This window comes from Tachypleus tridentatus, chromosome 10, assembly GCF_004210375.1.
Source record: "Tachypleus tridentatus isolate NWPU-2018 chromosome 10, ASM421037v1, whole genome shotgun sequence".
In the NCBI taxonomy this organism is placed as follows: Eukaryota; Metazoa; Arthropoda; class Merostomata; order Xiphosura; family Limulidae; genus Tachypleus; species Tachypleus tridentatus.
Genome location: NC_134834.1, coordinates 38,441,356 through 38,570,598, shown reverse-complemented (window position 1 = coordinate 38,570,598; position 129,243 = coordinate 38,441,356). Strand labels below are relative to the sequence as shown.

The 129,243-nt window shown below is 33.2% G+C and overlaps 3 protein-coding genes and 1 long non-coding RNA gene across 26 annotated transcripts; 3 read left to right on the top strand and 1 right to left on the bottom strand.

The window, feature by feature from the left end:
• The first annotated feature begins 32,479 nt into the window (after positions 1-32,479).
• On the top strand, positions 32,480-60,574 carry LOC143229088 (uncharacterized). 4 transcript variants are annotated; one of them, XM_076460904.1, is made up of 6 exons: positions 32,484-32,835; positions 42,457-42,695; positions 49,712-49,786; positions 54,333-54,644; positions 58,458-58,643; positions 60,376-60,574. In XM_076460904.1, the coding sequence occupies exons 1-5, from the start codon at positions 32,721-32,723 to the stop codon at positions 58,608-58,610; spliced, it is 894 nt and encodes a 297-aa protein (XP_076317019.1). In that variant the 5' UTR covers positions 32,484-32,720; the 3' UTR covers positions 58,611-58,643; positions 60,376-60,574. The 4 variants fall into 4 exon arrangements, with proteins under 4 accessions (XP_076317021.1, XP_076317019.1, XP_076317018.1 ...); XM_076460903.1 differs by having other exon boundaries at positions 58,458-60,574; XM_076460905.1 differs by lacking the exon at positions 58,458-58,643 and having other exon boundaries at positions 32,704-32,835.
• On the bottom strand, positions 58,481-62,993 carry LOC143229089 (uncharacterized). Its single transcript, XR_013015658.1, has 2 exons — positions 62,643-62,993; positions 58,481-61,374 (listed from the first exon to the last, which is right to left on the bottom strand). It is a non-coding gene; the product is annotated as an uncharacterized LOC143229089 (long non-coding RNA).
• A 20,179-nt stretch (positions 62,994-83,172) lies between these two features.
• LOC143229086 (inversin-like) lies at positions 83,173-121,387 on the top strand. 20 transcript variants are annotated; one of them, XM_076460893.1, is made up of 9 exons: positions 83,531-83,662; positions 101,307-101,461; positions 104,454-104,572; positions 105,127-105,348; positions 108,386-108,500; positions 112,174-112,379; positions 116,263-116,385; positions 120,343-120,602; positions 121,303-121,387. In XM_076460893.1, exons 4-8 carry the CDS (start codon positions 105,133-105,135, stop codon positions 120,595-120,597), a joined length of 915 nt encoding a protein of 304 aa, XP_076317008.1. In that variant the 5' UTR covers positions 83,531-83,662; positions 101,307-101,461; positions 104,454-104,572; positions 105,127-105,132; the 3' UTR covers positions 120,598-120,602; positions 121,303-121,387. The 20 variants fall into 20 exon arrangements, with proteins under 20 accessions (XP_076317003.1, XP_076317008.1, XP_076316997.1 ...); XM_076460882.1 differs by having other exon boundaries at positions 116,245-116,385; XM_076460885.1 differs by having other exon boundaries at positions 104,491-104,572; positions 116,245-116,385; positions 120,343-121,387.
• On the top strand, positions 83,670-98,368 carry LOC143229087 (uncharacterized). The gene is made up of 2 exons (XM_076460902.1): positions 83,670-84,028; positions 88,059-98,368. The coding sequence occupies exon 2, from the start codon at positions 91,539-91,541 to the stop codon at positions 92,238-92,240; it is 702 nt and encodes a 233-aa protein (XP_076317017.1). The 5' UTR covers positions 83,670-84,028; positions 88,059-91,538; the 3' UTR covers positions 92,241-98,368.
• Positions 121,388-129,243: the final 7,856 nt, after the last annotated feature.

Genomic DNA, 129,243 nt, shown 5'->3' with positions numbered 1-129,243 from the left:
CTTTGGCTACCACATGAACCACTTTGATAACATTTGAATTTACCTGCTGAAACCATGCTCGGTATTGACTAGTTAATAGAGACGATCAAATTCATTTATATTTCACGCTTTACAATATGAATAATTACTGGCAAAAATCTGTTTACCAAGAAGAAAATATATATTGTTACTACTATACTCCAATAAATACTCATAGGAAGCTAAATTCTACTATTGATAATAAATCTGACATATTTTCCATAAATCTCGATGAAAAATCTAGTAAAAACTGAGTGGTATGCTCTACAAAGTCATCATCACTCAGTTAAATTGCTGGTGTGGTGTTCTTGAAACATTGGATGGTGTTTTGCATAAAACATAAACCCAATCAGATGACTGTTTCAACTGTCGTCAATCAACTGATCGCGTATATCACATGTCACTACTGCTCAACAGCATGAAAATCAAGGAAAGTATCTTCTTTTCATTTAGATAATTAACTATCTAAACTGTCAATAATTGACTAGTGGTCATAAAATGTCGTCCATACATTTGCTGGAAATTACTACTTAATAGCTTAAAAAGTAAAGAACTACATCACCTTTCAACCATCACTTGCAATCAATTACTGTCTTTGCTTTTTGATAATCAAGCAGTAACTATATTACGTATTTCATACATTATGTTTCACATTGCAACTCGAGTTTCGAAACCTAGAGATCGAGATACACTTTCATATCATCACGTTTTCAACTACAAGACCGTCCTAGCTTTTAATAATCGAGAAATTACTCTCGAATGTGATTTTCAAACCTATTCAAAAGCTTGCAGAGCAAAAGTCACAACATACTTTAAACTACCTAATGTTCTGAATTTTGTTATCAATCCCACCCATATTGATTGAGAGACTGGCAGTGATGTCTCATCCACTGAACATAGCTGGTAATTGCTTCCCCTTCAAACATGTTATGGTATGGTTTATTAAAGACTCTCATCAAGCAGACCAGGACAACTCGAGAAAATTCTCTAATCTCACTCTTGCTAATCAGTTTCCTCCACAAACTCCTGGTCAAGTCATTGTACCATAGGATCTTCTTCGACATACGAGCTTACTGACGTATTTCATATGCTTTTGCATGCCTTTTACCTACTATATGTAGGATTGAACTTTCTTATATTCAACATATATCCTGTAAAACCATCTCTGTTCAATAATCCCTTCTTAATTGTTATGAATTATCCTGCATTTAGAAAATTCCATTCCTTCAGTGAGAAACATTCAATTAAACATTTTCAACGCTCACAAAAGCTCACGATGAATTATGATGTCATGGTACCAAACTTTAATCTTATCTTTGTTATTTTAAGGAGGAAACTAAGTTCTCTAGAGGTATTACATAGTAGTTATACCTGCTAATAACAACATAGCAATTCAGGAAGTAAGAAGAGTAATCTAAAAATTTGATTGAATTAGCGTGTGTGTATATGTTTGGGAAATAATGAAACTAAACAAGCTTAACAAAATGGGCAAAATTTTTATTATGAAACAAACAAAAATAAAATGCAGCAAATGCATCTGTGCATACAGAAAGACAATCACTTTTGTTAGATTGTACTTAGCTCTTCAGCCTTACTTTTCTGGGGATAGACAGACTTCTGTTTAAATACGATGATATCAAAGTACATCACTAATGGAAAAGTTCTAGATAGGATTGAAGTAAGAAACCATTTTTTGTGTAATCGACAACATCACTTTGTGGTTTCTGTTCTCTCACAGAACTGATTGGTTGTGACATTAAGGAAAGGTCACACTTGCCAGCAAAATATATTTCAGTCATTCATATTTTCATCCCAGATGTTATTTTACTGCAATATCTTCTCAGGCAAAATAGATGTCATTTACTAAACAAAACAAAAACAAGGTAATTAGAACACAACAACCTCAGTGATTTTCTGGACAATATGTTTATGCTAAATCTGCATACAAATTAAATAATCAGAAAATTTAAAACTTCCTATATAATTAAAGCAGGTAAGAAACGTTGTTCTCCATATTGCTTAACTGTCATGAAAGCTGAAAGGGCTTTTTTATAGATCAGTGTGATGTATCAGAACATTCAATGAATAAACGTAGTCTCCCTATGTAGCGAGATTTTCCATGTGTTTCTAGTTTATGTACCTATGTTATGTGTATGCAATTTTGTAATCTAATCTGTGATCACCTCTTTAAAATTCCTGAAGTTTATAGCCTTTTCAATGACACGTCATTCACTCTGGAGATGAACTTCCTTTTGTAAAAGCAGTATCAGTAGTGCTTCATTAATACTATAACTGCAAGCAGTTTTTCTTTGTCATGGCAAAAGCTGCTTTCAGGGACACTGAGAATAGGGTTCATGTGCACTGTCACTCATATAGTACCATTCTGCAATTGTGACAGCAGTGCTTTATTTCCCCTGTCATTAGCATCATTAGCTCACAGGAATTCATAATATTGCTTCAATACAATAGAATTAAAGCTTCCATAAAACCTGATTGAATAAAAGGAGTGATTAGTTTCAATCCTTAGTCCACATAAAAGGCGTATCAGTTTTAGTTAGAGTAGATGTTGGAACATCAATCTTGGAAAACTTGGTAATTAAACACTGTTGCACTGATAATATGGTGCAAACTCAAAAAACTTTGAACTTCTTATCGTGGGTTGAGCTAGTCTTGAAATGCTGCTGTTTTATGTGGTCTGTCGACAGTCTTACTCTGCAGTTGATAAAACTAAAACATTCTATTGGTGTGCACATCAGTACACTTCCTTGCTTCAGCTCTAATTCTTTGATGCAAAGTCATAAACATATTTGTGGCAATAGACCTGAACATTTGGCAAAATGCCAAGAATTTTTCCACTTATACCAAGAATCTTTCCAATTGCAGCTCTTCAAGAATATGATGCTTCAGTAGCTTTTCAAAAGTGTTGGGAACATTTTCCACGCCGAATGACATGTTTAAAAACCCAAATACACCATCGCAAATGGTGAAAATAGTTTTGGCTTTTCTCTCACCAATCAGTTCGACTTGCAAGTATTCAGATGTCAGGTTTAGAGTATTGAACCACTGGTCACCTTTAAATATGATCAGACATTTATTTATTTATTCACGTAAATCAACATAAAACCTATTACTACCATTCTTCGTCCTTATAATCATCACTATAAACAACCATACACTCTAAAAAGTTTTCATAATTCCATGTTTTAGTATCCATTTTGTCACACCAATGGTTGTCCAAGGACGCTTGCAAGATGGTTGGCTAATATCTCTCAGTTTTCTGTTTGTTTGATTATATTGATCATATTTCTCTTTAATTGGCCATCAGGTCCAACAGACACATTAACATACTTATACAGTGCTGACTTCACTTTAGATTTGTACTGAAGTCTCTTTTGTGATTTCTAATGCGAGAGAAGAGTATTTGTTTTGAGGTACAGTGTGAGTGTATGCTGATGGCAAACTTAGTGTCTCCAATAATGATATTTATCGTATTGTTTACATAGTCTATGAATAACACACGTCTCTTTTATATAGTCTATAGTAATTTCTGCATGTTGAATCCGAAAATGATATTCATTCTTCTCCATCACGTACATGTTCTTCACAAACGTAATAAATACGTTTACGTAAGTAAATCACTTTCGTTTTTAAATCGTGTCACATTTTCTTATGTTTAATATATTGGCAACCACTGGCAATAAATTTCGCTATACTAATCGGACGTGAGAATCTTATTAATCGTTCTAGATCCCATGAGCAAAACACTGCTAGTGTACAAACAGTTAACATACTGCATGACATGCCATTTATGAATATTACAGGGTGATTGGAAAGTCACTGCGCATTTATTAACAGACATGTTTCAATATAGAATACAGGCGGTAAATATGAATGACAATTATAAACAATGTTGAAAGTGACCCCTGTTTGCATCAATACAGGCCTGGATCCTTCTTATTTTGTTTTTAAACACCGCTATCAGTTTGCTGGCTTGAAATAGACTGAATGAATGCTGTTATCGTTGCTTTCAAGTCATCCAGCGTGCACGTACGATCTCGATACACTGCAGATTTTGCTGCTCCCCATAGATAAAAGTCTGGTGGTTTAAGATTTGGTGAGCGTGGGGGCCACACGTCTTTGGAAATAATGCGGTCTCCAAAACATTCCTTTAATAACCGCATAGATCTGTGAGATGTGTGATGATTACTAAACTGCACAGTGACTTTCCGAACACCTTGTATTTGTTTGTGCATACACTTTGACATTATTTTCGTTTTCAATATTATTTATTTCTCGCTATTCTAACAAGAGGCTGTTAAATAGTTTGGTTTGGTTTGAATTTTGCGTAAAGCTGCACGAAGGTTATCTGTATTAGCCATTCATAATTTAGTAGGGTAAGACTAGAAGAAAAGCAGACAGTCATTACCACCCACTACCAATTCTTGGGTTACTCTTTTACCAATAAATATTGGGATTGACGGTAACTTTATAACGCTCTCACTGCTAAGAGGGCGAGCATTTTTGGGTGGACGGGGATTCGAACCCGTGACCTTCAAATTGCGAGTTGAGCATCCTAATCACCCGTGCCAATTATGTAAATGATCCAAACAGCTCGATAAAAAAAGTTTATAAAGAAGCGTGGATTGTCTTTGAATATGTTGTTGATAATTTTGGGAAATAACAAGAATCCAAATTACAAAAATATTTTCAATAATATGCTTGATGGATTCAAAGAGTTAGTTTGTAAAATAAGATTAAAAGCTCATTTTTGACATTCACACATTGACAACTTCCTTAAAATCTTGGTTCCTTTAGCAAAGAACAAAACGAATGGTTTCATCAAGACATTAGAGAAAGTGGAATATCGGCATGATGGCTGATCATTGAAACGAAATGCAGTCCGCGAAAGAAAGGCCAAAACACGTAGTTTTGTGATTAAAAGACACAGACTTCATAAAAACAATCTGGATGAATGAAAATGCATATTTGTTTGACATCAATTTGCTTCCATTTTCTTCAGTTTGTTTGTATTTTTGTTAATGTTTGTTCTTGTGGTAAACTAAATAATAATGTTATCAAAATAATTGTTTTCATTTCCAATTTGTGAAAATTCCTTACGTGATAGAATAAAATTAATATTATTTTAGAAATCAACAAAGTTGATTTACGAAAAATCATTTAATATAATAAAAAAAACTTTTATGAAGGTTAAATTTGCAGGCCTGTATAATCAAAGGTTTGCCTCTATTTTCACATTTAGCGTGGTTTTATTTGCCAGAATGAAGTGAGTATTCAATTATCAGAGTGTTGAGTGTGTAATACACTGTGATACCTATCAGGGTTCTTGCAGTTTCTATGCAATTTTATCGTCCTGCCATTCTTTCATGAAGGTACTTACCAAGCAGCACCCAGCCCTGACAGAATCACACCTTTTACTACAAAATGTCTGATATACTTTTTCAAGTTTTACAGAGCTATGGAACAACTTGTTGCAAAAAATAGATCTGACTATATTACTGCCCAGTAAGGTGTGGGTAATTTACTGAAAAATGTCTCTGTGACCCATAGCTATAACAAATTATTGGTTCCTCTCTTCCGAAATAATACCCAAGAGGAAACAATGGCTCCATTTGCTTTCGAACAAACAAGGTATGGAGGTTTGAATAGCATTGCACATCCATTGGATATTAGTGAGCTTATGCCATAACAATCTTGGAATAACAATCATTCGAATAGAGAGGTTCTTACTTGGAGGTATTATGATGAATTCTGTCACTTCGTAATTCTCCAGTGATTTGTCCAAAACATCAAGGTATAACAATTGAGAATTCTTTTATGAACTTATTGTTCAGGATATTCATTAGGTCTACTACATTATTTCACTGCATGGCTTCTAATTTAAATGTAGGTAATCAGAAAAGTTACCCAAGTTTTAAGAGGTTCCTTCCTTATGTATCTTGAATTCAGTCTGCTAGATGGCTCATTTCTCCATTGGGTCACTGTATTATCTTTGGTACTCTATCAGAAAGTGTCTCTTCTTCTCTAAATTTCATCCTCAGTTGCAGTTTCCTTGTGCCTTACTGGTTGGTGATATGGTTTACATTGGTATAGCTTGTTCACCAACAGCAGATAGTTTCTAGCTTCCAGTACGGCTGGGAACTTCCTTTTATGTAAAAGTTCCCCAAAGCCTCGACAATGTTTGATTTTTTGCATGAGAGCACACCATTAATCTTCAGACAAAAAAGCCTTCGTAAGAGAACACAGATAACAGTCATTTTGTATTATTATGTTCACTAGTGAAAGTTGAGTAAGTGATTGTCTTATGGCTTTCAAGTTAATTAATTTTTAAAGTTTTACACACTAACTAAAAGGTGAGCTAATGCATAGTATGGTCCCATCCTACACCAATAACCACACCATGAGATTTAAATAATGTACCTGCATGTAGGTTTATTTCATATTTCTCTTAATTTGTTAATTTTGGTTATTGTTCAAGAACAATACTAGAACTAGTTAGGCTATGTGATGGAAAACAAAAAATATCTGAAAAACTATTTAGGTGTGCAATGTATTACTATAAATACTACAATTTAATTTATGAAAGCGCATAAATATTTATAAATTAATATGTTTAAAATTTGTGACATAAATCATTTTAGCCAAGGGCTCTTGCAACAATAGTAAAAGAAAAAAGGTTCTGAAGAGGATTTTCCTAAGGTCTGGCCACCCTACTTAAAGCATGTTCTACCTCAGCTCAGGATTCATTCTTTTCCAGAGACATTTCACTTAATTTTCTTATTTTGGATTCAAAATCAGAAGTATGTGAAAATTTTATTTCAGATCTTTCTTATATTTCTCACAAACCACATCTCAAGAAGCGTTTAGTTCAATTCGATATTTACATATGTAGCATAACACTTTAAAAGTTATCATTTAAATGCTGAAAACGGGTGAAACGTTATAAATAAAAAAGCTAAAATTACAAATAGAAATTGCGTATGGTGCAGTTTTAAAATATTCTTCTTAGTTTGTATATTTTAGGTTCAGAATTAGTCGCATGCACCAACTTTTAGTAATACAATGGCATAAATATATTGATTGATATATATAGCCAATATATCAGTTTTTAATTTTTTAATTAAATACTCTGAATTTATATTTCTTGGAAATGAAAAAGTTGAATTAATTAATTATATATTATCGAATAAAAATATGAACTTTAAGATTTTTTTAGAAACTCATATTCTTTTGAAATTATCCTAAATTTCCTATCAAAATGAACATCATATATAATATATTATCTTAGCTTAACTTTAAAGCAAAGTCTGTTCGTCATTATGGCGTAACTATGACAAAAACAACACTTGCGTCAGCGCAAAAGCAGAAATGAAAGGTGTCATAACTGTATTTAATTCTTTGAATCTAGTTTAATAAGAATATATGGAAGTTTGAACTAGATAAAAACAAAATCAAGTACTGATAAGAAATGATATAGAATGAATAATTTAACTCGTTATTGTATCAGACTCACTGTTTTACATGTATTTTGTTTCTGTTAAATGCAAGTGACGTAATTTGTTGAATGTGTATTGCGCAATTTCCGCTTGTTCTCTAAATTTGTAAAAGATTCTCGAGAGCAAGAATCAACAATATATGGTTTACGAAAATATTAGTGTGTCTTCGAACATTGTTGAACTTTTGAAAATCTTGCGTGATTGATATAAACGCTAGCCTGGAGACAGTAATAGAATATTTTTTAGTTTGCTACAGTCAGTAAACTATAAGCCTCGGAAGCTATAATTATGATTAACGCGTATTAATCGGAAAAGTACAGAATTTGACCAGAAACGTTTGTATTTCGAGCATTACAAACCGTTCAACTTCAGTGAATTTCTTTGAATGAATTAGCTTGCCTAAGAGAGATGTCATAATTTCAACTCGTAATTAGTTTGCTTGTCGTGGACCTGGAATGTCGATAAAATATTTAGTTCTAGACCAGCCAGAAGGCTCAGTATAGTTTGTACGTTTCTCTGTAATGACATTTTTTACAGTTTGAAACTTCGTAAAACTCTTATATATAAACCATTATTTGTAATAAAAATTTCTAATAACCGTTATTACAAATTGTATTTTTGTTTGTATATCAAAATATATTTGTGTTAAGAGAAAAACGGTATGTGTTTTCTTATAGCAAAGCCACATCGAGCTATCTGCATTTTCCACCGAGGAGAAACGAACCTCTTAATTTTAGCATTGAAAATCTGCAGACTCACCGCTGTCCCAGAAGGGGACAGAAAATTGTGTGTATCAATCTTGTTGTGAAATATCATAAACTTCATATATACTAACATTTAATTTACTTCTAAATTAAAATAAAAAATTCTGGTTATTTGAAATCGTAATACACTACGTGTGAACGTAGCATAATAAAGCGAAAACTCGTCCGAGATAAATTATTATACGTAACGTTATATAATTGTGTGAAAATGTAAAGACAGAAACTCTTTTGAAATATTAGAAAATGAACATATTTTGGAAAGTTTTTCAAATGTTTTATTAAGTGTCATCTTTGTTTAGCACGATATTCTATGTATTTATCTTTGCCTTTAGGAAAATCACTCACGGCTAGAGCCAGTTACAGACAAAATTTCATTTAAATCTAAAAAAAAATCCTGACTCTCATAAAACTTCATTTTCGTTGTGAGACAAGAAAATATGAATGTTCTCAATTTACTCTCAAGTGTATAGGTATAGATTTTTATCAGAACAATGTTAGTTTAAAACGCATATATATTCTTCATTCATAAAGCGTTAAACTCTTTATTTTGAAATTTTTGTTATACAATTTATATAAATTCAGTTGTTATCAAAATGGTGATCATTTAACAAGATACTCCGGCATAGTCAGGTGGTTAGGGCTCTTGACGTGTAATATAAGGGTTGCGTGTTTGAATCTCCGTTACACGAAACATGCTCGCCCTTTCAACCATGAGAGCATTATAATGTGACGGTTAATTCCACTACTCGTTGGTAAGAGTAGTCCAAGAGTTGGCTGTGGTTAGTGATGACTAGCTGCCTTCCCTCATGTAGCTTTACGCAGAATTCAAATAAAAAACAAAACACTCTTTTCTAGTGCTTTCAAATAGACTAAATTAAAGTTTAAACTGAATACTAGTTTGGAAAGCTGGTGTAATAAAATGTTAACTGTCGGTTAAAACCAGGTAATAACACAGCCTCATAGTATGAAATTCTATGTAACGATTTTGCCATCTAAGCAGAAAGTTGTGGAACTTGAATGAAATAAGTGACCAACTAGATCTATACGCTAAGAAACGTTACGTATATTTGTTCAAAAACCTGAATGAGTTTTCAAGAAGTTTGAAGTATGAAAGGAGTTCCAATTCTTCGCCAAATTTTTAATGCAATTAATGAGGTATCATAGTTTAATAAACAAATATTTGTTATTTTATACGTAATAATATTTCTTGTTTAATTTTTTTGTAATTTCTTGTTGAATAATGAGTGTTTGTAAAAGGAGTTTTTCGATAATTCTGTTTTTCTTTTCATAGTACTACGAAATTCGGTCTTTAATACATTTGATGACAACTTTTTGGTGGAGGAAACTGTACTTGTACTCATGTCATTCAAGTTAAATAGTAATAGCGATAATTGAATTCCAAAAGGAAATTACCGTCTGGGTTACATAACTCTCATGTAATACACAAAGAATACCTCCTCAAGGTGCAAATTATGTCAACATCTCAGGGTTACTTAGGTGTTATATAATAGTCCCGATGACATCATATCACCACGAAGTGGCACAACAGAACATGGTTGTCTTGGGTAGGGAATGACATCATAATGAGATTCAAGAAGGCTTCTTACTATAGGCAGATGATGTTACCAAGGTTGTATAGGCTTATTGTGTTTCAAAGTTTCTATAGGTAGATAGTCTTCCTATGCATATTGTGCGTGTTTTAAAAAGGTGGACAGTTTTATTACTTTCCTAAGACAACATCCAAATTTATTTCAACTTACCTTTATAGTTTTACTTAGTGTATTTAACTGTATTACATATGATTTTATATACCGATAGCATTAGTAAAGGCACTGTTACTACAGCCTCTTAGGACTGTATACAGATTTCAACTTATCTCAAGTCATGCTTACAGTTTTCGTTTATATATTTAATTGTATTACATGTTTTATAAATGTAGATGGTATTTCTATAGGTAGACAGTGTTACTATACTTCTATAGAATTTCATACAGATTACAATTTGTAATATTTACAAAGATGGGCGGTGTTTCTATACTCGTATACTGTTACTGGCGTGTTTAATGAGCTAATTATAATTTTGATTTCTATATTTCATCTGTATGACACACTTTTATAATTTCTGATACTTTACATGCAAAATCCTTATCACCGATTCATTCGTTTATATATGTACAATTAATATGTTCTATAATTCTCTTTTACGTACATTTGCTCAAAAAGGGGACGCTTATTTGAATCTATAAATACTATACAATAATGTTATGTTTAGCTTTATAAATTTATTTAATCGACTAAAGCTTAAAGGCACTAGGAAACCAGTTATATTTAACCATTACAATTGAAAAATATTGTATTCTTACTTTTCTGAAGATATTTTTTCAAATCTTTGTCTAGAACTTTTTTTCTTGCTGGTTTTGAACATGATGTATATAAACTATAAGTTGTGTTTACTTTCTGTATCATTTCAATAAATGAACTTTTAAATTATTACAGATAGGTCATTGATGTTAGGTTGATAAAGCTTGGCCCTTGTGTAAAAACAAGTGACATGCTCGCCTAATATGTTCTATAATTTACTTTTACGTATATTATCCCTGAAAAGGACGCTTATTTGGATCTCTAAATACTATACAATAACTTCAACTGACGTTAGTTTGATAAAGCTTGAGCCTTGTGTGAAAACAAGTGGCATATTCGCCTAAAGCTAAAACAAGTAATCCTTTGGTTTCTATAAAATTGACGGACATACACACCAGAAATTATATTTTCTTATCTGTCAGAACTTAACCATTTTGTACACTATAATGTTTAAACTCATTAGTTCATGAAAGCATCAAACACATTTTTCACAAGTGAACGCAAATTATAACCGAAAAAAGAATTGACAAGCATCACCTTGAAATTACCTTCAATTATAAATTAATTAATCATTCTTTTACTTTTATAAATCCAACACACTTGCTGTTTATCATTACAGAATATACTTTATAAGAATATAAAATAGTGAACTAGCTTATACTCTTTTTGTTTATTTCAGGTAGAGTTTATATTTTTCACGAAATACTATGTGACATTTTGTGAAAACAAACACTGAATTTACGTAAGAAATAATAATACACCAAACTAAAGACAGGCCACTACATGTTGTTGTATTGAATTAATCACAAAACTATACAATGGGCTATTTGTGCTCTGCCCACCACGGGTATCGAAACCCGGTTTTCAGCGTTGTAAATCCGCAGACATACCACTGGGGAGCACCACGAGTGAATAAATGATTGAAATATGTACAGTATAGTCAAACGTAATTACTCTTTTTTTTTAATTTCGCGCAAAGTTACACGAGGGCAATCTGCGCTAACCATCCCTAGTTAGTCACCACCACCCACTGCTAGCTTTTGGGTTACTTTTTCCAACGAATAGTGGAATTGAACGTGACTTTATGATGCCCTTATGGCTGAAAGAACGAGCATGTTTGGTATGACTATTATTTATACATGATACATGTTAAAGGAATAATAAAAGTGTGAGAATTCAGTTTTTAGTCTCAATAAAATTAGTTTATCTACTTGTTTTCATTTGAAAACAGATATTATTCTTACATAGATTTTGAAACAATGTGTATAATCTTTTCACTTACAAATTATGCAAATATTTAGTTACCATTCAGTGTTTCGTCATTTTCTTATGTAAAAGTCACATTTCATCACGGTGCAATAAATGAAACCTCAAACTTAACATGTATCAAACATACTGAATCATTTGTTGACAAAATTTCAGGATACAATAACATATTATTTACAAAAACATTTTAGTTTATAAAATACTGGATTAGATTTGGTATACTTTTTCTAAATTGTGTCCCTATTTTTACTTATTAATTTCAGTTCAATATGTAAGATTTTTAAATGGTTTAAAAAGTAAATCCACAGCTCTTGTATTTTGCCTAATTCATTGCACTATGCAACAAAAATGTTATATGCTCACTGCACATTAAGTATAAACTGTGCCGGGCATACAACAACTGGACAAATGATCAGACAATATCGATCTACAAATATTTGGAGAATATTAGGTTTGAATATTTTTCATACGATAGATAGTTTGACTATAATTGATTTAATTCTACATAAACTTAACAATTTATGAGATTTACAATCTCATTACACAATACAACGAATTATATATGTATGTGCTCAAATCCTACAAAGTTAGTTGTTTCAAGGTGGTTTTAATAAGTTCAATTTGGGTTGAATTTTGTGCAAAGCTACACCAGAGATATCTGCTCTGGCCATCCCTAATTTAGCTTGAGGAAAAGCAGCTAGTCATTATCACCTACTATCAACAGCACAAATATTAATCCTTACAAAAGAACATTTAAGTGAAAGGCATTTGTCTGGTTCATATCTAATTCCACACAGATAGTGAGACGCTATCTAGTAGAGCAGCTATCAAGAAATAGGTTGTGAAGAGAACACATACTAATGCTATGGATACTGTATATAAAGCTGTGAGCAGTCTCTCTACTCAGTTGCACGGAACAGAGTATGTCAGACAACAAGTGAATGAAAGTAAAGGATTGAGTTGGATGTTGAGGTATAAAGTAAACGCTGGTTACTGACCTAAGAAAGATTATGTAAAGATATGTGGCACTCGATATTTTCATTAATATTAATGAAAGAATGTTTTCAATTTTGTCAGTAGCCAAAATACTTCTGATTATCCTATATTTTTCTTACAAAGACGAATGAAAATTAACAATTACACTCTTGCAGAAGCGATGAGCCACTAAGCTGCAAGTCTTTAGAGATAATCTAATTGTTTCTAATACCAATCATCTCTCCAATCCTGAAGCTGCCATTAGAATTACCAGCTGAAAAAGCACTTCACGTACATACTCTCGTTATGTAACCATAAGGTTATGTTAATAAAATAATGTACTCATCTATCACTGAATGGCCAATTTCAATAAAGATTATTCTACACCTTGTTCACATTGTATCCAGTCTTTCTCTTGTTTCAACTCCATCATTGCCAGAGATTTAGGTTTTTTTCTATGTTACATTTTCTATTGATCCGACTGATACTTATTATTTATATTAATATCTAAAAGTAACATATTTGTGTCTAAAATACCTCACTTTTTCCATATTAATTTTTTACTTTATGAGAATTTTTACCATATGAGAATTGTGGTATTCTTATTATCAAAACAAACAAGGATAACAAAGAATAAAAACATCAATGCCAATAGATGAATGTCTCCACATTTAGCTAAGCATATGACTCTTATTTAAGATCACAAAAGTGGCACTCAAGAAACGTATTTTGAAGCTCTACAAGCTTAGGGTTGTATTAATCCCTGGGATCAGCAGCTCACTTCTCGCTTGAATAGGGATACTGGTTGCCCAGTAGACTTACTTTCTTCACAGGTATGCCTGATAATTCATCTGCTGGAAGATAACATGGTACACACTAATGAAATTATCCACCATAGTTACTCTCTTTCTATCACCAGGGTTAGCATCCAGCAGTTGATTTATGACAAATAGGATACTAACAGTCAAGTGATCATTTCCATGAATCCCAAAGCACTCACTACCACCAATTCCATGTTTTCAGCTTCTTATACTTGCTTGGATTAATAGCTAAGTTAGATAACTGGTGTATATATGTCTCTCACTAGAAGATCAGATATTTTGGAAGGCTATACTTAGTAGAATAGAATACTCCACGTCCAAGAGAGAGCTTCTCTAAACCCATCATAAAATTTTCAGTTTAGCACTTATTTCAATAGCCACCAAATCCTCCTAGTAATAGATTCGTAAAAAAGTTAATAACATACAGAAACTCAGAAATAAGACAGGAGAGCAAAAATCATGTTACTCTGAAATACCGCAATAACAAACCCTGATCAAAAGTTACTATAGGTAACTTACACTGTCATATTTGGAATACAAATACTAAAAAAAAAAAAAAAAATTCATACTTAACAGAAAGTTCACCCAGGTTTTTTTTTTATCAGAATTAGATTAGAAAAATTCTACCAAAAAGAAAAGTTTATTACAATACTCACATGGGAAAAAAAACACCACATATAACAATGTAAGATCACTACTCTGTTTTTTTAGGTGGCCGAGATGAACAATAAATATACAACTGTTCCTCTGTAAGGCTTTCTCGCTTTCTCACTAAGCGACCTTCCGTGATAATCAGTTTTTACACAACAAACTTTATTTGATCATACAGTAAAATTGAGTACGTTCAAAATAACTTTTACAATAACATATCTATTGATCTTACAGAAAGTAATTTACCATACGAATACAAAGGAAAACAGCGAAACATAAAGGTACAAATAAGATAGATACACAAACCTTTATTTATATTAAAGGGTACTACGTTTAGCCTTAATTAATTGGTCTCCATGTGATATAGAACACTAGGGCCTATTCCGATTCGAAATACAACAAGTATTTTTGATATTTTTTGCTGTACAAAAGTGTTTTAGATTTGACATACCCTCTGCATCAACAGTAAGTTGAAATCAACAAGAACATGGAAACCAGTTAATTAAGACTAAATTGAGAATGATCGTAAATACCTGTAATCAAAGAGGATAATTCCCAATTCATAGTAGCTTGTAAGGTCATTTTACTACCCCTCAAAGTGAGTATAACTCACTCCATAACTACGTACAGAATATCTGCACGAAAGTAAATTGCCTGAATGTAACTAGGTTTTGGTTTGGTTTTTGAATTTCGCGCAAAGCTACACGAGGGATATCTGCGCTAGCGTCCCTAATTTAGCACTATGAGACTAGAGAGAAGACTACTCTTTTACCAACAAATAGTGGGATTAACCGTCTCATTATAACGCTCCCACAGCTGAAATGGCGAGCATGTTCAGTGTGACAGGAACTCGAACCCGCAGCCCTCAGATTACGAGTCGAGCGCTTTAACCATCTGCCATGTCGGGCCTAGCCTTAACTTTAATTTTATTCACGTGTTTTGATACTCTCATAATGTACATATATAAAAATACTTTAAGTACTGTTATACAGTTTTCATTAATACAATGTAACGTCTTAACAACTGGAAATTTTCCAATACCCCACTATTCTTATTAGTATTAAAAAAAATAAAAGAGCTACAAAATTTACTATTTGCTTTGGAGTTTCATAGTTGGTAACTAGAACGTCCTGACAAAGCCATTCAAAATAAGCGATATCTCCTTCTAACACTTGTACAACATTATACTGAAGCTGTTACATAAGCCAAAGAAGTTAGCTTGTTTGTTTTGGAATTTCGCACAAAGCTACTCGAGGGCTATCTGTCCCTAATTTAGCAGTGTAAGACTAGAGGGAAGGCAACTAGTCATCACCACCCACCGACAACTCTTGGGCTACTCTTTTACCAACGAATAGTGGGATTGACCGTCACATTATACGCCCCCACGGCTGGGAGGGCGAGCATGTTTAGCGCGACGCGGGCGCGAACCCGCGACCCTCGGATTACGAGTCACACGCCTTACGCGCTTGGCCATGCCAGGCCCTAAGAAGTTAGCAATCATACATTTAAAGTAGATTTTATTGTGAATCACTTATGAACAGCTCAGAATAGACCTAACCACGTGATCCAGCAAACCTTTGATAGTTAATAACAGCTACATCCTTACTGAGAGTGGTTACAGCATAACAACTAGGACTTTAATATTACACAATCATGTTGCTACTTATTTATTGTGAAATCATGTATGAACAGCTCAGAATAGACCTGATCTACGGGATCTTAAAATGGAAACATTTCATACTCGTTAGCTTAAGATGTAAATATCTCTATATTTAGTTATTTGATGCTGTTTAGTGCTAAAACCTTCTTAATCATACCAAACTATAGAGTTTGTATGAGAGACTATTCCAAGCTTTCATTACAAATTATACGAAACGATTACATACGGAAAGGAAGGAGAGGAAAACACACACTGAAGATGATAGTTAAATGAAAAAAAAAAAGTTGCAATGGCCAAAAATACAATTGATTAGAATGGCATTTCTAATTCTGAAATGGAGATGCTGTTGATAATGAAGATATTCTAACTGACCATGTCAGGGATCACTTAGGTTTCAGGAATCCCTAATTTTGAATTATTCACCAGATAGATGGCAGCAAGTTACTAGCACCAACCAATATCTGGGCTTTGTCTAGATTCTAGAACGATATAATGTGTTTCGCTTTTATAATTGGCTCACACTTGGAAGTGTGGGAACGTGTTCAATTGCATTGTATTTTAAACCATAGAGCTTTCAATCTGTAGTCCAACATGCTAACCATTAAACTATTGAAGATCATATCTCTGATAACTGGCTATGTAATATAAAAGTAGTTAAGAACGATAACTTTATCTTACTTTATATAATACCTGATTTGACATTTATTTAGAAGCCCGTAATTAATGATACTAAAACTTAAGCAATCCTCGAGATTAATAAGTTATACTGAGAAAATATACCTTGAAAGAGACTAAACAATAAGGGTATACAAAAAAACAATGTGGAAAATTATCTAGGAAGATTAACATTGAACACAACTTATACATAACTCCAGCCAATAATGCACGATGGCAAGCAAAGGAAAATTAATTTATAAAGAAAAGCATGATGAGTTTGGAAGATTTCCAGGCCAACTTCAAATCAACTATTTACTGAATTTGCTACTTGATATAAAAATGTTATTTATTCAAAAATAAGAAAAAGGTTACTTGTGTGTTTGTGTGTGTGTGTGTGTAATGATGCATATAAATGTCCCTCAGGCATAAAAGTTCCTCATAACCTTCCAGCGTTAGGTGCCTGGCGTGTGAAGAAATAAATCTTTCTATGTGGTTAGTTTTGTTTCTCTCTGAAACTTCATTGCTGCAATCTACACATAAGTATCTCCACTTTTAAATTGAAATGAAACAAAGGAAAAGCTGGATAATTTACTGAAGAGTGTTACCTAGATATGGCAGTATAACTGAAGAGTGATACATAGGTATGGCAGTATAACTGAAGGATGATACCTAGGTATGGCAGTATAACTGAAGGATGATACCTAGGTATGGCAGTATAACTGAAGGATGATACCTAGGTATGGCAGTATAACTGAAGGATGATATCTTGGTATGGCAGTATAACTGAAGGATGATACCTAGGTATGGCAGTATAACTTCTAAATAGAATCAAATTAAAATTATGGAGGGATCTTTGCTGACTCATTATGCATTGAAAGAAAAGCTACCATGAGAAATATTTTTGAATGTACTTATGGTAATATAGTAACGGTCGTGTACCCCTGTTACGGTTAGTAGCTAATAAGCCTAATTTATAATTAATTGTCAAATGCTAATTAATAATTACTACCAATCCTAGTTTTCAAATACTAATCTGCCGCGTTTATAAGGCACTCCTGAGAAGAACTACATTCAGAGGCATAAACCAGAAGCTGATCATAAGTCTTCTTGTTAAAAAAAAAAAAAGCGGATGTGTTATTCATTCTTCACGCTCTTAACCTACGAGGATTTAATCAACTATCTTATTTGTCTCGAGAGGGGTATCTTGTAATATACTTCTATGAAAAGTTAAATGGGTGTTTTTTTATCAGCTGACTGAATACGAAATAATTATCACAACAAGATATGGCGTTTTAACGGCGTCACCATTATCAAGACCAAAGTCCACACGAATCTAGTCTCTTCTCATTACTACTTTCATTTGTTGTTCTTGATTTCTCATGTACTTAAGTGGGATAATATAACAAGACATTTGGTTTGTTTTGAATTTCGCGCAAAGCTACACGAGGGCTATCTGCACTAACCATCCCTAATTTAGCAGTATAAGACTAGAGGGAAGGCAGATAGTCATTACCACCCACCATCAACTCTTGGGCTACTCTTTCACCAACGAATAGTGGGATTGACCGTACCACACAACGCCTTCATTGCTGAAAGAGCGTGCATTTGTTTGATGCGACGGGGACTCGAACCCGCGACTCTCGGATTACAAGTTGAAAGCTTTAACCACTTTGCCATCCCGGGCCTACAACAAGGCATAAGGAACTTGTTTCTTTTCAAAGTTTCAGGCATAATTGAACATAAAGAGACAAGTGGATGCTTACAAATGTTTGTTTTAAGATAAGCACAAAACTACACAAAGGGTTATCTGTGTTCTGCCCACAACGGGTATCGACACCTGGTTCTAGCATTGTAAGTAGGTCTACATACTGGTTTGCCACTTACACGTGAGTTCAAATAATACTTTCTTGTGTATCTGTGTATTTCTTTGTTCTTTAATAAACACACATATATATGGCAATCTTTTAACATTTTGTCCATATCTGAAACTGAATTCTTTACACTTAACATATTGAAAGGGGGATTGACTTAAAAGTGTGTTATGACAAAGATATATATTTCTAACAGTTAAAACTTGAATATATATGTTTTGAGAATTGTACAAACATGACGATATGCTTTGATGTCTTCTTTTTCGCGATTTATTTTAATTCTCAAGTTATGAAGCATTATAAAGCTATATTAAAATATTAATAACTAATGGATTAGCGGTGTTGTATACAATACGCTTGAAAAGTATTACATAATGTTCAGTCTAAACTGTGTGCTGTTTCTAAAGACCAAAAAATTATTATCCAATATGTCCTTTGTGTAATCATTAGTTATCACCATTAGATTCCATCTAGGAACATAGGGCCGCAATCGCTTGCGGATTCTTCAATAAGTATTTAAGTAAATAGGTTGTTAGCCCACTACACCGAGCCGTCCCTAATTTAGCAGTGTAAGACTAGAGGGAAGGCAGCTAGTCATCACCACCCACCGCCAACTCTTGGGCTACTCTTTTACCAACGAATAGTGGGATTGACCGTCACATTATAACGCCCCCACGGCTGGGAGAGCGAGCATGTTTGGCGCGACGCGGGCGCGAACCCGCGTCCCTCGGATTACGAGTCGCACGCCTTATGCACTTGGCCATGCCAGGCCAGTGTAATTATTACAAACTATAATAACTTTGAAGTTTGAATTTAACCAATTACAAATCAGTAAAGAACCATTTGTTGATTATAGATTTAAAAATGTCCCGCAGTCTCAGTTTTATCCTAAATAAGTTTATAATAAGAGCTAGTCATTTGGATTTTTTTTTTATCCGTGAGCACAAATATTATCAAGGATAAGACTTATGTAGTGAATAGTTCATATCAAAATAAAACTTATTACTTGACATCCAGTTTATCAAATGAAATATTTCGACACTTTACCATAACCATCTTCTTAGACTGTAACCCTAAATATGTAGTTGGCTTTCAAAGAAAACTTTGTCTAGATGGTTTTCCTAGTGACTCTTAAAACTGGTTCTTAAGCGATGTCAGGTTTATCCACGACGTTGAAAACTGCAAATGCATTAATTAACGTCTGTTGCAGAAATAAAGGTAAAAAGTCATTCTAAAATATTTATATTAGTTACCTTAATAATTGTTATTTATCAAATAGTTATTATATACTTGACAGGGTAAAATATAACTCAAATGCAAAACAAATGTTTCTAGCAGATATTCACAGAAAGTTAAACAAGTTACGTACACCAGTCATTCCTTACTTTGTAACGAGACTTTAGTGAAAGCAGCTAGTGAATAGTACCCCTACCAGTTCTAGGTCTACGTTAATCAACTGAATGAACATGACTACAGCTCTTATAATGTGAACATAGATCCAAAATACGAAACGTGTTTGTTGCAATGTGACGCTAACCATGGACTTGTAGCTATACTCACTTAAAACTGAATGAGCCTTGGAGCAATGGAATAGGTCCACAAAATAGCAGGAAATTCGATTAAGATAATTGTTATGAGAAATGCTAAATTTATGAACAACTGAGTCATGAGCGAATGGAATAGCAAGAGTGCACACAAAGTAAAATACAAAATAAACAATCTTTATTGTAAGTTCGGTGCAAGTAATTGTTTTTGTGTAATGGACAATTATCACCTTTACAATATTCTCTCTTTGAGCTGTTTGTCCTTTAAAATCCAATTGTTTAATTACAACATTCCTTCTTATCTACCCAGACTAGCGCCTCACATGATTAGTGCCCCCAGTGGCACAGCGGCATGTCTGTGAACTTACGATGGTAGAATACGGGTTTAGATACGCGTGGTGGGCAAAGCACAGATAGCCCATTGTGTAGCTTTGTGCTTTATTACAAACAAACAAACATGTAATTAGTCACTCTCATTCAAACACAGGTGAGGTTTTGATCTCAAGATATCCCCTAAACTACTATTTAAAAACATTACTGTTGACATGCTTGAACAATATGCAGAATTAACAACAGTACTACCTATAGACAGAATAATTACTACATCCTATAAAGTAATAAAGATGAGATGAGTCTAATAGATTTCTTTAACACATGTTATATGAAACATGCACATATACAAAATAAAGAATGAATTCAAAATGTATATTAAAATAACTTAAGAAAATACAAATGCAGGATATATATATATATATATACAATACTTTCCTCTGTTTTCTCTTTCAGAGTTTTCCTCAAGCTCAAAATTTATTTTAACATTTTTATACCAATGAACTTTAACTCGCACTCTGGTCGAGGAGTGCAGTAACCTTCTATTTCCTTTGCAAATATCTGCACACCACACAGACATCATAACCCTTAAACAAAAGAAAATGCAATATAAATTTTACTTGACAGGGGTGACTTTGGCCAAAGAAAAATATTACAATATAAAGATAAACCATTTAACACTGAAATTACACAAAATAAAGAATAAATCCTTTAACAAAAATACAAACACGCAAAACTAACAGAAGGCATTTAATAATTGAAATAAAGACAAAAATAAAACGTTAAATAATAACGTACAAACAAAACACATCACTCTACGATACAAAACCTTTTAACGAAAAATATTGCATATAGAAAATAATTTTAAAATAGAAAATGTAATGATGATACACATAAACATAGTAAATATTAAGTAAACTTAATTAAAAATTCCAAACAAATTTAAAACAGCAACAATTCAACCCATTTTTAAAGATCATGTACACACAAAAAACTTTAATAATATATAAAAACATTTTAACACAAATCCTTGCAATGAATGCATTAAAATAGTTGATGGAGCAGCTTGACCTTTAATGTTGATCGCAACAGTGAATAACTTCTTACACAATGAGAATAAAAGAAAATTAAATAATTAAATCAAATTATTTACAGTATATATAAAAATAAAAGCAAAACGAGTTCTTAATAAAACATGCTAAATATTCAAAATGCAATACAAATCATTCGACATAAGTTATAAAGGTAAAAAGTGTGAAATACAATACAATAGAAGAAACCCGTTAATACAGACACTTCATTAAAGCAACACCCAGAATTAAATGCAAACTATACGAGATCAAAGAGTAAATTCTGAAAACAGGAGTAAATAAATAAACCCTTAAAATAATAAATACATATATCATACATAAAATAACAATATATAAATAACTAAATAAGATAAAAAATACGCATTAAAATTTACAATATATGTAAATATATTAATCCAGTCGCAAACATAGGTTCAACTCCCTCCATATCAACCCCAAAAACAGGCCCTTTAATGTTTTGTTTGAATGGTGACTGGTAAGTGCAGTAGAATGGTTGATATACTTGGTTTGAGCGAAATCTTTCCTTGTTCTGTACCAGCTCTACACATAGTTGGCATTCTTCTTCCTTTTATGAAGGCAGACTGTCCATTCAACACAATCAGTTCGTCTTGTAGTAATACAGAGTTCAGGCATCCATATACGTTGTTGACATCTCCTGTCAGTACTGCTTCAACACCAGGATCTCATACAAAATCAGCTTTAAAAACGTGGTGGTCACTGGGGTTGTTGATAGGCTTGACCTTGACTGCTGTGAATGCATCTCATGGGGCCTTCTGGGTAGCATTAATTTAACTACCATTAAAATGGCAGTTCCCTCATTCACCTCCATATTTTTGAACACAAATAATGTTGGTAATAAGGCTTGGAGTTACATATTTCTACTGGTTATGCTAGTAGTGAAAAGTAAGGTTTCACTAACTACATCTTGGCCTTTACCTATTTGCTTCAAGCCAGTTCCCTGGAGCCAGTCATTCCTTGTTTCAAATTCAACTTGGAAAATGTCTTTTTTGGCTATGGAATATAGTGGCCCTGTAAAAAGTTTCTACATACAGAGAGTGTACATTTTATAGACTAATTGTACTAATAAGATCTAAGAAACTACAGCGGAGGTGCAACACTTTTCATGAAAAATGTAACTAAAATCATGAAAAGTTTAGATATTTACGAAATCCAGTGTTAAAATTAAGATTTGAAATCGTATTTGAACATATCTTGTCGAGTGTGTTCAAAAAACTTATAGTTTTACGTATTATTCTGTTATCTAATAAACGATATAACATATTAACAATATTTTCAAGGGGGCCAAGTGTTTTGTCCATCCCATGTATATGGAAATAATATTTCGAGAAAGTTACACATTCACAGACTGGACAATGTATTATACAGATAACTGCACGGCCTAATATTGCTTTATTTCTGGTTAGGAAACGACTCTTTTTATGCTTGGGCTATGTTGCCACATTGCATGGCATCAATAAATTAGACTTCCTTTGTAATAAATCACAGAACATCTTTTGTGTATACGGTAATAATGCGACTTCTTTTCCATATAAATTAATGCATTCCACTGTTTATGTTGTTAACACCTAATGTTTCTACCATATAAACTCACCATTTGCATAAGTAAAACATATCAGTAATTTCTGCAATATGTATATCCTAAGAATGCCAATACCAAAGTCAATGTCAGCGATGGCAATCCCATTCTTCAAGAGAAACATTCTAGACATAGAGAGAATTTAATCTCTCTATTCGCGTGTAGTTTACCTCCATTTAAAAGAATACAATTTCTGTTGATTTACTCAAGTGATGGTTTTACTCAGAGTGAATGATATACCATGAACTCTACAAATGTTCTGGACATTTTTGTGCCAGTGATGAACTCTCTCTCTCTTCCTTGTACTCCTTGTAAAGCTACTTTTTAGTACATGTTGTTCTTTGCATTTTATCAAACTTATAGGTAGACCCAGTTTTGAATTTGTTAATTCCTCAGAGACGTATAAGCAATATTCTTTACCTGCTTTTGACTTTGTTGCACATGTTGTACCATCAGTTAAAGCTGATAGCCTAGTCTACCTTGCATCTTGACGAAGAAGAAGCAGATCATTCGAAATTGACCCAATATCCTACAAGCAAAGTAAACGGCGCTTTGTTTTGCCCGTTCATGATGATATCCTGGTGGGAACATTAGTAGTATTCGTTGTGACGTATGCACAGCAAAAAACTCAAAAATAGCCAAGGTGTGTGTGGTTAGTTGGTTAACCCTTAAATGAGTTCGAATTTGATGTGAGATAGGTATATGGGCGTTGGGGTAAGATGGTCTGTCCCAGATAAAATTGTTGTAGCTGCAACTATAAAATTCCTTCTCTCTTAAGCCTGGTTGAAGGTTATTAATACCTCAATAAGGGTGAAAATATTCTCACACCCAGGATATTTTGCATTGATTAATTGGGTAGGTTTTTCACAAACTTATCAATGAGAATAAACTTGTAATTTCAGGGTAAGCTTTACAATGAGAATGGTAAAATCATTCATATATATAGCCACGCTTTTCATGGTATCTCTCCTCCAAGTCTTAAATTTAGACCAATGGATTATCCTGTTTTATTTTAGTGGTCTATTGACGTATCCATAAGAAGGGCTGGATCATCATTTAAACTCCAAAATAGACAATACAAAGTAATTTATGAAGTCAAGCCATTCCAAGCAATTACCTATCTGAATCATTTCAGAAAAAGGTTCAAATTCTTAGTTGTTACATTCTTAAATCGTGGCAAATGGATATGCTTGCGTTGCTCACAGGGTGGTCGTAATCATTACCTTTCTTGCATAATTTCTCAATCATTACCTGACTGCATTGACAATGCTGTCAGGGACCCGACACTCTGCAGAGTAGTAGACCCTTCTCCTAAGTTATAATAAAAATAATGTGCACTCAACAGCATGGCCATTAGCGCTTCACGGCCACAAGCCTTCCCATTATCTGTGGTTGGTTTTGTGCATTGTTCCTAATTTGAAGAATCTTATTATTGCCTTACTTCGCTATTTTGTACCTGCCGTCTCATCTGCTGCTTAGATACCTTCTATTGGCAGATTCTTCCTCCAACGGTACTTCCAGTCACTCTTCTATATTCTTAAGTGACTTCATCCAGAGCTGAAACTGGATTATTCTGGTTCGTGTAAGTGTGAAAGTACTATCAAGATCATTTCACTTGTTCCAAGACTCACTAGATGCCACACAACCGTATTAACTCTTAATAATTTATGTTTTTCCTGTATTGGGATCAATCTTCAAGGGAAGATCCTGGACAGTCATTCTGTGTGCACCTGATATTAGTGTCTTTTTTTCTTCTTGGTCATGAGATAGAAGTAATGGATCTCCACATCATTTAAAGTAAGACATCCAAAGAACTCTTTCTGAGCCCGACAGTTATCTCAAACAACAATTTCTCTTTATTAACTAACGCTAATCCTTCTCCAAAAGTCCTTCTAGTTGTGAAAACTGCCATTTCCTTCACTCAAAAGCTTCCTTAATGTTAAAACTCATAAGTTCAAATAAAGGACATTACACACTTCAGAAGAAACAGCATACTTTACAAAATTATATAATGCAATCACTGTACCAAAATTTTCTTCTTCCTATCTGTATTGTGATGTATCCAGGTAAAAACCGAGTTAACTTTACAGCAATGGGATCCACAGAATAAAAGGATATTGTATTAAGATATCAATTATAAAGTAAAGCTAAAGTTCAGAATAACTGATACATGAAAAAGAATGAAATAAAGATATTGGACAGAAAGTAAAATATTAAATGCACTTTTCTCTGGAACATTTTATAAATGCGTTACTTTCTTTTATTAAAGGTTAACACATTAATTCCGTTGGAAGTAGCCTACTCCTAATGATAATAGTAAATTACATGATCATAAAAAAATGTTTTAAACTCAAGAAACTGTATCTTGACTATAAATAATGTGTACAATTTATTATTTATTTTGTAATATTTTAGATAAATGTTTAACAGTTTATATCCTCAAGAACTTAAGTTCTATGAATTTTTGCAGTAAATTTTTTTCTGAAGTTGCCGCAACTAAATTAATGAATACCAATCATATCACTGGATTCTGGATTTGGATATCATAAAGCATGATTTTGTTTGAAGCAAATCTTTATTCAATTATTCAAGCTTCCTGTTAACTTTATTTGTGTTTCTTTTTTATCCTCTAGAACTGTTACTTAGAGAAAGTTTGTTTGTTTGTTTTGAATTTCGCACAAAGCTACTCGAGGGCTAGCCGTCCCTAATTTAGCAGTGTAAGACTAGAAGGAAGGCAGCTAGTCATCACCACCCACCACCAACTCTTGGGCTACTCTTTTACCAACGAATAGTGGGATTGACCGTAACATTATAACGCCCCCACGGCTGGGAGGGCGAGCATGTTTGTCGCGACTCGGGCGCGAACCCGCGACCCTCGGATTACGAAGTACATGCCTTAACGCGCTTGGCCATGCCGGGCCCTACTTAGAGAAAGAACAGTAGCAAAGAATATGTTATAAAACTTGAAAAATTACTTCTAATGTAATATTTAATATTAAACTAGCACCATCAACAAAGAAAGTGACATAAACAATAAAGACGAAGAAAGGCACGTCAGAATACGTTCTTCAGTGTCTGAAAGATGCGTTTTCGGTTTTATAATGCTAAAATTCGTGTGGTGGACAGATCGCAGATATTTTATTGTATAGTTTTGCACTAAACCAGACTCAAATTCTCTTCAGACGCTAGTAATTTATAATGATATTTTTTTTGCTTAGTGTTTAATATTCAGTTCTGATCATAGCAAGTTAACTAGTTAGACTAAAACTAAAAATCAAGCCGATAATGAGTATTGCTATACTTTCTTATTATAAAGATCAGAATGAATTATTTCATCAGTTGGGCAATCTTCCTATTAACGATGTTTTCGGTCATAAGTCTAATAATATATCATGATGTTTTACCAGCTTGGGAAATTTATGCTAGTCCTTAACCTATTTACTAAGATATCAGCGAAAAAAAAATATATAGTGATAATAAAATAAATAAAACTATATTTATCAAACACTGTTTTTGTTAAGCTCAAAACTTCACAATGAGTTAGCTGTAGTCTGCTAACCGTAGTTGTCGAAACAAGATGTTTTTTTCAGCGTTATAGATCAGTTATCACTGAACCACCCGGGAAGCATATCAAACTTTTTAACCAGCACTAAAACGAAGCCTAATTTGTAACAACTGCTCTACCCAATACGAGAACTCGTTTACTTAAATGCTATATTATGTGATAGGTACAAAAACCAAATCATAATCTACCACAGAATTAGAATTGTTTACTACTTTTCCATGATTTCGTTACTCAATATTATACAAAGTTACGATGTATCATCAAAAGACAGAAAGGACTGGGAAACTGTCGTAATGTGTTAGGTCTGCGAAGGTGCATGCGTATAATGTGTTAGGTCTACGAAGGTGCAGGTGTATAATGTGTTAGGTCTACGAAGGTGCAGGTGTATAATCTGATATATGTATAGGATCATTATTTCTTATAAACACGGACTTCTATTGATAGAAACAAAGTTCTACATTCAATCTTAACTACCAATATATACTTTTAATTACAATCTTAGATAATTTATGAAGTAGAACATTATCTTTAATCAACAGAATAAAAATTAATAAGTGTTTGGCGAGAATAACAGTTTTTTTCTTTCTTCAGAAGCTTACACCCTTTCGAGATACGTCAAGCAATATACCTTAGAAAATGAACAAGGCCGAAAAGATTTCTTCTTACTAAGCAGAAAAAAAAACTACAAAATCTGAGATACATTGGAGCCAATTTGTAGAAATTGAGCAAAAGAACTGAAATGTTACATGAAATTCGTCTTTAATCCACGCACTTTTTACCACAACTGGGAAAAATACAGGGTGAAGCCCCTTGTCGTGAACGTGATGGAGATATCAGTCACAGGATTTATACACCCTTTAATGGAGTTCTTCGAAAAACTGGATTAATCACTGAGGGTGGATTCACGAAAAGCTTTGTCATAAAGAAAGGTTTGCTTTCAAATGCTATTTTCTTATTTTGAACAATTTTTCTCGAAGTCATCATTAGAAGACGGAAAGGATAAATCTTGTGGGGTGAGGGGTTACACCTACCCTTATATAGGAAAACTACTTATTACGTTTCTGTTACATCCGAGAAACTTAACAAGACGCAATGATATATTATTATTTATATTCTATAAGTGTTGTTACTCAATGCTAATTAAATAGCTTTTCAATGTAATATGTTCATATATATACTAAAATTTCAAACTAACATTTAGATGATCATATATTACACAATTTTTGAAAAATTCGGTGTATTTTCAGTTGTCAAGACAATGTTTACCGGATTAAATAAAAATACTTTAGAACAATATTTTATGGTATCACGTTTTATGCGTATCAGTAACTGTGTCATAAGTCTGAGTGCTTTTAACGCTAAAAACCGGGTTTTGATACTTGGGGAACGCGGTAGTGTCGTGCTTAACGACAAACAGAATATTTGATATTGAATATATTGTTAGAAAATGTTATGTCTTTTTCTATTTGTGATAAAACTGCATCTTTGATTAAGCTTAAACACTACATATATTTATATACTTTTCTTTTAGTTGTGCTCGAATTTAATAAGTTAGATGCAACAAGTCTTATATTCCCCAAAGTTTAAAAACACACGAAGTGAATATGAAGTATGTAAGCTTTATTTATATTCAAATCGGTCTCTATAACTGAACAATATATTCTGATTTAGTGGGCCTAATCAAATCTGCTTGAGATGCTAATTTTCAAGCTTCTCGTATCGAACACTTGGGACTTTTAATTCTCTCTTGATTAAAGTTTCCTAACTATTTTTATTCAATGCACAGTACCTGCATTTTTATCTTATTGTTCATTAATGCTGAGGCGTCCCCTCTCGTAGCACAGTAGTTTGTCTGCTGACTTGTATTACCAGCAACTGGGTTTCGATGCTCTTCGTGGCTTTTCTAAAGCTCTTCTAAAGGATTTTTATTAAGAAAACCAAAAAGAAAATAATGTGCTAGCAAAACTGAAACATTCGATACAACACTGTTCAACATCAAGAAGAATGTAAATAATATAGAACAACATTCTTAAAGTTATGTTGAATAGAAACATCCTCCCCACTACATTGTTAAAGTTATGCTGAATAGAAACATTTTCCCCACTACATTCTTAAAGTTATGCTGAATAGAAACACTCTCCCCACTACATTCTTAAAGTTATGCTGAATAAAAAACACTCTCCCCACTACATTCTTAAAGTTATGTTGAATAGAAACACCCTCCCCACTACATTCTTAAAGTTATGCTGAATAGAAACATCCTTCCCACTACATTCTTAAAGTTATGCTCAATAGAAACATTTTCCCCACTACATTCTTAAAGTTATGCTGAATAGCAACATCCTTCCCACTACATTCGTAAAGTTATGCTGGATAGAAACATCCTCCCCACTACATTCTTAAAGTTATGTTGAATAGAAACATCCTCCTCACTACATTATTAAAATTATGCTGAATAGAAACATCCTTCCCACTACATTCGTAAAGTTATGCTGGATAGAAACATCCTCCCCACTACATTCTTAAAGTTATGCTGAATAAAAACACCCTCCCAACTACATTCTTAAAGTTATGCTGAATAAAAACACCCTCCCAACTACATTCTTAAAGTTATGCTGAATAGAAACATCCTGCTCACTACATTATTAAAGTTATGCTGGATAGAAACATCCTCCCCACTACATTCTTAAAGTTATGCTGAATAGAAACACTCTCCCCACTACATTCTTAAAGTTATGCTGAATAAAAACACTCTCCCACTACATTCTTAAAGTTATGTTGAATAGAAACACCCTCCCCACTACATTCTTAAAGTTATGCTGAATAGAAACATCCTTCCCACTACATTCTTAAAGTTATGCTCAATAGAAACATTTTCCCCACTACATTCTTAAAGTTATGCTGAATAGCAACATCCTTCCCACTACATTCGTAAAGTTATGCTGGATAGAAACATCCTCCCCACTACATTCTTAAAGTTATGTTGAATAGAAACATCCTGCTCACTACATTATTAAAGTTATGCTGGATAGAAACATCCTCCCCACTACATTCTTAAAGTTATGCTGAATAGAGACATTTTCTGGATAGAAACCCTCCCCACTACATTCTTAAAGTTATGCTGAATAGAAACACTACTCTTAAAGTTATGCTGAATAGAAACACTCTCCTCACTACATTCTTAAAGTTATGTTGAATAGAAACACCCTCCCCACTACATTCTTAAAGTTATGCTGAATAGAAACATCCTTCCCACTACATTCTTAAAGTTATGGTCAATAGAAACATTTTCCCCACTACATTCTTAAAATTATGTTGAATAGAAACATCCTTCCCACTACATTCTTAAAGTTATGGTCAATAGAAACATTTTCTCCACTACATTCTTAAAGTTATGGTCAATAGAAACATTTTCTCCACTACATTCTTAAAGTTATGTTGAATAGAAACACTCTCCCTACTACATTCTTAAAGTTATGCTGAATAGAAACATCCTTCCCACTACATTCTTAAAGTTATGGTCAATAGAAACATTTTCCCCACTACATTCTTAAAGTTATGTTGAATAGAAACACCCTCCCCACTACATTCTTAAAGTTATGCTGAATAGAAACATCCTTCCCACTACATTCTTAAAGTTATGGTCAATAGAAACATTTTCCCCACTACATTCTTAAAGTTATGTTGAATAGAAACACTCTCCCTACTACATTCTTAAAGTTATGTTGAATAGAAACATCCTGCTCACTACATTGTTAAAGTTATGCTGAATAAAAACATCCTCCCCACTACATTCTTAAAGTTATGCTGAATAGCAACATCCTTCCCACTACATTCTTAAAGTTATGTTGAATAGAAACATCCTCCCCACTACATTCTTAAAGTTATGTTGAATAGAAACATCCTTCCCACTACATTCTTAAAGTTATGCTGAATAGAAACACTTTCCCCACCTTTTGTTTTGAGTTGCAGAAACACATGTATATTGATTATTTTTAAACTTACATATCTTTGTAGAAACCCGGAAGAATATTATCCTTATTTTACCACAACCATGTTAAATATAATATTTTTCCACAGCCGTATGTTTTATGCTTCGGTGTTGAATATTCTAAATCTTCTGTTTATGCTGTAATGAGCATTAATGACAGTTTTATTTCCCACCGGACTGATATTTATTGTTTAACAATATGAAATCAATTGATTTTTATATTTAATATTAATTTTTAGAAGAGATTATACAAAGATTCTGCCAGTGCACTTGCCATAAAGATTTATAATTCATGTCAAATTGCCGCAAAAACAGGCACCATAAGAGCGACGTTAAATTCTACTATTCATTTAGATAAAAGCAGCCTAAGAATTGGGAAAAGTGCTTAACTAGCTCCCTTTCCTTTAGTTTATCAGCTCAAATTTAGGATAACTGCAGATAGCCCGTGTGAAGCTTTATGTGAAAATTTAAATAGAAACAACAAAACTTAAAATATAGTATACTATGCTAGTTCGAATAGCTTTTCCCGCTCATTGTTAGTCAAATTTTCTTACTTGACTAGATTTATAACCTGAAAACTAAAATATATGATACCGAAAACATGGTAAAATATCTTATGATATTCTTTTGAAAATATAACCACAAAAATTAAGATTAAAACTATATTTTTAAAATGCGTATTAATTTATTGTTATATATATAATCAGATGACTTAATGCATAAAGAAAAGCTATTCATAAAAGAAATTAACTTTTTATACCAACTCCTAGAAAAATTCACTTAAAACAGTGTGTTTTGTTATAGCAAAGTACATGTTTAGATATTGCTAGTTTGAGATAGATATAATTTTGTATAAGAAATTCACAGTTAAAAATGAGCTTGGATTCTTTTCCTTCATTCACTCACCTAATTAAAAATGTGAAGTCATGTATTGTACAGAACTCGACATTTACACTGTATAGTACGTTTCAATAACTAAAGTGATGCCCATAAATTAAAAATTGTTTAATGGTTAACATTTAAGAAACTATACAGAATTTCACTTGAATGGTTGCCAAAAAATTATGAAAAATATATTTCTCTGTACCAAAATAGCCATGTATGTAAATGTAGGTATTCATGTAATCCAACTTAACACATTTGAAAACATATAATTGTAAGTAAGAAGAATAAAAACTAGAAGAATTGTTTGTCTAAAATCTCATTACTTGTACTTTTATACTTAATGTAACGGTCATTTAAATTAGAGAAATAACCCTATGGCAGCAGAGTCGTGGTTAGTGACAGAAATGAAATATACACGAATGCCTATTTATTACTAACTACCATACAGACTATAACAATAATATCTGCCCCCAGTAGCACAGCGGCATGCCTGTGGACTCACACCGCTAAAAACCAGATTTCAATACCTGTGGTGGACAGAGAAGAGATAACCCATTGTGTAGCTTTGTATTTAATTCTACAACCAAACAAACAACAATATCAATGGTTCTTCACAACAATAGCACAATAAAATCCTTCTAATGTTTGTTTTAAACTGCTATTCGACCCAATGTTTGACGTTAACTAGTGTAGCGTAACCTTGAAATAGATTGTAGAGTGGACGTTAATAAAGGGGAAGTAATTAGCGTGGATTAACTTGTTCACAATACAATCAACTTGCCTGAACTTTTCCTGGTATCCGGCCAAAATGACATCACTCTTCTTGTGACGTACATTACAACGTCAAATACGTCATAAACACACACTAAAGATCTTCTATAGACATTTTAAATCCCCACGAGCTGGCGGGAAAAACAGTGGCATCTATAAAAGCGTTCGGAACCATTTGCAAAGGTAAGTCTCGACAGATAGCAAGTAGTAGCCCGGTGTTAGAGACTGAGCAACTCAACTGCACGTGCCTCAGATCGTTCTGTATTCTTCTGACAGTTCTGTTTGGGTCTTTGTCGAGATAGTGGAAAGAACTGCTAGAAAGAGAATACTTTCACTCAAATCCCTTCCAACCCAACCAAGTTCTCCATTCTTTAGCACCAATTATAATTATGACACTTGGAGCATTCAGCCGGCACAGCTTACGAGTAAATGTACTATTTATGCTGTGCTCAAGCCGCCACCTATTGGCTACAGATGTCTTTAATATCCAGAGTTTTTTAGCAGGTAAGTTTAATTTTTCTTTACAAAAAAATGACCTGCACTGTAAGTGGAAAGTTCGAGCCCACGCAAGCCTCATGCTACCTACACCTGTATATATGTATATACGTATATGTCTTCCTCACATAGGGTGTCAAAACAGTAGTAACACATTTTTTTTTTTTTTCCCTTCACAAACAGGCCTGGCATGGCCAAGCGCCTAAGGCGTGCGACTCGTAATCCGAGGGTCGCGGGTTCGCCCCCGCGTCGCGCTAAACATGCTCGCCCTCCCAGCCGTGGGGGCGTATAATGTGACGATCAATCCCACTATTCGTTGGTAAAAGAGTAGCCCAAGAGTTGGCGGTGGGTGGTGATGACTAGCTGCCTTCCCTCTAGTCTTACACTGCTAAATTAGGGACGGCTAGCACAGATAGCCCTCGAGTAGCTTTGTGCGAAATTCCAAAACAAACAAACAAACCTTCACAAACGTCTAACCTTCAGGATTATGAAGGAGAGTGGGAACGGCTGAGTTTTAAACTAATCTTAAACTTTTTTTTCTTATTGCTTACGACAACTATATTCCTTTTTGTTTTTTTAAGCTGCTGCCAAGTTTTCCCAACCTCTAAGTTCTAAGTCTGTCTTGAAGAGCTTTTACACAAATAAATATGTAAACATGCTTGTTACATTAGTGGGCGCTAGAAGCTGATAGAAGCAGCTACTTGACAGAAAAATTGATGAAAACGTTGTCATAGTCAAATCATCAATGAATTCTAAACACAGAAACACAATTACCTCTTCGCTTGAGGTTTTTTTTTAACCACAATCGTAAACTATAAAATAAAACGATTTTGAAAAACTGTACGATGAAAACTTATTGAATTTGCCACAGAATGTTCACGAACAGAAATTTTTCACTTTTTTGCAATTTTCTGTTAAAATATGAATAAAATATAAATTTATTACATACCTAACCATTTTTTCTATGTTTTAAAATACTTTAAAACGGAGACAGTCTTTCTGAAGTTGTATATTCGTGGTAAAAAATTTCACAATGGAAATTCGATCGTTCTTAAAATCACCTGTAATCATTCAAACCTTCGTTACTTACTGATAGTTTTCTTTTTACAAAATTCATAAAATCTATAAGTTTACTATTCACCTGTTTAGCTGCAACAGAAATAATCATGATCAACTTTATTTTAGCACATGCAAGTGTTTCATTAGTAATTAAGAACAAGTTTGAACAAGGCGATAAGTACTAATTTGTGTTAAAATAGAACCTTCTGGGTAGACCGACAGAAGTCTTAACACTACTTTTTGGTGAGGTAATCCCTAGTTGGAACGTTGGTCAATAGACATGCTGACTGGACCGGTATTTTGTGATTTCCGGCCTACTTATTTTTGTATTTGTTTCTCTTCTTGATAACCTTGGAGACGTTAACTAGATATATTGGTAACTAAACACTCTCTTTGTTCCTCCATACCACGAGCTTGAAATGCTTGGTTTTTCAGTTGTTGAGTTTTAAGTTTAATGTTTTGAGACTGATGTATTAATATATTTATTTGGATCACGAAATGGGAAGACCTTCGGTCCTATACTTTACAAAACTACTGCAAATGAAAACTCTATTAGTTTCATTATTATTTAGATGAATACTTTATACAGTGAACTTGTGAAATGTAAAACAAGACCCCTTCTAATATTTATATAGATTAGAAAAAGAAGAAGGAGATTTAATGAAGCCATATATATCACTTGGGTTTGTTTGTTTTTAGATATTTTTGTTTAACTACAGATATATAGATTTTTTCTGCCTAATATCACTGTTGTTTATATACGAAAAGTTTATTTACTCGAGTTAAATTTGATAAATAACGTTAAATCTTATTCGTTTTTTTTATAAATAAAGTACTATGTGCAAACTAACAGTTCTGTTGAAGGTGGTCATTGAAAAGTAAGAAACTTAAAGATAATTGTATATATTTAATATTAATAATACATGATAATTATGATTTATTTTTTTACAAATAAACTGTAAATGAAATTGTTTTAAAAATCCTTATCTGGAGAACAAGAATATTTTGTATTGTTTGGTTTGAATTTTGCGAAAAGCTACACGAGGGCTATATGCGCTAGCCGTCCCTAATTTAGCAGTGTAAGACTAGAGGGAAGGCAGCTAGTCATCACCACCCACCGTCAACTCTTGGGCTACTCTTTTACCAACGAATAGTGGGATTGACTGTCACATTATAACGCCCCACAGCTAAAATGACGAGCATGTTTGGAGCGACGGGGATTCGAACCCGCGACCCTCAGATTACGAGTCGAGTGCCGTTACCCACTTCGCCATGTCGGGCTGTTTTGTAAGAACATGTACAATACCATACGCGTATTGACAAATAATTTATTAAAATGTTTTTCGTATAGCAAAGCCACAAAGGGCTATCTGCTCAGCCCACCGAGGGGAATAAAACCCCTGATTTTAGCGTTGTAAATCCGGAGACATATCGCTGAATTTATTAAAATCAATATTAGTTTCAAGAATGAAATTATAATCAAAGTATCAATGTTTTATAAGTTTCAGTTAAGGTAAAAATCGTACTGCTTGATAAACTAACTAATTATAATGATAACAGATAAACTTTATATATCGACAAACGTTTGTCTGAGACTGACAAATATTTAACTATAGTAGCTATAGATCACTATATATCAGCAAATTTGGAACAATTTTTTGTTTGTTTTTTTTGCTTAAACCATAACATTCGAGGTTTATGGAATAGATAAAGTATAGAAGGATGTTTATATATTTACCTTATTTTTAAATATCAAAGGTAAATATAATCAGGGCAATATTTTGGGAACAGTTAACAAAACATCACTTGCAATCTTCATTGTTAATTAAATCCAAAAATATTTGGAATTACAGTAAACAATTGACAGAGATACATAATCAGTAACCCTTTCGCATGTTTGTATTTTATTCTAGGTATTGTAAACGTATTCTGAAAGATAAACATCAGAATATAACAAGAAATATAGAATATAGCCAAATTTAAAGTATACAGCGAGTTGTCAACTATAATATAAGTTTACAAAAACTTCTGTTATCGCTCGTAAGGCTGTCATTATCCTACTTATTTTCCTCTTAAAAGATATAAATGCACTATTAAGCCTTGCCTTTGAAAGGAAAGAGATTTATTAGGCTATATTTATGAGTGGATATCTATATTTAACCATTGATGACTCATGTATTGGCTGCAGTTAGAGGTATAATGAATGAAGAGAATCTGCTTTGTTTATTTGTCAAAATACCCAATCTCGCTTATGTTGTATATTCAATGAGGTGAGAAGCCCAAGACTGGACACAGTACTCTAAATACGTCCTAACCAGTGACCTATACAATGAAATCATAGCCTCTTTAGACTTGTATTCAAAAATACTCTAATTAGAACATAAAATCCTATTTCCTATACCACTAACAGCACGCTGCTTGAATGTTTTTTTTATAAAACTGATCAACCATTATACCAATATTACCTATTCAGGCTATTCCCGTCTAAATTATACTTGTAATTCAAATTATGGTAACCCACATGCATTATCTTGCATTTGCTGTACTTAAAACCCATCTTTCATTCACTCAACTTACTAAATTACCTAAATTATTTTATAAAGCATCAACATCCTCTTCACGTCCTAATATCACTTGCAAAATTATGTAATGCAATTACCATCCGTTTATCTACGTTAATCAAAAAAGAGCAAAGATCCCAAGACTGAGCCCTGAGGCACCCCATTTGTGACATTAATCCAGTATGACTCAACTCCATTTTTAACAGTTCTCTAATTTCTTCCATCCAGCCACTTTTCTACCCCATTTGCTAATTTATCTCTTACAATTATAGAGATAAGTGTTTTACAAGCATTTTTTGCTACATCTTGTCTCATGTTTACTAAAAATCCAGATACGCCAAGCTTATACCTTATCTACATCCTTATATCCTTATCTACATAAACAGTAACCTTTTCAAGAACTTCATTAGGTTTGTAAAGCAAAACATTCATTCAGTAAAACCATCTTGACTATCCAATAAAATTCCAAAAAACATGGTTAAATGGTTTTGTGAAGCATATTTTATCAGACTTATGAAAACTTTTCCCACAACTGATAGAAGACTAATGAGCCAATAATTATTGGGTGATAACATAGTATAACTGGTAATTGTTTGTTACAATGTTATGTTATCATAATGATTCCATAAAGTATAGCTAGTACAGCGGTATGTCTCCCGATTTACAACGCTAAAATCAGAGGTTCGATTCCTCTCGGTGGGCTCAGCAGATATCCCGCTGTGGCTTTGCTATAAGGAAACACACAAAGCCACGTTCTGGTTTGTTTACTCGGCAAAATAAACTAGGTCAATATGGCCACCGGACCATGTCTTTGTGTATTGCTGGCGGTTGATTGTAAACCATCGTTAAATTGTTTGTTTGTTTTTTTCAGAATTTGTAGCGCACACTGCAGAAATTTAAGCATTTTAGCAGTAAACTAAAAGAAAAAACGACCTTTACTCTCCAAATAATAAAGAAAAACTTATTTTGGTTAATGTTTTGCCACTGGAGCCTCATCGAGGATAGTAGTTTTTGTACAATTAATTCCGATGAATCCACAAAGGCAAAGAAATTGTAAAATAAAACGTTTTTCATCATTATCTGCATCGTAATAATAATAATAATTTATTTTCAAATCACAAAATCTAATTATAACTTGCAATCTTTGTTTTGTTAATCAAATCCTATAATATTTGTAATAAACGTACTTGTCATTAAACAATAAGATTAGGCCTATTATACTGTTAACACTGCATTCTACACCTAATCCCTAAGAGACTTTCATAAATTAGAAGAATTTATAAAAATAATATTCCAACCATGGATCCGGTAAATATAGAGGGCTGGAATGCTGTTATTATACACCCTTCTAATTCTTGAAAGTTTGTGTTCTTTCTATAGCAAAGCCACATCGCGCTATTTGCTGTGTAAACCAAGGGGAATCGAAACCCTGATTTTAGTGTCGTAAATCCAAAAATTTATCGCTGACCCAGCGAGGGACAATTCTTGAAAATCCGTAACGTATACTAGATGTAGAATGCAGAATTAAAAATATAACAGGCCTAATATTAATGTTTAATGTCAAGTAAATTAATTGAAATCACGCTTCGCCAGCTAGAAAAAGCTACTTACACCATAATATTTACAATCACAGTAAAGAATTATTCATAATTGTTTAAACAAATGTTGTAAAATTGGACAGTGGCTTGCAGCATTCTTTTCTTATTAAAACTAATATTTGTTATTAAAATAAGGAAGTATTAACAACTGCTTAAAAAATCTCATTAATTTGGATTGATCGTTCACAAATATCATTACTTGCAGGCACAGTGGGACATTCCTGGCGGCTGACTAAAAAATGTTTTATTATTGTATCCTTTTCTTTAATTTAACCTGACAATATTTGTAACTGCAACAAAAATGGTCTAGAGCGTAGTTAAATATAATTAGCTTTTATATGTATATTATCATTTTTTTGCCCTGTATCTCTTGCCCCCCAGTGACACAGCTGCATGTCTGCGGACTTACAAGGGAAGAAACTGGGTTTCGATACCCGTGATGGGCGAAACACAGATAGCCCATTGTGTAGCTTTATGCTTAATTACAAACAAAACCCTCGGTAGCTCAGCGGCAAGTCTGGGAATTTAACATTAAAACAGATAGCCTATTGTGTAATTTTGTATTTAGCAACAAAATAAACAAGCAAACATATATTTATCTAATTTCAATAACATTTATTCAACGTTACGATATACAAGACTGGATCAGATATAAAAAACAACAACAAACGACAAAATAATGATAATTATAGCAAAAAAAATATGCAGTTATGCATGTTGCAATTTTCAGTAAAAAATAACGAACAGTTTCATGCATTTTAACCAAAGTTTATAAAATAAAAACATTTTAAGAATTTTATTTCAGTAGTTAACAAGTTCTTGAATAAAGCCATAGCTATGACACACAAGTGTTCACAAAAGTGTAGAAAACACAAGGTAAGACAAAGATATGTTGCGAATGAAATTCTCCAACGGATGTAACGACAAAGGGAACAACTGAAAGATAAAGTTATGGTACTTTTGAATAAATTCTAACGGATAACAATGAACAAAATCACACTTTGCTTACAATGGCTACTGGACAAATCAAATATTTATACAAAAAAACTCTTAACTCGTCTAGTTGACTATATTTGTATCACTGGATTTTGAACCTATGCTGGTGTTTAATGGTGCCAATCCTCAATTGAATGTTATAGTCATTCCTTTCCGTGATAATTTCCGTTTTCCCGTTAATCCAGTTTGTCCTTGGTCCCTTTTTTCTTCTTCCGTAGATCGCGAGATTCTTTATTACCATCCAATATCAACTAGCCAGCCGAAAATTTATCAATGATCACATATGTCCCTGGTTTTATCCAAGTACGATGTGGCTTTTCAGATGTCTCGTTATACACAGTACAGCATTACTCTAGCTCGCCGAAGAACAACGAAAACAACAACCCTGTCTATTTACACAAATACCAGCACACTCTAGACTTTATGATGCTCCTTGCATAATTGCTCATAACCAATTACTATTAGACAACCCCAGACACACAAATAAAACTCGATCATTATAAACACACGTTTCTCAGCAGGGGAAGAAGCCACTAAAATATACATACATGTAACATATAATTTAAATTTTTTTGCAAAATGTTAACAATTAAGAACACAAAGTGAGCAGGTGGTCTGTGTTAGTGGAACTTGACTTGTTTCTACCTGTTCCTTCCCATATATCTACAAACTTGTTCTGTATGTAACATTTCCTTTCAGATAGGGCTCAGGAATAAACACAGTATTCAAGTTTCGTATTATTATATGTATTCTGATTAAAATTACATTCACGTAAACATATCATGTTGAAAAAAGAAACAAGCAAACAAAAAACAAGGACAGAAGTTAGAAAAGAAGAGGTAGTCGTTTTTTGTTTTTTTTTGTTATCCGTATTGACGATCAACTGATGAGTTACTATCGTTTCTGATCTGTAACATAGGAAGTATACTTCAGCGCATTTAACAGCGATACAAAATATATTTTAAAGAATTGGTGCTTTAATGTTTTACTGACAAATAAAAAAGCTCTGCTGGGTTCAGTATCATCAGTGTACTTCGATAAAAGAACAGGAAACATCGATAGTTGTGACAAAAGATAACACAGCTCACGTCATCAATCACGTGTGAAACTGAAACTTCTATCATTTGTCTCTTCATTAGAGAGATAACATAATAATAATAAAGTATAAGCGAGAAGTAAGCCAGATAAGTATCATATGCGTATATTATTATAAGAACGGTTAGATTATAAATTGTATATAATTCCAAATTAATCACAATAAAATTAAACTGACAATTACACCTTTTACAAGACAAAAAGTAAGTAGAAATATAAAACATTATTTCGTAGAAAATTTTAATTAATCTTTTAAACTCCAAAAGGATGAACACGCTGCGCCATTATGAAGAAGATACAATGTTTGTTTGTTTGTTTGCTTTAGAATTTCGCACAAAGCTACTCGAGGGCTATCTGTGCTAGCCGTCCCTAATTTAGCAGTGTAGGACCAGAGGGAAGGCAGCTAGTCATCACCACCAACCGCCAACTCTTGGGCTACTCTTTTACCAACGAATAGTGGGATTGATCATCACATTATAACGTCCCAACGGCTGAAAGGGCGAGCATGTTTGGCGCGAGGGGGATGCGAACTCGCGACCCTCAGATTACGAGTCGCACGTCCTAATACGCTTGGCCATGCCGGGCCGAGAAGATGCAACTGATTATACTTCCAGGTGTATAAAATAATGTAATAATAGCAATTATGAAAAATATTCACTTTCGAAATAAGAAGCAATTTGGTGTGTACTACTATATGTAGATGAAAAAAGGTATATTAAATATATGTAACACTATATATATATATGCATATACGTAATTATATTGTGGATTATTTTGAAGGGTCCAGTAATGGTAGAGGCAATAATATTGAAATGTAATTTTTAAAACCATCGTTAAGAAAAATGTTACATAAAAATATAAAATTATCTTTAAACATACGTATATGTATATATATCGGTACCATGATATTTATTAACTTGAAAATTATCTATTTTAATCGAAGTTTTGCTTTCGTTTGTTAATATTTGGTATATGACATCGTATATCTACGTTATGACAGAAGTCTGTAGTATCTGTGAAAATCATGAAGTTGATACATTATTGTCAGCTTCTTTCTGGAAGGACAACAGCTCACCCAGAATTGGCCGCTTGCACCATTCTCGATCAATTTTATAGTTATCGTATCGATTTAATAAATAATTTAACGTTTACTTCAATATGTGTCTTTTTATAACATATTTAACAGTTGTTAGTATTCCCCCTATGTCTTATGATTTACAACGCTAAAATAAGGGGTTCGATTCCCTCGGTGGACACAGCAGATAGCCCGATGTGGCTTTGCTATAAGAAAACAAAAACAACGCACACACAGCTATTAGTAACAGAATAAGCTGTGAAAAGACACGATAGTACAAGTAATTTTGGAATCCAAAGTAGCAAGAAGAGAGAGAGATAAAATCTGTAGAAGTACTGTTTACATCAGATAGTAAAGATGTTATTTTCGCTAAATATTGTCAGAGAAATATTAAATGATATATTATTATATTCGTAGGGATTTTAGTGGCGGATTTAGAATCGCCCTGTAATGGAGGTCACAAATTATATGATAAAATCTTTTTAAACATACAAGTGCTATATAATAGTGCGTGAACAAGTACAGCTTTCAGAAAGCACATTAAAATAGATGTTACAAGAAACTGGAAAACAATTCATTACCTCCAGTTTTTCAAAGAAAGATTAACTTTAAAACTGTGCCAACACTGACGAGGAGGCCAGTGAGCTGAGCTTTTTCGTGAACTTTCATCTTCCCTCTTAGCTAACGCCGTCTAATTTTAGGTTTATGTTAGATTTTTGTCCTATTATCTTACCCACTGGCCCCCACTACAACTTTAATGGAATTTTGGTTTAAAAGAAATAATTAAAACTTTTTACTCATAATATATTCTATACAGCTGCCAAATAGTTATATAAAAAGGCAGAAGATAAGACACTACTGAATTTATCATTACATCAGTTGCACATATTATTAATGTTAAGTAACGAATTCGTTAATGTTAAGACTTACGAATTTTTTCGTGTCTTAAATTCCTTCTCTTTATAATAGTTTATATAAATTTAAATACCTTCCTTTCAACCTTGTTTATAATAAAGAAAAAAGTGAATAATTGAAGTTTTCATCTTCTGTTTTTCTCCCCCTATAAAACATTTTACTAAATTATTATAATTATCAAATGGTTATGAAAACTTTTAATTAATCAACTTTTTTAAAAACGTTGCATTTGTAATTATAGTTTTCTTCGGTGTTTACGTATTTGTAAGTAATAGTTAGAAATCACATATAACCGATACAATTTCCACGCGTTTTGTTTTTTTTCTGATAGAACTGTTCATCGTCTTTTGCGTTTTTGGTCACGTGACCGTTCACCCTCTTACCAGCACTTCAAATGATGAGTTGCTGTTCTCTCAACAACCTTATGCCCAAAATCTTCAAGAGCCATGTACAGGTTACAGCTTCACATCCGACCCGTCACTCGCCCAGATAGACCACGTGGACGTGCTAAAATTGGCCCAGGAACGTGTCAGCAGTTTGGGAGATGTCGCGAAAGAAATGCGTACATATGTAAGTGTGAACTAATATTTGCTGACTGCAGAATTTAACTGCAGTCTTTATCAAATAGACATGTATTATATTAGGGTTATGTCGTCCAAACTGCATATTCTACATTGTGGGTCATAGCAAAATAATTTTTCTAATTTGAAAGCTGTGGTATCAAATAAGCGCCATTTTACTGTTTAAAAACAGTATAAATGTGGGGGTGTGAAAGATAATAACACCCGATAAAACTCTCACTCCCCCTCCCTTAAGTGATGACATTCTGTATCGTCAATCTATCCGGGCTGACGAGTACTGACATTTCTTGAAAAAGTCGTTAACGATTGTGGCATGTGTTTTGTATCATGAAGTCTTTTTACTTCGCCACAGAAATTTAAACAATTGTGCATAATACTATCTTTTGAGATAAGACAACGAAATACTTTTATTTTTAACTACAAACAAACCTAAAACTTTACGTTAATCACGAAAACAGAAACCTTTCATTGCGATTGTTTGAAGAGGGCAAAAGTTATTCCCCACATTTAATTCTTGGTTTGTCAATGCTTTAGATATCTGTTACACAGAAATGACGATAGAAAACGTGATTTTTTTAATCTCAAAATGTCAAGGTTTTACAGCAAGTGTATATCGTAACTCTCTGAAGCTGATTATACATACATATAAAGTATATATACTTGTGGTATATATTTTATGTCTTATACAAACAGGTCAAAACTACTTTTATATTTATTTATAAATAATTAAACGATATGGTATATATACTTACATTGGAAAATTTTGAAAGCTCTTTACCCATACCGACGTAACTCATTACTACCACAACTGTCACCAGATCTGGTATATACCCTTAGAGATTAAGGGAGGGATCATTCAGATCTGGCCCCACAACCTCTCCTTATCGAGTACATTAATTAGTTGTACATTGATAACAAACGAGTACAGATAACACGCATTATTAATTTCAGTACTGTAATATTAAAAAATACAAAGAATTGTGCAAAGTACGTAGTTTACATCAAATAAAATTAGATTCAGGTAACTTAATGACACACGTGTTTCGGGGTTTAGGTACTAACATTAATTCTAATACGTATTAACCTTTGTCAAAAACAGTAATAACTAAAATTTTACGTTTTGAATGGAAGAATAACATTTGTTTGTTTGTTTTGGAATTTCGCACAAAGCTACTCGAGGGCTATCTGTGCTAGCCGTCCCTAATTTAGCAGTGTAAGACTAGAGGGAAGACAGCTAGTCATCACCACCCACCGCCAACTCTTGGGCTACTCTTTTACCAACGAATTGTGGGATTAACCGTCACATTATAACGCCCCCACGGTTGGGAGGGCGAGCATGTTTGGCGCGACGCGGACGCGAACCCGCGAATTACGAGTCGCACGCCTTACGCGCTTGGCCATGCCGGGCCAATTTATGTAGTTTATCAACACACAATTAAATTTTTCGTGCGTAACTATATATTTTTACGACCTTAATTCAAACTACTTTTAGGGTCAGCTAGTATTTGTAAGTCAACAAATGTTACATTCGGATGGCTGCCCCACTCAGTGGCAGGGATTCGATCTCGCAACCCTCAACTTGTGTGTCGAGTGCTCTAACCACCAGTTCGTGCCAGGCCTATGTATATATATATATATTTGTGTGTGTGTTAAAATAATATTTTGTTCATTAACACTATGTGTTAATTGTATATTAGACTGAGTTTCATTAATTGCTTGTGTTTTTTATTTGCTTTTGAATTTCGCGCAAAGCTACACGAGGACTATCTTCGCTAGCCGTCCCTAATTTAGCAGTGTAAGACTAGAGAGAAGGCAGCTAGTCATCACCACCCACCGCAAACTCTTGAGTTACTCTTTTACCAACTACTAGTAGGATTGACTCTCACATTATAACGCCCCCACGGCTGAAAAAGCGATCACATTTCTGTGACAGGGATTCGAACCCGTGACCGTTAGATTATGAGACGAGCGCCCTAACTACCTGGCCATGTCAGGCTGAGTTTCATAAAGGCGCTTTTTCCAGTTTGCAAATTGTTTTAAAACATCATCAAAGATAAGGAGATGGTGTTTTTATGCTTTACTTCCTTTAAATGTTAAAGACAAAACTTTGTATTCTTTACACACACACAAACACGATAGAAATGCATAAGTGGGTTTAAGGTAAATATTACTATGTAACACAAATTTTGTCCTGGATAGTATGTGTTATTTCTTAATCGCTTATGTTGTAAAAGTACAGAAAATGGCCATTATTCCCTTTAAACTTTGATTTTGTGACGTGGATAATGAAATTAACTTATTTTCTATGTAAGAACGGGCAAATTTACATATTTTCATTTACATAAGGTCTGAATAAAACAACATATGAATCAAGATTTACGCGTATTTATACTAAAAGTTATACAAAAATGTTTAGAAGTGAGTAGTTTTTCAAGATTTGTGACTGTAATGTAAATCACTTTCACGTATCAGCTCCCAAATATAGTCTCCCATCATGTTTTCATTATACGCCCTTTGGTAGCGGCGTTCAAAGTCCAATATATCTCGGTGGAAGCGCTCGCCTTGCTCCTCTGAGTATGCTCCCATGTTCTCCTTGAATTTATCAAGATGAGTGTCAAGGATATAGACTTTGAGGGACATCCTGCAGCCCATTTTGCCGTAGTTCTTCACCAGAGCCTCAACCAGTTCCACATAATTATCAACCTTGTGATTGCCCAAGAAGCCCCGAACCACTGCGACAAAGCTTCCCCAAGATTTTTTTACTGAGCTTCTTGGGGAATTCTGTGCACTCCAGGATTTTCGTTATTTGTGGTACAACACCAGCTTTGACTTTTGCCTCAGACAGCTTAGGGAAAAAGTCACGAAGGTACTTAAAGGCTGCAGACTCCTTGTCAAGAGCTGTTACAAATTGTTTCATTAGACCCAATTTTATGTGCAAGAGTAGAAACAATACCTTCTGTAGATCCACTAGTGGCTCACACTTGACATTGTGCCTCCACACAGAGAACTCGGTCCGTTGTGGCCAGTGCTTCCTGTTGTTGTACGCTGCGGTGTCCCTGCTGTCCCAAAGGCAAAGATAACAGGGAAACTTGGTAAAGCCTCCTTGGAGACCCATCAGGAATGCCACCATTTTTAAAGTCTCCGATAACCTCCCAGCCATACTCATCATACTTCAAGGCTTCTAGCAAGGTCTTGACGCTCTTGTATTCCTCTTTGAGGTTCACCGAATGAGCTAAGGGAAGAAACAGATACTTATTCCCCTTATGGAGCAGCACAGCTTTGAGGTTTCTGGATGAGCTATCAAGGCACCACTTGTTCGGGTTACAGGCAATTCAAATTGCCTCAGCACTAAGTCTCCCTGGAATGTTGTGGAAAGTGGGTAAATTTGAAAATTTCATTACCCAGGTTACAAAAGCAAAGTTTGAAGAGAAAAATAGGTCTTCTCCATTTACTTTAGGCATAAGCAATTTTGAAATAGCACTTTCTACCCAGAAACAAAAAAATGTGAAAATTTTGTCACATAGTGTTATTCAGTTTTGTCTCACCTTGATAGAGCCTTTATTTGCTTAGTATAGTAGTTGACTGATGGAGATGTAATTGTTCTGATAAAACCCATTTCATATGATACTTTATAAGGATTCGGTTGACTGTTTCCGATATTCGCTGTCTCTAATGTTTAGTTGAATTAAAGTAAAGAACACTTAGTCAACAACATTCTCTGCCAACTCATGAGAAACTCTAATAAATAGCTGGATTTGATTGTCTCTCTCAAATATGCATCAAATTTTTTTATTTATTTTTGAAAGGGACACGAATCTGGGATCCTCAGATCCATAATCTTGCACACTAAACACTCAGTCCACACGTTCAGTCCACTTTATAAGGTAGTGTAAGATAGCGCATGCTAACAGAAAGAAAATGTTTAACTGTCTGTAATAAAATGTTGAAATATACACAAAACTAATATTAAGAAATTATCTAAAGGTTATCTATGATCATACGTGATTCAGAGAATTCCTTAAAAGCGGTCAACTAGTTTTAAATCGAACAGCGTGAGTGTGACGGTTTATACTAAACACATTTTTAAATTACTTTGTTTCATATACAGTTCTGTTGAAAGACACAGTTTCACTACACTAATTGTGACCTATTTGGTTAGAAAATTCATATTACACTGAGTACCCTTTGGCAATGAAAGGAAGTATTTCCGTTGTGCTGGTTCCATTTCATGAATGGAATGCGTGGTAAAACACAATTTGTTTCTTTGTCACGAATATTCAAGCAAAGTCATGCAATGAGTATCTGCACCGACTATTGCTAATTTTGAACTGATATACTAGAGTTTGACAACTAACTAGTCAACAGCACCCACTATCTGTATCTCAAGACAGCTGGTATGGGTATTAAAATGTTTATTAAAATAAAGTAGAGAACAACGTTTCGACCTTTTTAGGTCATCTTCAGCCGTCTTAAGATACATTTTTACTTCAAGTGGGTTTCTCGTCATCACAAAGTATCCACTATCTCTTCTTGAGCTGACTCTATTCAAATAATAGAATTTAACTACAGCTTCTTATAATGCACCCAATTGACAAAAAAGATTGACAATATTTCACAGTGACAGGACGCTAACTCTGAATTATCAAAGTCATAGAATAGTAGGCTAACTAATAAAACACAGTCAGATAAATGTTTCAAAAGAGTGATTCATACATAACAATGAAAATAAACTTCATACACTTGGGACTTTTTAAATTTCCACTGTATACTTTTAAACTTATACTTTACAGGGAAATTACCATAATAAAAATGAGATTAGTACAGCAGATAATTGTGATACCTTTAAAACAAATTACATTTAGATTTGCGTGACTCTCCTGTTTCCAGTATATGCCGCTATATGTTTGTTTTTAGAATTTCGCGCAAAGCTACATAAGGGCTATCTGCACTAGCCGTCCCTAATTTAGCAGTGTAAGACTACTAGAGGGAAAGCAGATAGTCATCACCACCCACTGCCAACTCTTGGGATACTATTTTACCAATGAATAATGGGATTTATCGTCACATTATAATGCCCCCACGGCTGAAAGGGCAAGCATGTTTGGTCTGACGGGGATTCAAACCTGCGACCATCAGATACCAGTCGAGCGCCTTAACCACTTGACCATGCCGGACCAATATGTTATGTATATGTTACACCGTTGGTAATGAGCAGGTCGCGATATATTCAATATATTTAAAACGGGCCTGTAAATATTATCTTTTTTTTTTAAGTCGCATTTCAATAAGTAATTTTAGAACAACACAGAAAAAAGTACTTTGTATAAAATACGTTTTACGGCACGTGAAGTTAAATATACTGAAACAAAAACATATTTCTAATAATTGTTAAGTAAACAGAATCACCTATTAAAGCTATAAATATTTTTTCATTAGCCTATGAAAAACCAAGTGCAAAATGGTGAAAGGTCTTTCTAAATGTAATCAATAAATTGAGATGTTTACAAAAAAAATGCATTGACTGTACCTGTTATACATTGTTATCGACATATTTTCAATTTGGCCTATACCATTTCACTCATTTTAAATAATAGTTATTTTTGCTGTTTGTTTGTTTTGAATTTCGCCCAAAACTACTAGAAGGCTATCTGCGCTAGCCGTCCCTAATTTAGCAGTGTAAGACTAGAGAGAAGGCAGCTAGTCATCACCACCCACCGCCAACTCTTAGGCTACTCTTTTACCAACGAATTGACCGTAACATTATAACGCCCCCACGGCTGGGAGGGCGAGCATGTTTGGTGTGATGGGGATTCGAACCCGCGATCCTCAGATTAGAAGTCGCACGCCTTAACACGCTTGGCCATGCCGGGCCCTGAAAAGAAGGAATACTGTTTTTAAGAAATCTAACGATAGTGTTTATATAGTTTATTTTAATGCTGAAGGATATAGAAATTAGATGGGTTAACCTCCCTCATGTCATTCTGTATCACTGTGCCAAATGTGATACTGGTTGATCAAGAAATGTGAAAATATATAAGAAAGAGATACATATACACACACATATTGACGTTCATTTATATAGATTTAGCAAATTGGCATATGTTATAATCGTGTAAAAAACAAAATAGCTGTATACATACTTTGACCTCTTTTTCCTTTTGTGTCTGGTTCTGGCCGATAGTTTTGACCATCCAGAATACAATTTTATTTATGTGTATTATTTAAACTACCGATTAAAATGAAATTCTTACTTCCCTAGATTACCGTGTAACTATTAACTTTTGATATTAAGAACTAAAGCTTACTTTTGAGGTAGCGGAATAAAATAATTAATATTATCATTCTTCTTTATCGCAAATAAGTTTGGATGTCTCTTTATATGTAATGTACGATTTCCACAAAATATGCTTGTTAATCATATTAATGGCTTTGAAATAATATGAAACAAACCAATGGGTGTAGCATAAATATTTTTTTTTCATATTGTTCCATTAGTCCATTGTGAATATCAAATTATTATCAAATTATCATTTTAAATTCATTTTTCTTCTGCTAAACGTCAATGGCCAAAATGCGTTCCGTTTAACTCCAGAACTCTTCAGCAAAAAGAAATATAATACCAGATAAAAAATATCATGTCTAAAATATCATGTTATTTTATAAGTAATGCTAAGCGGTTACTGTTACTGCTTTAAACGTTCAAAGCCAGTGAATAATGAACAAATAAGCCTAATATTAATGTCGAAAGATCACACGAGACTGGTGTTTTTCCACAATCTTCTTAATTAGTCTATAACGGCCTTCAACTCAAATATATTTAAACCTTTAATATCGTGTGACTATTATCACTGATATCAAGGCTATTGATTTCACTATTTCACAGAAACAAAGATCTGTATATATTACACTTTAGTAGATCTGTTTATACATTTCTGATATGTCTACACACATGTAATTAGACGAATATAAAACACGGCTTAAACTCTCATGATAATTTTGTTTCAGAACATGGTAGAAGATTGTGCCAACTTGAGCCTACCAGTTATCTATCACATTCCTTTTAGCGTGGACCAATTGAAGGTATGTAAAAAAAATGAAAGGTTAACCTTGCACATTACGTTTAATCGTATATGGTATATTTAAATTATTTTCCTTGGATTCTACTTTAAAAAATAAAATAACACAAAAATGAAATTACCATAACTCTGAAAACTTACTGTAAATTTTTTGTAACAAACAAGAATATAAACAGATATTACGGGAGGCACCTAAACAGTGAGTGATATGCCTAGCTGTGTGTCAAGATTATAGACAGAATTACAGGAGTTAACTATATTAAACAGTGAGTGACACGTCGACATATGCGTATTTATTTATTGTTCAATGTTAAATTGTTAAAAAACAAAACAAACTGGTGATAATAGTAATGATGATTTCGTTCCTTTGTCATTTTAGAATAAAATTCGCTAACGCAGATAGCCCTTGTGTAGATTTGCGCGAAATTATAAAAAACAAACAAGTAAAAACTTTTATTTTATTCACAGTGTTTGCCAGGTCTACCTGGTGTCATCAGGTGATATACAAGATCTGAGGCCAACAGAATTTAAATCGAAAAAGAAATTATGCGGAATCTATAACAATAGTAAGCTACAAGCTTACGACTAAGAAATTGCAAACAAAAGTAATTTGTCAACGAACTGCCAGAGTTAGATACAATAAATTAAACTTTTATGCCTCAGCCTAAGTATTGAAATTCATTCTATATACAAGAGAAAAATGGAATGATTAAAATAGATGTAAATAAACTCCTTTGTATTTGTTAAAAATAGGATTATGTTTTGTTCTTGTAAATAAAATAAAAGTGTTTACTGTGTAAAATTGATAAAACTTGTGTGAATTAACAGCATTGTTGTAACCTAGATGTATAAAGTCGTAAACTAGCGCTAACGCTTTTGTTTGACCAAGAAAACATAAAAGAACGATTTTCATGTATAGCTCATATCTACTTAGCCTTTTTTGGTGTTCTTTTCTTCCGAAATAGTCATACTCATTCTAAAGGGGTTGTACCATCATTATTATCGTTTACGTATCTGTTTCGAACATATGTTTAGATATTACTATATCTGTTTCATCAATCAGTTGGAGCCATAACAACAGATTTAGTTTCTCTTTTTGCTTTGTTAAGAGATACCCACTTAACTTGCGAACAATGTGCAGTTTTGAAACAGTTATATGTAGGATTATAAATTTATTTCTAAACAGTGTTTTGTCTCCAACACGTTTTCAGAAATATATTCTCCCACAAACAGGTGTTTCAGAACTTCATGTCGTTCTGGTTGGTGACTTGTGTGACAATAAATACTGTTGGTTTTACTTAGCCACTCGTGTTTGCTTGCTGAATCTTTACTGCATTCAAAATTATTCTGTGCATACTTTGATACTTTGTAACTGTCTTTTGAAATTAATGCACTTGAACATTACAGTTATTGTTTAACTTTGTAACTAAAAACCTATTTGATTTCTTAAATGTTTTAGTCAGTGGTGGAAAACATCAGCTGATAAAGATTTCTAGGACTTGCAGTTGTAATTTAAAAGCAGGTAGAGTCGTCTCTTTATAAAATTGTGATACCTCTCAGCTAGTTAACAAAGAAGAGTATTTAGGCTAAAAAATAATTGGAGTTTCTCATACTTGGGTGTAGACATTGATGAGCTGCGCAGTTTAAGTCACAAAAACACAGACTTACACAAAGAAAAAATGCTTAATGTCACTTTTACAATTAATAATACAAATAAACAATACTCTACAATAAAAGGCACTTAAAATATTACTATGGGTAAATAATTTATACGTGTGAGTGGTATGATTGGCAAGAGCTAAAAAACTATGATATGAAATAAGAAGCTCTTATTAGTTGAAACTCCCTTGTAATTTTAACTCAGAGAAAGAAGTTTAAAAAAACTCTAACTGAAAATGTACCATATTATTTATTATCTTGTGGTTTGTTTCTTCTGTTCTGTTTAACTGACCATGTGATTAATTTTGTTTTTCTAGACTATTGTTGATATATGTATATGATATCTGATATCTGATATACCCATAACCTCTAGATAATTCCTTTAATAGTTCAACTGCAACCTTAATAGCTTATAGTTGTATCTCTAACTCTAGAGCTTCCTTTAAGGATATACAACCTGCAATGCTTCAACTCAATTCTCATATTCTCATCTGTTATGGTATTTGTAAATTGGTAATGTACGAACAAATTCATCATTTTACGAGAAGCATGTAGATCAGATGGCTTGACAAGGTTTTCAAGTTCTTTAAAGGTCTCTTCTTTCTCCTGTGCCTTTTGCAGAACATTACTCTGGATACTTCTTTTTTGTGCAGTACTCCAAACCCATTGGATAAGGCGCCCACTAATGGTTAGTAATTATTACGACTCTAAGTTGGAATGCTAAACAGTACTGTCAAACCTGGTATTTTGAAATGCGTGGTACAATGGATCGTTGTTTTTCATTATTTCACCATTTAACATTGGAAATGATTTAAAATTAAGCTTCGCATGACTCCCGTAGCATCTTCTCTTCGTACTTCATTGGTCTCTCCATTGGTTGATGTTGATTTCACTAACTGAACTTTGCGTTACACTGTATTGTTCTAGGTTCGCACTCTTTTTCTTTTTATCCTGTTCACTTTAGTCGCCCACTTTTATCACCTTTATATTTCTTTTACCGTCGTTCTTCACTCTTATTAAGTTCAAATACCTCTTATTGTTGCATTCCTTTGACCAATATTACCTGATGTATGAGTTCATTCATTTTCTCACATTGTTGCCTATATTATTGTTTTACATTTACATTTTTAATTTAGTTTATTTGCTACGAGTAACTGTTGTTATACAATTTTTGTACTTTTATTACCGTTAGTTTGGCCCGGCATAGCCAAGTGGTTAAGGCACTCGACTCGTAATCCGAAGGTCGGGGGTTCGAATCTCCGTCACATCAAATATGCTCGTCAATATCACTATTCGTTGATAAAAGAGTAGCCCAAGAGTAGGCAGTGGATGGTGATGACTAACTTCCTTTCCTCTAGTCTTACACTGCAATATTAGGGACGGCTAGCACAGATAGCCCTCGTGTGTCTTTGCGCGAAATTCAGAACAAACAAAATATTTCTTATACGTTACTTTCCTAAGCTCATTTGTAGCTTCAGAAACATGTTCTCGGACTTACAAACCACGTGTTACTTGTTCTTTCAACCTAACGCATATTAATAGTTTCATTGTCAATGGTAACTTGATGGATGATTGTTAGCCGAAACGTCATTTTCTTGTATTATTAGTAAAGTTATTTTAATTTGGCGAATTTTTCACCGCTACTTTATATTCTGTTTTACATTTTATTTCCTCGCCTATGCAATTATTTTATTATTTCAACTAATATTGTTGTTAAATAAAATAAATATATATACAACAAAACTGGAAAAAAAATATTTATTGGTTTCTTAATTTAGAGTCTCCATTTATTAAAGAAGGTAGCTTGATTCAGAAACGATTTAAATTTTATGCATTGGCTCTATGCTAGGTGATCCCCTGTTACTTCTTTACTTTAGGCTTATTATATTAATAATAACCACTCCCAACGCTCCATTGCATCTCTATCATTAAAATTGTAATGGATAGAGAGTAATCAAACTACTCTATCTGAATGAATGAATATCAGCTTTTATAACTCTTATTTCAAGAAATCAAGTGTGACATGACACACCCTAGCTTTTATATAGGATAGATACTGGGATCAGGTTGCTTAAAGCACATAACACTTACGCTTGCTGTTTGTTTATTATAGTAACAATAGTTACTAGCAGTCTAGTTTCTCTTTAACTTAAAGAGAAAAATAGTGTAATAATCTTTAGTGATGAATTTTATGTGTATACATTTTGTAACAGTGGTGTCTCTAAGCACTGGAACACGGAACTCCAATTATGATTCTATTTGGTATTACTCTGAATCATTAGTTGTTGTCTAAAAAAAACCATGATAGATAGCACCGAATATTTTAATAAGCACCTATAGATACCTTTATTTCATGTAACATACTTAATGTTATATATTTATTTTAATATCTATGTTTGTTTCAGTTTAATATATATTTGGAAATGTATGTAACTTACACTGTATTGCGAAAGTCCCGCCTACTCTAAATCTGTAGAAGATTCTCGAGCGTATACATCAACAATATACTATGTATGTATGTAAAATACTAGTGACTGTCAGTAGCATTGCCAATTGAACTTTCAAAAACCTCACTTTAAAGCTTATAAAAGATAACCAATGCAACGCGAAGAGACAGTTTCTTATTGTTGGTTTGCTACAATTGTTGATATGCTATCAACCTCGGAAGCTATAATTGTGATTAACGCTTATTAACCGAGAAAGTGCAGATAGTTGACGAGGAACGTGGGTTTTAAATAACTTTTTCAGTTGGCAAACAAGAAGCAAAGGCATTTCGAAAGACATAAACAAATGACCCACTCACAAAGAAAAAACTGAAGTACAGTTAATTAACTGTTAATTCTGAAAGTGCATTGGAACTGATAACGTTCTTTCATTTCTTTCTTTTTCAGAATATATCCGAATCACAGGTCATGCTGTTGCTAGATGAGTTAGTAGTTAATCACACTGCTCATGTCTATAATATGAAATATCAACAAACAAATTCTACAGATTCATGTTCCAACATTAGGCCTAACGAAAATTCTTTCTTGGGTCGAGCTGAAGCAGTTGTTGTTCATTTAAAAGAAGTGAGATGTTTTCTTCAACTAGCAAACCAAGTGCGAAGGCATAGAATAGAAACCAACAATTCCTCGATCAAGATTTTAAACGAACGTATAAATGATGTAAAATTGTGCTCTCGCAGAGTGTTACGTGATTGTCAGGTAATTAATAGTGTAATAAGCTTATCGAATACAATTCACGAATACTTGAATAGCAAAATTCTGCCAGATCAAAACTAACTTAAAATATTTCGTGTAACGTAATAATTGACTGTGATTTTTCCAAAATACTATTTATTTAATTTGTAATTATTTATTTATATTAAAGTTAGGAGAAATATTTTCAAACGTTGGAATAAAATCTTTCCTTATAGGCGCGACGTTCTTCCCTTTTCTTATTTTATTTGTTATAGCTAGGCTTTACTTCCGTAAATGCCCTGAATGTTCTACGTGAATTTGTCTAGTTTTAAAAAGTGTAATAAGTGCCAGAAATCGCTATCATTCGCTGTTCCACAAACGGTGCAATAATGCTGTGTCGATTCGATAACATTTCCTGTGTACAAGATGATATGATAAATTCACTAATTTTTTGTTTAACTTCATTGCACTGATATTCGTAGACCTAGCCTATGTTGTAATTCGAAGACCTAGCCGTAAATGTGTCCTTATTCAGTTTTTTATTGGAGAATTTAGAAACGTGACTTTTTGATTGCAGTACGTTGTAGCATAGACTTTGATATTAATTTTATTACTGGTAATCATATAACTTTAGCTAGAAATAATATAAGCGTTTATTTCCCAACGTTTTGGTTGTACATCTTTATTAAGAGGCTAAAACACCGAATCATATAAACATATGTTTAAATTTTTACCTGATGCACTACTTTAGTGTGCAGATATATAAAATGTACGAGTTTGTTCTAAATTCTTGTCCCAAGTGTTACCACTTAAATACTAAAAAAGGTCTGTATAGTATACAAATAGACTCGTATTATAAACAATACGTAAGTTTAAAACAATATAAAAAGGAATAACAAAAACTGTTTGATATACTTCCACAATACAATTAGAACGACAATTATAAATTCAAAAATCTTTTTGTTTGTGTTTCTGTACAGTAATCCTTTAATAAAGGGGTACAGCCAAACCGTTGTGAAATATTTATTTATTATATTTGAAGTTCATTCAGTTACTTAAGGATGCAAAAACACACGAGTCTGCATTAAAACAACTATAAACTTGTGAATGCTGTAGTTAACGTTAAAAAAGCTTGAGTCATTCCTATCTTATTTAAACCCAGTGTTAGTATAATCTCCTGCAAATGATGCTATTGTGTGTGTGTATATATATATACTTCTAATTTAGGCGACATTCTTATCGTCAGAAAAAATATTTATTTTACAAAATTATTCGTGGTTTGATCCATGAAAATATGTGAAGCATAAATGAAAAATTTTAATAAGGTGTGATATGAAACCAAGTAAAAAACTATTGGTTAAATAAAACTGACTTTATAAACGAAACATTACTATTAATATCAAACATGAGGGAAATAATTATCCGAAAGATTCATATTATTAAAAATTTTGCCTAAGATTTGTTGTTGTTTTTTAATTTCGCGCAAAGCTACACGAGGGCTATCTGCGTTAGCCGTCCCTAATTTAGCAGAGAAATACTAGAGGGAAGGCAGCTAGCTAGTCATTACCACCCACCGCCAACTCTTGAGCTACTCTTTTGTCAACGAATACTGGTATTGAGAGTCATTTTTAACGACCACAGGGCTGAAAGGGCAAACATGTTTGATGAGATGGAGATTCGAACCTGCGACTTTCAGATTGCGATGCGAACGCCCTAACTACCTGCCCATGTATCGCTTTAAGAATTTATTGAATGGTTATCATAGGTTACGTCTTTCTTTGCCATTTTTTTCATTTAAAAATGTCGTGAGCAATATATTTAGAAAGTCTAATATTAATGTTTCGAATACATAAGCATTAAAAAAAATTTATTGATGAAAGTTTTCTATCTTTAAAAATAAAACCAAAACAATCCGTAAAAATGGTTCAAGTTTGAAAAGAAAAAGTCAGATTGAAGGACTCAGTTTTTATCTCTAGATACAAAGTTTTGTTTGTGATTAAATTTATCAACTGTATCAAATCTATCAATATGTAAGATTTTGAAGTGATAGACTAGAAGGAAAGCAGCTAGTCAACACTACTCACCGCAAACACTTGGACTAATCTTTACAAACGAAAATTGTGATTGATCGTAGTATTATATTGCTCCCATAGCTGGAAAGGCGAATCGAATGCCTTAACTAACATCCTGTTAAGGTAACTTGTCTGTTGGAAACCAAAAGCTTGTGTAAGCTGTTGCCTATTAGTTTCTTCAAGTTGAAAGGTTATTTTTATCTTATTCTAACATGGATGCTTTTATCATTAGAATAATCAAAAAATTCTTTAATAATACTATTTATTTATTCGTCTTGAAGATCTCCTCCGAAAAGTCTCCGGTAGCCCTTTGATACATACAAGGCTTATAATGCTAAGAATTGCTATTGTTAACCTCAGTGGGCAGAGAACAAATTGTTCATTATGTAGCTTTACGCTTAACCACAAAACAAGTAATTAACCTCCTCCTAAATATGCTAGAATTCTGTAGATCAGTGTTAATACATATATGGCCATAAGTATGTCTTTTATATTGTATATATTGTTTCTGTTTTGTATTATATATATATAATTAAGGAAGATAATAATATACTCCCTCACTTTGTTTTGTATTTTCTCTGTTAAGAAGTTTTAATTGAAGTTTTTCTTGAATTCAGTTACTCAAGAGAGGTGGTTATAGTTATATACTTTTTAAATAATTATTTTGTATGTGTTGTGATAAATGTGCAAATAACTATTTTGTACCACAAGCCAATATGAAATGATAAAAATCTTTATTTTAGATAACTAATTAGCTGATTGTGTGGGCACATTATTAAAATAAAACTAGTAACTACGTCAAAGTACTGAGAACTTTCACTCACAGTGATTTTTGCGTGTAGCTATTTTTTAATGGTTTTTAAGTATTGCGAATGAAAGAAAATCCTGTATCCAATTTATATTTATTCAAGAGTGGTGGTTGAAACTGGAAGTTGTAATCATTATTATTTTTTTGTGTTATAACTTCAATATTATTATACAACAATATGTGAGAAAATAAGTATGTTTTAAAAATTTATATTTTGCAGTTTTAAATTATGGAAAATTTCAAAGATATGTTGGATGGATATTTTTGTGTTATTATGCTTAACGTTTAAGCTATTGACTACTTTTTTCTAGCACGATTAGTCCAAATGTTTAAATATAGTTATTGTTTATGAACATTTATAACATAGGGGTTTGAGCCTCTATTACTAAACTTGACCTTGTTGATAAAGAAGCTATCTTGGGGCTACGAATAAACTCCCAAAACTGGAATAAATAGAAAAAACGACCAACTTTTGAGGCTCAGGAGGTCGATAAAACAAACAGACGCTGATTACCATTTCTTTCACCAGGGGCCCGGCACGGCCAGGTGGGTTAAGGCATGAAAGAGCGAGCATGTTTGGCGCGACCAGGATGCGAACCAGCGACCCTTAGATTACGAGTCTTACGCCTTAACACGCTTGGCCATGCCGGGCCTATAATTCGATAAAGTAAAATTAAAGTTTTCGACCTTTAGGCCACGGAGGTGTTATGAAGTAACGGTCAACCCTACGATTCGATGTTAAAAGAATAACCCAAGAGCTGTGTGTGGGTGAGTGGTGTTGAATAACTGCTGTCTATCTAGTCTTAACACTGCTAAATTACGGATGGCTAGCTCAGATAGTTCTCGAGTAACTTTGCGCGAAATACAAATTAAACAAACAAACAAATAATTTTCAACATATTACGACCTAAATGCCGACACAGATGATGATGCAAGTATATTTGAACTTTATCATAGGTATGCCTCGAAAACAATTTGAACCTACTATGGTTCTCTCCTGTTATAACGCCCGTGCACGTACAGTGGATTCGGATAGACCGCGAGGCTTCTTTCCTCTCCTCGTATTGTACTCGCCCAGCAGAGAACCTTCCACGTTCGTGTCACCTATAGTGTCGTCTTTTGTGGTGCAATTGTTTGGTTAAGGTGCGAGACTTATAGATGTAGAATTGTCCTGTGTCGTTAGATTATATTAAAAAAATAGTAACGAACATAAATTTGACAAAGTAGTAAACCATGAGGAAACGCTAAGACTTATTGAAAGAGTAGGTAGTGTAATGTTAGAAAGGCAAATTAAATAAGAGTCGGATATCCCAGATTGTATGATTCGCGGTAAAAACAACATAAAGTTTATGATATTTTAACGAAAGAGCTAAACTAAGTAAATTTAATGTACCGACTTTATGTTGGTGTCAACGTATATTTTCTGTATTTGTCTTTTTTTTTTTTTTTTAGTAATTAAAGAAAATTTTAAAAGGTTGTATGTATTGATTTTACCGCGAGAGGTCTTATAAGGCGGGACCCCACTTCCTCTAAAACCAGCGGTATGACTGAGGAGCACTGAGCTTTAGGGTGTCGTATTTAACACTAACAAAAAATGAGACTTAGTAGAATCTTCTAACGATTTGTATCATACCCACCCGTTTCGTAACAATGTTTTGATCTGATAGCGCTGTTTTCCAGATTGTGTGTGAAATGCTTTAAAGCTTTTGAGATTAAATTAGTTCACTTACACATTCATAAAAACTTTCTAACGTTCCTATGAATTATAATAATTGAAAAGGCATTGATCAATGTCATAAGTATATCGCAATTAAGTTTTATATCATCACGTGAATACTCAGTGTTAATTTCTGGAAAAAAGTATTCTTTTGTGCAACGTTTAGTTTCAATGTATATTATCTTGATAATGTTTAAATGAAAGGAAGGGAGACTCAAGCGTTTTGTAAAGAACAGAACAATCGAATGAAGGGAAATTGTGGGTATCAGGACTCCAGTGACAAATTTTTAAAACTCAATCCATTAATAACCATTAATAAAAGTAAATGATGTACTTTTTATTGAAATTTGTTTAGCGATTTTGTTCTTTAATTCCTTTTTTTCGGGTGCCGGTATCTTCCATGTCTACTTAATTATTTTAATATATGATGCCAAAATTAGGAAGCGACACATTTACGGAAATACTTTTGAACATCCAATGGTCATGACCATTTGTTTTATTTAAACATAAGAGGAGAGTGGAAGTAAAGTTCCTGAATTGAAATAATGGATAAAGATTCAAACGCTAACTAATATATACTGTAGCTAAATAATTTTGATATAACGTAATGTTGGAAACTATATATATATATTATTCAATGGAATGGGACCATCAGTAATGAATGCAAGCAACATAAAGTACACACGCAATTTGAATGATAAACTATATGACCAAGAGTTAGTAAGGATTTTAGATTCAGGTGCATTTGTTTAATTAAAAATAATTTGGAAATAATGTTGTCATAGACTTTAATACATATATTTTTGTATGATTGGTTTCTAATTAATCCAGGTTAAACCGTTAAACCATATACTAGATTAATAGATAATTTGTTGTATTTATTTTGAAAATATTTTAATTTATGTTTCAATGGTTTCTTTATCAGTATTGTCAAACGTAAAATGAAACAGGTATGACATCAATAATTATATTAAATAATATGTAAGATAGACAGCAAGCATAAGAGTTTAAAGTATTTAGTGAGTTATATTAACTATTGTATATAAATTAAAAATAGTATCTTTATCAGGAAGTTTTAAACAAATTTGAAAAAAAATAACATTTGCCTCTTGAATGTTGATTACAAGTGCCTTAAGTTTTGTAATTTGTTTAATTTAGGTAAGGGCCCTGCTCACTCACAGATACTTTCGGTGCTTTACCAGTTTTGACAACCCATGTCCTATTTACTTAAATTAAAATGTTGTCGTGGTTATTTATTATTAACCATTATTTTTGTGAAATATGTGAAGAAATAAATATAAACCGTGACCATGTTTAACAGCTGAAAATAAATTTTTCATTTTGTATTAACGATAAATGTGGTGAAATTTTGTGCTCTTGGTTTGTAACCACACGTAACACATGCAAACACGCACACAAGTTTACGTACTGTTACTTACATGGTTAATTTTATTGTTTACCTCAATAGCTCGAAATAAATCAGTGACTTAAAATACATTCTGGTGACCCTATTCCCGTAGTGTTTAGTAGGTAGGGATGAGCGGAGACAAAATGGCTGCAGCATTCAGTTTATTACAATACGATGCTTATAAATAACCGCAGAAAGTTGAGTTAAATAAAGCCTTAATTAAGCACCTAGTTGCCTTTATCGAGTGTTTCACAGCTTATATTCACAATATAATTAAAAAGTGTCGCTAGAGTGGAGAAATAGGAACTAGCTGCGTATTTGTTTTATCTTTTCCCACGCTAGCCAAAAAAATATGAAGTTTTCGCGATTGTTTAATACAACATAAAAGCATTTTCGGAGAACTTAGGAACAGGCTGTTACTAATCACAGTATTCTTAGTATAAACTAAAATAAGAACAACAAAAAAGAGAGGCCTTAATTCTACTGTAAATGATGTTATAATTATCACTTAAAGCTTGTTTTCGTATAGAAATCTCGTGTTTCTTTAAAAAATCTTAAATACATAGTAAAACAGGAACTACTAGCCAATAATAGATTAAAATTAAAAGACGGTAATACATAGAATATTTAGTTATTTGTACACTATACAACTGCTGTCTTTAGGGAGCCAGCCCACAAGCTATATATGAAGAGCTGCGTAGAATAGTAGTTCTTTCTCCAATGTATATGTTGCTTTTCAAAGTCGAAACCTGGAGAACAGCCGAAACCGAGACTTTTTATTTTCATTCAACATTTGTTTCTTTAACATGTCTAGCATCTACCTGTATCTAACAGTAGCTACAATTTTATCCTAACTGATAGAAGAAAACATTCTTAACAATATTCCACTACCCATTTTATTACTATTCTTCGCAAAATTTAAAAATAACTCATAATTCTAGTGTAAACAATGTTATTACCCCAGGAAGTTAGCTTTCTTACGGAATCATGTTGTTCCTTTAAAAAACTTAAGTACAGGGTTAAACGGGTATTACTACCCAGTAACTGATGAACGTTACATAATTGTAACGTGTAGAATACTCAATGGTTTGTACACTATACAGTTAGTGTCTTTAGAGAGCTAACTTCTATAATATGTGTGAAGTAAAAATCGATACGAACAATACTAAATTTTGTACACATATCCATTTCTTGTACTAACTTTAAGTGATTATAAAAAGCGTCACAAAACAAGTAATATAAGTATTTTGTAAATATAATGTTTAGTACGGAAGTGCCAAGAAGAACGAGAACATGAACATATGGATGATACAGCTGTTCATTTTTCATACGTTCTTTCCTTACCGCAGCTTTCCTCAATACTAAGTCCCAAGGAGTCAGTATTATTGCTAGTGATGATTAATAATCTAATGTAGCCAATTTCTTGGTATCATATCAGTATTAGAGGTCATTGTACAAGTGCAGTGAAGAAACTGACAAAACTGATCTAATATTAACAACATACAATTATAAAAATAAGATAAATATACAGTTATCAATCTGCTTCAATGAATTATTTAAACAAAAGATAGGAACGGTCAATAAAACAATTGTAAAACTTGAGCACGATATAGGGACGGCAATGCTAAAAAGTACAGAAACAAGGTAGAAATGAATACACGAAATCATACAAAATATAAAGTAGACAAATTTTTTCAAGAATAATTTTCATCTACAACTAAATTTTGAATTTATGTCATTTGCATGAAATCGGGTTTGAGAAAAGCATTTAAACTGAGAAATGCTCTACAGTCTTACTGTGGCCAATAACCATGAGTATGTAAGATTGACTCCATATTTATTGGCTATTTATGTCGGGACTTTTGTTTGGTTCTGTTTATTCATTCCTACCTTTTTCTTTTACTTTTTGCCATTGCTATCCCTTCGTCATACTTTTTCCAAATTTAAACAAATTTTAAATTGATTTACAAATATCCATCAGCAATGGCAAAGAAATGTATAACGAAAAAATAATCACCAGCAGCTGCAACTGAATAACACTGGACATCATCGAAGTTTCTTTCTGAATGTTTGCATAGAAATTCACACCAATTTAAAAGGATTCCCAGAAATCACAGGTTGCCATAACGGTTGTTGAACCGCTTACGAAAACATGCTAAAATTGTCAAAACATATGTTGGCTTATGGTTGAAGCATACTTTAACATATTTATGATCAACTCAAAGATAATTGAAAACCTTGTAATGACGATAATAAATCTAACATTCACATATATCCTGGTTTTAATAGTGGGAAACATGAGTAGCGTTCTTGATACACTTCCTTAACACCAATTTGCAAAGAAGTAAACGGTAATAGTTAATCGTCTTTATAAGTGTCCAAATGAGTCATCTCAGTGGGCAGTCATCGGTGAGGCGAGACCAAAGACTGTCGCCTCAGGATGGATGTTTCAAAACATTGCAGCCAGAATGTTCCCTAGAAGTTGGACTCAACCAATGTTCGTCAATCTGCAGTTTTATCATAGTGAACTTTGACCAAGCCTGCAAAACTTTCAGATATGATACTAGTTTCTACGTTATAGTTATGGTCAACTTCTTGCTTTATAGTGTCACTTCAGTATCCGTTTGTTCAATAACAAATTGTTTAAATACTTAAAATTGATATTTGATTTCTCATTTATTTCACTTTGACTGTTTGTCCAATGTAATTTGTGGTTTACGTATATGATTATCCATCTACTAAATTTAAGTTAAAATCTACAAAGTTTTGAAAAGAGTTGTGTTTTGTATTAACTTAATTAAAACATTTAAATTCTGGGTACATAACGTATGCATTAGTATAACCTCATGTTTTACATATATGACTATTTCCACACTAGTTAATTTCCTAAAGGACTGTTTTTCATATTAACCTTAAGTGTTCAAACCCTAGATCTCTAAATAGCCTATGTATCATTTAACTGAAAATAATAAAATATGTCCAAACGATAATTTTATTGACATCCAACAGCCAAACTTCCCAGGTAAAATTAAAAATTTATATTTTCCAGAAACACCTAAACACAACATCTTAAACGATTTTTCAAAGAATTTTCTCACAAAACCATCAACATAATTTCACAAAACAGAAAGCTAAAAATCAATCTTACAAAAAGAGACATTAATTCCATTAAAAACCTAAAACAAGACAAAAACATAAAAATTCTAAAAGCAGATAAAAGTAACGCTATAGTCATAATGAACACGAATGAATACATCCAAAAAATGAAGAACATCCTATCAGACACGAATAAATTTAAACCAATACACACAAATCCAACAAGTACACACGAGACGCAACTAAACAAATTACTACTAAAAAATAAAAAAAGCCAACACAATTTTACAAACACTTTATTCCTACCTACGTAAAACTGACACACACACACCACAAATACACGGCATCCCCAAACCTCATAAACCAGATTGTCCATTACGACCAATAATGTCCACATATGAATTGTTTAATTACAATCTTGGTAAATACATAGCATGGGCATTCTCCAAATTTGTAACATCAGCCAGCTCATTCATCAAAGACTCTTTTAATATCAAGTTTAATCTAAATCAACTTAATCATAAAGCCTTAATGACCAGTTTCGATGTTATATCCCTCTTTACAGAAGTTCCAACCACTGAAGCCTGCAAGATAGCCTTGGACCCTAACCCAGCTATAGACATTCCAAGCAACCAATTAGCAACCCTCATAGAATTCACCACGATAAAGACAAACTTCATGTTCAACAACCACAACTATATACAAACAAATGGCCTAAACATGGGCAACCCAGTATCACCAGTTCTAGCCAATAATTTTATGACACAAGTTGAAACACAGGCAATTAACACAGTATTACATACACCACTATACTGGTACAGATATGTAGATGACACGGTTGCGGGATTCAGATCTACAGAACACATACTTAATTTTTTCAAGCACATTAACTCTATACATCCCAACATTAACTTCACATGTGAACAGGAAGAAAGCAATCAAATATCATTTCTTAACTTCAAAATTACAAGAACCAATACACAATTCAAAACAGAAATCCACCGAAAAATCACCCATACTGGACTATACATTCCTTGGGACTCAGCACATGAAACAAAACAAAAACTCAACATACTAAGAAACCAAATAAACACAGCTATAAAACTATGCTCACCAGATAAAATTAACGATGAATTAGACAAAATAAAACAACACTTCATCAACATCAATAAGTTTCCTCCACAAACCGTAGTAAACATTATACGCACACACCTAGACAGAAAGCAAAATCAACCAACAAAATTAAATATATCTCACGAATCAAAAAATCACGAAACCATATACTGCTGCATACCATATATTCCCGACATCAGCAGAAAAATAACCAACATTTGGCAAAAAGTAGCAACAAAATATGACATTCCAGTTAATACCAAATTTATTCAAAAACCAGGCACAAAACTGAGGTCTATACCATGTAAAAACTACAGTGACAAACACCACACCAACATTATTTATAAAATACAATGTGATAAATAAATTACCTTAAAACATGGCTGTAGCTAGAATGAGAAATTACCCGACATCCGTTGGATAGTTAAAACGTGAAGGTCAATCCACTATTCATAGGTAAAAGAAAAGCCCAAGAGATGTTAGAGCGTGATTTTAACTCGCTGTTTCGATTCTGGTGTATCGCTTTGAAATTAAGGACAACTGGCACTGAGCAGTTTTCCACGAACTTGAACAAAGAATTTTTCAAATTACTATTGCCTACCGATGGACGTGAAACTTTCAAGTATAGCCGAAGCTACAGAGAAAATTTATTCCAGGTCTAAACACTGACAAGCACGTAGTATCAGGTATACATATTGTATACCTTTTCTATATGAATGCAGCATTAAATAGCACACTACATTTCACTTTTAAGCAATGTTCAGAAATCGGTGAGCCCCATGGGTAGCGACAGTAGCTACGATGTTTGTTATTTTTGTGTAATTTTTTCAGTCGTCATTTAACATTAGAGCTTTTGCAACAGCATTACATTAAAACACAAACTGTAATTGACAGTACAATGTTTTAATTGAAGTGAGTAATAAATTATATTTGAATCGAAAAATGCATTTGTACAGCGTAGGTTTGACAAATATCAAGTAGTAAAGCTTACTTATAAGGTCGTTGTTACGTATTATAATTTATTTCGAATAAAGCTTCGATTTATTATGTTACATACGTTATATGTTACTATTTCAAATAACCGGAAATTTGAATTTGAATCTAGTAGTTAATTAACTGTCAGATGTATCGAATTTATGTTATTTGCCAACAAGGGTGATACACACAATTTTCTTTTTTTAACACAAATATATTTTAATATACAAACAAAATCAATATAATATATAATAACGGTTATTACTAATAATTGTTACAAATGATGGTTTATATACAATAGTTTTAGAAACTTACTGACAATACTGAGTCTTATAGTCGGTCTAGTATTAAATATTTTATCGACGACCCAGGTCCACGTCTAGCAAATTAATTCTGAGTTGGCATTGTTGCACTTCGCTTTAACTAGTTAGGCTTGATTGTCGTTTTTAATCTATTTGAAAACTTATGTTAAAATTCTAATAATAATATTATTGTTATCAGTATAAAATGCAAAGGTTACATAACAATAAGAAAAATAAAGCAAACTCCAATACTAGTGACGGAAAATTTTCTGATTATCTGTCTGTTCTGTTCTAGAGTACATATAGCTGTTTCTCAACGTCGGGATTTAGGTTTCGAAGACCTGGGAGTGTTGGGTTGCTACTGTTCAATATGAGTTATTCTTGCAAACTAGTAATGATAACCCAAAGTTGTTAGTGTCAAGTTTATTTTGTGCCAAAGTGGTATGTCCAGTACATACAAGAGTTAAGTGTGATAATAGTTATAAGAAATGTTAATTTGTTTTTATAAAAATAAAATTAAGAATGAAATAATGACAGAATGTGGTGTGAAATATAGAAAATAATAATGTGACGCAATTTATAGAAAATAATACCAATATAGAAAAATAAATGCACGAATAATACTAATAATGTGGAGGACATGTAGGATCTGATACACGTTCATTTGAATTTCACGCAAAACTCTGCGAGGGCAATATGCTCAAGCTGTCCCTAATTTAGCGGAGAAAGACTAGAGGGAAGACAACTAGTCATTAACACTCACTGCCAACGCTCTTGGGTTATTCTTTTACTGAGGAATAGAGGAATAGATTGTCAAATTTTAACTGAAAGGGCGAGCATGTTTGGTGGACAGGGAATTCGCATCCGCAATCCTCAGATTGAGAGTCGAGCGTCCTAACCACCTGGCCCGGCATGGCCTAGCGCGTAAGGCGTGTGACTCGTAATCCGAGGGTCGCGGTTTCGCGCCCGCGTCGCGCCAAACATGCTCGCCCTCCCAACCGTGGGTGCATTATAATGTGATGGTCAATCCCACTATTCATTGGTAAAAGAGTAGCCCAAGAGTTGGCGGTGGGTGGTGATGACTAGCTGCCTTCCCTCTAGTCTTACACTGCTAAATTAGGGACGGCTAACACAAATAGCCCTCGAGTAGCTTTGTGCGAAATTCCAAAACAAACAAACAAAACAAACCTAACCACCTGGTCATGTCAGGCCACCTATACAACGAGACTGGCCGTTAAACGAAATGAACAGACTTCACCTAAGTACATGAAAACGTCAATGCTTAGTAAACATGTACTAAGTTGTAGTGACGTTCCTGTTACTAGTGAGCAGTTTTAAATCATTAGAACCGCAGAAAAAGATTATTTATTATGATACACCTTGTAGAGTTTATAACTTAAAACACCTGAAGTGAAGATTAAGTTAAATCGTAATCAAAAAACGGTAGGAGGTTTGTTTTGAATTGTGCGCAAAGCTACACGAGAGCTATCTGCACTAGCCGTATTTAGGAGTGTAAGACCAGAGGGAAGGAAGTTAGACATCACTACCCACCACCAACTCTTGGGCTACTCTTTTAGCAACGAAGAGTGGGAATGATCATAACATTATAACGCCCTCACGGCTGAAAGGGCGAGCATGTTTGGTACGACGGAGATTCGAATCCACGACCCTCAGATTACGAGTCAAGTGCCGTAACCATTTGGCCATGCCGGGCCTAACGGTAAGAGAGCAAAGTAATACAAAACAGTATCAATAGTTTTATAGTGGAGTGATAAACACGCAGAAAACCTAAATTTTAACTAAATTATACACGCTAAATAAATAAAAAAATATAGGGAAACAACTTCTATGGTATCAAAACTTAAAGATCAGAGGCTGGAAAGATACTTAACACTCATTTAATCAGTAAAGTTGTTTTATATTACAAACGATAGTTTCGTACTATTTATATTAAGTTTTATGTTTTAAGATGTATGTTGCTTTTTCAAGAGCCTTTGAACGTCACAGATTACAAAACTGTTTTTAAATTATAGTAACCGAAAAGAATATCATGATTCTTTCAAGCTGTTAATCTTAGCAAACGTGTTTTCGACTTTCATTTATTATTCTTATTGAAGGTTGAACTGGTAAGTATATCCAATTTTTTTATCGGATTTCTATATGATGAGAAGATTCAAAGCAAATCCTATAATCATTTGACGAAAGGAAGCAGTTGAAGGCTCATCCACAAAGGACATACATGATCCATGACATCACGTTTTAATGTGGCGCTTTCTTTTTCTTTTTTTAGTGTCGTTTGTTAATAAATTTTGAATCAAAATTATGGATAGCCACATGGTAACAACATGAATAGCCATTAGACAGTAGAAGATTTTTAAGTTTCATCCTGGCTTGTGTTTTACTATTCATAGTGTTGCAAATTTTTCCAGTTCTTTTCAATGGATTGATAAAGACACTCCGTTTGGTAGCTGATGAATGGTGTGAATTATAAGGACTTAAACACATAGTTTAGAATAAACAGTAGTAGTAATTTTACTCTTTTAAGAATAGCTTCTAGAAAAGTCATTGCCGTTATGTGTAAAAGTAGGCTTTATGTCAGTGTGATGATTATTAAGGAATCTTAAAAAAATACTCCAAACTCCATGATTCCATATATTGTAAATGTTATTGATAAATCTGTGCCACCTAGCTGGTTCCAGATTATTTTCAAAATTTCACTGAGTGAGAGCTGATGAATCATAGAAATGCACAAAAGCAGTGGCCAAAACAATAGCTATATTGTTGCCCACAGCAACAGAGGGCTGAATTGGATTTAAAGTAACCGTTGTTGAAAGCATTTTTTTTACTTTAGTTTTCCTTGGTGTACATTATGAAAGAAGATGTTATCTTGTTTGTCTTTATGTATGTAAGTTAATTATCACACTACTATTGTCTCTTTTTTTGTTTAGTAGTTTGAAATATATGTACCAATCTCATTTAAATGTAATATTTTTAGTCTCATTTTTTAGATTATAAGAGATCAATGTTTCCTTAGCTTTTTTGTGTCATATTACGTATTATAATTTATACTTGATGAGTCTCTTATTTATTATGTTACGTATTACGACTTGAAATAGCCTGAATAGAGTTAAATTGTAATTGTGATTTAGAAATTAACCGAATGCTGTTTTGTGTCAAATTTATAATATCTGCAAAAGGTTGATATACACACGTTTTTTTTTCATAACAAAAATGTATTTTAATAAACAAACAATAATACACATAACACGAGGAAAATACGTCTGGATTTACTCTCAACAACATCATCCTTATTTGAGACAGTGATTGTCTAGCTAACCATTTTGTGTTTAGCAACAACTTCTCCTCCAGTCAAATCGTTTCCCAACAATAACGATACACTCTTAACTGACGTAGTAGGTCTTAGAGACTCCAACCACAACTGGTCCCGAAACAAGACCTAATGTTAAACAAATATTATGAAGAGACTTATCAGTATCAGAAGTCGAATCTAAAGGCAATACACCTGCTAACAACAATGATTGAGCCATCCCAGTATCACGTAAAATACGATAAACAGTGTCATTTGTCAAAGACAGAGAACCAACACACAAAAGGTCTAAATTCCTCCCTAACTACATCAGCCTTTATATCAGTAGCCAAATCAATAACATGAATTTTGATACAGAAATTACTTATGTGTTGATATGTATTAAAGATATCTTCCAGCAAAATTTATACACAAAGTTTTCTTTCTTAACACAAATACATTGTAATATATAAAAATACAATTTATAATAATGGTTATTAATTAAATAATTATTTATATACAAAAATTTTACACATAATATTCAGTCTTCTATTCGGTCTGCAACTGAATATTTTATCAATGGTCTAGGTCCACAAGGCATAAATTACCGTGTTTCTCCGAAAATAAGACAGGGCTTATATTAATTTTCACTCCAAAATATGACACTAGGGCTTATTTTCGGGGGATGTCTTATTTTGATATATTAAAAAAATGAAGTTACAAAGTAAAACTATTAAACTAACCATTTAAAATAAACTATTATTAAACTATTAAACTAACTGATTAATACTTAAACAAACTAATTAACTAACTATTAAACTAATTAATAAATTATTTTTTTTTATTTCTTTCCTCTTCCTGCCACTCTTAACTAGGGCTTATTTTAAGGGTAGGGCTTATATTAAAACTATCCCCAAAAATCACACTAGGTCTTATTTTATGGGTAGGTCTTATTATCGGAGAAACACGGTACTTTTATGTTGATACACTTCACTTGACGGGGGCCCGGCATGTCCTAGCGCGTAAGGCGTGCGACTCGTAATCCGAGGGTCGCGGGTTCGTGCCCGCGTCGCGCTAAACATGCTCGCCCTCACAGCCGTGGGGGTGTATAATGTGACGGTCAATCCCACTATTCGTTGGTAAAGAGTAGCCCAAGAGTTGGCGGTGGGTGGTGATGACTAGCTGCCTTCCCTCTAGTCTTACACTGCTAAATTAGGGACGGCTAGCACAGATAGCCCTCGAGTAGCTTTGTGCGAAATTTCCAAACAAACAAACAAACAAATCACTTGAAGGGAATGCTACTACCTCTATTATTGTGTGGCCTAACGCGATTTACAAACTCAATTTCTTACCGAGGTAGATATCTAATATTTTGCAGATAAACTAACGCCCGAAGTTAGCTCTCTGAAGTTGAATGGTTCGCAATGTTCAAAATCTATAAATGTTCCTGGTCAAATTCTGTAGTTTTCCGATTAATAAGGGTTCATTACAATTAAAGATGCCGAGGTTTATAGCATACTGACTGTAGCTGATCAATAATATATAGCTATCTCTTGACTAGTTGCTTTTATACAAATCACACGCGATTCTCGAGCCTTCAACAAACGTTCGAAAACACTATTGTTGGTTCCTACTCTCGAAAATCTACAAATATAAAGAACAGGCGGGACTTGCACTGTACACATCCAACAATAAGTGTCACATGCATAAAAAACTGTACTGAAATATAGATATTAAAATAAATATATAAGGGTAAATCCGTTACACTGCAAACAATTAAGAGACGGCAAAGTGACGTGAAACACAAATATCAGCGTAATAATCGATTAGAAAAACATGGAAAACGAAAACAAATTTCCTGGTGTGTTTTTTTCTTATCTGAGATAATAAACAGACAGAAAAGGGACTCTTAAAATGTAAAAATTAGACTTAAGACAGAGTATGAACTTAAATGGGATCAGTATATTTGTTTTAAACTAAGAAATATAAATGTACAGTAATATATCTAAAAATATGAGCAATACTGATATAGTCCATACCACCGTGTAAGAATATTCGGAACTAATTCATCAGGTATAAAACGAAGTTTTATGATAAATATTAAACATCATCTCCAGCATTACAATCTATATAAAAAAAAGCTAGTTCATAATATTCGAACTACAAAACGCAACATTAGCACTGAGCGAGTTTTCTTAATCGGGAGTTTAGAAAGAACGTATTTAACAGCAATAACAGCGGTTTGGTATTTTATGGAGCATAGCAACTAGGCTATCTGCGCGTAATATAACGAAATGTAGGATAAAAAGTGCGGCATACACTTTTACTAGCTAGCATTGTTATGGGAAAACCATTATAGCGAAATAATAAGTATAATCACTATATCATTAAAATAATAATAAATATCAAATACAACTGAGAATCCGATGATTACACCAGTGACAACAGCGAGGAGTTAATGTTGCTATTTAGTGTTGGGTGATTACTGAAAATGGAGAGGCTTTCGTTAATAAAGAGTTCATATTCGTAGTCTGTGGTTCTGGAGTAAATTATTTAAAAAGTTTCTACAAATATACGGTGGTTGTTATTCTACTGTGCCAACTTTGATAATCAGTCTTTATTCACTAACATTCCACTTTAAGGAAGAAATTAAAATAATTATTAAGCAGTTGTTTCTTTCCTTCCAAAAATGGGCCCGGCATGGCCAGGTGGTTAAGGCGTTCGACTCGTAATCTGAGGGTCGCGGGTTCGAATCCCCGTCACACCAAACATGCTCGCCCTCTCAGCCGGCAGGACGTTATAACGTGACGGTTAATCCCACTATTCGTTGGTAAAAGAGTAATCCAAGAGTTGGCGATGGGTAGTGGTGACTAGCTGTCTTACATTGTTAAGTTAGGAACGGCTAGCGCAGATAGCCCTCGTGTAGTTTTGCGCGAAATTCAAAAACAAACAGACCTTCAAAAATTCTCTGTACTCTAATTATAACCAACAAAAATTAGAATAACTTCTTAAGTTGGCCATCAAGGACAATCACTTCGTTTTTATGGTCATTGTTATGACCAGAGAGACGGAGAGGTGATAGCACTCTGAATAGGTCAGACCTTTGCAATTATTTTTCTGTTCTATTACAAATGGATAATTGTGTCCATTATTACAAACCAGAATTATATAGAAGGTACCTTGATGATACCTACCTCCTCTTTCACAACACGGATCATGCCAAAAATTATTAGAATATCTAAACTCATAACGTAATGTAAAATTCATTCGCCAGATGTAAGAAAACAATGACATAGCTTTCTTCAGATACCCAAGTAAACAAAATAAACAATTTCTTTGCCACATCTACTTACTGTGAAGAAAGCATTTTCTGGCTTATTCTCTCATTTCGACAGCTTCATACCAGACTCATTCAAACGTAACCTCGTTTTAAATATTCAAAACAGAATATATAATATCTATCCTGACAATTTTTGTATTTACTTAGAAATTTCAAAAATTCATAACATGTTAGAAAGAAATGACTATCCCCTTAATTTATCACAAAATTTATCCTCAAAAGTGGTATAAAAGTTTATTGGGTCCATATAGGGGTACATTCAAATTTTTAGATTTGCATTTTGCGGTTTTTATGGACGTCTTTTTACAATACTTTGCCCCCTGTACATTGATCTTCACAAAATGTGGTACTAAATGTTTATTAAGTCCATGGAGAGATACATAGAAATTTTGAGTTCTGCATTTTGCGTTTTCTGGTTTTAATTGGTGTTTTTAGATTTTTTCCCCACTACTTCGCCCCCTGTAAATTGGCCTTTACCAAATGTGGTATAAATGTTTGTTCAGTATATTGGAAGATACACGCAAATTTGCGGTTTCAGATTTTGATTTTCGCAGTTTTTGGGGACGTTTTATTTTCACAGTTACGTTTAGGAAAGCAACTTTTCATATCCTAAGATAACCTTTCATTAATCATGAATTTACTTAACTTCCATTCAGGAGACGGATACTCCAGCTAGTTAACGATATACTTAAAACTAAAGACGCTCCATCCATTCTTCTATGCGCTCGTGGGTCGTCGTATATAAATACACTTGTGGTAGCTGTAAAGATATCTATATTGGTAAAACTACACGTCACCTACAAATACGTGCACACGAGCACTTAAAGAATTTCAGCTAAAAGCAGATAGAAAGTGACTAACTCTGAGTCTTGTGCTTAATCCCATAGTGAAAAATAACAGCTATCCCGTACTTCTGGAAAAACCTTTAAAATTCTCGACCGTACAACTTTTTAGCTAAAGAAAAACCTCTCTATTTTCAATGGACATCAACAATAAATAATAACATCAACTTCGTCCTGTTGTTATTGATCTTATCAAATCCGGAATCTCAGTGTTTTTTTTATGTTTATTATTACCTTAAAGATATAGTGTTTAAACTTATAGGTAAGCCTTTCTCTATAACGATTTTCTTTTAACAATGTTCCCCCTGTGGCACAGCGGTATGTCTGCGAACTTACAACGCTAGAAACCGTGTAGCTATGTGCCTAGTTCAAACAATAACAACTCATAATAATGTTATTTATTAAACATATGTATGTCGCGTATTTTATTGTACGTTCTGTTTTAAATTTCATATTGAATTTGGGAATTGGAGTTTTTGCTCTTCAAGAGTAAAGACTTGCGTTTTGTTCCTGCTGTTAAAAAGTAATATTGTCTGCTATATAAACAGGTACAGTACCTTCTACTAGTAGGGAGATTCAGCGGGAATCACTGACAGAATGAAGTTTAGCAACTAGTCAAGTAACGCACACAGGTTCCTCGTCTGCTACCCAGTAGACGAGGGAAACCAACAATACCACAGTTTCACTACTGTTAAGACCCAGGAGATTAAATAATACAGGAGAGTTCGACTATCAGTAAATATTTCATATAATTAGTAACAATTTCGAGAAAAGAAAGAAAATATCAGATCATCGTGAGGAGGAGAAATGGAATCGAAATATAGACTCGAACAAGAAGGATGCAGATATCATGGAGTCCTCTTTCCTGGCAGTGAGCTTAAACTGTTCCATAAACATCCACATCTCGGACCTATTCATCATGCATGATGCATTGTTCCAGGTGCTATAAACTGCACTGCACGAGGAGGAATACCACCAAGAATGTTCATGAAAGTCTCGATAATTGTCTCCAGGTTGAGTGATCTGAAGTTGTCTTCTAGTAAACTTAATGATACTGTTCTTAACTCACGCTATGGCTTCTGCTATTTCATTATGGTCAGCTGCAGTTTCATTACTAAACTGTATTCCAAGACTGTTAGAATACATTGAAAATTTCAATATCTGAACCAGAAGAAAGCTTCATAGAGGCTTTGAAAACACATACTAAGATGGATTCTAAGAAATGATGGTAACATGCCCAATACAGAATATTTTTGTTTAAAAATCACGGAATACAACTGTTCAGTACCAACGAATAGTGGAATTGACCGTCACATTATAACGCTGAGAGGGCGAGCATGTTTGGCGCGAACCCGAGACCCTCAGATTACGAAGCGCACGCCTTAACGCGCTAGGCCATGCCAGGCCCTTTACAACAGCATTTTTGTGGAATTTAGTTATATTTAGGATGAATACGATTCGCAGCCTTTGCAGGTTAATGTTTATTGTAGAAAATTAAATTTAATTGACAGGCTGGGATGCTTTTTCCCAATAGCACAGCGGCATGTCTGTGGACTGACAACGCTAGAAACCGTGTTTCGATACCCGTGGTGGATAGACCACAGATAGTCCATTGTATATCTGTAATCAATACAACGGCTTGGGACGCGTTTGAAATAGGAAAGAGAGGAAACTATGTTCATACCAATGTTTTGCTTTCTTCTAGTATGATAATATTTTACTCTGAATTTAGCGGTTTTTTATAATTTTGTGTTCTGAATATGTACAGATTTCACACAATACGAGAAAAGTGTTAAGTTGATATTATTTCAAGCTACCCTTGTTTGTTTGTTAATTTTACAGTAGTTAATACTTATCACCACTTGTAAGAGTTTGTTAGTAAAAACGAACAGATCACCCTTCGAGAAATAACTCTGACTTCAGTGCAACAAATACTCAGAATGAAACTCAAATGGAGAAAGGATTCTGGAAGTATGCTTCCAGCATAATTTGTTTATTACAAGCGCTGTCCACATGCATACAGAATCCCTGATATAAATCAGTATAAAGGGAATGACTTGACAATGAGAAGTCAAACTAACATTATATTAACAAGGACAAGTGATAAAATCAAAATTTGTAATTTTAGAACAATACCAAACACTGTTATTGATACAGATTATAAAATGGTAATGGCAACTATGAAAAAAGAAAGAAAGGAGGATAGTAAAAGAAAAAGTAATAAACACGAAAAAAATTACCTGAAAAACAAAGCCAAGATCAACTTCAGAAAAAATCGAGGAAGAATACTATGTCCGTCTTTGATCAACAGAAAAGGTACAGAAGAATTAAAATGAGCTCATAAAGCTATTTATGAAATATGTTTCGGACATTTGTGGAACGAAAGTAAATGTGAAACCAGGACAAAATGTCTCATCTTGGCAGACTGAAGAAATAAGAAAAAGGCCTTCCAAGCATGGCTAAAAGATAAAACTGAATTAAAATACATCAATTATAAAATAGCAAGAAGAGGCAGCAACAGAAAAAACAGGAAACCAAAGAAAAATCATGGGAACAATTTGGAGTAGGTCTTTTGACAGTGGATAGAACAGCACTCAGATTGTAAGACAGAAAATTATGTTCATACCATGTGTTTTGTCTGGAACATAAACATAACCCATTCAGTACAAAACTTAACACTATATTCCTGCCAACATTATACAATCATTGCCACACTTGGACACTAATAACTTCACAGAAGAGTAATATCGCTACAACGGAAACGAGATGTTTGAGACGATTCCTCGGAGTATTGAGCCGAGATGGAATCAGAAATGAAGGTATTCGAGAAAGATTAGAGTAAGACTAGTCTTATAACATATTAAAAAGCAGCAAATGAAACAGCTTGACCACCTCTCCAGGATGTCTTGGAATAAACTGTCACAATAAGTAACAACAAAACAAATACAAGGCAAAGGGAAGACCAAGAAAGAGATGGAGTCAAGACATTATAGATAACATTAAATAACACGGAATCATTCTTAAAAAACTCTTGGTAAAGCACATCAAAAGTTTCTTAATTTTACCTCTACACCTCACGTTAGACAGAAGAAAGAAAGTTCAAGTAAAGTAAAATTTGTTTGTTTCTTTGCAGTTTTTGTAAAATTATCATCAGCAGTGTCTTTCATTACTTGTTCAGATAATATCAAGAAATAATAAGAATGACCAGTCACGTTGTGCCGTATGTTGTTTTGAGTAAATGCAAGCTTGTATTTGCTGTTTGGTAAATAAACTGGACCTGGATGAACAGCCTATAAAAGTGATCGTCCAATGTTTATAAGTTCACTGCAAGCATATAGAATAAGTTTGTTTTACCTTAACTAAAACATGTTCATTCTGTCTTAAACTAATGTCCAGTATTATTTATCTAAGTTTTATTAGTGCTCTGTAATTGATATCTTGATTGAATTTTTGCTTATTTAGAAGACATATTCAATAGCTCAACCTTAAACTCAGTTGGTTTACTCAAGCATATCACACTAGTGATTTACAGTGTTTCACCACTTGAATGTTACTTAAGACCTAAATCAAATACTTTGTTTCCTTTCTCTCGATGCTTAATAGTTAAGCTTCTTATGTGCAATATACACTTATCTTCATTACATATCGTCATATACACTGTTAGTTTTTTAGTTTCTTTCAATAAATTATTTTGCCTTCCACTCAAAGTACATCGTAACTATCTCTGGTTACTTTCCATAACTATTATTGGTGGATAATCTTTAACAAGAGGCTGTTATCTATGAGCCACTACACTCAAGAGTTATTTTATCATCACGAAATAAAAATATCAGAATGAGTTTGGCTGAACTAAGATTTTTCAACCACAATTTTTGTAAACCAAGATGAATTGTTTTTGCTGGTACAGTAGTATAAAGCAGTAAAATTTCATAAGACATACAACTTCCTCATTACTTGTTAAGAAATTCAACATTCCCTTTGAGGTTTATTGTAACAGATCTAGCAAACCTTATGCAGCATTCTTGATGAAACTCTCGCTACTCTGCCAGAGCAGATGAATGATTTACTTCTGAAAAATTACACAATAGTTCAGAAAGCGAGATTTGTAAAAAACAAACCCTTTGATTGTGTTTTTTTAATTCCTAACTGTCACCTTCGTTGTTCAAGCTGTTAGTGCATTAATAATTGTATCTACTTGAACCAGCTGTCCTAAACTGTGTTAATTCAGTAGCTATAATCCCATATTCTGGGAATATATTGCTCAATAAATCAAAAATTAAGGAGTGCTTTTATTAATATTGCAATAAACAAACTCTTATAGCTCCAGATGACTACATGGTGATCATGCAACGTAGTGAATACACTGTACCTTACAATATAACCAAATATATAACAAAATAATAGTATTGAACTCATAAGATGCCAAACCACGGCAATGATACTAAATTCATGTTTCCCTCAGAATAAAGTTGATCGTTAGGGAAGAATGTATTTAGCTGATATAGGTTTACCAGTTGTTGGCAAATCTTCTTCCTAGGTAATAAATAACAATAAGATCAAAACAAAAGAACCTCTGCAATATTGACAAAAGTACAACATCCAGGAAACATCTTCTACACTAGACAACTCTCTCAGAAAACTATCTCTTCAACTTCTAAGACATAAGTCCCAATTTCTAAACTCTTTCTTTCATCCTAATACCTCAAGAGCACAAGTGAAGAGCGGTTTACAGGCTTTAAGAGATATTAAGAAACTCCACAACAATGATATCTTATGGACATTGCACTAAAATTTTCTCCTTTCTTCTAACTATTTACTGCGTGGTACATTCAGGTGAACTGAAGTTATCATACTTGTTTCATAAATAACTGAATGTTCTCTCAATGTGTCAATTATGTAGTAGTAACAAATCTCTCACTGAGTCGAAAGAAAATTATTTAACTAGACTGGACACCACATAAACTATCAAGTGAATAATCTTAATTATTACACTAAATATAAAGGTAATATGCATATCTACTTGAATTTTTAAAACACATTTCACCATTTATTTCATTGAATCACTAGATTGATTACTAAGAATCGGGTACATTATTTTCAATAATGGTTTAGACCAGGCTGCCATATTCAAGATTTGTTATTTTAAAATTTGCATTATTCAGTGCGACATGTATTATAAACTTAAATGGTCATTCTCATTACAACATAGGTAGTGTTATAAACTCTAGATATCATCTGAACAATCGCCGAAGGAGAATGCTGTTGGCATTCTTATGCAGCATCGAATAGAAACCTACTTTAAGGACAACAAAGAAACAGATGTAACTTGAAACAATATCAACTTATCGTTTCTCTAGAACACTTGTTTTTTTAAACCTTCAATTATTCAAGATAAAGAAGCGGATCAGAATAAATATTTAAATACTGAAACAAGATACAAGCCCATGACATAGTCACAGGCCACAAAATCACAGTGAACCCACACTATGAAGCTAATAATGAAGAAGTAGTGATCTTTAATTATATGTGTTGGCTTTTAATCTGACAAGTTAGAACCTCCCATTTAAACATTCTGCGTACACAAGCCTATATAATTCCTTAAAGACCACAAACAATATTTTTTTCTTTAAGATCCACAGCGTGTGCCTCTGCAACAGAACGAGTATCCTGGCTTCCAAATCAACTTTCGAAACCATGTTCAAAGTATTAATTGTTTTGTTTTGAGCTTACTTACTGGTTGTAAACATTTTTTTATTACTAGTTGCAACTTTTACAGCCAAGCGTGTTAAGGCGTGCGACTCGTAATCTGAGGGTCGCGGGTTCGCATCCCCGTCGCGCCAAACATGCTCGTCCTTTCAGCCGTGGGGTGTTATAATTGACGGTCAATCCCACTATTCGTTGGTTAAAGAGTAGCCCAAGAGTTGTCGGTGGGTGGTGATGATTAGCTGCCTTCCCTCTAGTCTTACACTGCTAAATTAGGGACGGCTAGCGCATATAACCCTCGTGTAGCTTTTCGCGAAATTCAAAAAAACAAACAAACGACTTTTACACCAAGAGCAATTATTCTTTCTTACTATTAAAGCTGTAACTTATAATTTAAAAACGTGTTTGTGTTTTCTTTTAGCAAAGCCACAATGGGCTATCTGTTGTGTCCACCGAGGAGAATCGAACCTCTGATTTTAGTGCTGTAAATCCGAAGTCTTATCGCTGTCCCAGCGGGGACATAATTTAATAAAAAGGTTTAGAATATGTTCCATCACATTTAAACAATACAAAAGTCCTGTTAGAAAAAAAACACTCTTTATTACGAATAGTGCCACGAAAAAACACACACACTCAATAGGGATACTATACAACGATTTAATTTTCATTACCTTAGACGTAATCGATCTGCATCCATCCATATCTACAGAAAAAAATACAAACAAAGAGATGACATCATTAACTTCATAACTTCAAATCTTCCGGTGGAGAGCAATAAGTCTGCGAACTTACAACGATTCCCCGCGACGGTTTTGTTTTTATTTAGCACAAAGCCACTCGAGAGTTATCTGCGCTAACCATCCCTAATTTAGCAGTGTAAGACTAGAGGGAAGGCAGCTAGTCATCACCACCTACCGCCAACTCTTGGACTACTCTTTTACCAACGAATTGTGGGATTGACTGTCACATTATAATGACCCCACGGCTGAAAAGGCGAGCATGTTTGGTGTGACAGGGATTCGAACCAGCGACACTCGGATTACGAGTCGAGTGCCTTAACCACCTGGCCATGCCGGGCCTTAATGGCAACAGAGCAGCAGTCACATTTACATACACACTAGAAGTCTTCACACACAGAAATAAGACAGGTTTAGTACTAGGAATGTATTTTTTAAGTCGGTACTAGTATTGGGACATTTTGAGCTGCTTTTTCAAATGCAAGTGCGTTTCATTGTTCCGTCGAAAATCCTCTGCTCATTGACACTCAACATGTTGTTTTTTATGATTACACGTATATATATTTTTTCTTTTACAGAAACAAGTCTATTTACTCAAACGAGTACCGCATCCTTTTTTTTTCAAAAGAATTTCACACGATATATAATCGAAAAGATGCATTAGAACAGTTTTATAAACAACCTCTACACGTAAATCAAGTACATTACACTTACTAAGCACAAAATGAAATATAACTTTCCGACGCATAACCCTAAGAGTTTAAGACAAATACGTACAGAGATCTGTTTTAACGAAAGCTGTGAAAATCCAATATCTACACCACATCACCTCGACCAAGTTATGGGCCAGCATGGCCAGGTATTTAAAGCCCCCGACTCGTAATCTGAGGATCGCAGGTTCGAATCCCCGTTTCACCAAACACGCTAGCCTTTTTAGCTGTGGGGACGTTATAATGTGACGGACAATCCCATTATTCGTTGGTAAAATAGTAGCCCAAGAGTTGGCGGTGGGTGGTGATGACTAGCTGTCTTCTCTCTAGTCTTACACTGCTAAAGTAGGGACGGCTAGTGCGAAATTCAAAAATAAAAAATCGAACAAGTCAAAAGGGGAGCAACTTAGGGGAAGAATGTAGGGAATAAATAAATTTTGTATCTTTTCAATTCAAAATTTTGTCACTCGACTATTTCAATTTTTATTTTGTAGCAAAACAAAAACATTTTGAAACTATTTCTAGGTTTATACTGCGTTTAAGTAATATGCGTCACGTGGTAGTAAAGTAATATAGTATTCTATAATATTGGAACAATTGTGAAACAATTGTGATATTATAAATATTGTTAAAAGCACGTTACGAAAGTCTCAACAAATATAACATCAAAAGCAGTTTAAGAAGCTAGCATACATTTTCACATCAAAAAGTTATTTTATTATTCTCTTTGATGAAAGCACAATGGCGAAACGTCAATTGAAATAAACATTTTTTTTATTATTATCTGAAGTGAAGCTTGTTTTTCTAACTTTATTGCCAAAATTGTATGATTAAAATGCAATAAGAATGAAATGTTTCCAACTACTTCTCGTCCTTCGCTGGGACAACGGTAAGTGTACGGATTTACAACGCTAAAATCAGGTGCTTGAATCCCCTCGGTGCACCCAACAGATAGCCCGATGTGGCTTTGCTATAAGAAAATACACAGACATATTTGTCATAAAACAGAAAAGTTTTAACTTGAGACTTGTTTATTGTCGGATATACAGATAATAATATCTGTGATTTTAACATTACACCAGATCAACCTATCATCATCAGGTACAACAACTACTAAGACTAAACACCCGATCTTGGTCAGTTCTTCTAAACCTTTTCCAATACCATTAATTATAAGATTTTTACAGCATCTCAGTCACCCCAGATCGAAAAAGTACTAAACTAAATTACAATATTATTTATTATGACTTAAATATAAATGAAACTACATCTGGAATGAACACAACATAAATTAAATTTATTTATCAATTTAGAACTAGCTAAATAATGATAGCTAATCACTTTTTGCTCTTGAATTTGTTGTATAATTGATAATACTCATTCAGCTTCATTCTGATGTCTTTAATTCCTGGGTGAACCATTCACCCCGTTGCAAAGCACCGATCTAGATAATACAGATATTTAGAGGGTGGACACATTGGTATCTGATTATTTGAGCTTAACAATACTGTTGAACATAATAAACAACAACAAATACTGCAAATGGTCAAACAATCAATACTACATTTCTGTACATGAAGAATCTTAATAACAAAATCAAATGGAAATCAGCCAAATTAATATATAAAACTGGGCATTGTGTCAAAAGAAAAACTGAAGAAGGTTCGTTAATCCAAAGTTTATTTGATTTCATAGTATCAGTAGTACCTACTGATACTAAAGTAACCTGTTGAAATGTTGTAACAACAGGGAGAGAACTATATTTTTATTTCATGATGGTGTTGTTTACCGTTCGTATATTATTCACCATATCATTTAGTTCAGCTATGAACGTTTAATTATATAAGAATTCAACTCACCTCATAGTTAAAGCACATTACTTTTTTATGTTTGTGTTATGAAACTGACTCAAGCTTCCCCTAGCGGTGACGTTGAGATATTAGTGTTGTAAAACATCATGTAGATTTAATAGTAACAAAATAATTATTATGCAAATGTCCGGATTCTGGGATGGAAAAAATCAGAAACTAGGGAACATTTAGGCTGGGAGGAAAGTTTGCATTATCCCACATCCAAACAATTTTAGAATAAAAAATTATCACTAGTTTATGCACTTTAAACAAGTCGAAGTCTAGGCTTCCAGTGGAATTGTAACTTCTAGGTAGGAGGTACCATTTCACCAACTTATTCAGATCTATTCTATGGAGAGCCATAATATAATCTATAAACGTTACTTCTTGAAGCGATATAAGTCATGACTAGGATAATGCGCGGTACTGTAAGAAGTATACAGTATATTATATACTTCCATATAACATAATTAATACTTTAGGCTGCAAACAATCTATTGTGAACCACTTGCTGCTCGAAGTACATCATTGGAAGCAGTGAAATGTTTTGGTGTGCTGGCTAGGTGGTTACGAGTTACAGCTGAAGAGAATATGAAAAATCAGTGTTTTTGCGTCCCGTTTTCTAGACGTCAAGAAAGCTATCCGAACTTTAGACGCAGTTTTGTACTTGATTAATGAAGAGCTTTCAATTTCTTCTTCCTCAGATGGAATTTTGTTGATGTTAAGGCATATGCGCTACCATACCCAATGTAAAGACCATTTTTAACCGGACCTGTATCTGCATAAAGATCGATATGCGCTCTCTGCTGTCATCTCTTGGCCTTATAATTAAATAAATAACCACTCTTGATCTTGAAAAGGGGTAAGTTAACGAAATATAGTTAGAAAAAAAATACTTTTTGATGTTGTTGTTGCTACTGAGGCCCCCCAGTGGCACATAAATGCGTCTGCGGATTTACAGTACTAGAAACCATGTATTGACAGCCTTGGTAGATCAGAGCACAAATAGTCTATCTTGTAGCTTTGTGCTTAAATTTGAAGAAACAAGCAAACAAATTCTTGGTATTGAGAAATGATTTCATTTTGAAATATAGTGTGGTTTTCTTTGAGGAATTAGATTTTTTTATTTCTGTGGTTCTGCTTCTTAATTCCTTTATTTATTGCAATTAATAACGTCAAGATTTATTTTATTCTGTTATTAATAATTAACGCTTTTATCAAGTTCTTGTCAGGCATGTGTTTATTGATTCCCTCAAATCGTTTTCTTGCTTTTGCTCATGTGCATTAGTACTATATTAGTATGGGCTGTTTTTAAATATTGTTGTAAGTGTGGTTGTGAATCGAGCAGTGTTGAATTTAACACTGAGGTTTAAATTTCAGTTTACAATCTTTCATCTTTCGTTGTGAGAACGTAGCCAATACGAATGTGTAAGTTTACAACTATTATTGGAGATATGTTTGTTGTTTTATTTAATTTGTTTCCGTAGTTTTTGAAATATTGAAAGAGGTTGTCTTTTTGCAGTGGAACTTTGAAGAGATTTGGCAGCTGTGCTTGTTGTCTGTACTTAGACTGTAGTGTAGAGATATTTGCTGATATTAATAACAGTAACACTGGATCAGAATGTGCTAAATTATATTCGATTCTGATTTTCAGTAAAAGTGTTTTTGACTTTTATTCTCATGTTAGTCATTTAACCTTTTGTTTTCGGTAAAAAGTATATTGTAAATATTTTTTGTATATAGAAACATCCTAATTTTTATATTTAATTTGTTATTGTCAAGACTAAATAAACTAAATTGCACTGCATCTGTTGATAGTACTACAAGAATGTATAATAACCAAATGTTAAAATGCATTCAGTGATTCATAATAAATGAAAATATCATATATTTTAATTGGTTAGGAATGTGTATTTAAACATTTGATTACTTGTTAACATTACTCTAAGTATATTTAAATACTAGGCCTACTACTAGTCTTGTTAGTAATATTAATATTAAACTATTTGTTTCTATTCTGTTTTTGTAGGTTATGTTTTCTACTTTATAGTTGTGATGGTGTGAATGCCTTTTGATTATACAAGCTTGCAACCTTGATTATATTTATTAAAAGATATACGTATTAAGTCTATTGTTTTTTTAAAAATTAAACACTACATTCTTTATATAGCTCATTAGGATTTTTAATAGTTATTGGATGATAATGGTATAACAACAACCCTAAATTTATCCATAACCATTGCATATGATGCATTTTGCTCAATCCAGAGTTCTTCAAACTGGCTGGGATACAAGAAACAAATGTGTTACTAGTACATGGTAAAGACTGGAAATCATGCACTTTCTAAATACCTTTTAACTGAATTTAAGCAAACACATCATGAAGATATAAATATTTGTTAGAGTGGCCTCTATCCCATCCTTACACAGCCATTCTTTCTTACTAACATTCTTCAGTTTGACAGTACTTACAGTTGTATTTGAACTAATAAACATTTTAGAACTCCTTAGTATTAAGTTAAACACTTTACAGTTAGTTAATTAAGCTACATAACAGTAGCTATTGGCTTAAAGTTGAACATACTTTATGACCACTTCCATAAATTAATGAACACTTTAGAATCACATTTATCGTATGTACTGGGAAAGAAAATGTATGTCAAACATTCCAATAATGGAGCAATGTAAAATATAAAAGAAACATAAGCATTCCAACAATATTATATATTCATTATACTGACTTGAAGTTAAAACATCTTTTAAACATTTTACTAATATGATTGTCATTTAGAACAGGAAAATCTTGCACTCTTGTCCTTATAAGCACTATATCATAGGATTATCATATTCATACATAGTATATTGCCATAGTTTGTAACTTAATGTCTTAGTAAGTTGAGAACAGATAAGACACCTTGTGGAAATGGTGCTATTTTACCATTTGCTAAGCATGTTTTAATATGTTTTTTGCATTTTGATTGATCCTAAGTACAATTGAGAGGTGAAATATCATAACACAGTGAAATTGCCACAGCAGCTGAACAACTCACAATCGTTAAAAATACTCTAGAAAATCTTGGTCATCCACTGGGAATGTTTTTATTTCCTACCTCATTTTATGAATCACTTTGTTATGATCCATTCCAAGTATTCTACAGTTGCTTTCTATACCATCACCAGGATAGAAGTTGGTCCAGGGACTTTAATTTCTACATGATGGATTTTCTGTCTTGGTCCCTTTCACATGAGGTTTGTCCGACAGCCTATTATGTGGACCAGTTGTCTTGACCTAATAAGGTTTCTCCAATGGCATTGTCTCTGTTTTTCACATATTTCATTGGATTTGTTCCCAGTAGGGCATCCAGTGATTGATGTCTTTGTTACATCTTTGGTCTCTCAGTATGGATGCCCTCAACCAGGACTGTTGTGTTTTTTTTTCTGGATTGAGTATCTTCCTCTTCATTTACTCCCAAGTGTCTTGAAATTGATTTCTTCTTGAGTCATGTTGGTAGCATCTTTTGAGCCAATTCAGTATTGGTTTCCTCATCTTTATAAACTTTTGCCTCAACCTCCATTTTCTCTCTCTTTCACTCAGAAGTCTCTCATGGCAAAAGTCTCTGAGACAAAGTTCTTGGGGCTTATCTTTGACCGTAAGCTAACCTTTATACTACACATCAAGCAGCTACAGGTCAAATGTTCAAGAGTATTGAATATCCTCCGTGTCCTCTCTACCATCACTTGGGGAGCGGATCAACGTTCTATGTTAAAGATATATCGTGCTCTTATTCGATCGAAACTCGACTATATATCACTGGTCTATGGCTCTGCCAGAACATCTGCCTTAAGGATGCTAGAACCTATTCATCATTAATCAAGGACTTCGGCTATGCACTGGGGCTTTCCACACTTCCCCAGTTCAGAGCTTATACATTGTCTGATGAATCTTCTTTGCACCTCCACCATTTGCCAGTCTTTACTATATGCTTCGAAACTTTGTTCCTTACCAAAGCATCCCACCTGGGGTTGTGTTTTCCTTCCTCAGTGAGTCATGCTTTTTCAGATTAGACGGTCTGCCATTGCTCCTTTTGGCCTTCGTATCCAGGTGCAGGTAGATAAATTGGGTCTCTCCTTGGATAACATTGTTGTATCCACTGGTAAGCCCATCTCACCATAGCTTCTTGCAGTTCCCAGTTGTGAACTATCTTTAAGTCATCTGAGAAAAGTAGACACTCCTGATTGGAAATACTGTCTGCTATTTGGTGAACATCTTTCAAACCATCCTTTTACTTCTATTTATACAGATGGTTCAAAATCAGGTGATTGTGTGGGCTCTGCCATGGTTTGTTGTGGTTCGGTGGTTGCATGCAGAATCCTCTCTACAGCTTCTTTGTTCATTGCTGAACTGTATGCCATTTCTTTTGCCCTGGGACACACAGAAGCTAAGCAGTGATTGAACTGCATGATTTGTACTGACTTGCTTAGTTCTCTACTGGCACTGGAATTGCCTCATATTGGTTCACACCCTGTTCTCACTGATATTTAAAACTGACTGGCTCATTTCTCTTTAACATTTACTTCTTTCCAGTTGTTCTGGATACCGGGCCAAGTTGGTATTCATGGGAACAAGTTTGCAGACACTGCAGCTAAGTCTATCTGCTCTGGCACTATCGCCACTGTTCATGTCCTATACATGGACTATGGTCCTGTATTCAAGCATCAACTTGGAGTGAGCAATGCAAAAACAAGCTTTTCCAAATAAAACCCTATATTGGACTTTGGCCATCTTGCTTCCACAAGGATGGAAAAGAGGAAGTTGTTCTAACTAGACCATGCATTGGTCACAGTTTTTTAACTCATCATTTTCTTTTATCTGGAACTGATGCAGCAGTGTGTAGTTTGTGTAACACTCAGATCACAATAAGTCACATTTTACTTTCTTGTCATCCTTATGATTCACAACGATGGCACCATTTTAAGCATGTTTTATTCCAAGGTTCATCCATAATATTTGACAGTGTTATTCGTGATGGTGTCACTGTCCACCTTGGTAATGTTGTTAGTGTTTTAAAAGCCATTAATCTTTTTAATGCCATTTAAGTTTTTTAATTTATACATTACACCTTTTTAATGTGGCTCCCTTTTAAAAATCGCAGTTCATCTAGTTTAATTTGAAATTAGAAAGTGATCATAATGTTAAGTAACTCAAAAACCAGGACTGGAAAGGCCAACTTCAGGTGACTGACAGTGGTTTTTGTACTTACCTGTTAGTCTTCCTGGCGAGTTATGATTATTTTAATCACGCTACAGAAAGTCCTTTACAACTTGAATTACTGTATTTTTTCTCTTGACATTGTAGATAAGATGTAACCATTGGTTTTATGCTATTTATTTATTTTTTAACTTTGTTTGGTTTTACCTTTTATGAAGTTTACTGAATTTACTTTTTCCTTTTTGCCAGGCATTTGGTGCAGATAGCCTAGCTGCTTTGTGCCATAAAACACTAAATCAACCAACCAACATTTTCAAGGGAGGTGATAAAACTTATCACCAATAATTATAGGCCTTCTAATCATACATCAGTGTTAAAGTTTTTGAAAGTCTATAAAAACTATGTTTTCAAAGTAACTTAAGGATTAAACTTTTGTTGGATAGTCAGTGTAGTTTCAGTAGTAGAATCTTGTCTTAGTAATGATTTGTTATTCTTTGACTAGGTGACTTGTTATGTAGATAAAGATATGGATATATATTTGGTGTATCTGTATTTTTAGAAAACATTTGAAAGAAGGCACATAAAAGACTTGTTAAAAAAAATTGTGCTGTTAGGTTTGAGAGATTGGTTGGCTCAGAAATATTGAATAAAAGCCTCAAAAGGTACAAAGCCATTTGTTAGGTCACATTTGGAGTACCGTGTGCAGTTATGTTTAAAACATTAAATTGTTGGAAAAGGTTCATAGGAGGGTTATTAAGATGATACTTGGGGTGGACAGGTTATATAAGGACAAATTATGATCTCAAAATTTATTGTGTTTTGTTGAAAGTAGAGATAGAGGGGCTGTGAATGAGGAATTTATGATTGTTAATAGAATTGATAGTGTTGACATGCTCTTTTTTTATGTATTTAATGATGAAAATGGTAAGACTGGAACACATATAAATTTTAATAGAATATGAATTATCTTGAGCTGAAAGAGCTTTATTTTTTGAATAGGGTGGTTGACCTTTGGAATGAGTTGTTTTCAGTTGTGGTCGATGCAATTAACTGGATAGACATTAAAGAAAGGTTTGATAAATGGTTAACTGATAAAATCTAATTTTGAGTGTTTTTATTTCAGTTAAGTGTAGTGGGTAGTAGAACCAAGATGGACCAATGGGTTCCTTGTTGTATTTATGTGTATTTTAAAAAACTTGCTACTGATTTTGGTTTTGGTTCATACAATTTATTATTATTATACAAATTAATTTAATTTCCTGATATAATACTTGGTATCCAAATTAGTTACAGTTCACTTCAAAAAGTAATTTTGCAGTTTTGTGAGTATTAGAATTTCAACATGGTACTTCTATACTACATTTACATGTGTATATTTCATGTTAGGCTTGTATCTTTGTCAACAACAATTTTGTTTGTATAAGTTGTAAAGTAAATATCTTTACCAATAGATGGTAATACAGTACATTATTCTGTTTTTTACCTTCAATAAGACATTTTTGAAAATGTAGTGAAAACTTTTATTAGCATTTTTAATGAAATGCAATAGTTATTGACTTCACTCTCCAAATCTTTGCTTTTGCCATAATAGTTAATAAATTGTATGGTGAAATATTTGAACATGTGAGAATATTTCTTTTAGAACCATTTTTTCAAATGGTCAACTCTTTGTAGTTTATTAAGAAGCAGATTTGAATATATCAAAATATAAATTCTAATCAAGGGTAATTTGCAGGTGATGAAAAGATTTTTTCCAATACCTCTTCTTGCATAATACTTATTCTTGCTCATTGCTGCCCTATACATGTAAATTTATTTTGCATATTGCAAGCTTTCAAACTCCCATCTATCCCATGATCATCATGAATCATGACATCTTATCATGTAAATCATTTTAGAACAATTGTCTATCAATAGGTGTACAACACACCCTCCTGATGCACATGATTCCTGTTCGATTCTACCTAACCATCATTTTTTGCTAGTCAGAGGTATTTTGCAGACATTTTATTTAGTGTGAATTTTTATCTCTTCATAGCTTCTTCACTATAGATTATTGTTAAGAAAATCGTTTTAACTGCTGCATAGTGGCTCATAGAATGGCTCTGAGTTTGTTTTTATTAAGTACAAACTTTTAGTTTGCAACTCCATCATATTCTGACTGATGTGAGATATAATTACAGTTTTAGACTCAAGAGATCATACTCTTTTGATTGATGCATTTGATCATTTTCAAAGTCTTGTATATTAATCTACTCTAATCCTGACTAAAAAGAATTTCAATTTGAGGGTAAGCAGGTAGAGATCCTGAGGAGTATTAAAATCAAATCAGGTGTGCGTGCACCCCACACTTGATATTCCTAGCACACAAAAATATAGCTAATAAAAATGAAAGAAAGATGTCATAGTAAATTTAAATTAATTTACTATATTTCAAGTGCTACAGTCATTAAAAAATCTTTGTTTTTTCTTCCTTTTGAAATTCATAGTTATAAACTGAATTTCATGTTGCAACTTTAGCTGCACTTAACAGTACTATGGATATTGTGATAAGGCTTCATGTATGATCTTGGTTGGAGATTTTTAGTCATCATTTGCAGGGAGTTGAATTTTGTGTGTCTCATCCTTTTTTTTTCTGACATTATCTGGAATCATTCTGTCCTTGTTGTGCCTGTTTATGGTTAGAAGGATTTTTGATAGCCCTTTTTTTTTTTTTTTAACTTTTCCTGTACCTCTTCTATGAAGTTTGCTAGGCCTGCTTCAGCCTTAATGGATCTGTTTTCTCAGGTTTGTTATGTTTTCCTGCTTCCCTAGTTTCAAAGAACCTGTGCATTCCTATACTTGGTGAGGTGACCTCCCAGGGAAGGTTCTGTTCTTTCAGTTTACCTTCTCTGGGATCTAAACATCCACCCACGTGTTTGCCGTGCGTGTTGACCCATGAAGGGTAGGAGAGGATCCTGGTGGTTGAGGGGTTCAACCTTAACACACTACTTTGGCCTTGAATTCCTGTAGACGGGCAGCCTTTTGGTGGCCCCCTTGGGTCAATCGGCTGGTCCACTTTGGCTAGAGTCAACCAAGTACCAGTGTAGGAAGTTCTCAACAGGTGTTGTGGGCATTGTGTCTGATGCTGGTGTTTGGGTATAGTGCTCACGAAACCCTGGCATTGCTGCAATGTCCTTGCATGACATTGTAGTGCGTCTCCTCATAGGGCTCCATGGTGGGTGGGGTTAGTGGGCACTGAGATTTTCCTTTTTTTCCTATGGATCCTCCAACAAAAATTTTAAATAAAATAGTGAAAAAACAGTCAATAAGTAAACGACCACGTCTTGAAGACTCTGAGCAGCAATCTTCAACATCTGTAACACCTGTTCCCCATTTTCTTATATTACATTCTCTTTCTGAAAAACCTTTAGGGCAATTGTCCCCCTTTTTTTATTCAGAAGGAACAGTGAACTCCTCTTGAATTCAAAGGTAATTGGGGATGTACCTATTGAGGTTACCCCTCATGCCACCTTGAATTCATCATGTGGATTTATTGTTGATTGGGATTTGAAGAATGTCCCCGAGTCAGAGATTCTCTCTGGTCTCTCCACTCAAGGAGTTTCTGCAGTGAGGCGCATCTCCATTCACAAAAACGGAGTTACACTGCTAACAAATATCCTTGTTTTAACATTTCCATCACCATGTGCATCTGCCACCATCAAGGCAGGTTAGCTAATTTTGCAGGGTATGGCCAACAATTCCAAACCCTCTTCAATGTTTCCAATGTCAGAGACGTCCTGTTGTGGTTCCCTGACATGTGCTCGTTGTGATGGCAAGGACCACAATGCCTATGAGTGTCACACGGACCCACATTGTGTCAACTGCAATGGTTCCCACCCTTCCTACTTTCGTTCTTGCCCAAAATGGTTGGAGGAAAAAGAGGTGCAGCATTTGAAAACGGCTCATAACATTAGTTATCCTGAGGCTCGGAAATTGCTGTTCACCACTCCATTTCAGACATATGCTGCTGCACTTCATTCCACAACTATAGTGGGAGTGCAGACAGATCTCTCTGTGCCTCCTAAAGAATCGTTTTCAAAACAAATGAAAAGCCTTTTGATCTCCATGGTTAAAAAGGTTGGTGAATCTACTTCTACACCCATCTCTGTTCCTTCCATACATTCCAACAAATCTCAAGATCCTCATCCTTTGGTTTCAAATACAGGCATTTCTTCTGATACATCTTTTTCTCCCACCCCACAATGCAAAACAATCATTCGTTCATGTCCTCAGTCACTGAAATCCCCTTCCAACAACAAAGACCTGCCCATTCGACCCAGGGCAGGATCCATGGAGGTTGATAGATCTCCTCTGAATAAGGACAGTAAGGAAAAAAGACGTGGTTGTAAACAGAAGGATTCTCCAGCCACTTCGCCTATTCGTCATTAAAAATGGCCACCTTGATACAATGGAACTGTCGAGGTTTACATTCTAATCTGGATGATATCAAAACACTGATTGCTTCATACCATTCTGTATGTCTTTCCTTACAAGAAACATTTTTAAAACCTGCTGATACAGTCACCATTCAACAGTTTTCTCTGTACAGAAATGACAGGCTGTGTCATGGATAAGTACATGGAGGGGTGGCACTACTGGTTGATCAGCATGTGCCCACCCTGTCTTTGTCACTCAACACACCCTTGGAGGCCATAGCCATCCGTGTTTCCTTGGGTAATACCATCACTGTTTGTTCTCTCTACCTGTCCCCTGGAGAGACGTATGATCAATCAGACCTTGATGCTCTTGTTGAACAGTTGCCATCTCCCTTTCTACTCCTGGGGGACTTTAATGGACATCATCCCCTCTGGGGAAGTGCTGTTATTGATGGGAGGGGACGCTCTGTAGAGCGTATGCTCTCTGATCACAATCTTTCTCTTTTCAATACTGGTTCTTCCACTTATTTTCATGCACCTAGTCAGTCCTTTACTGCTATTGATCTCTCAGTTTGCTCCTCTTCATTATTCTCCCATTTTTCATGGAGGGTTGACAAGAATCCACTAGGCAGTGATCATTTTCCTATATTTTTGAGAGAGACTGGCCGTGGTTGATGCCACCCTACCCGCGTGCCCCCGGTGGAAGCTGGGTCAGGCAGACTGGTTCACTTTCACTGCTCTCGCAGAACTTGATCCTGCCATCATGAATCAACCATCAATAGACGACTGTGTGACAGCGGTAACTGACTGTATTATACAAGCAGCTGCTCATTGTATTCCTAAAACCTTGACACGTTTTCCACGATATCCTCGTCTGTGGTGGAATCCTGCTTGCCACTTGGCACGGAAGGCTCAAAAACGGTCATGGGATACCTTCCATAGATATCCCACACTTTTAAACCACATCGCTTTCCAACGAGCCCATGCACATGCCAGGTGGGTAAGACGTCAAAGCCAGAAGGAATCTTGGCTTAAGTTTACAACTAGCATATCTTCTACCACTAGTTCCAAGATCATATAGGACAGGATTCGAAAGGTCAGTGGGAACTACAATTCTGTCCCCCTCTCCATCTTACTCTCTGATGGCCAAGAGGTAGCTGATGTCCAGAGCATCGCCGATACTTTAGGTGAAAGCTTTTGCCAGGTATCTAGCACTTGTGCTTGTTCCTCCACCTTCTTGGCCATCAAGACTCGGGCAGAGCGTTAACCTCTTTCCTTTCAAACTGACTGTCTCTTTGACTATAATTGTCCCTTTACACTGGTGGAACTGAAAATGGCCCTTCATTGATCTGGCAGTACATCTGTTGGACCTGATGATGTACACTATGCCATATCACTATGAGATGCTGCGCTATCTTTCTCCTGCTTCTGTTGATATTCTTCTAATTGTTTTTAACCAGATCTGGCAGGAGAATATTTTTCCTAATGCCTGGTGCCAGGCTATTATCTTACCTTTCTCCAAACCTGGGAAAGATCTCAAGATTCCTTCAAACCTGTCCAATTGCTTTGACGAGCTGTCTCTGTAAGACCTTAGAGAGGATGGTTAATGCTCGTCTTGTTTGGTTCCTCGAATCAAACAATCTTCTCTCGCCCACCCAGTGTGGATTCAGATGACAGCACTCCACCACGGACCACCTAATTCAACTTGAAACATCAATCAGAGAAGCCTTTCTCAAATGCCAACATCTTGTATCAATATTCTTTAACATTGAGAAGGCTTATGACACAACATGGAGGTATGGCATTTTGTGAGACCTCCATATATATGGGTAATGTGGCCATTTACCCATGTTTATTCAAAATTTTTTAATGGACAGGAGATTCCAAGGTCGTGTGGGTTCGACACTTTCCCGTTCTTTGTACAGGAACTTGGGGTCCCTCAGGGCTGTGTTTTGAGTATCACACTTTTCAGTATAAAGATAAATGCCATCACTGAACAACTCCCTCTCACTGTTGGAAACGGGCTCTATGTCAACGACTTTCACATCTTGTGTCAGTCGTCGAACATGAGATTATTGAGCGGCAACTACAAACTGCCCTCAATCATGTACTGAAGTGGACTACGGTGAACAGCTTTAATTTTTCTCTCTCTGAAACCGTGTGCATGCACTTTTGCTGCCAACGGGGTACCCATCCTGATCCTGAACTCTGTATCGGTGAAGTTTCGCTGCCAGTGGTCCCTGAGACCAAGTTCTTGGGGCTTATCTTTGACCGTTAGCTCACCTTTATACCACACTTAAAGCAGCTACGGGTCAAATGCACAAGAGAACTGAACATTCCCCGTGTCCTCTCTACTGCCAATTGGGGAGCAGATCAATGTTCTATGTTAAAGATACATCGTGCTCTTATTCGTTCAAAACTCGACCAATGAATCAATGGTCTATGGCTCTGCCAGACCCTCGGCCTTAAAGATGCTGGACCCCAATTATCATCAAGGACTTTGACTTTGCACTGGGGCTTTCCGCACCTCCCCAGTTCAAAGCTTATGTGTAGAATCCCATGAACTTTCTCTGCATCTTTGTTGTTTGCAATTGTCTTTACTATATTTTTCGAAACTTCGTTCCTTACCAAAGCATCCCACTTGGGGATGTGTTTTCCTTCTTCAGTGGGCCTTACTTTTTCAGAACAGACAATCTGCCATTTCTCCTCTGGCCTTGACCTTTGCATCCAGGCACAATTGGATGAATTGGGTCTGTCCTTGGATAACATTGCAGAATCCACTGGTCAGCCCATCCCCATGGCTTATTACAGCACCCAAATGTGGCATTTCTTTATGTCATCTGAAAAAGGTAGATTCTCCCGATTGGAAGTACCGTCTTTTATTTACTGAACATCTTTCGAACAATCATTCCATTCCAATTTATATGGATGCTTCCAAATCAGGTAATTCAGTGGGCTCTGCCATGGTTTGTTGCAGTTTGGTGGTTGCGCGCAGAATCCCCTCTACAGCTTCTGTGTTCACTGCTGAACTGTATGCCATATCTCTTGCCCTGGATCATATTGAAGCTGAGCAGTACTTTGACTGCACTATTTATACTGACTCCCTTAGTTCTCTGCTGGTCTTGGAATCACTTCAACGTTGGCTCCCACCCTGTTCTCACTGATATTCAAAACCGACTGGCCCATTTCTCATTAACATCTACTTCTATCCAATTTATCTGGATACCAGGCCACGTTGGTATTTGTGGGAATGAGCTTGCAGACATGGCAGCTAAATCTATCTGCTCTGGCACTATCACCACTGTGCCTATTCCATACATGGACTATTGTCCTGTACTCAAGGCTCGGCTCCGTGCCAGCTGGCAGTCCACTTGGAGTGAACAACGTGACAACAAGCTTTTTCAAATAAAACCCTATATTGGACTTTGGCCGTCTAGCTTCCATAAGGTTCGGAAGGAGGAAGTTGTTCTAACTAGACTACGCATTGGTCACAGTTTTTTTAACTCATTGTTTTCTTTTATCTGGAACTGATGCACCAGTGTGTAGTTTGTTTAACACTCAAATCACTGTGAGCCACATTTTACTTTCCTGCCATTGTTATGATTCTCAACGATGGCACAATTTTCAACATGTTCTGTCCCAGGGTTTGTCTGTGACATTGGACAGTGTTATTGGTGATGGTGACACTGTCCACCTTGATAAAGTTTTTAGTTTATTAATGGCCATTAATCTTTTTAACCTCATTTAAGTGTTTGATATTTATTCATTACACCTTATTAAGTGTGTTTCCCTTATCAGAGTCTCAATCTCTAGTTCAATTTGACATTGGAAAATGGCCAGAACATTAAATAACTCAACACCAGGACTGGAAAGGCCAACTTAAGGTGAGTAACACTGCTGTTTGAACTATCCATTTGAACTACCTGTTAGTCATCCTGGTGAGTTGTTATTACAATTTTGCTGCATGTCTTTTAACACTTTTATTACTTTACCTTTTGGTACTGGCCATAATGACATATAACCTGGAACGAGGACTGGAAAGACCAACTTCAGGTGACTGATGGTGGTTCTTGTACTTACCTGTTAGTCTTCCTGGTGGGTTATGATCATTACCATTCTGCTACAGGAAGTCCTTTACAACTTTGTGGACTGGATGTCAACATTGGTTTTATGCCATTTTCTGTTTTTAATTGCTGTTTTGTTTTTACCGTTGTTTCTTTTTACGAATTTTACTTCATTTACTTTACTTTTACTTTTTTACAGGACATTTGACTAATTTTATTATGATTTTGCTATGTGTCTTTTAACACTTTTCTTATTTTACCTTTTGATAATGGCTGTTATGACAACATAACTCAGAACCAGGACTGGAAAGGCCAACTTCAGGTGACTGACGGTCATTCTTGTACTTACCTTTAGTCTTCCTGGCAGGTTACGATCATTACCATTTTGCTAGAGAAAGTCATTTACAACTTCTCTTACTCTGCTTTCTCTCTTAACATTGTAGACTAGGTGTCGACATTGGTTTTATGCTTTTTCTGTTTTTCAATGATGTTTTGTTTTACCTTCATTAACTTTTATGTATTTTACTACATTTTAATTTATTTTTACCTTTTTACTGGACGTTTGGCGCAGATAGCCTAGCTGCTTTGTGCCATAAAACACTAAATCAATCAGATATTGTGCAGAGTATAATCAGTCTCGTTGGTTTTGTAATTGAAATGAATTGGCACATCTTTTCATACCATTGTTTGGATTACTGGTGTTGGTTGTCTGTTTGTTCACGTATGCCTTGTTTAGTCAAGTGGTATGGAATACTTCTCCTTTCATTCTGCTCAGCTTCAGGTGATCATGGAGTGGATGTTCCTTCTACAGGGTGTTTGGAAAGTCACTGTGCACTTACAGTCAAGTGAAAAAGTTAGGACCCTATGAAAGCCTCTGTATTTTTGTAACATTTTTGGATATATAGATATTTAATCTCAATTTTAACAATACTGAGATATTATAAGAATATAACTAAACAATTAAAACTGAAGAAAAGACTTTTCAAGATCTTTTGTAAATGTAATTGTACAAAAATGCATATTTATTAACAGACATGTTTCAATATAGAATACAGGAGGTACATATGAATGACAATTATAAACAATGTTGAAAGTGACCCACGTTAGCATCAATACAGGCCTGGATCCTTCTTATTTTGTTTCTAAACACTGCTATCAGTTGCTGGCTTGAAATAGGCTGAATAAAATATGATTACAAAACTGCACAGTGACTTTCCAAACACCCTGTATCTTGTGTCAGATTTATTTATGCCTCATGTTACCTTATTTTGTACTGCCTCTAAAACAAGAGGCATATCCATTTTAGCTTTCTTCACTATCTGGTCTGTGCCTGGGGACCCTACATTTATTCTTATCCTGGACAAAGATACCAGTGATTTCAATGAGTTGTGAAGTCAGAACAACCCAGATTTTCTTCTCATTTGTGAGATGTGCTGCTACCAATTCATTCCAGTTTGTAAACCTACTACTGCACTGGGGAAAGAGTATATCTTATACAGAAGTGGTGTGATCTCCCACTCCATTCTTCTCCCATCAAGGGTTCACATTCTGTTATGTTTTCATGCTTTCAAAAGAAGCTTATCTATATCCCTTGAACGCTTTTAATATGGGATTCTAGCTATTATGTGAGAAGAGGTAAAGTACTGTATCGGAAGTTATTATGAAAAGCTAGTGCTTCATCTCAATTTAACCTCAGAATGATGGTTAGGTAGAATCAAACAAAGGGAATTGCATGCATTAGGAAGGTATGTTGCACTATAATTGGTGGAGGGATGTGGCACGAAAATTTACATGTGATAATGAACTACAATGATCATAGGGTAGTTGGGAATTTTAAGGTTTTTAACACTAAAAAAAAAATACAAATAGAGGGCAGCACTGAACAAGAATATTTGTTATGTGAGAAGTTGTATCTATTGGAAATGTATTTTCAGTGTAGGTGAATAATAAATTTTGTAAACTACTGAAATGTGATGTTCAAATAATTGAATGAGTTGATAACATTGTAAGAGAATTCAAACTATAATTTTTTTAAACTATAGAAAAATAATAATTTGTTAAGCCAAAAAAAAGAAAATTATATTGCTATGATGTTTATGATGAGTGATAAATTTATCAGAAATTTCAATACTTTGACCTTTCTGAGTTTAAAAAAATATATATTTTCAGAGTATCTCAAAATATAAAATGTTACTAGTTAGGCCCTACTTTGTCTTATTTTGACTCCTTTTGCAAGGCTTAAAAAGTATCATTTCTTTTTCAATTTAAGTATTCTATACAATTAAATTAAAAGTCATGCCACTGGTATCTTTAGGCCTTAAAATTCAGGATTACGTTACATATTTCTTTTCAACAAAGGTAAAAATTCAGAATTTAATCTGTGGTGTAGAGAATTAATCTATTCTTTCATAATGTTGTAAGAGAAAAAAAGCAAAACTGTTTGTAAATAGATACACCAGAATAGTGTGCTTTTATTTTTCAAATTTATTGCAAGTTTTGCACGAACATTACACTTTTAGAATATGTATGTACACAATTGAAATATGGCAAACCTAAATTGAATGTGAGGTTAATTTTTTGATTTCCCACTGGTTTCCCATCTTATAGAAGTCTTCCTTTGTTTTTGCTAAGTTAACAATGTTTCTTATTATATGTAATCTTATTCAAGTATATCACAGCCATATGCAGGTGATTGTAAATCTTTAAAGTTTTTTCATTGTTGTTATACATACACTTATTATTAATTTTTACAAAATATATTAATAAAATGTTACTTTCAACATTTTTTTCAAAGCAAAAATATATTTACTCTCATGTGATAGGCATTTAGGTTGTTCTTTCTTTATACAAAACCTAATTTTCCAATAATTTATATTATTCACATTACACAATACATATTCTGTGCACCAATCGGTACAGTTATTACATACAGTTGTTCAAGCTGATTTAAGTGTGAACATGTTGACATACAGAATTAAATAAAGTTGGCTTTTCATAGCAGTGATAAATTTTTCATAAGTATACTCTTTAGGTTTCATTGATTTCTGAATAAAAAAATAACAAAGCATGTTATCACCAAATCATTAAACATATGCCACAGAAACATTCTCATAGAAGTTGATAGAAAAGTGGTAGATTTAGTTTTGGCATTTCTTTTTCATATAAGTTATTTTTAACCCTGTTAAAGCTGTGGCTATACTGTCCAGCCAAGAAAAAGAATGTTGACACCAAAGCACTTAAGCTTTCACAAGTTTCCTCTATTCCCCAAAGACTGTTTTTCTTAACTTCCTGATTATCATGAATGCCAAAAAACTCAAATTTTTTTAAGCTACATGAACTTAAGTCTGATTTTCAATAATTAGTTGCTGTCAATACACAGCTTTTTGCATTATGTTGTATTCAAATCTTAAAACAAATATGGAGTTTTATTATGATATATTAAACAATTTTGAAGATTCACCACATTATTACAGTCCATTTTATCAATGTCAGTTTTAATGTGTATGATGACCATGCATGTTTATAATAGCCTTGCAAATTACTTTTAATTGTGAATGGTTTTTTTGCAAGGATAAAACATCCAAATCGCACCAAACCTTCCTGCAGGTTTTCCAAAATATATCTGGGTTATAAAGATACCAGTTTTCAGTCTGACCTCACGCAAGTCTGTTGGCACTGAATCTGGTAACGTAACTTGTATGTCTTCATATGAAGTAACGTCAACACCCATTTCATTCTCCAGTTGCTTAAGGTGTGCAGTAGCTAAATGGATATGATTTCAAACACATTTGTATCACTTTTTCAGATGAAGAATATAAGTTATTTCTTTGTTATTTTGTGTACTGTTGCCTGGGGCATGTGGATTGCCTTAGCCATTCACCTTTGTATTCATGAAGCCTTGATTGTTACAAGACACCATTCTTTGCTCACCATGGCTAAGGTAGGGCTTCTTGCAGATCTCTTTAAGGATAGTCTCTGTACCCCAAGCTGATCCAGATTTCCTTTGTTTTTGCAATTATTTTAAGCACAAATTGATGAGTTAGTTTTCAGTGGTATGACACTACCTATAAAATGTTATAAATTGTCAAAATGTAGTTCTGATACATGATATTCCACCACAGCTTTATATCAGTTGTGGTGGTCACATGACTTACATATTTAAAGTTTGCTAATATAATATACCTTATCCTCTGTATGATAGCAGTATTGGTGAAACTGAGTTTCACAAATAGTCATGAACAACATGTAAAAACCTAACTTTAAAAAGCCACACAACACAATTCTAATCTAAGAAAATAATCTGGCTATGTACAAATACTCATGAGCTCCATGTGTCAATGAATGTAACTGAAGAACTGTCACATGTAAGAATGATCAAGACTTGTGCTTAACGTTTTTATAGGGAGCCAGTTAGACCCATCAAAACATGCAGTTTTAGGGACCAATTCTATATCTCATATTAAAGTGTACTGTACAGTGGAAGTTAACAGAAAAATCAGCAGATACTAGGTGGATTGAAACTAAAGATATCAACATTTCTCAACTTTTGTTGTTGTAATCTCATATTTCATGAAAAAGCCAAATCATACCATTTAATTTTATTTTCAGACTGCATAAATAACTTTTCACTATATACAAGGTTATTGGATGAAACTTCAAATGCTTTTTTCAACATCAGAAGGGGAAGTCCCTAACAAAGTTTCATTACAATTTATTTAGTCATGTGTCCACTTGTTTTTTTAAAGAAATAAGTTAATAAGAGGTTTATATTGCACTAAAATGAAAAATGTCATGAAGTAGACTCTCACAAAAATTTAAAAAGTAATAGAACCTTATAAATTTTTTCCTAAATTGCCTCCCTAATGAAGAAATGGTACTTATTTCCTTTTTAGTGATGTACATTTATTATTATCAGTGAAGCAGATTTTTAAAATAAAATATCTAAAATTGCAGTAAAGAGAGTTTAATGTACAATTGCAAAGTGATTCTTGTTGAGAATTGTTGTGATATTTCAGAAGAAAAGTGACTTGTTCTGCTGGAGAATCTTGGTAGACACTATGAATAGGGGACTAAGAAAATTGCATCCTAATAATGCTATTCATTAGGCAGCAACACTTATCAGACCTAAAAATTGGTGTCTCTTTTGGGATGCAGTTGTCAGATTGAGCAGGTATTGTTGTTTCATTTAGTTAGGTTAACTGAATCCATCATAGATAGCTTTAATAAAAATTAATGTGCTGTTGCATGCTTTTTCAATATTTAGAAACAATTTGACAGTGTATGACATAATAGTCTTAGGTTTTGCACGTCATAAATGGAGCAGCTTGGTATTACTCTCTGGCCTTGTTTTTGTTCAACTTGGGGCATGATGGTGGGTTAAAAAGATACATGGCCTTGTTAGTTGATAAATGACTTATTTGCTGTGAAAATTTTATCAATACTCTTAAGTGCAGCTATCAGTTTCACTGGCAGTTTTTATTTTATTCCTTGAAGTCACATGCTCAGTTTTTTTTTGTTTTTGGCTATACTCTTTTTTTCACACGTAAGGCTATAATTTTGATTAGATATCGTGACTTCATGTCAATACATCTCAACAAACCACAGCAAGTAAGAAAATTGCACATAATAATAACCAATGTTTGCTCTAAGACTGCAGCCCTATTATCTGGAACACACCTATACTTTTCATAAACAACCAGATTTTTTAAAATATATGGTGGTAGTTTTTACTTTCTAAAACAGTGTTAATAACTTCCTTTATAGTAATGCTACAAAATGTAGATTAAAGTTTTATGTCATCATTCACATGTAGTCAGTGTAGCTGTATCAAGCACCAATATTTACACTGATTGTTTAAGACAATGTCATGTGATGCTAAATACTCTTTAATTAGAAGAATTTCACAAAATTTAGCAAATTTCTGCTTAAAAGTCGACAATGAATAATCAATAATAATCATACACCCATATGATTCTTTTGAAGACTAGAGCTAGAAACTGCTAATCTAGTTTGCTTGATGTAACAAGTACTTATGTATCTATCTGCATTTGCTTTTGTTGCTTTGAATTGGCTGTCTTTGATCCAGATGACAAGAAACAATTTACTTTTACTCTTAAGTAAAGCTCAAGTGAATATTTTAGATCAAACTCATGTGGCTTCATGCATAGGTGTGTGCACAAAATGTTTGGTCAGGATTGAGTGTTTTTTGTTAACTATCTTAACACATTTATCTTAGATTTAGACCAAATTTGACACTTAATTGTAGATTGTAAAGATGTACCAGTGTACCAAATTTGGCAAAAACTCATAGATGTTAATTATTCTATCAAATAAAATTTCTATATTTTTGGTGCAAAAAAAAATCAATCAAAACTGGAGGTTTTATATCTTGTGTAGTTCTTAATGTATTGCCTTTATTTTTATGTGAAGTAAGGTTCCAGTAGAGCACATCCACTGAAAATATGTGATAGTTTGAATTACCTCAGTCTAAGCTACAGAAAGATTGCTAAACTATCACACCTGTTAATAATGTGCAGTGTGTTGTGTGGGTGTTTTGGCTACATGACATACTAATGTGTGTCTTGTTACGCATGATACAGAAAGTTTCAGTGAAGTTGTGTTTTGACAAATCTGATTACTAACTGCTTGAATTGTTTCTGAATGAGAAAAATTAGATATTTTGAGTTTTTCAAGAAAGAAGCAAAGGGCTGAAAAGCAAGAATCATGAAGATTAACAACTGTTTTAAATGACTACCCATTATATACCTGTAACTAACAGGGAAGTGTAAACATCTTTATCAACAATAAAAGCTAATATTTTGTGATTTTATAAAATGTCTAATGTAAAACAGTGTAAGTGCTGAGATTTGAAGCATATTTGATTAAAGTATCTTTGTTGAGCCAAGAGGTAATAAATTTTGAATGATTCAACCAGCACCTTATGGATCTTTTATCATAACGCATTTAAAGTTGTCATTTCATTTTATATTGTATAAGAAGTTAGAATTTCCCTACACTGAAAATAAATTTAAAATAACCTTCCCTTACACTTCCTCCCCATGATACACTGGTGCTTTCATCATCTGCCAAAGCTGAAGTGATAGTTCAATAGACTGAAATACAGAGAATCACATGCATGGTTAGAGCATGTGGCATTTCTTTTGATGGAGAGTAGATGTATGATGATTTGCATGAAATATGCTTTAGAATACTTCAATTCCAAGGGAGGAGATGTGGAGAGCTTGTGGCCAGTGTAAAAAATGTTTTTGTATATAGATGGCAGCACTGAACAAGAATAGCTGTTTACTGAGTGGAGGTACCTATATGAAATACGTTTTTAGTGTAGAAAAATTCTAACGTTAATTACATGGGCATTCATAGTGACAACATTTGTGGACTGTATGTGACTGACAAGTTTCATAAGTTTGATAAAGTTCATTCATGGTTTGTTTTAAGTTTTGCATAGTTAAACACTTATATTAACTTGTATGGAGTCAAAATTTTAATGGTGCTTTTGATCTGAAAGGGGTGATGGAGGCTTCCTAGTAGACACTTTTTATGGGCCTATCAACATATTTGGAGGCCATTTGCTCCTTGGCTTCTGCTAATTTCAAGTTTTTTTTAAATAAATAAACCATGGTAACTATTAACAGTGACATTGCAGTCAACATTGCTACGACAGTGAAATAGCTGAAAAAAATTGATTCTCTCAAAAATTATCTTATCCAAAAGATTTCCTCACACTTCATATTAAGAAATGTAATTTTTATCACTTGAAGTATGACAATTTGAAGAAAATTAGCTTTTATGATTGGAATACTTGATATTGTAAAAAAAAAAAAAAAATCCTGTGTGATTGTCCATAAAACCCTTAAACAGTTATTGTTTACATGCAACTGTTGTTTGTGGTGAAAATAACTCTGTATTTATAGAAATATTTGAATTTAAGAACAAGAAGGCTATTGTAGTTTTATACAAGACTGATAAGGTCTCAACGGAAGTACTGTGCACTTTTGGTTTCTGTACTGAAGGAAGGATATCAGTAAGTTGAAATGTTTAAAAATGAGAGTTCTTAGTGCTATACAATAAACAATTGGAGTTTAAGAAGTTTATTATAGCCATGTACAAAAGTGGTGAGATCTAAATTGGACTATTCGATATAGTTTGTCATCTCATCACAGGATAAATATCATCATGTAGGAAAGAATACAGAAATGAACCAGTGATACTATTCCTAGTTCAAATTATTTAAGCTGTGAAGAAAAGCTTGAGAGTTTCGGAGGTTTGTTGTTTTTTTTTTACTTTCTTCATAAAATAATTATTAGATTGTAAAGTATGTGATTACAATTATTCATTGTTTGGACAGTTTTCCTTTGTATTATTCATTTTAATTTGGGAGTGAAAAGGTAGAAAATATATATTATTTAAGATTTTAAAAATTAGGGCTTGAGATTCAGACTTATGCTTTGACAATGTTTTTCAAGAATGTAAAGGGCTGTAACTCTAAGAAAAGGTGCATATAATGTGTGTATATAGTTTTTTTTATAAGTGACTTTAAAGTACTAAATGTCTTCTGCACTGTTGATATATGTAATCTGAACACATTGATATGTAATGAAGCAGAAGAATATCTTGTAATTTTATAATTTCATTTTTTACAAAGTTTTTATTTTTGTGGACTTGTCATTTAGGTGAGTAATATGTTTTAACTTTCAAAATGTTTTATCAAATCCTATTTGAAATAGGAAAGGTTTTATGCCACTGACCCTTTGCATACTTATGCTAAAAAATATACAAGGCTTGCTTGTCTCAAGTTAAAATATTTGTATTGAATAGGTTGTAATGGGTTCGAGTAAATCAAGTTTATTGGTAATGCCTCCTGAAGTTCGGGAACTCCACATAGCTGTTATGAGAAATGACGTAGCAGCAGTTCAGAGTCTAACAGAAAAAAATGTTGATGTGAATTACCCTTGGCAAAGTGCTGAGCTACCTAGCATTAAAGATGGAAGTACGCCTCTCTGTGAAGCTGTGTCCTTGAACCACAGATTAATAATAGAAGTAAAGTGCTATATTTGTGTTTGCTTATATTCGGTTACTAATATTTTATTTATTCTAGGACCTTGCAAAGTAACCACTATATTCTTTAATATTTATTTTTCAATTTAAAAAATAACAGCATGAAATAGATCTTTTGTATTGTGTAATTCAAATCAAGCAGACTTAACATCTTGTATACTAAAACCTCTCTTCCTTGAATTGTTTTCATACTATCAGCAATCAGGTGACTTCAGATTCTACATGTCCTTGATGCATTGCAAAACATGCACATTTACATTCTTTCATGTGACCTGTAGCACCCATACCAGAAGAATGTAAATAAGCCCTTCTTTCTAACCATAAACCACATTGATTTTTGTTGACAGTCATGCTTTTACTTTTTCAAAGCATATTTAAGTTTATTGCCTATATCAGGTAAAAAACAGTTAAGAAATAACTTATTTCTTAATATATGTATATATGATGCTATATATTCTTTATTTTTCAAAGATCTTGTATTTTCATCCAGTTCATGCCTTCTTGTCTAAAGTTAGGCTACGAGAAAAGATGGCCATCATTTTTTAGGTAATGTGTTACCTATCCTGTCAGATCTTAATTTCCCTTGTCAATAATGTTTTTCATATTTAGTCTAGGCTTTTTGTTTTTATTTTGTACTTTCTGAATATTTCAGGAAAACTCGGGAAAGGTTATTTAAATCATGTAGTATATATCATGCTCCTTGGATCCGAAAAATTGGATATGCAATTTATCAGTTTTTACTGTAATACTCCTGAAAACCTTAAAAGCAAATTTTAGGTTACATCTTGCCAAGTTAACCACTTAGCAATGTCTTGTACATCTCAATCATAGTATCCTTTAGAAGATACCTGGCGTGTGTACAAATGTTTTGAAACTATATGTATTGTTTTCACTCAGCTTTGGAATTCTATTTACATTGTGTTGTGATTTTTCAAGTTTGGAATCCTTAGGCAGATAAGTTATTTTATAGTACTTGCTTATTTATCTCTTTGGCCTTATGTTGTGTACAACAACAAAAATCCTACTTATGGGATTGTTAAGGAGGAATGTATTGTGTACTCATGACTGTAAACAAAGGTAGCTTTTGATGGTGAGAAAATAGGCTTATGTATGTCCTGATGTATGTACAGTAACTCAAGAAAAAAGGTGAAAGAGAGAACAGTCAGTTTTAAATAAGTTACATGTTGATAGGATGAAAGCAATTCACAAGAAAAAGGCTTTTATTATTTTGGAGATAAGTACCTATTTAAATTCATTTTATTTTAATAAGAAAATCATGTAGTAATCTCCGTTATTTCTGTTATTAATACATTTCTTTTTTATATATTTTGTGAAGTTATGCCTTGTTGAAATTATATACCATAATATTGTATTAAGAAAATATTTGTTTTTGGTGAAAATAAAATACTGTTAAATTTAAAACTTATTAAATACTTACTATGCTAATTAGATTAGTCCTTCAGGATATCTTTTTAAGGCTTAACAAATTTACAGACATAACAACTGAGTGACTTGCATATTTTCTAACTTATAATTAAAAATCTATCATTCTTGCTATTTAACCACTACTACTTTGAGTGTGAACTTGCATCAAACTTTTGTAGTCTTGGTTCAATCATAGATTTGTGAAAGGTTATCAGAAAAACTGGTAATATGATGGCACTGTAGGGTCAAGAATTTAGCACGTCTATACATGATCTGAGATTCCATTATCTCCAAAACAAATCATGTATTTTACAGTTTAAAGCCATTGATGCATTCCAAAAAAGACAGTCTGAAAAAGTAGCTAAAGAGTTGAAAGTGGATAGGTGTTGGCAAACTGCTTTTCTGTAATCTGTCACTTCAAAAAAGGAATAGCTAGTGGGTAAGGTAGCTCTCTCATAGATTTGCACAAATGGAATAAACAAACATTCTGGCAGGATGTCTGTACAGATATCAACAAATGAGCTTTTGTAATAAAAAAAAACTGTCTTCATGTGAGATGAGAAACAATACTTAACATTTAAGTCACAGATCTCATTGTTATATTGGGTTGAGGAATAATTCATGAGCGTTTTTTCAAGTTAAAAAAATATATTCATAAATGAAATGCTTTCGCAAAATATTTCATGTCATTTGGTAGATAATTTTTTGCTCTAATAGATGGTGTGTTTGATTTTCATATGTCTTTAATTTTTGCTTTCATTTTCAGCTCATTAAATGGACTGTCAAATGTATAAAATCGAGCATTTTCGACACCATCTGCTTTTCGCATTTAATTTCTTGCAATTTCGTTTAAAACAATGCATACTATATACCTAGGTATTACATGAAATAAAGTATCATAATAAATGTTTTGGGTGTAATGTGTTCATGCATTGAAGTATTGTATAGTCTTGCATGTAATGCTTGAATGAAATTATTTAAAAATGCTCACAAATTATTCCTCAATCTAATACTTTGTTATTCTAGTAAGTTTCTGTAAGTCAAGATTGAAAAATTACACTTACTCTGATACTTCCACGAAAAATTTTACTATTATTAAAGCTGTGAATTTAATGTGAAATGCATTGAATTTCAACTGAAATCAAAATTTATAACTTATTTTTGAAGTTTATGTAAACACCAAGGGTAGTAAAGTTCTCTAATTTTAAAAAATATATAAAATGAATTTCTCCATAATAATGTAAGAGTGTCCATGAATTATGATTCCATGTTTAACTTGAAGTGATATCATTAGCAGTATGGACATATTTTTGTAGTTCATAAGTTAAATTAGAATCTTGTACATGTGTGCTTATGTATGTGATGAGAAAACTCCTTAATGATCAAGTAAAATGGTGATTTTGTTAGTAGTATAAGAATAATATACCTACAAATTATTTTTATTTTGGCTTATATTTCTTGCCATGAGGATTTTTTTTCGTATTTTAAAATCATTATTTAATTTCAGTATTTTGTTCTTGTCATGTTTTCAAACTAACAATCAAAGAAGTGCATCTACTTAAATTTTAATTTTCAGTTATTTATTCCATCTTAGGTTCTTTTGCAAGCAGGAGCAGAAGTTAATAAACCAGATAGCTTTGGATGTACACCTCTTCATAAAGCAGCCTATCATGGTAGAGCTTTCTTAACGGAAATGTTAATAGCTTCAAGTATGTGTTTAATCTTTGGTTTAATTTGTCTTTTTTATATATGTCTCTCTCTCTCTGTGGGGGGGGGTATGGGTATATCCTTCATGCACAACCACATCTTTAAAGCTACAAACACCAAATGCAGAGGTGCCAACTATTTCAAATGAGTGTAATGATTGTAGACAGCCCTTTCACAGTTTGTCATTTTAGATTTGCCAGAAACAAGACAATCTGGTGAATGAGGCCTCTTTTTTTGCCATCTTGTGAATGATCACATTGGTGTTTCTATGCCTCTTAGGAAACAAGAAATACCCATCTACATTAGCGCTGATTGGCTGACAAGCACTGATAACATAATTTTGGATTCCCCCATGTACTCAGTATAGAGAAGCACTACACTCAAACTATTGTTTATTTGTTATGGACTTCAAGCACAAACATGATTATTGCAAGTATCCATTTCCACTATGTCTTTTATTTATTATCAAAATTTATTTGTATCTCACTAGAAATTTTCTTTTCACTCATTTCAAGCCCTGGGGGAACAATTTATCACTTTACTCTATAGGCCTATATAATATATAATAATTTGGAAGTCACAATAAGTCGTAATATTTGTCTTTATGAGCGTATAGTCGTAATTTATACCCTAAAATTGTAATGATTACGCTCAAATTGTAATGGTTGGCATCTCTGGAAATGGTGTACAGATACATTTTTGTACAGAAAGTAATGTGCTATGAGGCCTCAACATGACAGTCTGCAATTTGAAGCCAAAGTGGCTGATTTACCAATTTTTGTCAAACAAGATGACCAGTGAGTCTCAATTTGAAAAGACTGGATGGTTTTGGTAATGTGAGATAAAGAGGGCTATTATTTGTTTCTTCTCTATGTGAGAATTTATTTTAATCATTATATCCATGATCAGTTATGTGTTAAAATGATTAACAAACTTCATGGAACCTTTATTTTTGCTCTTTCTCTCTCTCTCTCTTCTACATATGCGTGCATACTATGTAACTCTCATTAACTGAAAAAAAAACTGGTGCTTTCTCTCCAACATGTGTGTACATTCCCTCAATTAAATAGGCTTGCTTCAGCCATATGTTTTGTTTTGTGTGCATGTACTTGGAAGAATCAGCTGTATGATGACTTTATGATACGTTTGTTATGGATGAATTTTCATTTATATTGTGTTGCAATGTGAAGAGAATAAATCGGTTGATGATAAAGTTAGAATATGCTGCATAAGACACTTGCCCACGCAGCAGAAATCAAGACACCAAAGTTTGGGAATTTTGGAAACTTGAAATATTATACTAGGTAAATGCAAGAAGCAGGAGCAATGTACCCAGTTTTGTTTTGACTGAAATTCCTGTTGAAAATCTTTATTTTTCACAGAAGTGTCAAGTGCCTTTATAATAACATTAAAATTTAAAAGTATTAGATGTACAGGTATCTATACCCTAAATGTAATTGATGATAATATAGGTCTTTCTCTTGTTGTATAGGTGAGTGAAGGAGAGTACCATATTCACGAATTCTGTAGCTAGAAATTGCTGATTCTTGTTTTCACTTGTATATAAGCCACTCAAAAAAAATCAAGAAATCTTAAATGTATACAAGAAAAGTATGAAGTAATGAGTTTGTGTAATCCTGCTGGTTCAGTCAGAATTGTGGAAACACTGTCTTGTATTTTATGAAAGTACGATATGTTTTCTGGCAGCCTTGAATAGCAAAAATCACCATACAGAATATAAAACATTATAGTGGGTAGTAGCTTATTCTCTGTGTGTGTGTGTGTGTGTAAAATAATAATTTAAGTTGTTTCTAGTTTAGGTGAAACCCTAAAAGAATAAGCAAAAGCATTGACTTAAATCAAATTATTTTAATAGAAAATTGTAAATCCTGAAGTGTAAACTTTTAGTTAAAATGTACACTGTGAAAATAAATGTAACATAATATTATATTCAAATGAATAAAAAGTACTAATGTTTGCACAACCTCATATTTATCAAACAAAACGATACTTTAACAAATAATAGCATCTGTTAAGAGAGTAACTGTAAACCATACATACAAGATGGCTGCAAAATGTGACACAGGCTTTTATATGCATAAATCACAAATTTGATATATTATATTCACGCTATGAGTGTCTGTCACATGCAGAAGTTCATGTTACTAGTTTTTAGAATTTGCTGTAACAGTTATAATGTTACATCATGCATAAAAATACAGTAAAAATCAATTTTAATAAAACACAGAGAGACTGATTGAACTGTGAAGTGAAAAAGCATTTTCAAGTATTTAAAACTGTCTTGACAGATATAAGCTGAAATGATATAATAAATTGTCAGAATAGTACTTTGAATGTAATTTATAAGGTTTGGTATGTGTGTTCTTTTAAGCAGAGAACTACTTAGTGTAAATCTTCTATATTCCTTGACACAGCCAAGACAAATTTATTTACTTTTTTTGTTTTAGTTTCAGGAAGAGTATCATTGAGATAAAAATTCTTAATTCAAAATTCTCACTCATATAATATATTAGGTATAAGACATGCTAGTCATAGAACTTTGTAAGCTCAGTCATGTGTAATTGTGTTTATGTAAGACCAACTTATATTAATGCCATGAAAATTTAAATTTGAAATTATGACACTGCATGAGATTATACTTACAAATTTTGTTCAAAATATGTTTCAGTAGTTTTGTATAAGTAAAAATGCTCTAAATTTTCTTATTGTGTATCAATATGTTCAGTTTCTGTTTCTAGCTGGCAGTTTGTATAGCTTTTCAGTCAAAATAAAACTATTACTTGCAACTGTGTGCATTAATTATTAAACCTTTACTTTTGATGCTTGTGGAAATAAACCTTTTGTCAACAATAGAAGTCAAAATAATAGCCTTTTAATATTTCAAGTCTCCTACTTCTTCTTTTTGTAGATAAAGATCCTATTAAGAATTTCCTAAACAGTTTGGGTATTAAAAAAAAAAAACTTGTACCTCCTTAAGTGGATCAAGGAGACAAAGTTCTAGAGGTAATTATATTATTGCAGAAGAACAAAGATTTGGTATCTTTACAATTGCGAATTGGTTTTATTTACTTCACCATAATAACCTAACTCTCCAACTGTATAGCATTGTTTTTTTCTTTGTGCTCTAAGTATAATTGATTTTTGAATATTTATTATGGTGAACCCAGAGCTCATGTTTAAGTCTTGATATTTACTTCAGGTATGTGAGCAGTTTGTTTCAAAACGTTTTTTTAATAACTCTTGCATGTGAAGTTGGTTTTTTTGTTCAGATATAAACATTTTTCTAAAAACAAAACTTTTAAAGTATGTTTCTGATGAGCAAATCATTTTGTTCAGTTTCATTTATTTTATTAGATGTGTACATCAATTCTCCAAACTGTTTTTACATTAATAGTGAATTCTGTTTTTTATTGATATTTCATGTTAATTGGATTTTAATGTTGTCATGCCTGTTTAAGTTTTGTGATGTGGAAACTATAAATTACCTTTTATGATATATATTGTGTTAAGCAAATTCAGTTATTGGTATTACTGAGAAACATTTTTGATTCTCGGTAAACCTTCAACATTTTATTTGCTGTCTGAAAAGCTGTGCAGATAGTATGAAGATTCCTAATTTTAGATGACTAAACACTTCTTATTTTCACTTATTAGATGCAGATGTCCACCTGAAAGACCACAATGTGAATACACCATTACACATTTGTGTTCAAAATGCCTTAGTTCATAATAACACTGATACAGTCCGAGCACTTTTGAGAGCAAAAGCTGAAGTTAATAATCCCAACCGGTATGGAAAGATTGCTCTTCACTATGCTGCATTATGGGGGTTAGGAGAAATTACAGAAGTTTTAATTAAGGTAAATTGTTTGTTTTGGTTTTTACATTAGAACCAAATGCAAAGTTTCAACTTTTTTCACCTATCTAACCCTTTGTGTGTAATTATGTCACACATGGAAATTACTAAACTTCAGTGTTAAGTGTTATGTGTAGCTGTTTTTAAGTGATGTAATCTAGTGTATCTTGTTATATACAATTTTTTTTAATCTGCAAACAATAGTAGAACCGTATCAATGGAAGTCTGTAGGGCCAAGAAAGGTAAATCATTGAAACTTTTATGTAGTTTTGCACATATTTAGTTGTTATACAATTTACCACATGTATACTACAAAGAAAATAGACACACTCCATAAAAAAATAAGTGAAAAAACTTGAACCTGGGGTAATTTGTTTTTAATTCAAATCTATATTTCAGGAAGGAATACTTTTTTTAAAACAAGTACAAAACTTAAATTGCATAATTGGTAAAAATGTTGGCTCTTGCTTAAAATGCATGTAAAAAAATAAGGGATTTAAGGTTAAGTGACATTTATTTTTATTTCTCTCATATTTTTCAATACATTTAACTTTTCAATGGGCCTATAAATGTCTTATAAACTATTGTAATGTTTTGTAACACTTTCATAGAAGCACCCAGTAACATTTTTAGGAGATAGAAGCTAATTTAACATTTTAATACATACGATCATTGTATAACATTGCACAGAAATATCCTGCAAGCTATTGTAATATTTCAGTATGATGCATAAAATTTAAAAAGGAAAAGATTGTCTTGTAATCAGCTGTAATAGTTTACTACATACATTAGTTATAAGGAGTGTCACTTATGTCTAATTTAAATGTGGGGAGTGTTGTAGAAATTATGTAACATTTTAAAATATGCATTAAATGGAAACACGAGAGAGTAACACTCAAGAAGAAAGAAGATAATGTATGATTCTATGTTTGTACATCAAAATCTTTTAAAAACATTACAAAAAGATTATTGTAAATGTTAGTGTAACTATATTTTATTCTTAAACTTTTGATATTTATAAAACTTTATTTTTTTCAAATATATTAATTTAAGAAATAAAATCTTATAGAAAAAAGTTAATGTGAAGCTCAGTCTATCACTTAATTAACCACTTATTACTGAGTTTTTGTGAAATTCTCCCTCACTAGTAATTCCAAAGAAAGACTAGGCATCATAAAGTATTGGAGTGTATTTTGTGTGCATGGTGCTTTGAGGTTTCTTTTACCCACATTGTAATCTTTATATGTGTGTATAACATTCAAGTATATACAGCAATGATACTCTTGTTAATTATCCATTCTATGAACTATGTAGTTATATATGAGATCACTGTGATTAAAAGCTATTTGAAAAATCAAACATACAAAAAATTCATCATTTAAACTACCCTCCATTTTCTTAAAAGATGCATGATGCAAAATGTTATTTTGACAGATTGCCAACTTTATGTATTAGTTCCATTATCACATTTCATTGTATTTTGTCTTTATTATATCTTTTAATCCTTTTGCATCCATTACTCCTTTAAATGCCTTTGTGTAGAAAATGCTGAATTACATTTAGAAATTAAACCACTTCATTATCAGTTTATGTCATTGAAATTAACATTATAGTGTGTGTGTGTGTGTTATAATTTGAAATTTTATGTTAGACAAAAATTACACTTACTAAACTATTTTACATACATGTTCCAAAGTACTTTGACTGAGTTCCTTATACACAAGAAATACATTTTGCCAAGCCCTGGTGGGTGCCATGCCCACCTTCTATACTTAAGACTTGAAATTTACAAGCCATATGTACTTATTTGATGTACATGTTTATAACAGTTATAAATATAAAGAGCTCATTTTTATATATAGCTTCTTAATGATTATTTTAAAATTGGTTTACAGTTTTAATTATCAGGTATGTCTAACTGATGGTAGTAATTTTTGTCTGCTTTGTCCACATTACAACTTATTTACGTAACAAACAAAAATATGTTTTTATATTTTACTTAATTATGTGTTATTTATATTGTAAAATGCACATCTGAAAGGTTAAACAATTTGTTTATAAAACTTAAACTTACCCTGATTCTCAAGGCTTATAATAGCACACAAGTATACAAACATTTTGCCAAAAGCTTGCTTATCTCTCTCTGCTAAAGACATGGTAATATTCTCAAAGGGTACCATTGATTAGTATTGAGATGAATAATGAATAAAGGACAGGAAAGTCAATAAAACATTAAAAATTAACTATACATGAAAAGGTAAAGACCTGGAATGACAAATACAACCAAAACATCCTTCAAGATTATTCTACAAAAAATTAAAGTGTGTACATTTTTCAGTTTAACTAACAGTTAGTGATATAAAGAAAATGAAAAAATAAAATAATTACCATAAAAAAACAACTTTTGTTATTAATTTAGGTTATATTCTATATGTTATGCAAATGATTCAAAAACTATAAGATGAAAAAAAGTTTTTATTCTTAAATGACAATTTTTGGTAAATAATTAAAATAAATAAATATCTTAATTAGAAAGACTTAATTAAAATAATTTCCTTTTTTATGTACAAAATACTTCTAATCTTTAACAAAACCTTACCAATTTTTATGGAGAAATGTTAAGAAGTCTCAGAATTACTTTACATATTATGTATGTATGTGTGCAACTTAAAACTGTTGGGAAAGAGTTAACATGATTTAAAGTCACTTCTTAAATGTTCCTTATATAGATAACTGGTTTTATGTGAAGGAGTTGTAACTATAAAATAATTTGTCGAATTGTAATTTAACAGCGTGGTACATTTTTTTTAAGTACATTTTTTTTCTGAGAAATACATTTAGTTTTCAATCTTTCCAACTGCTTTAATTTGTCCAGTAATTACCCACTGAAATCATGGACACTGTTTTAATCTCATAGCATAGTTATATCTTAAAAACTAAGGTTGTTGTTCAAAAATTATTTAACAAAGTAGTTTATAGTATATTGCAAGTTACTTTTGAAGCAGTATGTTCAATTTCTTTTTTCAACAAAATGTAAAACCCTTTAACAAAAGATGTTTCCAGTGTAATAGTTGATAATTTGAAGAAAAAGGGATAAGTATATGTTAATATCAAACTTTGTACATACTGTACAAATAGTAATTTTGCTTGAAATATTGGGCAGGGGATATTTTAGTTGAACAATACTAGGTTTGCAATTGTAAAGAAATGAAAGTCAAGTGTTAACAATAATTAAACATATTCTCTGATGATGAACTTGTAAAGATTTCCTTATTCACTGATTGGCATATATGTGGAGCTACTACTGTTGAAAGTGTTTAAGTTAAGAGTGTTCTAGTAGTTATAATGTTAGGCTGTGTATCTGAAGGTACATGTAAGAACTGTGATATGTCATTGACAACATTTTGCAATTTCTGCAATCAGTGTGAGTCAGTCCAACTATTTGGATAAGAGCAGCCTCATAATAGTTGGTGAGTGCAATTTACTTGTTACCCTTCCTTGGTTCAAGAATTGTAAATTAAAAATGGCTATAAAAACCATATGTTGCTTAAGGTGTTGCTCTTTTATTTTATAGAAGTGTCACTTTAACTGTTGGAAAGTTAAGCTTACTCGTTTTTATTTAGATAAATACATCCTTATATTTGTTAGTGTGTGCAATTGTGTTTAAAATATTTCAGAAGTTGTTTAAGTTAATTTTATAGTTCAATCTTTCACTTTTAACATGAAATAAAGTACTTTCTAAAACCAGTTTTTGTTTTGATAAAATGGTTGTGTATTCTTGTTGGATATTACATCTTATAGTCAAAAATTTTTTTATTAATTTTCAGGCTGAAATTTATTATAAACAACTTAAATTTTGCTTGATACAGGTTTTTGTTGTGTTCCAGGGACATTCAGAGATTGACCATATGGACCTAAAATGGAGAACTCCTTTATATTGTTGTATTCGTGCCATTAATGTACTGCAGCGCAAAAGAGATACCTTTCAACAACATCTCCCAGCTATCAAGGTTTGATTTTTCTGTAAACATATCGGACATAGAATTTACTTTATTCAAGAATAGTTAGATGATAATGGAGTGCAGAATTTTTTTTCCATTTTGAAAACCCAGAAAAAGAAACTGGGAACAGTGACTTTAGTTTAAATACCAGCTATTACTGAATATATTTCCATACAAATTAATGCTTAAACTAATTTGTTAGTGTAGTATAACCTTTTGAACAGACCTGATGTGTATAGTATATCAAAATGAATGTATAACTTAAACAGTGTCACATAAGACAATTTATATGCAGTATCATGGAAAGAGGTTCAGAGTAACTGTTGAGCTTTTTCAGGATAACAGAGGTAAAAAACCAGAAATCAGGAAAAATACAGATGGATCAAAGTTTTTAAAATTGGAGGTGAGAGCTGTAACCAGGAAAAAGGAAAGAAACAAAACAGTTGAACCAGATGTAATCGTTATTTAATTGATACAATGATGAAGATTTAAAAGATCTAAGCCATTCAATTTGTATTGCACTCACAATGAAACCTGGTGCAACTGAATGTGAATTACATTGCACCATAAGCCTTATGAATCACTGAATAATTATTATTGATATATGTTTAGAGCTTGAATAATAAAACTTAAAATTGACAAAGAACAATGTGGGTTTGTAGAGGATGCTAGTAAAATAAATGCAATATTTATCTTGAAAATGTTTTCTGAATGAGCTATTGAAGCACAAGAAGATTTTTACATGTTTCATAGATAAGGCAAAATGATTTGATAAAATAAAGCATTATGTTCTCAGAAAAGTATACCTAAATAAAAAATACATTAGAAATATACTGGAAACAAACAGCAGGAATGTGAATAGGAGGTGAGATATATAAGTATGCAAAGACCAAAAGAGAAGTTTGGTAAGGTTGGCATTTCAAAACTTGTTTATTCTATGAGAAGATTCTAAGAGAAATTGGTAATATACAGGGGCTCATAATTGAGGGACATAGCATGTTACTGCAGCTGATAGTGATAATAATAAATTATAGAAAATCTTCAAGAATTATTGGATAAATTTGTATAAGAAATCAACAAAAGGGTCCTAACAATCAACTGCAAAAAGACAGAGTGCATGGTTATAAGTAAGGAAAGGAATGCCTCAGATTGAGCTAAACATAAATAAAAAAAGTCAAAACAGATGGAAAAGTTAAATATCTGGGAAACTTAATAATGTTTAGTGGTAAATCTGATGCAAACAGTAAGAAATGAAATGGCATGACAGAGGATATGTTCCAGAAAATTAGCAGTATACTAAAAGGTAGGAAAATATCAATGGAAGCCAAGCCAAGAATGTTGAGCTGTTACTTTAGTCCAATTCTTACGTATGATATTGAGTGTTGGACAATTTCACTAACATTGGAAAAGAGATTAGAAACAGTTAAGTTATGGTTTTACAGAAGAATGTGGAGGATGTTGTGGACTTGTCATATGACAAAGGAGGAGTTATCGAGAAGAGTAGAAACACGCAGAGATATGATAACAATTAAAGAAAGACAATTTCTGTTACTGAATCATGTGATGATAAAAAATAAGCTAGAAAATTTATTTGTAATAGATGAAATTGAAGTGAAATGAAGTAAAGTTAGGATAAGAATAACTTAAATCAGTAGTCTTGGTAACTGGGTGAATATTAGTGAAGATGAAGTGTTGAAAACAATAAAGGACAAGAACATGTGCAAGGCCTTGATTACTAATATTGTTATCAGACATTGTTACTTAGAGAGAGAGAGAGATCAGCAATAAATATTCAATCTGTAAATTAAACTGGTTTTCTTTGAATGTATTAAATTATTTGATAGTTCTATACTAGATTTATTGTACTTTCCTTTTACTGAAAATAAGTTGATTTATATATCAGTTTTGTATAAGTGTTAAACCTGTCACTTTCTGTGAGTAAATTGAAAAGGTCTTCTTAACATACTTCTTAAATATTACTGGTACTTTTTGAAGAACATAGTTGTTTGCTGTATATAGTATTAGTGGAAAATGTTAGGTTTGACCTTCTGTGTCTGAACATTTTGAAATTGAAAATATATTCTTGTGATCTAGAAATCAACAATTGGAGTCTTTTGTTGAGAAAACACTTTCTTGTAATAAAATAATACTTAATGATCATGATCCATGATGTGGCATTTCAAATCCAAAGTATTACAACTCTTAAGTGTTGGCAGCATTTGAGTTGTGAAGGGGAATTCCTGAAATCTACTCATACATGCATGTTCTCACAATCAAGCATTTGACAGTTTAATTTTGTTTTTCATTTTATTATTATGGGTAACAGCATTTCCCCTCCATTCCTCAATGTGAGCACTTGAGTATTTGTTAATTAACAAATTTAAAAATGCATAACCTCTCAATTAACAAATAAGAAACTGGGTCTTAAACTTGTTATCCTGATACTTTAAAAGTTACCACTGTCTGTCTTCATGCAAAAATAAAGTATGGTTGTCAACTTTAAAAAATTGTGTTTATATACATAATGACAAACAGTGGCCTGTTTTTTACTGATATCGGTAAAGAAAAAAAATTTTTGCTATTTACAGGTTTAAGAAAAGTTATACCTTAACTTTTCTTGAACCTGTAAATTTCCATGCATTCATGGAAGGTTAGTAGCCCTGAAAGAGAGAGGACTAGCAAAATCAACTGTGGCCATATTTCTTTAGAGAAGTGTGAAAAATAATGATTAATTGATACCTAAATGCTATAAAACTAAATCCTTCACTTTTAAAACAAAATGCACTTTATTTTAAAAAGCAATGAAAAGAAAAGATTAAGTTTATATAACAACAGCTGTTTAAGCAATCTAGTAACACCTTGGTTGTAATAATCTTGTTGGAAGGAGATGCTTGCTTTAAAACTTTTCATTAAATGAAAAGTCTGTGAATATTTCATGAAATGCAAGGCTTTGACAAAACTTGTATCTTAATAACTAATTTATTGATTTTCAAAACCTTGTTAACTTTTTTCAATGAGATTAGTCTAAAACGAGCATGAATCTCAACATATTTTTATATACTGCTGCATATGCATCTGTCTATACTTTATGCTTAATTCAGGGTTGTTTAAAATGGACAAAATTATAGAGTTATGAGTAGTTAGGCCTGTTACTTGCAGTATAAATTGTATTTCCACTAACTTTTGTATACTGATTTCTTTCACATATTTTACCATCAAGCAGATATGAAGTAGTTTCCAGCTTCATGCATCAGATCTTTCATTTATTTTGTTATAATATTGCACTGTTGCTGTATGAGTATTTGTTAGTTTTTACAACCAGTATTAATAATTAAGAACAAAACAGTTTGAACAAATATAAATATTGCAGAATTTTATTGAGTTTTGACAGTTAAACAACCCAGGCAATTGGTACTTTATGAAGTTTTTAAAAGCTAGTGTTTCTACCTGGAACAATTTTCATTACAAGTAATAAAATTTGCCTTATTTTTAAAATAAAAATTGCATTGATTATTGCAAAGTAAGATGATTTAAAGCCCCCACCTTTTTAATCCCTGGTCTTACTGCAGTCAAGTTGACATCTTTATCAAGGAAGGTTGGAAATAAAATTGAATTGAAACCTAATCATGCTTATCATTTCACATAAAATGTTGACTTCAGAAAACTTTTTTATTCATTACTTCAATCCTACTTTTAATATTAATTAAGCTAACTTATCACTTCATTTTTATAGTATAAACCTAAAGTTACTGATAAAGTTGCTCCTTCTCTAAAACATAAAATTAAATAATGTATTTATTTTATTACTGAAGCTCTTAGTACAATATTAAATATGTTTTGGATGGTAAAATTATTTGTCTACACATTAGAATTTGCTGTGATATATCTTCAATTTAGTTACTAACTTATATTTAGAAATAGTTATTTTTGTAACTGAGTTGGTATTTTTTCCTCATTTATGTGTAGGTGCTCATCATGTCTGGATGTGATCCCTTGAATTTATCATCATGGTTGCGGAAGTACCAGATACTGACACCATCTTACCATATGGATGAGGGCTTCTACAAATGGTATATCAGTGCTTATCCTGAGTCTTTAAAGCACCTGTGTCGTCAAGCCATACAACAGTATCTTGGTTATCATGATGATAATGCTGTCAGAATTCGTGTATTACCTTTACCTAAAACATTGATTGATTACTTATCAAGGAAACTTCTCTAGAAAAAGTAATAGTAAGCTTCTTATAAAATGCTATGAAAGTTAGTCTTACTATCCAAGCTTGTTTATTAACTGTACAGAATGTAGTGGCATTACAAATTAAACTAAGGCCTCTGCTATGTAAGCACTGTAAAATGTCATGCCATCTGATTTTTTACAGTAGTTAATTGTGTAAAATACAAAACCATAAAACACTAGTTTTGTAAATTGTTGTATTTGTTTTTCTATATCTTATTACTCTATTTAGGAATTACAGCTTGATAATTTAGAATATATATAGTATTTGCTATTCTGTGTGAGAGTATTGGTACAGTAATTTTAAGTATATTTATAAGACCAAAGAAATTATGATATGTAAATAAAAGAAACATTTGACCCTCTAATACTTTTTCTGTGATAATAACATGAATATGAACCATTTTGCAGTTCAGAGTTAGCTGTCGGTATTTCTTATCTTTCTTTGGAGCTATATTTGTAGATACATATTACTGAAAGTTTGTTTACATAACAAAGGTGTGTAATTATGTCCTTTAAAATAAGCAGTATAATTAACATCTCAGTGTTTGTGTTTAACTTTTTTTTATTGTCAAATATTAAAATACAGAACTTGTATAGCCAGATTGTGTTTTAATTTGAATAACTTTTGATGTACATTCCAAAAATGTTTGTTAAAAGTTTTTATTTCATGAAGCATTTTTAACTTTCCAGGATAAGTACTGCCATGTATCATATTGAAAGCTGTAAGTACGTTTGAAGTTTGTCACCTGAAATAAAACCAAATACAAAGTGTTTATTTCTTTTTTTTTTCTTTACTCCATAACAGTGACTTAAATTAAAAGTTTCATATTAAGTTGTTTCATACAATATATTGATACAAATAAAGGTCTCCTTGTTCCATATAAAATTCAAAAATAAAACTTCATTGTCTATTAAATCAACTTTGGGTAAAAAGTTTTGTTTCCCTAACTCTGCAAAACTACATTCTTCCTCAGCAAGATAATACATTAAATATCTTTAATGAGGTGAGAATTTGGTAATAAACAAATAAATGAAATCAATTTAGAATTCAGGTTCTAAAAGATTATTATTGTTGTCATTATTATTTCACAGAATTAAAACCAAGTTTGTCACATCATTGAACAATAACAATGTTAAAAGTCCTTTACTTGTCATATATGTTACAGATCTTCATAACTTAGATCCTGCATTATTTCTTCCATCCATACACTGTTCTATGCAATTAACTAACTTATCTCCCACACCTACTGGGATAATATTTTAAAAGTTTTTTTATGTGACACTTTGTGAAATGCTTTTTAAGAGTCTATTCTTATCTACATAAGCAGTAACTTTTCCTATGTTTGTCTTTTAACCTGTTAGAGTTATTGTAGGTATTACAAATATATTCTGAAACATCAGAATATGATGAGAAGGAGTAACTCGAAGATGTATATAATAGGTTTGTTTATGTACAGCCAGATGTAAAATGTAGAACTAGTTGTTAATCATAACGTAGTCATAAAAGCTTCCCATAGGACCATAGTTATCCCACTTATTTTCCTCTTGAAATACACAAGTACACTATTAAACCTTATATTTGAAAGGAGTGAGGTTTGATAAGTTATATTTAACTCTCTGTATATATATATATATATTGCTTTATGAGCTATTCAATGCTGAGCAGTACTCACCCCAACCCCCACCCCACACACACACACATACACACTCTTTTCCAGCATTTGCCAGACTGACAAGCCCATATTGGATTATTGGGTGAGGACACTTTGTAAATAGTGTCTGAGAACCTGAAGATAGTATTCCAGACCTTGAAAAGTCAAATTTGAAACTAAAGCTCAGGAAATGTTCATCATTTTTGACCACATAATCAGGATAAATGAAATCTTAAAGGACTCTGCAAAGATAATTGTTGTTTAACACTGGCCCCAACTCGCAACAAAACAGGAAGTTCACAGTATTCCTGGTTTTGCGTTATAAACGATTTGTGGTCAAAGTTTCAGAGTTAGTCTACTCTCACGAAAGTAAAAATGGATTTGAATTTAAGTAAGGAATGGAATCAAGCATTTTGATAACAGAAGCTCACTTTAGTGATTGTGCCATCGTTAGTTTATCCTTAGCAGAATCTTTTAGATACTTAAAACATGGACAGGGGAATTGGAACATTTAATTTCAAGATGGAGTAGAATGTGGATCACATGGGGCTGGTTCTATACTCATGGCTCTTGAATACAGAACCAAAGAGTGAAGAAGAAAGTACTTGCTATGATTTTCTTTGTAAAGCATTTCTGCCACAACTTATATGTATGAGGTTCATTGTTTATATGAATTATGCTTTGTTGACATTGTTATTAATCTTTAAAAGTTTGGAGGAAATGATAGCAGGTTGAGAAAAAATGTTTTTTGAAAGAACGACTTTGCTGTAGTTAATTCCCAGGTCTGCAAAACAGAAATGGGAATGGACTATCTTGCCATATAATGAATCCTTACCTGTTAGAGGAATATCATGATCACAGTTACAATGAACCACAAATTAGGCAACTACTGAAGAATGAACGCCAAAAGTGATGCTTTTGAGAAATTAAAATGATCATCTGAAGCAAGATGAGAAATTAAAGCATCTCAACCTAGTTATGGTTCTCTTTGTAGTTCAAAAAAGACAAGCCTACTCAATACCAATTGAGAATCATAACATGGATGTACGTAACCTGTGGCACTTTTACAGATGGATACGAGGGCAGTTATGTGGGTTGTACTTCTGTTAACTCCTCAAAATGTAAGGTACTCCAACAATGTTGAAATTATTCGTTCCAAGACCTCAGCAGCAACAGACACTCAAGACTTTACAGAACACTGAAACTGAAGGTCACCAAGGTGTAAAATGCACCTGTGCTAACACCCAACATAATTTATTCCTATAAGGGTGTTTAACATTGATATTAATTCTATACGTTATATGCCTTACAAAGGAAAAACTGCTATGACAGGATAAACTTCAAAAAAGAATTGTAGGTTTTCCTCTACAGAGAATAGCTGGTCTACTTCTGGATACTCCAAGGTGCCTCACTACATACTCATGATTATCAGTTATTTTATGAAGTGAGCCAAAACGTATTCTTTACTTTACATGCTAATACATATGGCTGCACTATCGTTAACTGATAACAGAATAGTATGGTGTGGAACACTGGAGGAGATCCAAATAGACCAATGGTTTAACTTCAACAGCCAACTGTTAAACAAGTTGTGTAAGCTATTAGGGGTAGTTTGTCATCTCCATCTGATGCTCCAGCAGAATGAGCGGTGCAAGTGAATGCTTACAAAGTTAATTTGACTCAATAGGGATTACTCTTATCTGATAAAGATACAGAGAAATGGGGCATGAATCAATAGACTTCTCATGTTTAGAGGTGTTACTCCTATGAATATAATGCATGCTCACCAACCAGAAGAAGCTCTTTGGTATCCACAAGAATATATAGAATGGCTGAGATTATTAATATCTTCTGTATATTAATATGCATAAAAACGATGTAGGAAAGTGTATCTCAGTACGGCTGGTATGGGTATTAACACTTTTACTAATAAAGCAGAGAACAACGTTTTGACCTTCTTAGGTCATCTTCAGGTTAACAAAAAAGAGAGCTTGCAACTAACCGTTGCCGAGCACATGTCTTACGGGAGAGAGTGTAAACGGGTACGAGATTGTGAGGACGTGGAGTATATGTTAGGTTATTAATGAGTATAGGTATAAAGGTGTTCCTTTGTATTGGTTTAATTTTGGTTTTAGTTGTTGCATAAGTAGGGCTTCTTTGATTTTGTGTTTGTTTATATTTGTTTCCCTACTTAGTATAGGGTATTTTCTATGGTTATGTTGTGTTTATTTGATTTGTAGTGTTCAAAAAACGTGTGAAGGTGTTTTTCTGTGTTCTTTGAATCTGGTTTCCAGTTTCTGCTTGTTTGTCCGATATAGAAGTCATGGTAGTTGTTGCATTGTATTTTATAAATACAACATTAACATTATTTATGTGAAATACCACATTCTGTCAACTGTGGAGGCCTGAAGCACCAGCAGTTTAGAAAGGTAGTCCAAATCACCAGGACTACCACCAAAGAAGCAATAGCTGCCATTCACTCTTAAGTGTGATGTCGCTATTCATCAACTTAGGAGCCCCTTCGACCCTCAGTGCAGCTATTCAACACCCAGACCCAATCAGCCATAAAAAGCAAAATCTAACTGCATCTATGCCAATGCAACCAGAGTGGACCTCCAGGCCAAGGTGTCACTAGACAGCGTTGCAGCATTCATAACTGACCTCCTCATCTACACCCCTTAAGAAATCCTTTAGGGTGCTTGCCAAACCATCTTGTACTTCGACGTCATCAGAAAAATTCCCAAACGACTGAAGACCTGTGTTAAAAGAGGAATATGAAGACTGCAAGGACTCTACCCATGAGAAAGATAAAATACTTAGATATTTCCCGTAAATATTAAAAACGAATTAAACATTAGAAAATACGAGCTTTTTAATCATACTACTGAGCTAAATCGAGGCGTTATTACTGTTAATGAAACAGAACTGAAGGAAAACAAAACAGTTGTACTTTTCACAAATACATCATTTATCACGACTGGTTTCGCCGGTACGAGCGTCATCAAGTACAGCGTTAAGATATATTTGTAAATAAGAAACTAGAACTGGTCTTGACATTCACCTAGAAACAAGTAGGGTAAAAAATGAGAAGGTGGTTAAGATGGTTTGGTCGTTTAAAGCTTTTTCTGGATTTGTTTTTAGACATCTATGTATTTCTAAAATGTTCAAACTGTTTAGTTTTTCTACGTTTTTTACAGACAAGTAAATTTTTGCATTTTTCCAGGATCAAATTGATGTTTACTTTCAATAAGAAGGGATGCAAAGGCTGAATAAATTGTCCTTAAATTCCATCTTTTAGAATATTTTTTTTATTTTGGTTTCACAGCTTGTTTTTACAGTAAAAGACCAATCTATAGATTTCCTTGTTCAGTGTGTTATTAATTTTATTACATATTATAATTTATCTCGGACGAGTCTCCAATTTATTATGTTACGTACGTTGTGTATTACGATTTCAAATAACCGGAAATTTTAATTTAAAAGTTAATTAAATGTTAATATCCATCAAATTAATGACATTTGCCAACAAGATTGATACACATAATTTTCTTTCTTAACACAAACAACAATACAATTTTTTAAATAACGGTTATTGTAAATGATTATTTATGTAAAAATTTTACAAACAATATTCAGTCTTCTATCTGGTCTGGAACTGAATATTTTATCGACTGACCCCGTTGACAATGAGCTAATTAATTTTAGGTTGATAAAAAGATACACTTAACTTGACGGAAATGCTAGCCAGCTCTATTCTTGTTCAGCTTAACAATGTTTATAGGCTAACTTTTCACAGATGCATATAAATACCTAATGTCCTCGTAGAAATAATAACTTCCAAAAGTGAATTATTTGAAATGGAACGGTTCGTAATGTTCGAAATTTATAAATGTCCCTATTCAAATAATTGTAGTTTTCCGATTCGATTAATAAACGTATGCCACAATTACAACTTCTGAGCTTATAGTATATTATCTGTAGCTACTAAACAATATTCTAAAGTTGCTCCTGCATCTTTCAATAGGGTGCTTTTACAATCATTAGACGAGATTCTCGAACGTTAAACAATATTCCGAGATGCGCTAGAGTCTTCGTAAAACAAATACAGTTGATTTTTACTCTCAAGAGTCTTCTACACATTTAGAGAACAGGCGGAACTTGCGCAATACTCATTTAACAATATACACCCTTGTGCAAATTAATTGAAACAAATGGTTATTTTACAATATTTTCAGCATGGCGGCCAGTGTAGGCTCGCTGGACCTGCTGATTTCCTTTAATAGTCATTTTTTTCACACAGACGGCATCATTAGTTGTGTTTTGCAGTACGGTCGATCTATTTTTGGGATATATAATGAAATTTTGAGGAATATTACGTTATTTGAAATTGCGTTAGAAGGGCAAGGAGACCAGTCAAAAACAACTTTTTATCAACTCAATGAAGAAAAAACAGTAAAAATGGGGTCTGAAATATAAGAAGTGTACGCAAGAACAATGGAGGAAGGTGTTATTCAGTGACGAGAATCATTTCTTCTCACAGGGTCAAAGAAGTCTGCATGTTCGCAGATCTCCAGGTGAGAAATTTCGAGAATCTCACATCATTCAGTTCGTAAAACATCCCTTGAAGAAGATGTTTTGGGGCTTTCTCAGCTACTATGGCGTCGGAGGCTTACATATCGTAGAAGGTATGATGCGAGGACCACAATACATCGAAGTTTTGCAGAAAAGAGTCGTTCCAGAATTGAAAAAGAGATTTCCAGATGGATCTGGCATTTTTCAGCAAGATCTGACTCCGTGCCACACATCGAAACTTGTGAAGAATTTTATGACTACAACGCGAATAAAGGTGCTGGACTGGCCTGGAAACTTTCCGGACTTAATCCTATTGACAATCGTTGGGCAATTTGTAAAGAAAGACTTCAGAGAAAAAACTGTACTACAAAAGATAAGCTAATTGAGGTATGGTACCGCGATCCAAAAATTAGTAAAGATTGCAGTCAACTCGTGGACTCGATGCCAAAGCGGATTAATGATCTCCTGAAAAATAAAGGCGGTCATATCATGTATTAATTTGTGAGTAATATTTGGATTCTCAGAAACAAAACGCAAAAAAATGAAAACAATCGTAATTTTACGTCTTGTTTCAATTAATTTGCACAAGGGTATATATAACATGCATCAAATTGAAACAAACGCAGTTATTAAAATAAATCTACAACAGTAAATCTATTAAACCTCCCTCCATAAAGAATTAGTGTTAGACTAGAGGGAAGACACCTAATCATCACCACCCACCACCAACTCTTGGGCTACTTTTTTATACCAATGAATAGTGGGATTGACTGTAACATTATTACGCTCCCACCGCTGAAAGGGCGAGCATATTTGGTATGACAAGGATTCGAACCCGTGACCTTCAGTTTACTAGTAGAGCGCCTTAACTACATGGCCATACTGGGCTTACATAGAACATAAAAGTGATTAAACACGTGTTATGTTTTTGGCTTAACACAATCAATAATCACACGACTGAAGTGTTCTTAGAAGGATAGGATAGGTTTTAAAGGAGCAACAGGAATTTTCTGGATAGATTTTTCGACTAATTGACAGGTACGACAAGTTTTACACAATGAGAAGCATCTTGCCCAATTTGCTTGCCAAAATTAATGTTTCATAATTTTATCTTATGTCTTGTTGATACCTTAATTGCTTCCTATAGAGAATTCATGGGAAAGTTTCAATATTTCATAATTATATGTTTTTGGAACAACGATTTGATGAACTGCAGCCTAGTCCTGTGACCAGTGGCAGAATTCTAATATAAATAATTTTTGTGTATTAATCTCGTTGGCAAATAAAATGATTTAAATGCATATTAACATTTAATTATCTTCTAAATTAAAATAAAAAATTCCGGTCATTTGAAATAGTAATACGTAACGTACGTAACATAATAAATCGGAGACTTGTCCGATACAAATTATAATAGGTAATATAATAAATTGGGGGCTCGCGTCCGAGATCTGAATCGGTGATAAAAGTCGAAATAAATTCAAATCATAAATTGATTTATGTTTATCAGTGCCAACAAAATTTGATCATGTCTGATTGTAAATATTTTTTTGAATCACGCTTCCTTGAAAAATTAGAAAAATATAACAAGACTGAATAGCTTGAAATTTACAAAATTTTAGAATTAGATGTTAAAAATCAATGAGAAAAAATGAATTAAAAACGGTTTGTTGAAATATTAGTAGATGATGATTTGTTGTCTGAGGAAGCATTATGGTAATATTTTAGTGTCTCTACTAGCCAACCAGAGTTGAGTGATAAAGGTAAGTTAAAATTCAAAAAATCGAGCTTGAACAAGCCTGCATCGAAGCCTAGAAAGAGGAAGCGGGATGAGAAAGTAATCATCTCGAGGCTGATCAAGCCCATATAAAAGCCAAGAAAGAAATTAGCTGAGAGAAATGAAAATTAGACTAAACCCCGATCGAACAAGGCAAAATGACAACTTTGATTTCAATTGATATATTAAAGTACCACCATTTAATGAAAATGAAGTTGATAAATATTTTCAACGTTTTGAGAAAGTTGCCCTAACCATGTAATAGCCCAGTGAAAAATCGTTATTACGGAATGTTTAGACTGGTAAAGCCCAAGAAGCTCTGTCTCTAGAAAATTGCACTATTTATGATAATTTTAAAGTAGCTATCCTCAAAGCATACGAGTCAGTACCGGAGGCTTATCGTCAAAAGTTTTGAGGTACTGTCAACTGTGGTTTAGTGTTTTGGTTGAACGCTTCTGAAGAACCTGTAAACTGTTGACTGTTCAATTAAGGAAAAATAAATTATTTTAGTTGGTTATCTGTGCGACATCATCACTCATTGGCAGTCATTGCATTCCTAATACCTGCTTGTTAAAGGTGCCTATTACTGTGTCGTGTTAGGAGACGTGCAAGGTAAACGTGTGAGTTAAA

Excerpts from the sequence above, each read along its gene's own strand:
- LOC143229088 (XM_076460904.1), top strand. The coding sequence starts at position 32,721 with ATGACACTTGGAGCATTCAGCCGGCACAGCTTACGAGTAAATGTACTA. Across the intron at positions 32,836-42,456 it reads TATCCAGAGTTTTTTAGCAG|AACTGTTCATCGTCTTTTGC; the intron begins GTAAGTTTAATT and ends TTTTTCTGATAG. Across the intron at positions 42,696-49,711 it reads CGAAAGAAATGCGTACATAT|AACATGGTAGAAGATTGTGC; the intron begins GTAAGTGTGAAC and ends ATTTTGTTTCAG.
- LOC143229087 (XM_076460902.1), top strand. The coding sequence starts at position 91,539 with ATGGCCAACAATTCCAAACCCTCTTCAATGTTTCCAATGTCAGAGACG.
- LOC143229086 (XM_076460888.1), top strand. The coding sequence starts at position 105,133 with ATGGGTTCGAGTAAATCAAGTTTATTGGTAATGCCTCCTGAAGTTCGG. Across the intron at positions 105,349-108,385 it reads ACCACAGATTAATAATAGAA|GTTCTTTTGCAAGCAGGAGC; the intron begins GTAAAGTGCTAT and ends ATTCCATCTTAG. Across the intron at positions 116,386-120,342 it reads AACATCTCCCAGCTATCAAG|GTGCTCATCATGTCTGGATG; the intron begins GTTTGATTTTTC and ends ATTTATGTGTAG.